Source organism: Zingiber officinale, chromosome 4B, assembly GCF_018446385.1.
Source record: "Zingiber officinale cultivar Zhangliang chromosome 4B, Zo_v1.1, whole genome shotgun sequence".
Classification (NCBI taxonomy): Eukaryota; Viridiplantae; Streptophyta; class Magnoliopsida; order Zingiberales; family Zingiberaceae; genus Zingiber; species Zingiber officinale.
The window spans coordinates 33,063,407-33,207,585 of record NC_055993.1 but is presented as its reverse complement, the minus strand read 5'-3'; the positions used below and the strand labels follow the sequence as shown (position 1 = coordinate 33,207,585).

The 144,179-nt window shown below is 36.7% G+C and overlaps 1 protein-coding gene across 2 annotated transcripts; it reads left to right on the top strand.

Moving 5' to 3' along the window:
* The first annotated feature begins 67,265 nt into the window (after positions 1-67,265).
* On the top strand, positions 67,266-119,635 carry LOC121974931 (NAD-capped RNA hydrolase DXO1-like). 2 transcript variants are annotated; one of them, XM_042526220.1, is made up of 14 exons: positions 67,266-67,726; positions 72,950-73,194; positions 73,292-73,357; positions 73,490-73,568; positions 80,177-80,256; positions 80,353-80,376; positions 80,560-80,684; positions 87,464-87,677; positions 87,767-87,820; positions 104,329-104,375; positions 117,370-117,454; positions 118,748-118,811; positions 118,937-119,057; positions 119,193-119,635. In XM_042526220.1, exons 1-13 carry the CDS (start codon positions 67,369-67,371, stop codon positions 119,038-119,040), a joined length of 1,545 nt encoding a protein of 514 aa, XP_042382154.1. In that variant the 5' UTR covers positions 67,266-67,368; the 3' UTR covers positions 119,041-119,057; positions 119,193-119,635. The 2 variants fall into 2 exon arrangements, with proteins under 2 accessions (XP_042382154.1, XP_042382153.1); XM_042526219.1 differs by having other exon boundaries at positions 118,937-119,635.
* Positions 119,636-144,179: the final 24,544 nt, after the last annotated feature.

Sequence of the window (144,179 nt, the reverse complement as noted above, 5' to 3'; positions counted from 1 at the left end):
GAATGTTGTTATATTTGGGTATGCTTGGAAGGAACTACTTGTTACATTATTAGTTTGATGTGGTGGATTACTGATACTTTGCTACTATCAATTGCAACCCAGATGATACACCTTGGGATGGAGGAAACTTGTAGTGAACAATGGGACCATATTGATTTTGTATCTTGTTTTTACATTATTTAACCCTGTTTTCAAGTAAGCTGGTTAAGGACTGAATTTGTTTCATTCAAACTGAAGTATAATTTAAAGAAACAACATTTATGTCTCATGTCAAGGCATATATTGAAAAAAGGTACTTATCATTGATTTCTAAATATTATAATCGATACTGGATTTGCATGGTAAACAAACAAGATCTATTCTTATCTAAAAAACTGTAAAGTTAATGATTCTCAGGAATATGGTCTTGATATCAAATCTCACTTTCATTTGATTTCTTTTCCCTTGTATATATCAAGCCTTGTGCCTGAGTTGTTAAATATCTTAGTCGATGATGCCAAGATCTAAGGTTCCAAGCCTGCCTCACTATTCAATATGTTGAAGATCATGGACTGCTGCAAAGATATTGGATTTCAAGATAGTTTTACTTGAGATGCGCACAAATGCACAAATATAGGTGTGATAGCCTAATTTTTCCAAACCTGCCTTACCACTTATTAAAGACAATGGACTTTGGCATAGCTTTACCCAACACACACACACACATTAATGGTTCTCTGATGTAATACCAGTCTGCGGCACAGGGATGTAGAAAAATCCTATAAGAAGCAATGGTTCTCTGATGATCTTAGGATACAGGGAAGGAACCTCCTACTTTAAAAATATGCAGATTTAGCATGTCGGTCGGCCACCAGGTTCATCCCGGTGTGTCATTTACGTCCCATGTCAATGGAGGTCACGCAGTAGGAGGCACTGGAGTTGATTGCCGCCGCAGATGTGCGGGCATTGCAGCAGTACGAGGAAGCGGACTACAACAGCGGCAGTCATGGGAGAGAGGAGGAAGCTGTAGGATCAGTGGAGAACGGGGAGATGGAGGCTGATGGATTGTCTGGTCCGAGTCATCTAGGTGATACTCAGCCTCTAGTAACAGTACAACCAGGCGGGAATCAGCTTACCCTCTCGTTCCAGGTCGTGAGATGCAGGCCGGGTCAAATCCTTTTCCATCATCTTCTATCCCAACTAAGGTTTGCTTAAACATCACCACATGCCAATTTGCTTTCATGCATTAATGAGTTCAGTGGCTTTTGATATGTGTCAGCATGGAGATATGCCTCATAGAATTGCATCCTTAATGAGGTTCCGAGAAAAGCGAAAAGAGTGTAACTTTGAGAAAAAGATACGTTACACTGTTCGCAAGGAAGTAGCGTCAAGGTAGGATGGGTGCATCATCTAAAATCATTCCTATAGTGAATGCTTTGTATACACTATTATTTCAATATTAATTTTGGCATGCTTGCAGTTACCTGGTTATTTCAAAAAGATTAGGAAGGGAACACAGATAAAAATGCCTAATTACATTCCTATTTATGATTTTATTATCCATTTCTACAAGATGCAAAGGCTGATATAGCGCTTTGATTTGGGTATGGAGATCAATTAATCAGATTTGTTCTAATAAGTGTTTTTTTTTTTGGGTATTTTAGGTTACTGGAGAGAAAAGTGGAGAATTTACTGCTCGGCTTCTGGAATTCATCATGTGTGTAGTGTCAAAGTTAATAAGCTAATAGTCACTCTTGATTTATAGTTTGGGGGATGATAAGAAATGAGACTTTGCTGTGTAATCTACTGCTTTTGCTATAGCAGAATTCAGAGTTCTTGTAATCATGTGATTAGACAAACATAAGTGATGATATAACTTTACTCTAAATGGATAGGATTCCTGAGTTCAAGATGCTATCCACTCAAAGTTCTTCTCTTCATAAGGTTTCAAGCGTGCACGCAAGTAGCTCAAGGAATGAACAATGTGCAGATGTTGTTTAGGGATCTCAAAATGCTGATGCACTTGCTCTAAAGGAATCTAAAATACAAGGCACATTGGTTGATCAAAATGAATCAACCACTGAGGTTGATAGCTTCAGGAGTGTTGACTCCTTTGAAGGAGGAAGAAGTTCTTTCAATGGAGCAAGTCATCCCCTAGAGCCAATGGATATTGATCTGGTGAAATCAGTCTATGTGGCAATTGACCAAGAGAAATCTGATGCAGGATGTTTAATGAAAGGAATCTCTACAAAAGGTCCATTTATAATAGCCATTTTTGGTATATTTTTGTTTATGATTTTTCTTCTTGTCTCTTCATGAAGGTCTGAAGTTCTCACTGTTGGGATTTTCGGGCCGCGAAAACCGCTTTTCGCGTCGCGAAAACCCCGAATCTCCCTAGCCAACGGATCCGTGCGAAGAATAAAATTTGAAAAACTTACGAGTACGAGTTTCAAACTCTAGATTTACAGTAGATAAGAGTATTACCCTTGTAGCGAAGCCCTTCGCGTTCCCGCTCGTCCAAACGGTGCCGGATCTCGAAGTTGTCAACGTAGACAACTCTCTATATGTATCCACATGAACACGTAGATGGAAAAATCACACAAAAGGTGTGCTAGCACCTTTTGATGATTCGGCCAAGTTGAGGAGGAGAGGGAGAGGGAGAGCTTGAGGAAGGAGATGAAGTGAATTGCCTTGAATGAAAAATTCATTCCTTCCCCTCACAATAGTGGCCGGCCACTTTCAAAAAGTGTAACCCCCATTTCCACATTAAGTGCAATTAATGTGGAGCCATTAAAGTGAAGAATTGTAACCTCCATGAGGTGGCATCTCACTTAAGTAACCATGATGATGTGGAGCATCATCATTGGTCCACATCTTGCCAACTCACTAATGATGTGGCAAAAAGTCAAGTCAAACTTGACTTTTCCTCTTCCTCTCAAGTCAAGTCAAACTTGACTTAATCTCTCTCATGGTTGATCTAATCCAACCATTTAATTCAAATCAATTTAATATAATGAATCTAATTCATTTAATTAAATTGATTCAATGAGTCATAATCTAAATTAGACTCATTGAACACATGAATCAACTTGAGTCCAACTCAATTAGCCCAATTAGGATTACTCTTAATCCAATTTGATTCATTATCTAATCCTCTTGGTTCATCATATGAACCTAATCTCCATCTAATTGTCCTTAGTGTGTGACCCTATAGGTTCTTATAACGTTGGCAATGCCCTAAACCCATTTAGGAGCATAAGTAATGAGCGGTATCTAGCAATACATCATTACTACCCAAGTTACAAGAATGTTGAGATCCAACATCACCTTGTGACTACTAATTGTGACTCCTCACAAAATATGACAAGTGTCCTTCTATCCTAGACATCTATATTGATCAATGTGAGGCATAGACCGTGTCATCCTCTGATCAATCTAAATCCTGAACTCCAAGTAGACTCACTAAATCAAATGAGCTCAATATCTCATATTGATTCATTTGGGCATGGTCATGCACTTCGTGGTCTCACTCTATCAAGAATACTGATGTCTCTCCCATCATATAGGAGGGATAGACCCCATCTACATCACTCACATCCCTCCGCATAATTTGTTACATACCCAGTAATCGCCTTTATAGTCCACCCAGTTACGGGTGACGTTTGACGAAACCAAAGTACATATCTCCTTATGTAGGGAACCATGGTGACTTCAGGTCTAAGGACTAGTAGTCATACTAATAGTCACATGAGAAAGTATATGACACTCATATAACGATCCATGATACTTTCTTATGGCGGGTCATTCAGTATACATTCTCTAATGTATACTCATGTGTCAACTTGATATCTCTATATCCATGACTTGTGAAATCAAGTCATCGAGTTGACCTACAGGCTAGTCTTATTGCATTAACATTGTCCCTGAATGTTAATACTCGACTAGGAATGATTAAGAGTAGTGTTCCCTATATCATCTCACTGTCGGTTCAACTAACCGATTGATATAGGTGAGAACCTTCTACTCAAGGACGCTATTATACTTAGTTTATTTGGCACCAATACAAGTAAGTATAATAATCAAAACAAATGCCTTTTATTTATATAGAATATGATACAACAAGTCCATAATACAATCATCAAATGATTGGCTCTAGGGCTCTAGCTAACAATCTCCCACTAGCACTAGTGCCAATCAGTGTAGGCTCTAAGCCCCAATGACCTTGTGTGACCATCATGCTTCCTCTCTGCCAAAGCCTAGGTCAAGGGATCTGCGATGTTAGCCTCTGTGGGTACTCTACAAATCTTCACATCTCCTCTCTCGATAATATCTCGAATGAGATGGAAGCGCCGTAGTATGTGTTTAGTCCGCTGGTGTGAGCGAGGTTCCTTCGCCTGTGCTATAGCTCCATTGTTGTCACAATAGAGCTCAATGGGGTCAGCGATACTAGGAACCACCCCAAGTTCAGTGATGAACTTGCAGATCCAAACCGCCTCCTTTGCTGCCTCTGATGCAGCAATGTACTCGGCCTATGTCGTAGAATCAGCTACTGTGTCCTGCTTCGAACTCTTCCAGCTCACAGCACCACCATTAATGCAAAATACGAACCCTGACTGCGATCGATAATCATCCTGGTCGGTATGGAAGCTAGCATCACTGTAACCCTTTACAGCTAGCTCATCATTGCCTCCATATATCAAGAAATATTCTTTAGTCCTTCTTAAGTACTTAAGAATATTCTTGACCGCTATCCAGTGACTTTCACCTGGATCTGACTGGTATCTGCTCGTCATGCTCAATGCATACGAGACATCAGGTCGAGTACATAGCATGGCGTACATGATAGATCCTATGGCTGAGGCATAAGGGATCTGATCCATGCGGTCTCTCTCCTCTCTAGAAGAGGGACCTTGAGTCTTCGAAAGACTCACGTCATGTGACATCAGCAGAAACCCCTTCTTGGAGTTCTGCATGGAAAACCGAATGAGTACCTTGTCAATGTATGTACTCTGACTTAGACCAAGCAATCTCTTAGATCTATCTCTATAGATATGTATCCCTAGAATGCAGGATGCCTCACCTAAGTCCTTCATTGAGAAACATGTCCCTAGCCAAGTCTTGACAGACTGTAGCAAAGGGATGTCTTTCCCAATGAGTAGTATGTCATCCACATACAATATGAGGAAGACAACTATGTCCCCTACAACCTTCTTATAGACACTAGGTTCATCTTCGTTCTTGATGAAACTAAACTGTTTGATTGCATCATCGAATCGAAGATTCCAGCTCCGAGAAGCTTGCTTTAGTCCATAAATGGACCTATGCAGCTTGTATACTCTGTTAGTATGTTTTGGATCTACAAAACCCTCAGGTTGTGTCATGTACACATCCTCGAGTAGGTTTCCATTCAGAAATGTAGTTTTGACATCCATATACCAGATCTCGTAATCGTGGTAAGCTGCAATAGCAAGCATGATCCGAATGGACTTAAACATCGCTACTGGAGAAAAGGTTTCATCATAGTCAATACCATGAATCTGCTTGAAACCTTTAACTACCAAGCGACCCTTATAGATAAGTCCATCCATGTCAGTCTTTCTCTTAAAGACCCACTTACACCCTATGGATTTTACCCCTTCAGGTGGATCAACCAAAGTCCATACTTGGTTGGTGTACATGGATTTCATTTCGGATCTCATGGCCTCTAGCCATTTCTCGGAATCTGGTCTCATCACAGCTTCCTGATAGGTGATAGGCTAATCCTCTATAAGCACAACGTCATCATGATCAGACAAGAGAAATGAGTATCTCTCAGGCTGACGACGTACCCTATCAGACCTGCGAAGAGGTAGGTCTACTTGAACTGGTTGTTGTTCCTCAACTCTTTGTGGAACAACATCATCCACAACAGTTTGTGGTTCTAGTTCAACTTCCATCGAGGCTTCAATGCTAGGATCTGCATCTTGAACTTCTTCAAGATCGAATGTACTCCCACTAGTCTTTCAAGAAACAAAGTCCCTTTCTAGAAAGACTTCAGTAGTGATGGTTTGTTGGACTCATTTGATTTTGAATCATATGAGATATGTGAGTCATGCCTACGAGGCAAGATGACCAAGACTCCCTTTAGTGGGCACAGCGAAAGAGCGACTGATTTGTTAGGACTCATACATAGTGATGTATGTGGCCCTTTCAATGTCGCTGCTAGAGGCGGTTATAGATACTTCATCACATTTACTGATGACTTCAGTAGATATGGTTATGTGTATTTGATGACACATAAATCTGAATCTTTTGAAAAGTTCAAAGAATTCAAGAATGAAGTACAGAACCAGCTTGGCAAGAGTATTAAGGTACTTCGATCAATCGAGGTGGTGAATACTTAAGCCATGAGTTTCGTGACTACTTAGCTGAGTGTGGGATTTTATCTCAACTCACTCCTCCTGGAACACCACAGTGGAATGGTGTATCCGAAAGGAGGAATCGTACCTTATTAGATATGGTACGATCTATGATGAGTCACACTGATCTTCCGACATACCTTTGGGGTTATGCTCTAGACACGGCAGCTTTTATACTCAACCGAGTTCCATCCAAGGCCGTGATAAAGACACCATATAGGATATGGACTGGGAGAGATGCCTAGGTGTCTTTCATGAGGATTTGGGGTTGTGAGGCTTACGTTCAACGTCAAGTCTCAGACAAGTTAGGACCCAAATCCGACAAGTGCTACTTTATCGGATATCCCAAGGAAACTAAGGGATATTACTTCTACATTCCCAGTCAGCACAAGGTAGTTGTGGCAAAGACTGGAGTCTTTCTAGAAAGGGACTTTGTTTCTAGAAAGACTAGTGGGAGCACATTCGATCTTGAAGAAGTTCAAGATGCGAACAATAGCACTGATGCCTCGATGGAAATTAAACTGGAACCACAAAGTGTTGTGGATGATGTTGAGGAACAACAACCAGTTCAAGTAGACATACCTCTTCGCAGGTCTGGTAGGGTACGTCGTCAGCTTGAGAGATACTCATTTCTCTTGTCTGACCATGATGACATTGTGCTCATAGAGGATGAGCCCACCACCTATCAGGAAGCTGTGATGAGACCAGATTCCGAGAAATGGCTAGAGGTCATTCTCGGAGCTGGAATCTTCGATTCGATGATGTGATCAAACAGTTTGGTTTCATCAAGAACGAAGATGAGCCTTGTGTCTACAAGAAGGTTGTAGAAAACATAGTTGTCTTCCTCATATTGTATGTGGATGACATACTACTCATTGGGAAGGACATCCCTATGCTTCAGTCTGTCAAGACCTGGCTAGGGAGTTGCTTCTCAATGAAGGACTTAGGTGAGACATCCCACATTCTTGGGATACAGATCTATAGAGATAGATCTAAGAGATTGCTTGGCCTAAGCCATAATACATACATTGACGAGGTACTCCTACGGTTTGCCATGCAGAACTCCAAGAAGGGATTTCTGCCGATGTCACATGGCGTGAGTCTTTTGAAGACTCAAGGTCCCTCTTCTGGAGAGGAGAGAGACCGCATGGATCAGATCCCTTATGCTTCAGCTATAGGATGGATCATGTACGCCATGCTATGTACTCGACCTGATGTCTCGTATGTTTTGAGCATGACGAGTAGATACCAGTCAGATCCAGGTGAAAGTCACTGGATAGCGGTCAAGAATATTCTTAAGTACTTAAGAAGGACTAAAGAATATTTCTTGATATATGGAGGTAATGATAAGCTAGCTGTAAAGGGTTACAGTGATGCTAGCTTCCAGACCGACCAGGATGACTATAGATCGTAGTCAGGGTTCGTATTCTACTTGAATGGTAGTGCTATGAGCTGGCAGAGTTCACAGCAGTTCTACAACGTTTCCATCTTATTCGAGAGATTATCGATAGAGGAGATGTGAAGATTTGCAGAGTATCTATAGAAGCTAACATCGCAGATCCCTTGACCAAGGCTTTGGTACAGAGAAAGCATGATGGTCACACTAGGTCATTAGGCCTTAGAGCCTATACTGATTGGCACTAGTGCTAGTGGGAGATTGTTAGTTAGAGCCCTAGAGCCAATCATTTGATGATTGTATGGACTCATTGTATCATATTCTTGTATATTAATAAAGGCATTTGTTTGGTTATTATACTTATTTGTATTAGTGCCAAATAGAATAAGTATAATAGCGTCCTTGAGTAGAAGGTTCATACCTATATCAATCGATTAGTTGAATCGATAGTGAGATGATATAGGGAACACTACTCTAAATCATTCCTAGTCGAGTATTAACATTCAGGGACAATGTTAATGCAATAAGACTAGCATGTAGGTCAGCTCGATGACTTGATCTCACAAGTCATGGATATAGAGATATCAAGCTGACACATGGGTATACATTGGAGAATGTATACTGAATGACCCGCCATGAGAAAGTATCATGGATCGTTATATGAGTGTCATATACTTTCTCATGTGGCTATTAGTATGACTATTAGTCCTTTGACCTGAAGTCACCATGGATCCCTACATAAGGAGTTATGTACTTTGGTTTCGTCAAACGTCACCCGTAACTGGGTGGACTATAAAGGCGATTACTGGGTATATAACGAATTATGCAGAGGGATGTGAGTGATGTAGATGGGATCTATCCCTCCCATATGACGGGAGCGACATCGGTATTCTTGATAGAGTGAGACCACTAAGTGCATGGCCATGCCCAAATGAGTCAACATGAGATGTTGAGCTCATTTGATCGAGTGAGTCTACTTAGAGTTCAAGATTTAGATTGATTAGAGGATGACACGGTCTATGCCTCATATTGATCAATCTAGATGTCTAGGATAGAAGGACAATGTCATATATTTGTGAGGAGTCACAATTGGTAGTCACAAGGTGATGTCGGATCTCGACATTCTTGTAACTTGGGTAGTAATGATGTGTTGCTAGATACCGCTCATTACTTATGCTCCTAAATGGGTTTAGGTCATTGCCAACGTTACAAGAACCTATAGGGTCACACACTAAGGACAATTAGATGGAGATTTGGTTCATATGATGAACTAAGAGGATTAGATTCATTTGATGAATCATATTGGATTAAGAGTAATCCAAATTGGGCTAATTGAGTTGGACTCAAGTTGATTCATGTATTCAATGAGTCTAATTTAGATTATGACTCATTAAATCAACTTAATTTAATGAATTAGATACATTATATTAAGTTGGCTTGAATCATATGGTTGGATTAGATCAACCATGAGAGAGATTTGATCAAGTTTGACTTGATTTGAGAGGAAGAGAAAAAGTCATGTTTGACTTGACTTTTTGTCACATCACTAGTGAGTTGGCAAGATGTGGACCAATAGGATTGCTCCACATCATCAATGTGTGCCACCTCATGGAGGTTACAAGCCTCCATAGCATTTAATGTGGCCGGCCCACATTAAATGAGGAGGTTACACTTGTTGCCATGTCATTTAGTGAGGTGGCAAGATGTGGACCAATAGTGTTGATCCACATCATCCTAGAGTGCCACCTCATGGGGGTTACAACTCTTAATGGTCTCCACATTAATTGGAATTAATGTGGGGGTTACACCTCCTAGAAGGTGGCCGACCACTTGAATGAGGAGAAAAATTTTCATTTTGAAAATTATTCTATCATTCATTCCTTCTTCTTCCTCCTAGAGTTCTTCTTACTCTCTCCCTCTCCTCCTTCCTTGGCCGAACCACATAGGTGCTAGCACACCTTGGTTTTTAGTCACCTCCATCTAGTGTGTCCGTGTGGATACTTCTAGAGGACCGTACGCTTGACGGTCTTGAGATCCGGCACCATTTGGACGAGCGGGATTCGCGTGGGGCGCGCATCAAGGGTAATGATCTTAACTTTAGTGTAGATCTAAAGTTTTTACAAACTCGTATAAGAAAAAGGTTTTTCGATAATTTTGTTTACGAATCTTTGCACGAGATCCATGGCTTTGGGTGACTCGGGGTTTCCGCGACGCGAAAAAGCAGTTTTCGTGGCCCGAAGAACCCAACAGTGGTATCAGAGCCACGTGCAAAGACTTGTACGAGTTCGTTTGTATTTTTATGAAAAATATACCTTCTGTGATTTTCTGTAAAAATTGAGTTTTTAGAGTTTTTATGAGTAATTTTTCCGTAGAAGCGAAGCACAAGTGTCTCGGCACTTGTAGGCTTCGGCTACCGGAAAGTTTTCTTTTAAACGGCTTCGTTTTGCCCCAAATCCGTTTGGGACAGCGGGGTCGGGTGCCATTAGATCGCAAAGGAGCAACTCACGATGGTTAGATTGTGGGTAGGGGCATTGCCCCTAACCCCGCAAGGGAATTTGCTTCGCGATTGCACCCGAAATCGCTAAAAACGAACCCGTCGGGAAGATTTTTCCGAAACGGCAATGTCTCGACCCAAATCGTTTTGGGATAGCGGGTTTAGGCGCTGTTGGATCGCAAAAGAACCCTCGCGATGGTTAGATCGCGGGTAGGGGCGCTGCCCCTGGGCCCCGCAAGGGGATCCGTTCCGAAACCGCTAAACGGGACCGCCGGGAAATTTTATTCATAAAAATTGTAAAAAATTATTTTTAAAATTATAGAAAATTATGAAAAATATATAATTTTGAATTATATATTATTTTGTGATAGTCATGGCCCAAAAACCCAATATGATTGGTTGTGTTGTAATTCATAATACGGCCTGCGTGCCGTTATGTGTTTGCGAGTGTTGTATTATATTCGCGACCTGCGCGTCGTGCCTTCTCTTATATTCTTGTTGTAAATTAGATTTAGACTCGAATGTAACTCGAGTTTCAAATTGTAATGTACAAATTGGAGCGGTGGAGGGTCCACACGAGACGGAGTTCCGAGGTGGGCACGAGCAACACAAGGTGGTCAAAGGGAGGAGCTTGGAGAAGCTGTTGACCCTAGGTTGACCAATCGATCTTCTCATTGGCTTGAGAAGATCGTAGTAGGGCCATTACTAAATCACAAATAGATTAATTAATTGCTTGTGTATGTGATGCATATTTAATAAGTAGTTAATTAATTAGTGTCTTACGATTAGATTAGATCTAAGTCGTGCACATGATGCACCCTTGCGATTAGATTAGATCTAAGTCATGCACAAGATGCATCCTTTTCGATTAGATTAGATCTCAATCGACTCAACTCAAATGCCTAACCGTGCCGTGATACCTATCACTACCTCGATCACATGTATTGTTGAATCTGCCAAAGCAGAGCAATACATATTATCTTGGTAGGGTACGGAGGGACAATCTTGGTCCCGCCTATCAACGCATGGGTGAATACGAACTCAATAAGATTGAGTATTCCTAGTTACTCGGTTGGATCGAGTCAACATAGGCATTATTCCAACGGTTGGAAAAGATAGGTCAAAAATCACATCTATATTAACTCTCGGGCGTATTAGCCAAAGCTAACTCGAGTTTTAATATAAATGCGGATATTGATTCTATAAACAAGAGTTGCATAGAGATGTAATTGGTAATCGTTACCTACCGATCATACTAAGCCTTGGGCGTATTAGCCAAAGCTAACTCAAGGGTTAGTATGATGTGGATCTTGTCCCACAAGAATTATAGAATTCAGTGGGAGTATCATTTAATTAAAGGCCTAATTAAATGATTTTAAAAGAATATGATATTTATTTCTGCATTTATTTCTGTTGTAGAATATCCATGACGTCGAATACGAACACTTTCTCTCTACGATCTGTCCTTAAGAAGGACAAGCTCAACGGAGCAAATTTCTTGGACTGGTACAGGAACCTGAGAATAGTTCTCACTCAGGAACGTAAACTGTACGTTCTGGAGCAGCTCATTCCGGAGGCTCCTCCTGCCACTGCCACGCGAGCTGACCGGGATGCTTATAAGAAGCATCAAGATGACGCATTAGATGTGTCCTGTCTAATGCTCGCAACCATGAACTCTGAGCTTCAGAAGCAACATGAGTTGATGGGTGCTTACGATATGGTTGCACATCTTCGTCAACTATATCAAGGACAAGCAGGGCACTGGAAGAGGAACTTCACAGGACACCTTGAAGATCTTAACAAGAAGAGAAATAAGATTTCTACTTCAGGTATAAATGTTATAGAAGTCAACCTCTCTATTTCTTCGTCGTGGGTATTAGATACCGGATGTGCTTCGCACATTTGTACTAATGTACAAGCACTGAGAAATAGCAGAGTAGGCAATGGAGCACGGGTTGCTGCTGTTGCTGTAGGGACTTATTTTCTATCTCTGCCCTCTGGGCTTATAATAGAGTTAGACGATTGTTGTTATGTGCCTGCATTGACTAAGAACATTATATCATTTTCTTGTTTGGACAAGAAAGGATTCTCGTTTATAATAAAAGACAAATGTTGTTCTGTTTATTTAAAAGATATGTTCTATTGTAGTGCACCACTAATAAACGGACTCTATATTTTAGACCTAGAGAGCCCTATCTATAACATTAGTACCAAGAGGTTCAAGTCAAATGACATGAACCAAACTTATCTATGGCACTGTCGCTTAGGTCATATAAATGACAAGCGCTTATCCCAGCTCCATAAGGATGGTTTGCTGGACTCATTTGATTTTGAATCATATGAGATATGCGAGTCATGCCTACGAGGCAAGATGACCAAGACTCCCTTTAGTGGGCACAACGAAAGAGCGACTGATTTGTTAGGACTCATACATAGTGATGTATGTGGCCCTTTCAATGTCGCTGCTAGAGGCGGTTATAGGTACTTCATCACATTTACTGATGACTTCAGTAGATATGGTTATGTGTATTTGATGACACATAAATCTGAATCTTTTGAAAAGTTCAAAGAATTCAAGAATGAAGTACAGAACCAGCTTGGCAAGAGTATTAAGGTACTTCGATCAATCGAGATGGTGAATACTTAAGCCATGAGTTTCGTGACTACTTAGCTGAGTGTGGGATTTTATCTCAACTCACTCCTCCTGGAACACCACAGTGGAATGGTGTATCCGAAAGGAGGAATCGTACCTTATTAGATATGGTACGATCTATGATGAGTCACACTGATCTTCCGACATACCTTTGGGGTTATGCTCTAGACACGGCAGCTTTTATACTCAACCGAGTTCCATCCAAGGCCGTGATAAAGACACCATATAGGATATGGACTGGGAGAGATGCCTAGGTGTCTTTCATGAGGATTTGGGGTTGTGAGGCTTACGTTCGACGTCAAGTCTCAGACAAGTTAGGACCCAAATCCGACAAGTGCTACTTTATCGGATATCCCAAGGAAACTAAGGGATATTACTTCTACATTCCCAGTCAGCACAAGGTAGTTGTGGCAAAGACTGGAGTCTTTCTAGAAAGGAACTTTGTTTCTAGAAAGACTAGTGGTAGCACATTCGATCTTGAAGAAGTTCAAGATGCGAACAATAGCACTGATGCCTCGATGGAAATTAAACTGTAACCACAAAGTGTTGTGGATGATGTTGAGGAACAACAACCAGTTCAAGTAGACATACCTCTTCGCAGGTCTGATAGGGTACGTCGTCAGCTTGAGAGATACTCATTTCTCTTGTCTGACCATGATGACATTGTGCTCATAGAGGATGAGCCCACCACCTATCAGGAAGCTGTGATGAGACCAGATTCCGAGAAATGGCTAGAGGCCATTCTCGGAGCTGGAATCTTCGATTCGATGATGTGATCAAACAGTTTGGTTTCATCAAGAACGAAGATGAGCCTTGTGTCTACAAGAAGGTTGTAGAAAACATAGTTGTCTTCCTCATATTGTATGTGGATGACATACTACTCATTGGGAAGGACATCCCTATGCTTCAGTCTGTCAAGACCTGGCTAGGGAGTTGCTTCTCAATGAAGGACTTAGGTGAGGCATCCCACATTCTTGAGATACAGATCTATAGAGATAGATCTAAGAGATTGCTTGGCCTAAGTCATAGTACATACATTGACGAGGTACTCCTACGGTTTGCCATGCAGAACTCCAAGAAGGGATTTCTGCCGATGTCACATGGCGTGAGTCTTTTGAAGACTCAAGGTCCCTCTTCTGGAGAGGAGAGAGACCGCATGGATCAGATCCCTTATGCTTCAGCTATAGGATCGATCATGTACACCATGCTATGTACTCGACCTGATGTCTCGTATGTTTTGAGCATCACGAGTAGATACCAGTCAGATCCAGGTGAAAGTCACTGGATAGCGGTCAAGAATATTCTTAAGTACTTAAGAAGGACTAAAGAATATTTCTTGATATATGGAGGTAATGATAAGCTAGCTGTAAAGGGTTACAGTGATGCTAGCTTCCAGACCGACCAGGATGACTATAGATCGCAGTCAGGGTTCGTATTCTACTTGAATGGTAGTGCTATGAGTTGGCAGAGTTCACAGCAGTTCTACAACGTTTCCATCTTATTCGAGAGATTATCGATAGAGGAGATGTGAAGATTTGCAGAGTATCTATAGAAGCTAACATCGTAGATCCCTTGACCAAGGCTTTGGCACAGAGAAAGCATGATGGTCACACTAGGTCATTAGGCCTTAGAGCCTATACTGATTGGCACTAGTGCTAGTGGGAGATTGTTAGTTAGAGCCCTAGAGCCAATCATTTGATGATTGTATGGACTCATTGTATCATATTCTTGTATATTAATAAAGGCATTTGTTTGGTTATTATACTTATTTGTATTAGTGCCAAATAGACTAAGTATAATAGCGTCCTTGAGTAGAAGGTTCATACCTATATCAATCGATTAGTTGAATCGATAGTGAGATGATATAGGGAACACTACTCTAAATCATTCCTAGTCGAGTATTAACATTCGGGGACAATGTTAATGCAATAAGACTAGCATGTAGGTCAGCTCGATGACTTGATCTCACAAGTCATGGATATAGAGATATCAAGCTGACACATGGGTATACATTGGAGAATGTATACTGAATGACCCGCCATGAGAAAGTATCATGGATCGTTATATGAGTGTCATATACTTTCTCATGTGGCTATTAGTATGACTATTAGTCCTTTGACCTGAAGTCACCATGGATCCCTACATAAGGAGTTATGTACTTTGGTTTCGTCAAACGTCACCCGTAATTGGGTGGACTATAAAGGCGATTACTGGGTATATAACGAATTATGTAGAGGGATGTGAGTGATGTAGATGGGATCTATCCCTCCCATATGACGGGAACGACATCGGTATTCTTGATAGAGTGAGACCACTAAGTGCATGGCCATGCCCAAATGAGTCAACATGAGATGTTGAGCTCATTTGATCGAGTGAGTCTACTTAGAGTTCAAGATTTAGATTGATTAGAGGATGACACGGTCTATGCCTCATATTGATCAATCTAGATGTCTAGGATAGAAGGACAATGTCATATATTTGTGAGGAGTCACAATTGGTAGTCACAAGGTGATGTCGGATCTCGACATTCTTGTAACTTGGGTAGTAATGATGTGTTGCTAGATACCGCTCATTACTTATGCTCCTAAATGGGTTTAGGGCATTGCCAACGTTACAAGAACCTATAGGGTCACACACTAAGGACAATTAGATGGAGATTTGGTTCATATGATGAACTAAGAGGATTAGATTCATTTGATGAATCATATTGGATTAAGAGTAATCCAAATTGGGCTAATTGAGTTGGACTCAAGTTGATTCATGTATTCAATGAGTCTAATTTAGATTATGACTCATTAAATCAACTTAATTTAATGAATTAGATTCATTATATTAAGTTGGCTTGAATCATATGGTTGGATTAGATCAACCATGAGAGAGATTTGATCAAGTTTGACTTGATTTGAGAGGAAGAGAAAAAGTCATGTTTGACTTAACTTTTTGCCACATCACTATTGAGTTGGCAAGATGTGGACCAATAGGATTGCTCCACATCATCAATGTGTGCCACCTCATGGAGGTTACAAGCCTCCATAGCATTTAATGTGGCCGGCCCACATTAAATGAGGAGGTTACACTTGTTGCCATGTCATTTAGTGAGGTGGCAAGATGTGGACCAATAGTGTTGATCCACATCATCCTAGAGTGCCACCTCATGGGGGTTACAACTCTTAATGGTCTCCACATTAATTGGAATTAATGTGGGGGTTACACCTCCTAGAAGGTGGCCGACCACTTGAATGAGGAGAAAAATTTTCATTTTGAAAATTATTCTATCATTCATTCCTTCTTCTTCCTCCTAGAGTTCTTCTTACTCTCTCCCTCTCCTCCTTCCTTGGCCGAACCACATAGGTGCTAGCACACCTTGGTTTTTAGTCACCTCCATCTAGTGTGTCCGTGTGGATACTTCTAGAGGACCGTACGCTTGACGGTCTTGAGATCCGGCACCATTTGGACGAGCGGGATTCGCGTGGGGCGCGCATCAAGGGTAATGATCTTAACTTTAGTGTAGATCTAAAGTTTTTACAAACTCGTATAAGAAAAAGGTTTTTCGATAATTTTGTTTACGAATCTTTGCACGAGATCCATGGCTTTGGGTGACTCGGGGTTTCCGCGACGAGAAAAAGCAGTTTTCGTGGCCCGAAGAACCCAACACTATAGCTATCCGGCAAGGATTGCAAGACCAGGTCAGTGGCCAGCTCTTGGCCAAGTGGGAGCCCCAACCTTTGTAGGTTCTTTATGTACTCAATCATTTTGAGTACATATGGGCCTACAGGAGCCCCGTCTGACATCTTGCACTGAAACAGTGCCCTTGAGATCTCAAATCTCTCATGCCTCGCTTGACCTTGATACAGTTGACGAAAATGTTCAACCATATCGTAAGCGCCCATTAACTCGTGTTGCTTCTGAAGCTCAGAGTTCATGGTCGCGAGCATTAGACAAGACACATCTAATGCGTCATCTTGATGCTTCTTAAAAGCATCTCGGTCAGCTCGCGGGGCAGTGGCAGGAGGAGCCTCCGGAATGGGCTGCTCCAGAACGTACAGTTTACGTTCTTGGGTGAGAACTATTCTCAAGTTCCTGTACCAGTCCAGGAAATTTGCTCTATTGAGCTTGTCCTTCTCAAGAACAGATCACAGGGAGAAAGTATTCGTATTTGACGTCATGGTTATCTACAACAGAAAAATGCAGAAAATAAATATCATATTCTTTAAATCATTTAATTAGGCCTTTAACTAAATGATGCTCCCACTGAATTCTATAATTCATGTGGGACAAGATCCACATCATACTAACCCTTGAGTTAGCTTTGGCTAATACGCCCAAGACTTAGTATGATCGGTAGGTAACTAATTACCAATTACATCTCTATGCAACTCTTGTTTATAGGATCAAAAATCCGCATTTATATTAAAACTCGAGTTAGCTTTGGCTAATACGCCCAAGAGTTAATATAAACGTGATTTTGACCTATCTACCAACCATTGGATAATGCCTATAGTTAAACTCGATTCAATTGAGTTAACTAGTTACTCAATCTAATTGAGTTGTACTCACCCATGCGTTGATAGGCGGGACCAAGATTGTCCCTCCGTACCCTACCAAGATAGTATGTGTTGATCTGCTTTGGCAGATTCAACAACAACATGCGATCGAGGTAGTAGTAGGTATCACGGCATGGTAGGCATTATGAGTTGTCGCGATTTAGATCTAATCTAAATGATGATGCGTATCATATACTCGATAGATCTAATCTAATCGAAGGGTGCATCATGTGCACGACTTAGATCTAATGTAATCGTTAGGCACTAATTAATTACTTAATTAACTAGCATGCATCACATACACACAAAAGCAATTAATTAAATAATTTTGTGATTATGTCATGGCCCTACTACGATCTTCTCAAGCCAATGAGAAGATCGGATGGTCAACCTAAGGTCAACAGCTTCTCAAGCACCTTCCTTTTGACCACCTTGTGTTGCTCGCGCCTTACTCGTAACTCCGTCTTGAGTGGACCTTCCACCGCTTCAAAATTTACATTACATTTTGAAACTCGAGTTACATTCGAGTCTAAATCTAATTTACAACCAGAATATAAATAGGGAGGCACGACGCGTAGGTCGCGTATCAAATACAGCACACACAAACACATGACGACACGCAGGCCGTATTATAAATTACAACACAAATTATCCAATCGAATTGGGTCTTTGGGCCATTACTATCACAAAAATAATATAAAATTCGAAATTATATATTTCTATAATTTTCTGTAATTTTTCTATAATTTTTACAATTTTTACGAGTACAATTTCCCGGCGGTTCCGTTTAGCGGTTTTCGGGTGCAATCGCGGAACGAATCCCCTTGCGGGGCCAGGGGCAGCGCCCCTACCCGCGATCTAACCATCGCGAGGGTTCCTTTGTGATCTAACAGCACCTTAGCCCGCTGTCCCAAAAAGTTTTGGGGTGAAACTTGGCCGTTTTGGGAAAAACTTCTCGGTAGTCGAAGCCTACAAGTGTAGAAACACTTGTGCTTCGCTTCTACGAGAAAAAAACTCATAAAAATCATTAAAAACTTAAAATTACAGAAATTCACAGAATGTTTATTTTTCATAAAAACCAAAATAAACTCGTATTCGTCTTCGCACGCGGCTCTGATACCACTGTTGGGATTTTCGGGCCGCAAAAACCGCTTTTCGCGTCGCGGAAACCCCGAATCTCCCTAGCCAACGGATCCGTACGAAGAATAAAATTAGAAAAACTTACGAGTACGAGTTTCAAACTCTAGATCTACAATAGATAAGAGTATTACCCTTGTAGCGAAGCCCTTTGCGTTCCCGCTCGTCCAAACGGTGCCGGATCTCGAAGTTGTCAACGTAGACAACTTTCTATATATATCCACATGAACACGTAGATGGAAAAATCACACAAAAGGTGTGCTAGCACCTTTTGATGATTCGGCCAAGTTGAGGAGGAGAGGGAGAGGGAGAGCTTGAGGAAGGAGATGAAGTGAATTGCCTTGAATGAAAAATTCATTCTTTCCCCTCACAATAGTGGCCGGCCACTTTCAAAAAGTGTAACCCCCATTTCCACATTAAGTGCAATTAATGTGGAGCCATTAAAGTGAAGAATTGTAACCTCCATGAGGTGGCATCTCACTTAAGTAACCATGATGATGTGGAGTATCATCATTGGTCCACATCTTGCCAACTCACTAATGATGTGGCAAAAAGTCAAGTCAAACTTGACTTTTCCTCTTCCTCTCAAGTCAAGTCAAACTTAACTTAATCTCTCTCATGGTTGATCTAATCCAACCATTTAATTCAAGCTAATTTAATATAATGAATCTAATTCATTTAATTAAATTGATTCAATGAGTCATAATCTAAATTAGACTCATTGAACACATGAATCAACTTGAGTCCAACTCAATTAGCCCAATTAGGATTACTCTTAATCCAATTTGATTCATCAAATGAATCTAATCCTTTTGGTTCATCATATGAACCTAATCTCCATCTAATTGTCCTTAGTGTGTGACCCTATAGGTTCTTGTAACGTTGGCAATGCCCTAAACCCATTTAGGAGCATAAGTAATGAGCGGTATCTAGCAACACATCATTACTACCCAAGTTACAAGAATGTTGAGATCCAACATCACCTTGTGACTACTAATTGTGACTCCTCACAAAATATGACAAGTGTCCTTCTATCCTAGACATCTATATTGATCAATATGAGGCATAGACCGTGTCATCCTCTGATCAATCTAAATCCTGAACTCCAAGTAGATTCACTAAATCAAATGAGCTCAATATCTCATATTGACTCATTTGGGCATGGTCATGCACTTCGTGGTCTCACTCTATCAAGAATATCGATGTCTCTCACGTCATATAGGAGGGATAGATCACATCTACATCACTCACATCCCTCCACATAATTTGTTACATACCCAGTAATCGCCTTTATAGTCTACCCAGTTACGGGTGATGTTTGACGAAACCAAAGTACATAACTCCTTATGTAGGAAACCATGGTGACTTCAGGTCTAAGGACTAGTAGTCATACTAATAGCCATATGAGAAAGTATATGGCACTCATATAACGATCCATGATACTTTCTTATGGCGGGTCATTCAGTATACATTCTCTAATGTATACCCATGTGTCAACTTGATATCTCTATATCCATGACTTGTGAGATCAAGTCATCGAGTTGACTTACATGCTAGTCTTATTGTATTAACATTGTCCCTGAATGTTAATACTCGACTAGGAATGATTAAGAGTAGTGTTCCCTATATCATCTCACTATCGGTTCAACTAACCGATTGATATAGGTGAGAACCTTCTACTCAAGGACGCTATTATACTTAGTTTATTTGGCACCAATACAAGTAAGTATAATAACCAAAACAAATGCCTTTTATTTATATAGAATATGATACAACAAGTCCATAATACAATCATCAAATGATTGGCTCTAGGGCTCTAGCTAACACTCACTATGCTTATACTACTACTATTACACTGAAAATGATACATGGTATAGAAAGATGGTAAGTGCTAATTTGCTAGTTGTCATCAATTTGCTCAAGACATAGCAATGCAGGAATGGCTGCCTCCCCACTCACTATAGAAGTAAGCTGTAAGGCATTTTATTAGTGCTGGGAGTGGGAGGTGAGCCAACATGAGTTTTATTGGTCAATATGCAACAAGATAGAAGGACTTATCAGCTTCCTAATCATGGAAGCTATTTGGTATACTTAAACTTAGAGCTAGTCCGGTGTGCAGTTTGGTTAACCTTTGGCTAGGAGTTGGAATATTCTAGAGTTAGCAAAAAGTGTACAAGCCAATTTCCAGTATTTTGTTGGTAAAAGTTTCTAGGAATTGATATGTTCCATTCCTTTAGTTGTATCACCTAGAAGAATCATCAAGGCAGGAGTAGGTAGAAAGTTAATTTAGATACTAACCTCACTATGCAAGTTATCGGGATTGCAACAAATGGTGAATGCCTCTTCTTACTGTACACAATGCATTAGTAGTTGATTTTGTTTACATGCTTTGCAGTACCATTCGTGCTCTATTCGACATGATGCGGGTGAGCATCGATAACTCAGATTGCAGATTCGATAATTCAGTGATATTGATCTGATCAAACTGTCTTTTGGTTAAGATCTTCATAAAGATACATAGAAACTGTTCTCATAGAATATTTTAAGGATTTTTTTCGATATATTGTTCTTGATGATGCTTGTTTTTCTTTCTTTGTAGGTTATTGTATCGACATCCAGAGCATAGGAAATCAATACTTCCATTTGCTCAATTAGTTGTCTCTCTTCCATTTGCTTTGTTTCTTAATTGAAGAGATAATTGTTATAACAATACTTCTAACAGATAACATTACTTGTTTCCTTGTGTAATTCTAATAGTCAGGTTCTCTAATTGTTTGTTTCCTTGAACCTTCCATAGATTGCTATTTTTTCTCTACAACACAAAGAATTTGTATTAAAGTTCGCATATATATATTTTGAATGTTGCTAGTGAACTTAATTGATTTTAATTTTTAACTAGAGAGTAAGTGATGAACAAAAGAATAGAAGAAGGCAGAATGTATACCCTCATCGGCTGTTCCGTAAAGGATATCCATCAGTATATATGTATTTAATTGTGGATACTTAATATTATTGCCTCTCTTTGTTATCATCTTTTGCTTTGATATGTCAATACCTAATATACATCCATGTGTTATCTTCCTGATTGAACATTTTGTGAATTTAGTTATAGGTATTGTCGTGGTGTCCTTATAATTTTTTTTTTGTTTTGTCTATTAAACTTTGCCTCCTGGAAATAAGCTCGACGTTTAGTGATTAAATTCGGCTGAGTTAGTAGATGGAGTTTACAGCATGTTGACTGGAATTATGAGCATGTTTTGTATATAAAGACATTTTTTCAGGAACAAAGCATATATCAAATTCCTTGTCTGTTTTCAACATTTGCCTAGACAAGTTATTGTCATTTTGTCAATCCTGCCTATAACTCAACAAGTCTGCATCCTAAATCAATGTTTAGATGCATTTTCCACAGGTTTAGTTAATTTATTATTGCCACGAGTATCTTTTAAGAATATTTTTGAGTGATTATTAAGAAACTCAATGGCAAGGTCAATGACATTCATTGATCTAATAGACAGGCACAGGCAGAGTAAACTTATTCTGCGAATTTAAATCTATGTGCATAAGTTTTCCAATGGAAGTTACCAAGACAACTCTAAGTTGGTTAAATTGCTTGTATTGTATTAGTTTGTATTGTATTAGTTTGTATTGTATTAGTTTGTATTGCATTAGTTTGTATTGCATAAGTTACATTTTGAGACTATAAGTTGGTTGCATTGCTTGTATTTTATGTAGATTTATATGAATAAATCTAATTCTAGAATTTTGGAAATGAGTGTTGTCCTGGAATTGCTTTATATTAGACCTATGCGAAATCATGGAATTGCTTGTATTACATAAGTTTATATTTCATAAGTTAAATTCTGAGACTATAAGTTAGTTATATTGCTTGTATTTTATGTAGATTTATATGAATAAATCTAAATCAGAATTCAGGAATTTTGGTATTGACCATTGTCATTGAATTGCTTTATATTAGAGCTATGTGAAATCCTGGAATTGCTTGTATTGCATAAGTTTGTATTGCATAAGTTTGTATTGCATAAGTTGAATTCTGAGACTATAAGTTGGTTATATTGCTTGTATTTTATGTAGATTTATATGAATAAATCTAAATCAGAATTCTAGAATTCTGGTATTGCCCGTTGTCATGGAATTGTTTTATATTAGAGTTATGAGAAATCTTGGAATTGCTTGTATTGCATAAGTTTGTATTGCATAAGTTTTATTTCTTACACCATAAGCTGGTTATATTGCTTATTTTTTATGTAGATTAAAATGAATAAATCTAAATCTGGAATTGATAAGTTTTGTTTAATTTTTCTGTTGCAGGTACGTAACTCAGTCAATTCGTGTAGCTTGAGACTTTTGATGCAAGGAGTGAGCTTTGTTAGGTTGTAAATTGCCTTGCTAATGTGTAAAATGTTGGTGGAATATTCCCTATGTCAAGGTTGACCTGGTTGACTGAGCTTGAATTGGTTCAAGCTCTAGTCTTGATGTTTGGGTTTCGATGTTTAACAATACATGGAGACAAGACATGGAGATTGCAGGTGCAATTGTTCATGTGGTGAGATTGTGAAGAAGAGTCAAGTAGGTCAAGGTTGACTGGATACTTGACTAGAAAGTCCTGGTGAGTGAAGCCAGGCAGATGGGAAATCCTAGCGAGTGAAGCTAAGTGAAAATTCTGGTGAGTGAAGCCAGGTGAAAGACCTAGTGAGTGAAGCTAGGCAGTATGGAAAGTCTTGGTGAGTGAAGCCAGGCAAATGAGAAGTCCTAGTGAGTGAAGCTAGAAAGAAGGAAAACCCTAGTGAGTGAAGCTAAGTGAAAGTCCTGGTGAGTGAAGCCAGGCAAATGAGAAGTCCTAGTGAGTGAAGCTAGGTGAAAGTCCTGGTGAGTGAAGCCAAGCACAGGAAATCCAGATGGATCAAGTTTGATCAGACATCTGGTAATGGGAAGTCCAAGTAGGTCAAAGGGATTGACCGGATACTTGGCACGGGAAATCCAGGTGGATCAAGGTTGATCGGACACCTGGTGGAGGTAAGTCCAAGTGGGTCAAGGATGACTGGACACTTGGCACAGGGAGAAAAGTCCAAGTGGGTCAAAGGGATTGACCGGACACTTGGTAAGGGAGTCTTAGCAGGTCAAGAGTGACCGGATGCTAGGCATGATGGACCAACAAGTCATGGATGACTGAATGTTAGTCTAGGGGGCTTTGGACTTGATTTTGGGCGAAATCATGAGCTGGATCGATCAGCCGATCGATTGGCTCATGCCCAATCGATCGGTTGATCGATTGGGTGAGTCCCCGCGATAAGCCTCCTCCCAATCGATCAGTGGATCAATTGGGGAGAAGTGTCGCACGAACAGAAAGCCTCCCAATCGATCAGTCGATCGATTGGGAGCCTCCAATCGATCGGGCGATCGATTGGGAACCTCCAATCGATCGGGCGATCGATTGAGAGGTGCGATTTCGCGCGATAAGCTCTGGATCGATCGGCCGATCGATCCAGGTAATTCCCGATAGCACAAAGGCACTCTGGATCGATCGGCCGATCGATCCAGGTAATTCCCGATAGCACAAAGGTGCTCTGGATCGATCGGTTGATCGATCCAAAGCCTCCCCAATCGATTGGGAGCAATCCAATCGATTGGGATTTGACCGTTGGCGCAGGATATAGCTGTTGGTGTGCGTTCGTCTTCGACAGAACTTACACTTCTCTTCAGCGATCTTCACAGTGACTCCACAAAGCTCTCACGCCAGACCTTGAAGGTTCTTGGAGACTTGTGCTGGTGCACGTCCAAGTCAAGAGGCAAGGAAGAAGCTAGGGTTAGGGTTTTGTGCATATCCTGTAAGCTTTTGCTTGTATTGTATTTTCCTTCCCTTTCTTCTTGTACTGTGAGCTTGTAGGGCTTCTCCGCCTTCGGTATTTACCGTAAAGGAGTGTTTTCATAGTGGAGGGTGCGTGAGTGTGTGGATCCTTGGATTAATCACCTCTTGTTGAGGTGGATACCAAGTAAATCCTAGAGTTAGCGTTGTGTGTTTGTTTTCTTTGTATTTTCCGCTGCACATCTTTGAAGAAACAAGCAACGACGAGCACGAGATCGCGCCGAGCTATTCCCCCCCCCCCCCCCCTCTAGCTACATATTTGGTCCCAACATAAAAGTCATGTGGAGAACAATACTGGAAAACATGTGATTTATGCATGGTTTGATACTACTCATCTTGTATATGTGTGGCTACAAGATAAATTATATATGGATGTTTATTTTGGATTTAATGTAGTAAATATTTAGTTTTGTATTGGTGGTTTGCTTATATAAAAATAAGATTGGTTGTTTGGTATTAATGAATATTAAAGACAACAATTAAAAATGCTGTAAAAACTATGTAAACCACAACGGATTTTTTTTGTAAAAAGTGATAAAAGATAACGGTTTTATCCGTTGTAAAATATATTAAAATTATATACCACAATAGTTTATAACTGTTGTAAAAAAATCAAAATGAGTAAATATTATCTACCACAGCGGTTTATTACTGTTGTTGAAATTATCTACCATAACGGTTTTAAAACGTTGTCGTATCCTTCGTAAACAAATTTTGAGCATATAAACAACAACGGATAAAAACTGTTGTCAAATGTCTACAAAGACAATGGATTCAAAACCATTGTCGTAGGGCAATACATTCTACAACGCCCTCAGTTACAATGATTTTTTGACCCTACGACAATGGATAATATCCGTTGTCGTTTGCAGTTTTTGTTGTAGTGTTAGTGCCAAGAGCTCTCTGAACACACTCCCAGAAGTGTGAAGTAAAGCGACCATCTCTATCAAAAATTATGGTTTTGGGAACTTCATGCAATCTGATAACCTCTTTAACATACATTTACGCTAGCTGTTCAATGGAGTAGGATGTTCTGATAGCTAGAAAATGAGTAAACTTGGTTAATTTGTCCACTATTATCCAGATAGTATCGTAACCATTCATGGTTCTGGGTAATCCTACTATGAAATCCATAGATATATCCTCCCACTTCCACTCTGGGATCTGGATAGGCTGCAGAACTCCGCCCGGTCTCTGATGTTCTGCTTTAACCCGCTGGCATGTCAGGCGGGTATTGACATATCTTGCAACATCTCTTTTCATTCCAGACGACCAAAAGCGTTCCTTTAAATCTTGGTACATCTTGGTAGAACCAGGATGCATTACATAAGGTGCTCCATGGGCTTCATCAAGGATATTTTTTCGTAGTTCTTCTTGATGAGGGACACAGAGGCGATAACCATAATATAGTATCCCACTGTCTGATACTCGGAACTCCCCATTTTCTCCTTCCTGTATTCCCTGTTTGATCTTCTGAATATTAGGATCTTCCTCTTTCCCTTTCTGTATCTCATCAAGTAAGGTTGACACTGGTGTCAAAGTGGAGAGTTGCCCAGTAATAATTTCAAGCCCAAAATTTACTATTTCTTTCTGTAGGGGATGGGACAAAGCAGATATAGACAATACCGTTGCACAAGATTTCCTACTTAGTGCATCAGCCACTTTGTTCACTTTCCCTGGATGATAGAGGATTTCATAGTCATAGTCTTTGACCAGCTCCAGCCATCTCCGCTGTCTCATGTTCAGGTCTTTCTGAGTGAAGAAATACCTAAGACTCTGGTGATTTGTGTAAATCTTGCACTGAACTCCATATAAGTAATGCTTCCAAATCTTGAGAGTGAAAACTACCACTACTAACTCAAGGTCATGAGTAAGATAGTTCTTCTCATAATCCTTGAGTTGTCTCGAGGCATAAGCGATGACTTTGTCATTCTGCATCAATACAGCCCCGAGTCCCAATTTAGAAGCATCACTGTAAATATCGAAGCTTTCGCTATTCTTTGGAAGAGTCAGGATTGGAGCACTGGTCAGTCTCCTTTTCAGTTCAGTGAAACTCTTCTCGCAATCCTCTGTCCACTCAAATTTTCTATTCTTTCTAGTAAGTATTGTCAATGGGGAGGCGATCCTTGAGAAGTTCTCTATAAATTTCCTGTAGTAGTCTGCTAACCCAAGGAAACTCCTGATTTCACTAACATTCTTGTGTCTATTCCAGTTACTCACAGCTTCTATTTTTGTCGGGTCTACCATAACCCCATCCTTGTAAATAATATGACATAGAAAGGACACTTGATTGAGCCAGAACTCACACTTGGAAAACTTGGCGTACAGCTGGCTCTGCTGAAGAATCTATAATACTGTCCTCAGAAGTTCAGCATGTTCTTCCTGAGTTCTAGAGTGTATAAGGATATCGTCTATGAAGATGATTACGAAATTTTCCAAATATGTTTTGAATACTCTGTTCATCAGATCCATAAACATAGCAGGAGCGTTCGTCACTCCAAAAGGCATAACTACAAACTTGTAGTGCCCATACCTCGTTCAAAATGTCATCTTCGGCACATCATCCGCTTTCACTTTCACTTGATGATATCCGGACCGCAAGTCTATCTTGGAAAAGACTGTGGCTCCCTTTAACTGATCAAATAGATCATCAATTCTCGGCAGGAGATACCTATTCTTGATTGTTACTTTGTTCAACTCCCGGTAGTCCACACATATTTGCATGGACCCATCCTTCTGTTGGTTGCTACTCGGAAAAACCTAGAGGTTCCACTGTACAAAAATTTTGTACAAAGGTCTGAACCTTTTCCTAGCTACCATGTGTTCTTTTAAATTAAATTTTGGATCGCCTGCGGAACTTAACACGTTTGATCCAAAACTTAATCTATTCATTCTTTTAGGTTTTGACTTGAGTCTCCTGCGGAACTTAACACGTTCGACCCAAATCACCTTAAGTTATTAATTCCATTAAATATTAATTTCCATAATTTGTTCCCAGTACTGACGTGGCGAGGCACATGGCCTTCTTGGATATGGGAGCAACCACCACCAACTAGACAAAACCTTTTATGGAAAGCTAATATTTAATTTCCTAAAATAACTTTAGGTTAACCAAAAAGAACAATCAAATCACAAGGAAAAAAAACAAAAGAACACAACATCGAAAAACATATTCGAAATACTAGAATCGCATGCCTCTTGTATTTGGTATTATTTCCAAAAATAACTAGTATGATGCGGAAAGAAAAATTACTAGTTATACCTTTTAGAAAGACCTCTTGATCTTCTACCGTATTCCTCTTCTAACCTCGGACGTTGTGTGGGCAACGATCTTCCGAGATGAGAAACCACCAAAGCACCTTCTCCTTTCTTCAAATTTCGGCCAAGCACAAAGCTTCCAAAAGATGAAGATCTTTCCACCAACCAAGCTCCAAGGGATATAAGCTTTCTCTCCTTCTTCCTCAAGCTAGATCCGTCCACCAATTAAAACTCCATGAGCATGAAGAGGTTCGGCCACAAAGAGAAGAAGAAGAGAAGAAGGAAGGGCCGGCCACACCACCAAGGAAAAGAGGGAGAAAAATAGAATAGAGTCGTTAGCCTTGAAGCCTCCTCTACCCCCTCTTTTATAATCCTTGGTCTTGGCAAATAAGGAAAATTTAATAAAACCTTCCTTAATTCTTTTGCTATTGAAAAGGAAAATTTATTTAATTAAAAATAATTTTTCTTTTCAATTTTGAAATGGCCGGCCACACCAAGAAATCTCCAAGCAAATAAAATTTTAAACACCAATTAAAACTTCCTTATTTACTTCCGGAAATTTATAAAAATTTCTCCAATAATTTAATCCCTTCATGATTGGTTTATAAAAAGGAAATTTAATAAATTAAAATCTTTCTTTTAAACATGTGGATAAAAAGAAAGTTATCTCTAAAAATTAAAATCTCTTTTAATCTACAAATAAGGAAAGATATCAAATCTTTTCTCAATCTTTTGTAGAAACTAATAAAAGAGAATTATTAGTTTTTAAACTTTCTTTTAAATCATGAACATGGTTAAAAAGGAAAGTTTTCTTAAAATTTAAAATCCTCCTTTAATCAACAAATAAGGAAAGATTTCAAATTTTAAACACTCTTTTAAACATGTAGATGATTTACAAATAAGGAAAGTTTTTACCAAAAATTAAAACCATCCTTTTAAACTACAAATAAGGAAAGAGATTAATCTCTTCTCTTAATCTTTTGTATAAAACTATAAAAGGAAATTTTTAATTTTTAAACTCTCTTTTAAAATCATGATATCCACATAAGAAATAATTTTAATAAAAATCCTTTTTAATATTCTAGTGGCCGGCCACCTAAGCTTGGGACCCAAGCTTTGGCCGGCCACCTACATGGCTCATCCACTTGGTCTTGGCCGGCCCTAGCTTGGGTTCCAAGCTAGCTTGGCCGACCCCATTGGATGAGTAAGAAGGTGGGTATACGGTGGGTATAAATCTCTATATATTAGAGGCTATGATAGGGACCGAGAGGAGAAATTGGTTTTGGTCTCCCGATGAAATTAAGCATCCCGTGTTCGCCCCGAACACACAACTTAATTTCATCAATAATAATTCATTCCACTAAAGAACTATTATTGAACTACCGCACTAATCCCAAATTACATTTTTGGGCTCCTTCTTATTATGAGTGTGTTAGTCTCCCTGTGTTTAAGATAACAAATGTCCACTAATTAAGTAAGTTACTGACAACTCGCTTAATTAATATCTAGCTCCAAGAGTAGTACCACTCAACTTCATCGTCATGTCGGACTAAGTCCACCTGCAGGGTTTAACATGACAATCCTTATGAGCTCCTCTTGGGGACATTCTCAACCTAAATCACTAGGACACAGTTTCCTTCTATAATCAACAACACACACTATAAGTGATATCATTTCCCAACTTATCGGGCTTATTGATTTATCGAACTAAATCTCACCCACTGATAAATTAAAGAAATAAATATCAAATATATGTGCTTGTTATTATATTAGGATTAAGAGCACACACTTCCATAATAACTGAGGTCTTTGTTCCTTTATAAAGTCAGTATAAAAAGAATGACCTCAAATGGTCCTACTCAATACACTCTAAGTGTACTAGTGTAATTATATAGTTAAGATAAACTAATACCTAATTACACTACGACCTTCCAATGGTTTGTTCCTTTCCATCTTGGTCGTGAGCTATTGTTTATAATTTATAAGGAACCGATAACATGATCTTCTGTATGTGACACCACACACCATGTTATCTACAATATAAATTAATTGAGCAACTACATTTATCATAAATGTAGACATTTGACCAATGTGATTCTTATTTCTAGATAAATGTTTATACCAAAAGCTAGGCTTTTAGTATACACTCTAACACCTTCTTCTTTACAAACAACACCGGAGCTCCCCATGGTGAGTGACTAGGGCGAATAAAATCCTTGTCAAGAAGCTCCTGTAGTTGTCCCTGAGTTCTTTCAATTCTGCTGGAGTCATGCTGTAGGGTGCCTTTGAGCTTGGATGGGTATCAGGGATAAGTTCAATCTCAAATTCAATTTCCCTATCCGGGGCCAAGCTTGGAAACTCATTCGAAAACACTTCCGGTAGTCACATACAACTCTAACTTCCTCTAGCTTTTGGTTTCTTTCTTGCTGGGTATTAACCACATGAGCTAGAAACCCGGCACATCCATCGACTAACCTTTTCTGAGCTTTTAAGGCTAATAAGAATTTCTCGGTTCTCTTCCTTGATTCTTCGATGAACTCAAACTTAGACTCTGCCTCAGGTTGGAATAGGACTCTTCGCTTACGGCACTCAATAGAAGCACCATACTTGCTCAGAAAGTTCATCCCAAAAATAACATCATAGTCAGACATGTTCAGCATTATCAAATCACTGTACAATTCTCTGTCTAAAATTTTGACTGGCACAGCACGTAGCCAGTGTGTAGATGTCATTATCTCTCTTGAGGGTAGTGTCGTCAAGAATTTTTCGCTTAGGACCTCCGAGGGTATACCTATTCTTTCAGCAAATACTATAGAGACAAACGAATAGGTTGCCCCAGTATCAAATATCACAGTTGCATATAGACTATAAATGTGTATCTGACCTGTGACAACAGTGGAGGCGTTTGCTACCTCCTCTCTGGTGAGGGAGAAAACTCAAGCATTAGTAGCACTTGGTGGAGCCTCTAATCTGCCTTAACTAACATAAGATCCTTCCAACGCGGCATGCATCTGATGTAACTGTGTCAGCTTGTCTCCATACTGAACAGGTTGTGCTGGAGGTAGGTGGATCTTGGTCGGGCAATACTTGTCTATATGCCCCTCTTGACCACACGTATAACAGCCACTAGTGCCCTTGCAACAGATTTCCGGATGCATCTTTCCGCACGTGGAACACGTGGCATACTTAGGCTGCTTGCTTATGGATCCTCCCTTCTTATTACTCCACTGCTTTCTCTTGGAGCTCCCCTTCCAGGTTGAACCTTGGCCTTGAGTTTTCTGAGTGCCAAAACTCCCTTCACCTTTGTTCTCAATCTGTACTGGCTTCTGCTACTTGATGTTGTTCAGGTAATGCTCCGTGATCAGGGTGCTACTAACCAGCTCTCCTGCAATCTGCGGTCTATTTATTCTGCCAGCCACATTCAGAGCTATCTCTGGCCTCAACATCTTGAGCATTAGCCTTACCCTTTCTCGTTCTATGCTGACCAGTTAGGGACATAGGCGAGCCAGCCTATTGAATTCCTTTACGGCTTCGTCGACTGATAAAGTTCCCTGACGGAATTCCGTGAACTCATAGTGGTGTTTGTTTGTGACTCGCATATGAAAGAATTCTTCAAAGAACTCAGTCTCAAAGTCAGACCAGGTCATTTGATTCACTATCCTTTTTGCCTTGACCCATTCCCACCACATTCTTGCATCTCCGGTGAGGCAAAAAGAGACACACTTTATCTTTTCTACCTTCGGCCAGTCCAGTAGCTCCATTATGCTCTCCAGGGTTTTGAACCATGCCTAGGCATCCCATGGTTCATTGGTACCAGAGAAATTCTCTGGTTTCAATTTCTGCCACTGGATGAGGTATGCTTCTTGCCTCACTACCTTTGCTGGTGTTATAGGTGTAACTGATGGAACTTCGGCAGTAGTAGGTGTCACCATATTGGCTTCCGGTGGGACTACAGGAGGAGTTTGTTGATTAGCAATCAGGGTGGCAATAACCTGCTGCTACTCCGCCAATTGTCTCTGCAGTTAAGCTACTACTTCTAGAAGGTTGGGATGGGGTGCAGACTCATTTTCCACTGGTTGAGGTTCATTAACTCTAGGATGTCTAGCCGGTCGTCCTCTAGCCATTCTACGTATCATAAGCCAAACCAGTGAGACATATGTCGGCCCATTCTCATTCCTACTTGCTACCATCACTACTTTCATGTATAAACACGCTAAATCTTAACAAGCATTTCTTAATAATCATAACAGAACTAGATGCATAAAAGTTATGAAAATGGTAATTTCTTACTTGGAAGCTACAGGATCAATGCTTGAGGTGTGTGACGGAAGGATGGAACTCGCTCTGATACTAAACTGTAACGCCCGCCCTTCTCCTAACCTTAACTTACAGGACAAACATTACCCTTTCCTTGTACATCTAAATTTTGGCATTCTTACATATTATATGTTGCTCAGTCCATAAATCTATTCTAACTTGTTACGACTGGTAGGGTGTAACGCCCACCCTTCTTACCCAAGGGCGGCGCTACGATCTTATACTACTTACGTACATGCTTTAGTTATACTATAACAGCGGAAAATTTTAAATCATTCCTTTTTCTTAAATAAGCATGATATCACATATTCTGATTAGTTCGAATGTGCATATATTGATCATATAATTAAAAATATTAATTTGTCCGAATCGTTCTTGCCGAGCCACCACCACACACATCACTATCTGCTCCTCCTGCTGCTCCGTCATTCCGAATATCCGTCCCCCATATCTGCGGTACAAGGAAAGTAAGTTATGAGCACTCATGGCTCAGTAAGTTCCTTTCCTACTCACTAAAACCGAATTCATATCATTGCATATCAATATCATGCGAGGTATCATAAGCATACGACATACAAGGGTATCATATTCATATTCATATCATAATATCACATAACATTATATCTAATCATCAGATAATTCAAGCACATATGTAGGCAATGCATCATGAATTTGAAAACTTATACTTATAAGTACTTGAAATTAATATCATCATTAGAGGGGATCCCGGTTTGTACCACATACATAATGCGCGCTTCATAGGTAGGTCCAAGGTAGCAAGTCTTGAACCCTACCATGCATACATACTAGGCCCGAGTCTTACTCCATCGACCTAGGGCACTCAGCGGCCCATTACTGACGCGGCCCGAGTCTTACCCCGGGGCGTTTACGGAGCCCACCCTTGGTACAAACCATACAAAAATAACTTATCATGCATAACTATCATATCATGTCCCTAACAATCTTTCATGCATTTCTTTTTTTCATTTCTTTTCATTATGTATAGCATTTCCTATGTTATAACATATCATTACGTAACATAATTTCATTTCTTCTCATTATGTATAGCATTTCCTATGCTATAACATATCATGGCATATTACGTAACATAATTTCATTTCTTCTCATTATGTATAGCATTTCCTAGGTTTCTTTCCCTTTTTCTTTTATTTTCCTTCATGGCCGAAACCTACCAGTCCTTAAGCTAGGTTTCTTAAGTGGCCTAAAGCATGGAAAGCCTAAGTAAATATCATAGCAAAAGTTACTAAGAACATCATACACAAAATTGGATCATAAACAAGCTAGGACTCTTGTGATCTTACATGTCTTATATCATGTAACTAATTTTCTACATTCCAATTAAACATGAGAGCATTAATCAACTTTCATATCATAATATCACAGAGGTCTTGAGCATATTAATATTTTTGTTTAGGCTAATCTAAGCTATCCCTTTTATCATGGCCGAAAAACCCTAAAAAGAGTTCATGAGTTTCTAGCAATGTGAACACCCTTTAAGAAACTTTATATCCTATCATAGGAGCATGTTTATTTAAATTTTGAAGGTCTTTCTAACCCTTAACCTTTCTGGTCCGAAGCATACAAGTGAGTTTTCTTTTGGTTCCAATTAATTTCCAAGCAAGAAAACCATAGAAAGGTCCTTAGCATTTCATAGAAGGAACCTTGCACTAGTTTGGTTAGACAATAATCTTCCTAACCTCTTTAAAATATTTTTGGTTAAATCCTAGGGTTAGATACTCCTCTGATCATACATCATATCAGTATAAAATCATGGAAAAGAATCCTTCTACATAGCATAGAAAATCTTATCATGAAATGAGGTCTTGTTTAAATCATCCTAGATTTGAAAACCTTTTCTTTAGCCGAATTTTCTTAAATTCTTTCCTAGGTTTTATAATCCTTATAAATCCAAAAATCACATAAAAGCCTTGTACCACAGGTGAGGGGAAGCTTACCTTCTTTGCTTAAGTTTCCTAGAGTTGAGAACTTGCTTGTGGACCATTCTTCCTTGCTTGCTTTGCTCGGCACCAATGGAGGAAGCTAGGTCTTTTGGTGGAGAGGGGGAGGAAGAAGAGACTTCTTCCTCTTGTGTTGCTCGGCAACAACAAGAAAGAAAAGAGGGAGAGAGTGAGGAGGAAGAAGAGGTTTCTTCCTCTTGTGTTGCTCGGCAACAAGAAGAAGAAAAGAGGGAGAGAGTGAGTTCTCGGCACCAATGGAGGAGAGGAGGAGAATGAGTTGAGGATGAAGTTGAAGTCACCCCTCCATGCCTATTTATACTAAAATGAGGGGAGGAAAACTTGACTTGATTCATCCTCCTTATTTATTTCTCCTCTTTAATGATAAGAATATTCTAGAGAAATGCTTCTTGAGTTCTCTCTTTTCTTTCCTTTAATTTCTCTCTTTCTTTCCTTTAATTAAAATTCCTATCTCTCCTCTTACAATATCCTCTCCTATCACACTTGGTTAACATATGCATGCATCCACAAGAGAACCAAGGATCAAAACTTGGTTATGTATATTTTTACTTCTTTTTACTTCCTTTTCCTTTTAAGTAAAAAGAATCCTTTCTTATTCTTAACTACTTAGTCCTTTCTCTCCTTATCAATAATTCTCCTATCCCCTTTGATATCCTATACATGTTCCTTACAAGAGATCCAAGGTTCAATCTCTCTTCTAACATTTTATTTTCTTTTGTACATAATAATTCATATATTACCATATTATGCATTATGCATAAATATTCATACATGTATATATTATCTCATATTTCTTCCTTTTTGTCTACATTAATTCCATACATTATAAATCATGCATAGATGATTTATATTCTCAACTTTATTTTCTTTCATAAAGTTTTAATCATCTAAATCCTTCCCATCTTAATATTTAACTTAGAATATCTACACCTTCTTTTCACTACATTCGTACTCTCATTACCCTTACTTTCTTATCTAGGCTTTCTAGGGGTGTTACATAGGGCATGACTTGAAGTCAAGCAGAGCCGAAAGGGAGTCTAAAGCTTCTAACGGGTCTGGGTCGTGGGGCCCTGACAGGTAGTGTACTCCCGGCTGGCGCAGGGCACGACCGTGTGAGGGTGGTACGGCTATGACCCTTGGCAGAGGAAAGGAGGGGCACGGCCGTGTGAACTCACACGGCCGTGTCACTTTGGCCGAGGGGAAAAGAGACACGGCCGTGTGAATCCACACGGTCGTGTAGCTTTGGCCGAGAGGAAGAGGTGCACGGCCGTGTGATTCCACACGACCGTGTCACCTTAGCCGAGGGGAAGAGGTGCACGGCCGTGTGATTCCACACGGCCGTGTCACCTTGGCCGAAAGCAAGCAATGGGAGGTCGTGTGAACCCGCACGGTCATGCCACGGGCCGTACGAAGGGTCACACCCTACTCTACCAAAAGGGCTTGTTCTCCCCTTTTTCACTTATCCTTGCCACTCTAAATTCTGCCAAACCAATAAATTCATGCTAAACAATTAGTGACAGTATTTTATGTAAAACAGAGAGAAGAAAATACTCAAGTTCTAAATGTTCCATACAAATACAAGTTCCCCGATCTCCTTCCATTGTTCCGTCACACACACGCACACAAACACTGCTCCTGCTGTCTCCTCCTACTCAAGCTTTCCTTTTCCTTTATCTGCAGTATAAGGAAATACAAATCTATAAGCGGATGCTTAGTAAGTACCATCTACTCACAAAATGATGCATTAAAAGAGGACATGCTTTTAAAAACTGCTTGAGGAAAATACAATAATGGAAACATGCTTTTAAAACTGTTTAGGGAAAACACAAACATGCACTTGACAATAACTCACGCTAAAACGTATTATTCGGAAATATGTGCATGACATGTATTTTTAAACAGGTTTGTCATGCAAAACCCCAACTTAAAAACATGCTGGTAATGTAATGAAAATCGCGATCTTGGCTTATTAGAGAGTTCCTCAATACTGTGCTTTATAACTCAAGTTCTCAACCATAGGGATGCTTCCACTAAAGCAAACAATGAATTTTGAAAACTTTATATTACATAACTAGTGAAAATAATAATCACTTACTTGGGCTCGGCATTGTACCACTTTACGCGCATCCTTAATAAGATCCGAGGTAGCTAATCCCGAACCTATCAAGGTACTACTAGGTAGTCTAGGAGCCTAGGGGCGATCTAGAAGCCCACCCATGGACCTTGTATCCAGTACATGCCTTTCTAAAGTAAAATACTTTCTTTTAACTATTAATTTCCTGTACTTGCACTTGCTTGGCATTTAACCAAGCACCTTATGTGTGCTTAATCCCCTCACACTTATAGGGAAGTACTTTATGACACTTGAATACGCTTCTTAGCCCCAAAACTAAATGGAAAGCAATTCAAGACACACTAAACATGCTCTTAGTCCCAAAACTTTAGAGGGCATCATACATATCATAACTTGCATCTTCTTTACATGCATAAAAATATGATATCTTCTTTACATGCATAAAAACAATAACACAAGATGCATCATCGAACAACTTATACTGCAGGTGAGTAGTACTTACATCCTTTCGCTAGATGTTACTATTATAAGGTGTAGGGAAGATCCAAAATCCTCCCTCGTATGCCTTAATCTCCGAGTCGCCCTTCTCCCCCATACCAATCCTTGCAAAAACTCTCCTCTTAGATCCTCCACTTGAAGAACTTAGAAGCTTGGACCTAGGTTTCTTGATCTTGGTCGAACCCACAAAGGGGACAAGAGAGGATTCGGCTAGAGAGGAAAGGAAGAGAAAGATTAGGTTTTGATCTCATCCAACCCCTTTTATATAAGTGGAAGTTGGAGCATATCTTCACATCTAATCTACATATAATGAATTGTTTCATATTGTTCATGTTATGCTTTACCACCACCTAATGGCTACTTAAATCAATCTTAACTAAGAGGTCTCGGGTTCAAATCCTCGCCCGGGCCATTTATGAATATATTTTTATTTCTTTTCTCTTCTTCTATTTCTTTTTTCTTTTTAGAATAGAGGAAATTTCCAGGTGTTACACTTTTGGTCTTAGTATTCTTTGTTGTGTATTGAGGTCTAGATTTAAGTTCCAATCTAGTCCTGCTAGGTTTTCATAAGAGAAATCCTTTGGTTTCAAAAAGGATATACCTTTTGATATTATGGCTTTTATGATAGAGTTTATTTGGATTTTGTAACTATTATTAATTTGTATCATTGTCTTTCCCAAAAAGACTATATCAATTTGGATGTCGTTCCTTAGAAAATTTCCATATCCTTTGGCTTGGACATTTATTTTGATATGTCTAATAAAATCTTCAATAGTCATATTAAAATTTGGACAAAAATATGTAATTCCAAGGTTGTTATTCATATATACTTCTATAAGTTCAATAATTGTCTGTTCTATTTCTAAAAAACGAGAATCGTAGAGGACTAGGAATACTTTAGCTCCTATTCTTTTTCTTGTTAGTCCTCTAAGCCTTATTACCAATAGTCCTAGATGGATATAGTTATTTCTCCTTTGTGAGAGTGTTCTTGCTGATTCTGCTGTCATGAAGGCCAAGTGTTCTTCTCTTTCATCTGGTAGGTGTAGTGGTTGTGTGCTATGATACCTATAAAGTGTTGTCGAAAAATTTAATAATCCTTGATTATATATTCATCTTGGATTTAAAGTTGTCAGTTGTCTGCCCGAGAAAGTAACCGTATTACTATCAACATCTATTAAGTCTTCTAATTGATATGTACTTGTTGAGGTACTATTTCTTCCTTGTGTTATGATATTATCTAACCATGAATTATTTGTGTTTCCATTTGTCTTCTTATTGTTTGTGAGAGACCAGAAAAAGGTTCAGTTCTAGTTTGTGTCTGACTCATTGTAGGTTAAAAATTTATATTTTTCTGGTTCCTTTCTAGAGATTATAGCTCCTATGGAGAGTTTACATAAATCTTTCATTATAGTGTTGATACTCTCATATAAATATGTGGTCTTAGGTGTTTTCTTAATTTGCGCTTCTAGTTGTAGTAGTTTGTTATCTATTATTGTGAGTCTATGATGGAGAGCTGTAAGTAAGGCTAATATGGTATTATTTTGTTGAATAAGGACTTGGTCACCTGTTCCTATGACTCTAAGTTTACAATAGCCTATTTTTCATGTTTTAGCAAATTTTTTAGAAAAATCTAAAATCTCTTCATAATTATTTTCAAAGTGCAATTTGCTCCTCAAGGGTTTGTTGTAAGTTATCTAGTCTATTTGTGAGTAAATCTATGTTGGCTACAAATATCTCTTTAAGTTGTACTAGTGTGTCTTGTGGTTCAAAACTACTTATTTCTTTGTTGCTCAAATGTCTTTTAAGTAAGGCATCTTGAGATTTTTTAGAAAATCTAAGTTTTATCTAATATTGTTTATCTGTTTATTTTGTTGTTTTACTTGTTATGTTATTGTTTCTAGGTGTAATTCTTGTTGTCTTAGCTGTTCTTGAAGAGTTAAGAGAAAATCTTTGATGATATTTAATTGTGGATTAGAATTGTCTAACAGGAAATATTTTTGTCTGGGTTGTTGTTCTTTAGGCATAAAAAGTCCTTAAAAATCTTTAGGCTTTAATACCAATTGTGGAACAGTAATTGTGTAATTATGAGCAGTAAATAGTAATTGTAAACAGTAAATGTAAACAATAATTGCGAACAGTAAATGTGAACAATAAATGTAAATAGTAATTATGAACAGTAATTATGAACAGTAATTTAGAATTATAACAGTAATTATGATATTTTATGTTTTTGTTTCAATTTTTCATCCTTCCAATGAGCCTCACCTATAGAGAAACATAAACTTGCAACCCTGACTTTCTGTTGGTATGTGAGAGACAAGCCCATTAACCTTAGATAGTCAGCACAGGTTTTACGCAAGACTTCTCATATAGTTATTGTTCACCCTTGATTACTTAGATAAAGACTGTGGAAGGAAAAAAAATAGAAAATATAGGTCACTTTACTGACATATTCATTGCAACCATAGATACAAACTGTTACTGAGACATTAACTTACTTTTAAACATAGAGTGCGTACATGACGAAACAAGACTGAAAGGAATATTTACAGACTGTGACTACTTACATAAATACTTGAAAGAAAACACTCATACTAATAAACTAAAAAACTAGAGGTTTGCTTGGAACTTGACGTTTTCTTCTAGGGGAGGGGGTAGTTTGCTCAGTAAAGGTTGGAGAAGGCTTTTTATAGAAGAGGGAGAGAGGAGGGTGTACCTTAGGGGAGAAGGAAACCTTCTCATGAGTGCATAGAGAAAAGCTAAGAGAATGATTCCTTCATAGTAGAGGATAAGAGTAGGTAGCTGTAAAGTGGGAGAAAGACGTAGAGTAGTTGGAAAGTGAAGAGTAGTATTTGAGAAAAAGTGGCTGTAAAAAGAAGAAAGACGAAGTGTAGCTGTAAAGCTGAGAGTAGTGGCTGAGAAAGAATAGTTGTGAAGTGGAGAAGGATAATAAGGTGGGTCCCTATAGTTCCATCATGTTTGCAAGGTTTTGCTCACTGACAGAATCTAATGAAAAAGTAGAATTTGTTCCTTGGGCTTCTTAGAAGTGGGCTAGAGATCTTGGGACAGGACTTTGGACCTTATGTCCTGTGATAGAAACATTTGCATATTGTTCATGGGTTGTGTATTATTGAGACCTGGCTAAAGATGCTCTGTAGACTCTGGAGAAGAGATAGGAACCTGCCAACCGTTTCGTGACCCATCTATCAGCCTTTCGTTGATAATGTTGAAGTAGAGTTGAGTGTTGTGTGGTAAAAAAGAATTGCAAGAATCTGGTATTCATATCTCTCGGCTAGTAGATTTTCTTTGTATATGTTTCATATATATATATATATAGAGAGTTTAAGATAAGTAGAAAAACGGGAAAAAAGTAATTTATGAAATATAATCCCTAGAAGACGAACAGAATCCAGACTAGATAAAACCGGCCGGTTCCTTCGTATCATCAGCAATTCTATTTCTTGTGCACTTGGGCAGCAGCAGCATAAATTAAAGTTGCTTTCGGAACTCCTCAAAATCCAGCAACATCACGAGAAGAGCAGGCAGGAATTATCAACTTCAAATGAGAACAAAACCTAACCAGCTCGATGTCAGTGTCCTCACCTGAAAACGTAGCGACCGCATCGAGACCGGCATGACAGTCTTATCTTCCTCATTTATTATATTTTCCATCTATGGGCCAACATAATAAACAAACAAACAAAACCAGTGGTTTGTTCTCAGCCACAACATCATGAGTTCTTTGCAAGACTAGGAACGATCCATGAATGCCACAATTAAGTAATTGCCGAACACAGTTGATCAATATTTAAAGAAGACCACGAGGCTGCTCATTTCCAAGCGTATTTGTCAATTGTTTCTTTTTTCTCATTTGGCACGCCCATGCCTGTGTAGGGCCTGAACAATTGCACGTACAGCGACTGCGGATGGCTCGCACCTGCACCTTGTCTCACTCGAACCAACATGTCATCTCAGGGAAGATCTCGTAATTAAAGATGGAAATCTACAGTCGCTTTGTTCTGATCTCTGGCGTAGTAGTTTCCACTATATTATATATATATATATCAGACAACTGGACGAGAAGAATGGAGCATTACCTTGGATCTTCGCCTTTAAATCTGAAATCAAGCTGCAGACTCGGTCTGTAGGATCCGGTCGAACTGTTCGTTGCGCACTAGACATGGTGGTGGAACCGGAATTATAATCTTGTCGGGTTAATATTTTTTTTAATGAAAAATAACATAAAATGTCACTAGAATTTGATTTGAAAATTTAACAATGATATGGTAAACAATTACATATATAAAAAAAATAAAATGACCTGAACTGCTAGGCTAAAGCCCAACATTTAAGTGCATGTTTACATTTGTATCGACACTCAACTCTAAGCAATTAGCCAATGAACCTTCTTGAGAATAATCTGAAAGTAAATTTCTACCCTAAGGTCGGTCAAATCGATGTCTATCCTCCCCTATATATATATATATATATATATATATATAGAGAGAGAGAGAGAGAGAGAGAGAGAGAGAGAGGGGGGGGCTAAAAAAAATTTATTAGTTTCAACCAAAAATCCTTAGATCCCAAAATTTGGTCCCCGGAGCATGGTGTCACGGTAGGATATTTAAGTTGTCACCCAAATACTGACGGTTCAATCTCCAGCTACGGCATATTTATAGGAATTTTCTTTCAAATGGGGAGCGCAATCAAAAGATGCTGGGCGTCTAGGTTGACTATCGCGCGCACTTCCCGATTTACCCTGGTGGTCGATGGAAAACTTTCGTGGGACCGAACCGATCACCTCAGAAAAAAATAATTAATGAAATTAATTGAAATTATCATTTTAGATCCCAAAATTTGCATGAAAAATAACTTGGGGATCTTTATATGTATGGGTTAGCAAGGATACAACTAGAGTTTTGATTAGGGGGGAACGTGATTAGATTTATTGTTTCAGTGAGGAGAATTAAAATTAAACTACACTATTTTGGTTTAGACACATTTCAGCAATAACTTTTTTAGTTTGATTTGAAACTAAATCAAAATATGTTTAGTTTTTCTCAATTTTGTTTAAAAAAAAAATGAAGTCGAATCAAATGATCTTTCCAAACTGATATCAAATATTTCAAATGATCTGGATCGTTAATTTGAAGTTCCTGTAATTCCGACAATTAATATTATTTTTTCAAACAAAATTAAAGATATCTCAAATATTGGCAATTTTTTATTTTAAAATGTATTGGTTTTATAAAACACAATTGCAAGATATACAAGTAATTATATATTATTATTATTTTTTTAGTAATTTGATGGTTTCTAATTAGAAACCTTAAATAGGAGAGATTTTGTCTTTACTTAAGGACAAGTTTGGACTTTTTTTCAAACAGTTTTATTATATATAAAGGTTTGGAATCGATAGTTCGATAGTTTGAAATTATCGGTTCGACGATTTCTAACAGGTCAATCATTAATCTTAACCATCTAAGATAGTTATGGTTCATAGTTCAGTTCACGGTTATCATGATTCAAGATTATTATATTAAAAAAATTAAAAATTAAAAATTAAAAATTATTTTTAACAAGGGCTTGCACTTATTTAAGTTACCTATGTATCCCCTTAAGGTATAGGAGAATCAAAGTCCACATAGTTCTTTTACATTTTTTTATCTTTTTACATTATCACTCACTTCCATTTCTCGTTCCTGTTGTATTCGTTCCTTCAATACCAAAATCTTCAACTTCGTCATCTGAAAGTTGTATTCCTTGGATTCTTTTCTCTACTCTGGTCCAATCGTCTAGTAATGTTTGAGCTTCTAATGAGTCGGGAGATAAAATTGATCGTTCATTTAATATGTTGTCGTTGGCACTGAACGTCCGCTCCATAGCAACAGTTGACACTAAACAAACTAAAATTTCTTTGGCAATCACGAACAGGACAGGAAATCTTTGAGCTTTCTATGACCACCACTTTAAGATATCAAAATTTTCGCTATCTGCTTCATTAAAATCAAAAGAAGTCATAAAATAATTCTCAAATTTCTATGTGGAACTTGAGAATCCTCGTAGATGTTTCATTCATTCTTTTAATAAAAGTTGTGTTTTTGTAAGTTTTAAATTACTACTAGTAGTTTGTTGTATTTCAAAAATATTAATTCATGTTCTATATTTTACATAATATTGATTATAAATATCATATAAATAAATTCTAACATTATATATAATATTAACTAGATCAAGAGAATAAGAATCTTTAATTGGACTTAAAGCGTCATAATATAAAGTTATGCAATTAAATAAATTTCAGAAATAAAATAAAAATATTTTTTCTCATTTAGTTTTCATAGCTAAAATGTAATAAAATAAAGATTCATTATTAATATTTCCATTTAAAATTAATACTATATTAGAAAAATTTTCTAAACCTAATTGAGCAGTGGGATAATAAACTTCGAAAAGTTATTCGGTTGCATCATTAAATACTTTTAAATTTTCACAAAAACTACTACAAATATTTCATTATTGTGAAAATAAATATATATTAGTATTAGTATTTTTATGTAAAAATAAACATAATAATTCTTTATATTGAAATGAATCTTGTAATAATTGGTATGTTGAATTTCAATGTGTTGGTACATCACGTAGAAATTTTTTAGGTCTCATTCCATTAGATTTACAAAACTTACCCCATTGTTTCATTATAGATGAATGTGACCATAAATAAAAAATTACAATTCTAATTGATTTAATATAATTTTCTAAAAATTTTAATCCATCTTGAACACATAAATTTAAAATATAGCATATTCAACGAATATAAAAAAAATAAACCACCAATAATAGGTTGACAAACAAATTTTAGATTATCTATATAAGCGATATTAATATTGAAAATATTTTATGAGTTAATCCATATTCTTCTAAAATTAAACATAATAATTGTATGATGTTATAAGTATTATGTGATTCATCAAAAACTCTAAAGCTAACAATCTTTTTTGGATGTTCTAAGAGTTATCGATCGAATGGCAAGTCACACCCATATACGAATGTGTTTGCTAATGATCACTCCAAATATCAGAACATAAAAAACTTTATTATCTAATTTACTAAATTCATCAATTAAATTCTTTTTTCCTTATTTTACTATTTTTTTAAATTGTACGAGTAAGTGTAGTCCTAGGAACATGTTTAGCACATGGATTAAGAGATTCTTTATAAAAAATTTTAATTGTGCATTTAGATCAAAAACTAAAAGAAATACTTTCTATGGAAACAAATTTAGCTAATGATTCTCTTAATTTATTATTTGAATATAAAACTAAACTAGAACCAGTACTACCATTAGTTGAAGAAAATCTTAATAATTGTGTTTGAGAACGATCGAGTCCATATTCCATCGGGTGCTTCGTTTCTACATGTCGTTTCAACTACCCATAGCCGCTGTCGGCTTAGAATTTGTAGGAAGCATTGCAGTGTTTATATTTTGCACGCATTTCTCTCGATGGAAGAGTGAGATTCTCAAAATATTTAGTGAAAATAGAAGACTTTAGAGGAGGAAATTTCTGAACCTTAGAAGTAATTGCATCGGTACTTCCTTATGTTTCGGGTGACAGATTCAGAAGGTATGTTAGTACCCCAAGTTAGTTTTGATGTGATAAACTAAGTCAAGTTAAGTCCTATTGGTTTCTAACCCCTGTGTCTAAGTGTACAGGAACTTAGGAGCACATGAAGTCGAGCGAAAGGCGCAGCTAGCAAGAAGAACAGCATGGGAGAGAGTGGACGGGATCGGTGCATCCGAGGCACGAGGTACTGTGGAAGAGTATGCTGACGGACGGGAAGGGGCCGCGCAGTGTCTTCGACGGACAAGAAGCTGGAGCAGAAGTTTGCTCGAGAAGGCCGGAAGTTGGGTTTGAGTGAGCCCTATTTTGGACGGTCAAGATCACCCAAATGAGCGAAGTTGGAGCGGAAGACCCGGACCAAGGAGAGCAGAGATGGAACGGAAGACCGGGACCAGAAATCAACAAAGGCTGATTTTTCAGTCCAGGACGCCCCGAGCTGCCCTGGGCTCCTGGACCTGTCTGGGGTGCCCAGACCTGGTCCAGGCGCTCGGACTCCGAGGGCTCGGAGCAGGAATTTATCCTAAACGTGACATGGCATGTTCCGGTATGATAGGGATAAAAGTTTATCCCCTCTTAGGCGCCTAGAACCCTTCCAGGCGTCCCGACTAGGGCTATAAATACAGCCTTAGTCCCAATAGTTTAGTACAACACTTGTAATCTATTCCTTTTGAGTTTAGCCTTCTATTTGTGAGATTTAATTACTATAAGAGGCTTCTCCACCCAGAGGAGATTTTTACTGAACTTTTCATCTTCCTTGAATTAACAACCTCCCTGGTTGTAACCAAGTAACTCTTTCTAAGCCTCTTCTTTTTTTAGTCTTTTAATACTTTTTATGCAAGTGTTTATTTTGATAAAGCGATAAGTCGAGGAAGGTCTTTTCATTTCATTGTGTAGGTTATTCACCCTCCCTCTAGCCGATAGCCAAGGGACCAACAACTGACATCAGAGCTTAATAGCTTCAGGAGGACTACTCGCCAGGGCGTAGCATAAACGGTGGGCGCATGGTATCTCTAGCGTAATGGTCAGGGATTGATTCTCATGAACTAACGATGTAACGACCCAGCCCCTCGACCCCTTGGGCGGCCCAAGGGACCACCAAGGGGCCACCAGTTGGGCCGCCCAAGGGGCCAAGGGGCTGGATCGTTACAATAAAAAGGCGCCTTTTTATTGTAACGGCCCGACCCCTCGGCCCCTTGGGCAGCCCATTTGGCGGCCTCTTGGCGGTCCCTTGGGCGGCCCAACTAGCGACCCAACTGGCGACCCCTTATGTCGTCAACTGACAACCCTCGGTCGTGCCGTTACTCACTAGGTCTTCCTACCCCTGGCCAGTGGATTTTTGCCTTCCCCAGGATTCGAACTCTAGACCTCCAGGTTAAGTACTAGAGTTTATGAATCCTGGTAGCCAAGTGAGTGGCGCTCACTTGGCTACCAGGATTCATAAACTCTAGTACTTAGCCTGGAGGTCTAGAGTTCGAATCCTGGGGAAGGTAAAAATCCACTGGCCAGGGGTGGGAAGACCTAGTGAGTAACGGCACGGTCGAGGGTCGTTGGTTGACGACATAAGGGGCCGCCAGTTGGGCTGCCCAAGGGACCGCTAAGGGGCCGCCAAATGGGTCGGCCGCCAGTTGGCCCGCCCAAGGGGTCGAGAGGTCGGGTCATTATAGACGACCTGTGGTTTACCCCACCGTACACCTGACGCCTATGTACTTGCATGTACCTCCCTCCATATCCGTGGGACCGGCACTAGGGGGTCTTTAATGTAGAGGATATATATATTTTTTCAAGAGGACTAACTACCGAATGAAACACTCGAGATGGTTGGACCAAGCATCTTCCCACCAAAGTTCGAGGGAGAATTCATGAGTTGGAAGAAAAGGATGGAGGTATTCTTTAAGATAGATTTTGATTTACTCTTAATAATGGAATTTCATTTTGTAGCACTCAAAGGAAAAGAAAAATATCAATGGACTAAGAAGGAGCAAACCAACTTTGTGGTAAACGGCAAAGCAGAGTTCCATCTGCTAAGCGTCTTACCGCCACAAGAAGTCAATCGGATCGGAGCCTACGAGTCTAACAAGGAGCTCTGGGAGAAATTCCTAGAACTACACAAAGAAACCTCGGAGGTGAAACTCACGAGACGAGATCTGCTCAGAAACCATATCAGCAACATCAAATTAGAAGAAGGCAAAATCGTTGCACACCTTCACTCAAAGATCAAGGAGCTCATCACCAGACTCATGAATGTCGGAGAAAAGGTAAGCAACTGAAATTCGCTAAGGTACGCGCTTAACGCATTTCTTATAAATACTGAATGGACATCATTAGTATATGCTTATTATATATCTAAGGATCTAGAATTAACTACTTTAGAATAATTATTTTCAACATTTGAAGTTCATCAAACAAAATGTGCAGATCTAAAGAAGGAGCCAAAGAACAACATTGCCTTGAAGGCAAAGATGGATGAATGAGATTCTGAATTATCTCTCGATGACGATGAAACAACGCTCATGGTAAGAAAATTTAAAAAATTATTTAAATCTAATAAATTTAATCAAGTGCAGGGTAAAAAAGAAAAAGAAAAGTAAGATGCTATCGCTACAATGAAGAAGGGCATGCCAAAGATAATTGCCCAAAGTTGAAGAACAAGGATAAGGACAAGGAAAAGAACAAGAAGTTAGCCTGACCCAAGTATAATCTTAAGGCGACATGGGAAGACACATCATCCGAATCAGAGATAGAACCCCTCGCCGGACTTGCGCTAGTAGCAAGTCACCAAGAAAATGAAGACGAAGCAAGCTCATCCAAAGTGAGCATCGAGAGCATCAATGAAGGGGGAGCGACATCAGAAGAAAGTAGTACTTCAGGGGAAGTTTCAGATTACGGAATCGACAAGGTAAGTAAGGTACGATCTCTACCTCCAGATAAAATGTTTAAATTTATAAAACTATTATTGAAAAATTGCTATAAATTAGAGAAAGAAAATAAGGATTTAAATTTAACCTTAGCTGGTTCTTGTCGATTAGAAGATTTTGACAAAGCAAAATTAGAAAATGAAAAATTGAAAAAGGAAATAGAAAATTTGAAAAGTCATAAATACTCAAAGTTTATTCCTTCTAATTTTAGAAATTATTCAGGACTTAACTGGTATCTCAAAAATTATAAGGGTTAAATTACAAAATTATCTAAAAAGTATATTCCTCAAAAAATTTTAATTAACCCAATAGGAAGGAACCTATATTAGATGTCAAAAACATGCTTAAGTTGATTATTTTTTTTGTTGGACTTAGGGCTTTCAGAGAACAAATTAAATATCCAATTTTTTTAAAAGACTTTGTCTAGAAAGTGGTTATTGTTCCAATATCCAAGAAGGCCTAGTACCTCGCCACAGCTTAAATATCTAATTGACTAACTGTTAAACATTTAGTAGTTATAAAAATACTTTAAATTATCTGTCAAAATTTCTGATCATTAAAAATTTAATTAATAAAAATTATATTTGTTAGAGTTAGTTTAGTAAATTTATTTTTCCTGTGAAATCTTATCTAAACAATTTTTTAAAATTTTTTTGTTAGAAAACTTTTTCAAAATGCGAATTTCTTGAAATTTTACTTAAATTTCCAATTTTACTTAAGAGTTTTGAAACTAAACCTTTCATAACTTTTTGATTTCCCTTAGACTTTAAATTTAGATTTTTCAAAATCATTTTAAAGTACCCTATTTAATGTGATCAAAGGGGGAAAAGGGAAGATTAAGTCTACGGGGAGGGTAATTTAATTTTTTGCAAATTATTAAGTTGAAAATTTATTACCTTCTTATTTCTTTATGGTTGTTTACCCTAACTTAATTTGGATTGCTCACATCAAAAATGGGGAGATTGTTAGTACCCCAAGGTAGTTTTGATGTGATCAACTAAGTCAGGTTAGGTCCTGATGGTTTCTAACCCCTGTGTCTAAGTGTACAGAAACTTAGGAGCACAAGAAGTCAAACGAAAGACGTAGCTAGCAAGAAAGACGGCACGGGAGAGAGTCGATGGGCTCGGTGCATCCGAGGCACAAGGTGCTGTGGAAGAGTACGCTAGCAGACGAGAAGGAGGCGCACAACATCTTCGAGGGACGAGAAGCCAGAGCGGAAGTTTGCTCGAGAAGGCCGAAAGTTAAGTTCGGGTGACCCCTATTCTGGATGACCAAGATCACCCAATCGAGCAGAGCCGGAGCGAAAGAGTAGGACCAAGGTGAGCAGAGACGAAGCGGAAGACTGGGACCGAAAAATCAACAAAGACTGATTTTTCGGTCCGGGGCGCCCCAAGCTTTCCTAGGCACCCGAACCTAGTCCAGGGACCCGGACCTGGTCCAAGCGCCCAGAACCCTTCTGAGCGCCCAAAGTAGGAATTTTTCCTAAACGCAACGTGGCGCGTTCCGATGTAACGAGGATAAAAGTTTATCCCCTCCCAGACACTTGGAACCCTTTCAGGCGCCCCGACTAGAACTATAAATACAGCCCTAGTCCCAATAGTTCAGTACAACACTTATAATTGATTCCTTTTGAGTTTAGCTTTCTAATTGTGAGATTTAATTACTGTAAGAGGCTTTTCCGCCCTGAGGAGATTTTGACTGAGCTTTTCATCTTCCTTGAATTAACAACATCCCCAGTTGTAATTAAGTAACTCTTTCTAAGCCTCTACCTTTTTTAGTCTTTTAATATTTTTTATGCAAGTGTTTATTTGGATAAGGCTATAAGTCGAGGAAGGTCTTTCGTTTCATTGTGTAGGCTATTCACCCTCCTTCTAGCTGGTCGCCAAGGAACCAATAAGGTGCTCGATCTCATTATCGGTGGATTGAATGTTGAGGTCCTCCTCCTGTGGATTTACTATTTTCTTTTTCTTCTGAGCTCGAGATGATACACCTCCACAGTCTCCTTCCATTATAATTGAAAATTGGAAACGAAAGTGTGTAGAAATGAAGATGCAAACGTATAGAGAATACAAAATTGAGATTAAGAGTAGAGAATATGTGTGTGAAAATGATGAAATGAGCTCTCTATTTATAGAATTTGGAACAGACACTATATCATAACCATTGATTAAAAAAATGGTCAAATGATCTTAATTATTAAAAAAAAAACTCATCCCTCCCTCAACGGCTAGGAACCGCCAGTTCCAATGGCTAGGAACCACCAGTTAATCAACTGTTCCAATGGCTAGGAACCACCAGTTAACCGGCGGCTCCAACGGGCAAAAAAAGAAACTGGTTGAATCGGCGAGCTGAAACGACGATCTATCGATTTTGTACTTAAGGAATCAGAACTGGCCCGGCAACTTGCCAGGCTGGTTCCAGTTTGACCCGATGAACCGAGTCAACGGGTAATCGGCCCGTTGAACTAGTTACGGGCCAGGTCGAGTCCGAGTCAGACCCAGCCCGAGGTCGAGTCTATATATATTCTTATATTTTGGTGTTGTCAATCAAAAGTTTTTTTTATTTATTTCTTTAGGAAATCACTATATCTATATCTATAATGTATAGATTTTTTTAAAAGAAAAAATTCAAAGTAAGAAGAACAACAACATTAGTGACGTTAAAGTGGCAGAATTTGATTATTATTTTTTAATTATCGGCAAATCTTGAATTAAGGACTCCAATTTGTATTTATAATTCTAACATTAAGGATCAAGTTTGAAAAAGAAATTTGTAAAAAGTCCATGCAAAAATAAAAATTTAAAGTAAATCAATTTGGAAAGTTCAATTCTTCATAATTTAAGAAATTAAATGAATGGTTGAAACATAGTGTAAAAAAGATATTGCCTATTGTTTGTATTGTTATATTTTTAAGATAATTAAGGGAAAATAAGCAATATTATTTGTATTGTCATCTTTTCAAGATAATTAAGGGAAAACAAGCAAAAGGGAAGGTTTTTTTTAGCAACGTATTCATAAATTGAAAGAGTAAAGATAAGTTAAGATTCATATTGACCAGCATGACAATGAATATCATAAAGTTGTTATGAATTGTGAAACTTTGATGAATCAAGATAAACACATTTAATTAATTTTTCAATAACAATCAAAACAAATCCTGAATGATAATCATATCTATCTCAATGTTTTGATTGATTGTATCATAGTTTTGTTGTGACAAAAGTATTCATTTTGGGATCACGATGAAACTAAAGATTCTCTTAATTCAAGTAATTTTCTTATCCAACTGGTATTTTTATATGCTCATAATAAAAAGATCAACGTTGTGATATTAAAAAATACTCCTAAAAATTATAAGTTAACATTACTTGATATTTAGAAGGATATTAAATGTTTGTGCAACTAAAATGATTAATATTATCATCATGAGCTATTAGTGTAATTGTTCTTTATTTTAGTGAATGAATCTCTGAATATGCCAATAAAGAAGTAAATATTAGTTGTTTTATCTTATGTGGATAATAGTGGACATGTAAATGAGCAGTGAAATTATATTGTGATTTGTTGTCTGTACACTCTGCCTCTCCATATATATAGTCGACATACTAAATTGAACCTAACCGATAAATTAAAGTTTTGATGTCAGTGGATCTGAAACCAACTCATCAAGAAAGGGTAAGCATGATGATGTGGTTTAAATTGGAATAAATTCAATTTATTCTTATCAATTTAGGACGGAACTAAATTCCCTATATGGGAATAATGCAGAATATCACTTGGAATGAGTTTTAGGATAAATTAGAAGAAAATAGGACTTATTATATATTTCATCTCTTCTATCTTACTCTCCTATAGTTCTAGTGGCTAGCACCATATACCACTTTCATCCTACCTCTTCTAGCTCTCTTTATGCGATACCATTCGGTCGATGCTGTTGAAGTCGTGTTGACCGCTCTTTCTCATCTCTCTATCGTTCTTGTTAGGATTGAATGGTGATGCGTTAAATAATTAGAAGGGAGGGGGTTGAATAGCACTTGACCTGAAAAATAAACTCTCTTTTCTCTTGTTAACTTAGCAAGGTCAATCAACCAAGTTACTCAAACTGAAATATAAAACATTAAGAAAAGTACTAACAAATAAAATTTCGCATGATTTGGAACCACCAATTGATACTCCACGACCTATGACTCTTGTGGTAAATCACGATCAAATTTCACTAATTTTCTTCTGCCCAAAGGCAGAAATCTCCTACAAGAAGTCTTACAATGAGGATAATATAATTTAGCTGGTAAGAAATCACCAGAGCTTTAAGGTAAATACCTTTATCAAAGGTAACACCATGAACCATCTGCACCAAATATATTGGAGTTTAGCTAAACACCTTTAGCTCATTCAGAAAGAGGATATAAGATATGACAAGAAAGCACAAGAATGTTGGAGTTTAGCTCAATTTTACCAACCTTACCTTTAGTATTCTATACATAGCATCAAAGTCGCCTTTCAACAAGATTGACTTTTTGGTTTGCAACACTGCATTTTAGGACCCACGTAATTAAATAGGGGGTGAATAGCAATTATAACCTAAAGTGTATTTCTACCTTGATAGTGAATATAAAATAAACATATAATCACACTTAGAATCACTAAAATGTTTATTTAACATGGTCCAATAGTTTCCATTTCATGACCTATGATCTATCGATAAATCACTAATAGAAAAACACTATAATCTTTCTCTTTCTCGGTCAACTACTGGGGAGATGGAGAAAATTCTTACCCGTTGAAGAGAATACAAAAGATTACAAGAGGAATGTTATAAGAAATGCAAGGCTTCTAACAAAATTTAACAAGTTCTATTTTGGCAACCTTCAAACCACTCTGAAGTCTTTATTTTATTATATCCAAAGAATGTTCATATTTTTTTACAATAGTATGATAGTGTCCACTTTGGACCTAAGCTCTTATGGCTTTACTCTTAGCATTTCCCCAAATGCCTCATATCAATAGAGATATCTTATATCCTTTTAAACTCATGATCTTTCCTAAATATTTCCAATGTGAAACTTTAATTGAACCCCAACAATCCTCCCCTCAAATGAAATACTACAATTACTCTCATGGTCCGGGCCTCCCCGCGAGCATCCGATCACCTTGACCTTCTCTGGCTCTTCTCGCAAGCATCCGCATCTAGTCACCCTAGCCGGCTTCGGGCCTCTCCACAAGCATTCGGTCACACTGACCTGCTTCAGACCTTCCCACGAGCACTGATCACTCATGACCTGCTTTGGGCCTCGCCACGAGCATCTAGTCACTCTAATCTACTCACCTCCCGACAAGTATCCGGTCACCCTAACCTGCTCCGGGACTACCCTTAACTTCGTTCAAGGTCATCCCATATGACATCTGGTCTAGACCATGACTTTGATACCATTTGTAGTGCCCAAAGGATGTCTGCATATCTCACAATGGCATGATATTGTCAACTTTGGGCCTAGGCCCTTATAGCTTTACTCTTGGGCTCTCCTCAAAAGGTCTCATGTCAATGAAGATATCTTACCTCCTTTTAAACTCATGATCTTTTCCAAATATTTCCAATGTGGAACTTTGATTGAACCTTAACACATTCTATAACCTTTGAAACCTTACTATAAGTTTATTTATCACCCAGTAGTCTACTATGCTAGAGCAATCGGTCTATAGGATTTTGACGTTTGTTTAATCAATATGTTTAATGGGAGTCTAGCCAAGGTTAGCCAAATAATTTGGTCAAAGTTAACCAAGTTAGTGTAAAGTCAAAGAAAATTCAAGGTGACCAGATGCTTAATAGTTAATGAGAAGTCCAAGCAGATCAATGATAATCAGATACTTGGTAGTCAAGTGAGAAGTCCTGATAGGTCAATATTAACCTAGGCAAAGAAAAAGTCCAAGCAAATCAAAGGTGAACAGATACTTGGAAAAGAGAAAACTCTAGAGAGTGAATCTTAGGTAGTGAAAAGTTATGGAGAAGTGAACTCCAAGCAAGAGAGAAGTTTTTAAATAGTGAACTCTAAGCAAGTAAGTTAGTATGTCAAGTATACTAAGTAGTAGGCTTGTACTATGTATGTTATTTGTGATTCTATCTTGCAAGAAGATGGAGTTGGATGAAGACTCAGAGAATCTAAAGACCAGAATGTGTCAGGAGGACCGAACTATGTCTGGGCTCCTAGAATAGGTCCAAGAATTTGGAACATGTTTGGGTAGTTTGGAACATGTCCGAGGGCCTGGGACAAGTTTGGGTGTCAAAACCATATCCAGGCAATTACAATTTCCAAGAGTGATTGGATCCGAGTGAGGTGCTGAACGAATGAGGTTTGACCAAGATCTAGAGGATTGAAGATGTTCTAGGCGATCATAAGTCACCAAGTCAACCTAATCTAGAGTCGATGTGGATCGAACTTGCAACCGAGTTAGTGAAAGTATGGGCAATTGTAATGGTTGCAAAGCGACTAAACAAGTGTTGATCAGGGTCTATAAAAGGAAGTCATAGGTTTGGGTATTCATTAATCAAAGTAATCATTCACTCATTCTTGCTCTCAGATTTTAAGTTCTTCAAGCGATCTAAGAAGTGCTAAAATCAGTGTAATTGCATTTAGGACTTCTAAAAGAGATAAGTAAATTGTTTTTTCATTATTTCATTATTTACATTATCATCTTGTGCTTATACTTTGATGTGTGTGACTCATGCATATATTTTTGATCTTATTTAGTATGAATTTGTTGTATTACATGAGCATATTTTGTGTAAATTTCTGGCATTTGTATTTATTTCATCTTTTTAGTTCAAATAACTATGGTTTGTGTTTTATATTGACAAGAAGTGAAGATCTTGGTGTAAAATCTGACAATTAAATAATAGGGGATATTAGAGAAATAACCTTAGTGGATTTTTTCCAGAATTTTTAGAAATTTTCTGAGATTTAATCGGAGCTTGTATGACGTATTTAGAGGAGATGTATTTATGGGCTTGAGAAAAACCTATTTCGAATGTCCAAAGGTGGGAGTTGATTGAGCAATCGATCTAGGGTCTAATTTAAAATCCCTAAGTCCCAAGTTATAAAAGTACCTCTCTGTGCCCTAGCTCCCACGTCGTCGAAACCCATCTTCTCCCCCAGCCTCACCTTACGACACCGCCGACTTCATCCTTCCCCTCTCCCTCTCGTGAGATCCCACACCGCATCCGGCGATCTTTCTCCGTCGCACGAGCACCACAGACCACAGTCGCCGGCCTTCTTCCCTCTCGAGCCACAGCCGCCTGCCCTCCTCCACATTCGAGCAACACAGCACCACCATCCTTGTCCCCGACGGCGACCGCAGTGAGCCCTAGCTCCACCAGCATCCTTCTTCGGCCACGAGCTATGGGCAGTAGACCCTTCCTTCTCCTCCATCTCTCTCGGATCAGCTCAAACATAGCCCTGCCACCAATGCAGTCATGCCCTAACTCCTCTCTACCGTTTCTCCAGCACTCCTCTCTTGAAGCGGAATTTCTCCTCCAAATCGTGAGAAAAGGGCAAGTAAATCTCCTTAGTAGGTATTAGTGCTTCTTATTGTGGGTTTGCAAATGTTCCGAATGATGTCTTTGTTTCGGCTTAATGTTGTCTTGATTTACTGCTCTACATTTGTGAAATATTGTTCAGTTTTTGATGTTTGCATTGCCTCCTTGAAATGGTGTTGATTCACTACAACAAGAATTTGGGGCTATGTAAACTGATTGGTTGTTGGTTTGTTCTTCCCGAGCTAGCTACGATTTAGAGGACAAGTCCTTTAAATCCTACTTTGCTTTTCGTCGGATTTCAGGAGTTCTTGCCGTAAAGGGTTGCTGTGATTCTTCGATGCGATTTTTCCTGCATTGAGTGCAATGTGTAAGCATGCACAATCTAGTTAGAAGGGTAATACGAATTTGATTTTGTGATTTTTTTCTTGGTAACGAATCTAGTGTGTGCATGCTGAAAACTTGTGGGTTTGGCATATTAGAGTTGATTTAGGGAATTCCTGTTAAGAGTTCACGGAGGGTTTGTTTAATCATGCTAGCTTTGTTTTTCTGAGATGAAATTTCGGGTAGATTATGCTTTGTTGTTTTCATTATAATGCCTTGCTTGGCACTTTGAATTAACTGAAACTGTAAATATGTTGATCCAGGACTTTGATTCGAGATGAACATTTCGACGTGGGGTTATTTATCACGATTGTCAGATAAAGGCGGGTACTTCTTACTTTGACTCTGTAGTTCTTTGAACTTGGTGCATGAACTATTTTGGATAAAAAACTATTTTTACCTTGACTCCACTCTTATTTTCTTGCTCTTGATACTTCTACTCGATCTTTGAGATATTCGTCTCCATATCTATACAGTCTCTCGTTATTATCCATGATATGTAGCAGATACTAGATACCATGTTTGCATGTTTTGATTTTGGTTTATTTATGTACTGTATTGAGCATGCTGACTTCATGTAGCATACCTGATTCCTATTTATATGTATATGATGACTGTTGTATGTTGCGCATCATATCATTGCATACATGTTAACGATAAATTCTCCCTTACGGTCGAGAGAGTCATTGACCATGGCTGCACGCTCGACCACTCGAGAGAGTAGTAGCTGGAACAGATGCCACTTGTCTTGTCGTGCCGCACTCGACCACTCATGGGTGGTGGTACCTGGAGTGCGAGCAGCAAGGACCCCCGTCGCAGATGTAGCTAGTAAGCTACTCTACAACTGTCCACTCGGCCACTCGAGAGAGTGGTAGCTGGAGTGTCGTACAGTTTGTCACTAACCCAACCTCTCGACCATACAGGGGTCACGGTGCAGAGAGGTGGGTGGGAGTGACCATCCGTGGATATGCTGTTATTATTATACTGGCTGATGTTGTTGCTTACTTATCCTATTGTTGCTAGCTTATGCTACTGTTGCTTACTTATACTGATATGCTTACATATATTGAGATATATATCTGTTGTATGTGTTTAGATTGACTTACCTATTGGTAATATATATATACCTCACATGTTACCCTTGTAGTTATGAGTATGTCTGTAGCAGACTTGTTCTACTCCTGATTTTACTAGCCTAGGATATGGTTACAGGTACGAACATTTATTGTGATTTTATTTTAGTATTTGCTAAAAAGTCAACATCCTGTTGACTTTTTGATCCGGATCTTTGGCTTCGGTTCGACAGTCGCTTGGGTGATCTCGGTCATCCGGAATAGGGCTCACCCAAACCCAACTTCCAACCTTCTCGAGCAACCTTCTGCTCCTGGCTTCTCGTCCCTCGAAATCGCCGCGTGCTTCCTTCTCGTCCGCCGACGTACTCTTCCGCAGTGCCTCGTCCCTTAGACGCACTGAGCTCGTTGTCTCTCTCCCGTGTCATCCTTCTCGCTAGCTACGTCTTTTGCTTGTCTCCTCGATCAATCTTCCGCTCTAGCTTCTCGCCCCTTGGAAACACCGTGCGCCTCCTTCTTATTCGCCCGCGTACTCTTCCACAGCACCTCGTCCTTCGGACGCACCGAGCCCGTCGGCTCTCTCACGTGCCATCCTTCTCGCTAGCTGCATCTTTCGTTCGATTTCCTGTGCTCCTAAGTTCCTGCACACTTAGACACAAGGTTAAAAACCAATAGGACCTAACCTGACTTGGTTGATCACATCAAAACTTCCTTGGGGGTACTAACAGACTGAACACTCGATCAACCCAGAACTTCGTTTATCTGTAAAATAAAGTTAGCATAGCAATAATAATAATAGTAGTCTTGCAAAATAGAGTTAGATGAATATGCATGATGACAGTTAGGACTATCTTGATTTCAACTTAGAAATCTCTTGATTTTTTCAATTAGATCAATGCCTAAGGTTTGTCCTTACCAGGACACAATCTCATTACACTCACTCCAGGAGCTTACCTTAACTCACCTACCAAATATCGGGTATTCTAGATTTATTTGGACTTTACTTTCTCAACATCAGATCGACATGTCAAGGCTTCCACTTGATTCGATATCGGATCCTCTAGACCCATCTGGACTTCATGTTTGGTTTTCACGATCTACTGAGACTTTCATTGCCTAGTATTATGTCCAGCTAACCTACTAGGACTTTCCAAGTTGAGCATCTTCTACACTTGATCAGTTTATTAGATAACAACAAGACTTAATTTGAACATTTAATAATATCAAAATATAAGTTTAATTCTGATACTCCCTGCACCAATATAGTTCACTTAACTCAGTTCACCAATTTACCTTATATATACTTCCTCTTAGTTTTTTTGTCCCATAAATGCACTGAACCTTTCTAGCTCACTCTCTGTGCATCATTCTCATTCCACCATGTACTCTTTCGCCAAGCTCCTCATACCTTGGATTGAGCCCATCAATTTTCTTTCTGTGTCATACTTTTCGCTCACTTGCGTCTTCTACTTTAAGTCTCACTATCTTCGATACTCCTTATCTTTTCTGATCTCTCAGATGCCCTATACCATCCTTTGCCCAACTTCACCAAATCCTAAATCATCGGATACTTATGTGTTCTCATAAGTTTCTACATATTTAAACACACATATAAAAAACATAGTAAGGTCGAACTTTAATTTACTTGACCAAATATCAAAATTATGGTATATATCACCTAGAGTTTAGCAATCTTCCCTTCAACTATTCAACAAACTATGTGCACCAAATCAAGTTTTTGTAAGTCAAACTAGCAAAGCTAACTTAACTTTTTTTTGTCAAACATATTAAAATAAGATAGTCGAACATGGCGACATATGACATGATTGCACTAATAATCCTCGCATATGGTAAATAGAGGTAAGTAGAGTTATGTTGATCCTGCTTCTTCCAAATGAAGGTATACAAACAACTTATACTGAAAGTTTAAATTCAAACTATAAACATAATTTTTTTTATTAACATTTAAGTTTAGGGGGTGTTTGGTTTGAGGTTTAGGAATGAGGGAATGAAATAATAGAAATATATGGTGTTTGGTTTGTTGGTACGGGAAGCATCCAACGATCGAATTCAAGTTTTGATAATGGCAAAGGGATTCAAAGTTAAGTTTAATTGTTATCTAATGTGTATGATTGAGTGTTTCAGGAAAGTCCTAGCTGCGGTTAGGCAAGGGGAAAACCCTAGGAGGTTGTAACCTTAGGTCATAGGGGGTGGTAACCCTATGCGAGAAGTCTTGGCGGTTCGGAGCTTCGGGCAAAAATCCTAGGGGGTGGTAACCCTAGGTTAAAATCCTGGTGTCGTGAACCGGGTAGAAGTCTGGATGGGTCGAGGACCGGACATCCAGCATGAAGACCGGAAGCTTAGGACGCTGAGCAAAAGTCTAGTCGGTCTGGAGGACCGAACTAGCAAAAGGTAAATCTCCTAAGTGGAGTAGGTGAGGACGCGTTCCCAGGAAGAGGGAACAGTAGGCGTTGGTTTGACCTAGAGTTTCCAATAGGAAATTCGAAGTCAGACCCAGATAGTCCGTTGACTGTCGATATTTCCTTAAGTATACCTATTCAGTGCTAACTTTGTTTTGCAGGGTATGTGTTTGGGACTAACACATTTTGCAGGAACAAAGAAGCAACTCACATCTCGGATGAACAGTGTCTGAGGCGCCTCCATGGAGCTTGGAGGCGCCTCGGGTACAAGCCGAAGCCAACTGTCTAGAGGAGCTGAAGGCGCCTTCATGGGGACTGAAGGGGCCTTAGACCGTGGCTCGGAGGCGCCTTGGAGTGGCGTTGGAGGCGCCTTGAGGTGGATAATGAGCAGCGGTCAAAGCTTGATCGACAGCAGATTAATCGGGATAAAACCTTGGGTTGGAGGTACCTTGGAGCTTAATGAAGGCACCTTGAACACCCTTTATAAGGGTGTCTCGAAGCAGCAGCCAATACATCACCTTCCAAGACATCTTTGAGCTGTATACTGCCAACGAGACAATCCGGCTAAGCTACGACGAGTCCCCGACGACCCGAAACTTCGAGATTTCTATTTTTGAGTTGTCGGTATAGTTTCTTTTATTGCATTTACTTTAATACTAAATTGTACACTTTACGATATTATAGTTGTTGCCCACCGAAAGCGATCAACGATCGCGGGCTTTGGAGTAGGAGTCGCTCAAGGCTCCGAACCAAGTAAACCCTTGGTGTCTTCTGTGTTTGTTCTTATTTCTTTATTATTTCCGCTGCTTTATTCTGAACGTTTTACGATTATGAAATGAGTGAAAGCCACGAGCGATATTCACCCCCCTCTAGCGCGTCTCGATCCAACAATTGGTATCAGAGCCGGACTGCTAGAAGGACTAACCGCCGACTGTGCACAAGAGCCATGGTCCAATCGAACCATGTGGGTGGAATATTTACCTCGAACGAAGAAGTGGGGGCTCCCATGTCCGAATCAAGAGAACCAGACACTAGGCAGGAAGTTATAGTTGCGACTAGGTAAGGAAGTCCTAGTAGGTCGGGTGGACCGAGGGGCAGGAAGTCCTAATGAGTTGAGGATCGGACGTTAGGGAGCCTGTGGTCCTTTGTTTGAGGGGGGATTGTTGGGGTTGCAAGGTTGCAAACATAGTCCTACATTGAAAACACATGGGAAAGATCATGAGTTTAAAAGGATGCATGATATCTCCATTAGCATGAGGTCTTTTGAGGTGAGCCCAAAAGAAAAGTCATGAGGGCTTAGGCCCAAAGTAGGCAATATCATGTCATTGTGGAGATATCTAAATTCTTTTAAACCCATGATCTTTCTCATGTGTTTTCAATGTAGGACTATGTTTGCAACCTTACAACCCCAACATGGTTAATGAGTATGGGAATAAAAATTTGGGAATCATTCCTAAATAATTAGGAATGAACAAAACCCAATTGACTAGGTGGGTTTAGAATTCATACCCGTTTGGATGACTTTTGTTCTCGATAAAATATTTTTTACTTTTTTTCTTTCATTTTTTTTGTCCTAACCTGACTTTGTGTGACAACACCATCACCGACCTTGTGTAACAACGGAACCCCGCGACAACATTGCCCCCGACTTCATGTGACAACAGCGTCCTCTTCGGCGTAACTCATCGTAGGCTCTTTGAGTGCATCCGCCGCCGCCTCCTCTTTGACTCCAACTTCATCTTCCTCCCTTGCCACCACACTCCACAGCAAGCAGGTAATCCTTAACCCTAAACCCTCTGATGAATCGCTTGTTGTTTGTTTCACTATTTTTTTTTCTTTCATTTTTTTTGCCATAACCTGACTTCGTGCGACAACACCATCCCCGACCTCATGCGAGAACCCCGTGACAATAGCGCCCCCGACTTCATGTGATAACAACGTCCTCTTCAGCGCAACTCATTGTAGGCTCTTCGAGTGCGTCCGCCGTCGCCTCCTCTTCGACTCCAACTTCATCTTCCTCCCTTATCGCCGCACTCCACAGCAACCAGATAATCCTTAATCCTAAACCCTCTGATGAATCGCTTGCTATTTATTTCACTATTTTTTTTAAAATTCTTGATTCTTTATACATATTTGTCAACAGAACTCAAATTTAATCATTCCTTACATGTAGTTTATATTTCTTGTCCCAAGTTACTTCTGAATTTTTGTACCAAGATGAACTAATTAAGGCAATCATACTAGCATCTGAATCTTTAAGTCATTGTGGTAGAAAAACTGAAAAGAAGATGGGTTCGCATTATGTAACGCCCGAAAATTCTCAAAACTATTTTAGAAATATTCTATGATTTTTCTGGAATTTTAGGATATCTTTACAGAATTTTTAGAGTAACGGAAGTAGCAAAAATAAATAGAAAATGAAAACGGCCTAAGCGGGAATTGAACCCGAGACCTACGGTTTACGGATAATGTTAGTAACCAATTGAACCCAGCAGGGCCGTGCTGAAAGGAAAGGGAGGCAATTAAATTTGTATTAGAGTTGGGCTAGAATTACCCACTTAATATAAATAGGGAATTTAATAGGTGAAGAGTTATTTTTTTTAACGTGACTTTTCCTTCTCCTCACCCTAGCCACGCCGCCCCCTTCCCTCTCCTTCTCTCGGCGCCAACCACAAGGAGAAACCTAGGGTTCCTTTCCTAGGGCTTCAAGGACACCTTCCGGCGACATCTCCGACACGAGGACGTTCCCCTTCGCGAGAGGAATGCTTAGACGCGAGAAGATCGTCGAAAGGATCGTCTCCTCCGGAAATCTAGCGATTAGAATCGTAAGAAACTTCGAATAGGAGGTAAGAAACCCCTCACCTGCAGTATAAGTAGCTTTTCGTACGATTGAATGTTTTTAAATTAGCCATATGTAGACTTTTCGACGCATAGGGTGTATTCAACCCTCCTTTTCAGGTTTAGGGATCTAGTTGAGCACCTCTAGATGGGCCAGACACATTTTCTCTTTTCAGTTGGAGATTCTAGACGTTGTCGGGTGCCTAGAGGTGGTCTCCCTAATAGAGTGGAGAGTTGGAGCACACCAAGTGTTCGATAAAATGCTTAGCTCAGTAAAATGCTACGGTGGACATTTCTAATAGCTCAGTAAATGCAATAGAAGCATTTAAATAGTTTAGTTAGTCTTGCTACAGCTTATATGGGGCTACGGTCCAATGGGTGGGCACCCACAGTCGCCTCTAGGTTCAGATAACCTAGTAAAAGCAAGATAAATTAATTAGCTATGATTCAATATTTTATTTTCAGTAGGGGCACTGTACAGGATTAGATATCCATTGGGCTGGGCTCCCATAGTCGGTCCCTAGGTTTAGATAACCTAGTAAACTCTACTAAATGCGGGACTTGCAAACCCGGGTCTAGCTAGGGATGCGCGCTTGCCAGGCCCAAACAGCAACATGATTACTATTTTCACTTATTATGATAATAGCTTTCAAACTCGTAATCTAGTTATGTGAATATAGTGTTAGCTCAGTTTAGTTCTCCTAGTTGATACCATGAAATAGCTCCATGCTTAGATTTTATTATGCATGCCATGTTTCAGTATTTATGCCATGTAACTTCAGTATGCCATGCTTTAACAAATTCAGTGCATGTTTTTAAATAGCATTCTTTAAAAACATGTTTGCATCGTTGCATGTTTTAGTGAGGTAGTTGGTTTCTTACTAAGCTTAAAGCTTACAGATACTATTTTCCCTTATACTGCAGATAAAGGTAAAGGGAAGATGGACTAGCAGAGGAAGCTGGAGGTCAATGCAGAGATGGTGTGTGTGGCAGGAACCTGGAACGAAGATCCTTAGGGAGTTTAGCAAATTAAGAACTTAGTTTCTTTTCTTAAGATACCTTTATGCATTTCTAGTGGCTTAAATGCTATAAATTAATAAACCTCGCACTATATCATGTTAGAATGCTAGTTGATAGATATTAGAACGTTTTCCATGCATTATATAATTGTTGTGTGAGATTTTGGCACGAACAAGTCGAACCGGTTCGATTCGAATCGAACACGATCGATCTGATCGATCGAAGTGGGGGATCGGTCGGCCACCGACCGATCGTGAATGCAGAGTTAGCGAGAGTACGAAGCTCACCGATCGGTCGACCGATCGGTGAGTTAATCGATCGCACCGACCGATCGGTGTACTCTGGATCGGCAGACCGATCCACCGCATACTGAAGCAAGATAGCTTGTGGATCGGTCCACCGACCGATCCGGAGTTCTGCGCGCTGGAAATCGCTTGAGAAACCTTGGATCGATCCGACAGCCCAATCGATTCATGGATCGATTGAAATGCCTGATTACAGCTAGCAGGACATCCGAGAGGCATAAATTATCTTCCCTAGCATGTGTACAACTCCTAGGTACATCTAGAATATTAAGTTCAGATTTTACAGTAATCAGTTTAGTAAAATTTTAATCAATCCAGATTTCCGCAATAGTAATTTAGCACAGCATAATGTAGCGATCGACCTCACAGCCTAGTCAGTAGAAGGCGGGTCGTTACACATTAGGCAAATTACAATTTTGTTCTATATTTCCAATGATATTTCTATATAGGCCTTTTTGTATCAGTTACTCCTGAACTATAGAAAATCATGTCTTCTTCTATGTTCCTTCCTGATTCTAGATCCATTGTTGATTTGAAATAGTCTTCACAAAATTGATCTAGTTTAGGTGTACTTAAGCTTATGCTTTTCTTAGGGTTTAAATCTTCCCAGAAACTATCCTTCTTGGATTTTTTTTGAATTCTTGATTCATTACCTATGATTCATTACTCAAGATGAGTGAAATTAGAATTAAGTGAGTTTTCTTATTTTGTATGTAACTATTAATTTCTCTTTATTGCTATGTAGAAGATAATGACCCGTATTCCTATTGCTAGTAGAAGACGCAAAATCATTCAAAAATATTCGGATTATAGCATCAATGGTGAACGTGTTCAGTATTGTATATGTTATGTGGTACCGATTGTTGTTGCTACATTTGTATATTATGAGGCCTCTACTTAAAACCAAAAAAGAGAAAACACTTGAGAGAATGAATTGGGTGTTTAGACTCACTCAAGACTTTGATACTGCTTGTATTAGCGATCTTCAAATGGATAGATGCACTTTTGGAATATTATGTGACATGGTAAGAGATATTGGAGATTTAAAAGACACCAAAAATATGTCTCTACAAGAAGTAGTTTCTATTTTTGTGTATGTTTTGGCTCACCACAAAAAAATAGGACAATGAGTCTATTATTTTTACGAAGTGGAGAAACTATCAGTCGTCATTTTAATAGTTGCCTTCTAGAAATCTTGAAATTGCATTCCATTTTACTTAAAAAATTAGTTCATATTACTGAAGATTATCAAGACGATCATTGGCGGTGTTTCAAGGTACTTTGCATTTGTATTTATTAAAATTATAACTTATTGGAAATAAAAAAACCATCTTATTTATTATTTTTTCAAAATATTTAAATGACAAGATTGTTTAGGTGCTTTGGATGGTACATTAATCAAAGTCACACCTCCTTCTGATCAAAAACCTCGATATCGCACTAGAAAAGCAAATATAGCTTCAAATGTTTTGGGTGTTTGCTGTCCAAACATGCAATTTATATATGTTTACCTGGATGGGAGGGTTCTGCGCATGATGGTCGTGTGATTAGATATGCTATGATTAGGTCTAATGGTCTTAAAGTTTCTCAAGGTACAATTGGTCTTGCACTAGTTAGTTAGCTTTTCAATATAAAACTTCATTCAAATTCATAATTAATGCGAAATATTTTTTTGTGTTCTTGAAGGTTGTTATTATTTGGTGGATTCTGGATATTGTAATGCGGATGGATTTTTAGCTCCTTTTTGAGGGCAACGGTACCATCTAAATGAGTTTCACGGTCACCGACCACCTAAGCAAGATCCCTACTTTTACAAAACAAGTTACACCTCATCTTGAATCCAAAATCAAGTGGTTAAAGACAAGATTTCATATTATTAATGACATGTGTACGCAAAGTGGATGTCAATGGAATGACGTGGAGAAAAAAATAGCATGTGAAAAGTAATGGTTTGATAGCTACTGTCAGGTAATTTTATATATTAGTGTCCGAAATTTTTTACTCTCTCAAATCTTTCATTTCATATTTTCTTAAGCTTTTTTCAATCATATATATTTTATATTTTGTAGACTCACAAAGAGGCAAAAGGAATGTGAGACTTCAATTTTTCATATTTAAATCAACTTGAATTAGTTTATGGAAGAGATAGAGCTATTGGTGCTGTTGTTCAAGGGTATGCAGATGTTATTTACAATTTAGAAGTTGATCAAAATGATGAAAGTGGGGGTATTCTATCCTTCTTCAAATGAGTATGAAGAAGACAATAATGTGCATTTTGAATCAGAATCAACCCCCACTGCTTCACAAAACACTTATGTAATAAAGTTAGCGACAAAACGAAAACAACCATTAACAACTCGAGATAAAGTTGCAAAGAAAAAAAACCAACAACACACTTGGATATTGGGACACAACTACAAGACATGAACAATGGATTTCACACTTTTGTGGATGGTTTTAATGCAAATTTTGTAACCATTGCAAATGTCATGGCAGAAGAAAATTTGTAAGAAAAAATGACTTCAGAAAGAATGAAAGATGTGATTGCTGAGCTAATGAACCTTAGTCTTCTTAGTGGTGATGTATTCAAAACAACTAATATATTCACTGCAGATAAGGACAAGATTGATGTGTCATTCAATCTTCCTTTAGAGTTGCGAAGGAACTATATGGTTAGCCTGCTCATTCCCTCCTCAAATATGTAGATAATAAAGCAGAATTTTGTGAAGACTACTTGCGTTCCATGATTGTTATGCTGAGTTTTGTGATAACATTGCTGAGTTTTGTGATAACATTGATGGATTTTGTGGAAACATGTTTTTTTTGGTTGTTTTGGAGACATTAATCATTTTTGTTCCCTGCTAAATATATGAATATCAAATTGTGTGGCATTAAACAAGGGGATGCTACTGTAAGACGATTCTTTTTCTTGATAGTTTAGTTAAAGTTATTCTATTTCTTGATATGGGTGAGTTATAGTAGCAAGATTGGAAAGTTTATATGTGAGTTATAGTAGAATTCTTCCATAAATTCTGTGATAACATTGGTAAACATAATTGCTCTACTCATTCTTTTATTTAGTTGTTAATATAATTTCATTTCATTACTTATTTCTCACATTATTTTTTCCCTTCATTTACTTGCTAGTGCGGCATGGAATAGAAAGACAACTCGGAATGGATAGTAAGTAGTAAATGAAGATACTGACTACTTAAGCTCTTGATTGCCCTGCATTGTTTCCTACTCGGTGGGTTCACTTCACATCACAATTACCTTTTTGTATGCCTTGTATAGCCGATTGAGATTGTTGTTAGCTGTGACAAAAAATAGAATGGATCTATCGCTGTCACAGTCAATGACTTCACCTCAAGACAATCATAGCTAAAGATATTGCACTGTATGGGGAGAGGCCATCAAGAGCAAAACTCTGAGATTGCTTCTCTGAATTGTTTTGCTTAGCATAAAAAGAAAAAAATTAAGAGAAGAATGAACTAGCTAGGATTCATATGCGCTAGAAGCTAACAGAATATAAAGAAAATGGAAAAAAAAATAATGATGATTTCAAAGCACTCACCTAGATTAAATTGCTGTAGTATTCTGTTAGTATGTTTTCTTTGTTCCCTTTCAACTATAGAGAGGCCAATGCAAAGCTAGATCTCATGTCGAAACATGCTCGCCTGTACGTTTTTGTGTTTTCTAATTATCATTTCATGTTGCATATTGTTTATCCTAAATAGGTGATGTCCTTGACTGCTCACTAGCAAAGCCTTTGGTAGATATAAAAAAACTGAGTTAATATTAAGTGCTCATGAACTCTTTGCTTCTAAATTGTCCTGTTTATATAATGAATATTTAATTTTTTTTTCTAATTTTATTTTAATTTTAACATTAGTGTATTGTCCTTTTCCATTATAATAATGTTTACAACTAAATTAATGACATTTAATTTTTTTTTCAAAAAAAATAAATTATTATTATACTGATCACCTTACTAGGAATATTATGATTTATTTTAAGGGTGAATATTATATTTATTATATTTGTATTTCCAAACCTTTGACAAATCAAATAACAATATTGGTAATCATACTAAATCAAAATTTATAAACCAAACATTGTTGTTAGAATGTCTAAACCCATTTTCATTCCAATCGACTATCAAACTCATTTCCATTCCCATTCCCATTCCTATATTCAAATCAAACACCCCCTTAGATGTAAAATCTTTACACGAGATGAAATGTAACAGTGAATTATTTATTATTTGTTTTATATTAAAGTGATGATATATTATAAATATAATGTAAATATTGAAATTTTAATTTTCCAGACAGTAAAATTGAATTATAATTAATAGTTTTTCTTTTTATTTTTTTAAATATAAAATTTATATTTTAAATATTTTTCACTTCAATGGGTTTAGACCTGAACCAATATGGATCTGTCCTACCGTACTCAACACAAGCCGTGCCATGCCAGGGCTGTTGGCCTGTTTTGACATGGCACAACTTTTGTACTCACAAAACTACTGAAAACCCTCTTAGCACTTGTGCCCGACTGCCCGCCTATCCCTTGCCCTTGCCTTTCCTTTTTCGTCGTCGGAGCAGAGGGATCCTTTGTTTCTCCTCTTTCTCATGGATTTCTCGGAGCAAGACGTCGATGTCTTCGGGGAGGAATTCGAAGTCGAGGAAGAGGGCGTCGACGACGACACTCCGGCCGTGGCGGCGGAGGACGGTGGCAGCGGCGATTCTTCTGCTTCCTCTTCGCCTTCCTCTTCCTCTTCGAGCAGTGGTAGCGAAAGCAGCAGCAGAAGCAGTAGTGACGGCGAGGTGGAAGATGGCAACTCCGCTGTCATTAGGGCCAGGCCAGTCGAGGTGGAAGGAGAATACGGAGGGGAGCATGAGGATGATGAGGACGACGATCTGGATCTATTTGGCCCCGATAATGAAGCTTACGTGAAGACGTTCGCACGAAGTCCTTTTCCAGTTCCTGGTATGGATATCATTTCTCCAGGATCCGTCCACTAGTTTTCTTCTGGTGATTTGACTACTTGGATGCTGCAGTAACAACTTTGTTATTACTAGTTTATTCAAAGACATAACAAAGATATTATTGCATGCCCAATTTTGATAATGACCACATGTGCAAACCATTTCTTAAACTAATATCTTCTTATAATATTAGTCATTTTGTTTTCCAACATCTAATTTATGATTATATGACATTCTTACATTTGGTCATTTTTCATGTAGTTTTCTTCTAACTGTTATGTCATTTCATATATTTGGTCATTTGCAATGTCATTTTCTTCTAAATGGCATGTTTTTGTAAATGGAACTTGCTCGTATTAAGACCAATTTGAGGTATACCATTTGGTCACTTATCCTATTTCACATATTTTAAATGCATTAGATACTGTAATTTCTTTTTAAGTTATAATGCTTCCATTTGTGTCATTTTATAGAAGATGTGAATTAATTTAATCTTTTTAATGATTTTGTGCCAATGCAAATTCACCTAATTATCTGAACTAGAAACTTAAGATGAGGCCTAGAATTAGCTTTGAATTTTAGCAAATGTATCTAGTGTTATCGCTATATAGTCTAAAAAGCAGCCTAAGTGACTGTCTAGGTGGATTTGCCAAGGGACTGTTGTGCCTAGTAGTTAGGCGGTTCCTATTAGGTGACCCTTTTAAAAAGAGACCTAGACCGGTCTAAGGAAATGACATCTTTATAAGTTGCTTGATCATTTGACATTGGTTATCTTATCTATATTTTAATATTGTAGTATGACACTAATTATAATGAGTTTAGTTATCCAGGTTCTTACAATTGCGATTTATAATATGAATTATGGAATTTTATGCTTTGTTATGTTTTTTTGTTCTTTTGGCTGGAATGTGAAATATATAATATTTTGATAATGTGGCTACTACTTATTTATCAATTATGACTTATTTATTTCTGATTATAAAATTGATTGTCGTGATATATTTGTGCATATATTGGTATATTAATATTAGTTGATCGTAATTTAATTTATTTCTTTTTTTTTTTAATTTTAATATTATTTTGATACTGTGTCCCACAGGTATACATGTCTGACAGAACGAACGATATCCCATTGTGAAAATATTTGATGTAACAGGATAACAACCCACTCGGCTAGAATAACAAAGCATAATATAGCCCACATGGCTGGAAATAACCACAACATAATACAACCTACATGGCTGGAAACTAACACAATTGAAGATAATAATAATACACCGCCTACATGGCTGGTACAAACACAAACCATGTAAGATAATAGACTGAATAAATTCACTACATACCGACATGGCTTAACACAACAATGACACATAATTGAGTAAAAGTAGTCATAAGGCTAAAATCCAAAAGCAAGGCAAATTTATTACATACCGAGTCCGAAAAACAAAATGCAAGTAGAGCAGTAAGAAATAGCATTAAAGAAACAAAATGATGTGTGACGTGAGACTAGCAGCCAGGATCCTCCAAGCGACTCCATAATCATCTATTTGCTACATGAGGAAAATAAGGTAAAATAAGGTAGTGAGTCCAAATGACTCAGCGGATAATTAACAATGATAGTGCATTGTCAAATAAAGCACATGTAAGGATATTGAGATCAAAGTGTATAGTCTCACAAGTAAGAAATATGTACACAACCATAATCAATATAATGAATGCACATATTAGAATCAGTCTAACAAATATGACATACTGATGGAGATCTGCAATATATCTACTCGTACTAATGAGCAACATATGATGGCATAAACATGAATGATAATGTCAAGCACATGCAACAATCATATATCAAATATATACAACATGCATCTACAACATAAGCAATCTACTCAACTGCAAATAATACCATGAGTAGAGCCAAATAATGATCAACATGGTGTGGGAGCAAAGCTCCACCACCAGAAATATCATCATGTGTAGGAGTAACGCTCCACCTCAAGCAAACCATCATATGTGGGAGCAAGCTTCACCACAAGCTTCACCACTAGTCAGAGATCACTCTACCACAGATAACCTGAGGGCAATCCGAAATGTCAGGTCCCTGCTTGGAGATCACTCTATCTGAGATAACCCGTAGACAGATAAGATGTAGTTATCTAGTTACGGGCTGCGGGAGATCACTTTACCACGGATATCCCATGGGCAGCCAAGGGTATAACAACTCAAGGATAACAATACAACAAACATATCATAATCACTGTCAACTCTCTCAACATCATGGGGGGATAATTGTCAACCACTCGTAGGAGACTTAGTTGATGGGATATATTGGTCACTGTCAACTCTCTCAACATCGTAGTGGGGATATAATCGTCAATCACTCGTAGGAGACTTAGTTGACAGGATATACTAGTCACTGTTAACTCTTTCAACATCGTAGTGGGGACATAATCGTCAACCACTCATAGGAGACTAAGTTGACAAAATAAATTGGTCACTGTCAACTCTCTCAACATCGTAGTGGAGACATAATCATCAACCACTCGTAGGAGACTTAGTTGACAGGATATATATACAACGAAATAATACAGTGTTATTTATATAGTAAACAACTACATCAACATGAGTATATGAACTTTATGCAATGATACACAATTATACCTAGTATGATAAACATTGGTGTATCCAGAAACATGATCTAACTTTTACATATATCTATATGTATGAAAAGATCCAGCAGGTGCCAACTAAACATCATGCATAGTAATAGTAACACCTATAGTACACACCACACTTGTGTATACACTACAGAGTATAGGCAGTCAAATAAGATAACCCCTATAGTGCATATCATACACATGTACACACTACATGCATATGAATGATCAACATGCTAACTCCTATGGTACATACCATACGCGTGTGTACAACTATAACATATAAATAGTCAACATGATAACTTATATAGCACACACCATACACGTGTGTACCCTACAACATATGAATAATCAGCATGATAAACTCTTATAGCACACACCATACACGTGTGTATCCTACAACATATGAATAATTAGCATAATAACTCTATAGTACACACCATACACATGTGTACACTATAAAGTAAGAATATCCAAAGACGAGATTGCATAGATAATAATCATATCATCTCTAAGATCAAGGTAAGTATCAAGCTCAAGTAAAAAAATATGAGTATAGTCAAGATAAAGTAATCTAATCCATCAATTATATCCATGCACTAAGGCCAATGAACTACTGAAGTTAAGGAAGAAATACTTACCTCAAACGTAGATTGTGCTAAACGTTCTCTGATCTAAGCTCCTGTCACAAATCACAAACCTGCAACAATTAGCACAGTCAAAACCTAGATCGACCGTAGATCGGATAACAAAAACTTAAATCTTAAATCGATTAGAAGAAGCTAATTATGTCAACCTATGCTCAATCAGTTAATAGATCAATCCTCTCGTTTCCTCTTCCAATTCATATTCACAGTCAATACCATATAAATCAATCAAACCCAAATCAACAATTTGGATTCTCTAGCCTTATGCTCATTCGATTAGCATGATAATTCAATCGATTGACATTCTAAACCATCAACGAATCGGTCAACCCCTTCCTAAATCACTATCAGATTCATCTTCATTTACGGAAATAAGTTTCATAACATCGAATGTATTGTGCTTAAAGAGTAAGGGAATTTCATTACCCACCGCTTCTTCGATGACCTATTGTTTCCCGCAAAAGTAGCAGAGTCGGGGTGATAGCGGCGGCGACTGCCTTATGGCAGCAACAACTACCCCTTGTGTGAGGGGTAGATGTGTTAGTGCCTTGGCCCAATTTCAACCCTCCAGCGACACCTCGGTAGCCAAGACCAAGGCAGGTGGCCGGTGGAGTAGGTGACGGCGATGACACTCGTAACAACGACAACTAGTGGGTTAGGGCTCGAGCAAAGGGTGGTGGTGTTGGTGGGGCATGTGACTTCTATCTCACGGCCAAAAGACAGTCGGTGGCAAGGCAAATCGGTGCCATCGATGGAGAGGGGATGGAAGTAGTCGGTGTCGGGAGAGAAAGGGAGGAGAAGAAATCGGGTGAGAGGAGTGGAGAGAAAGTTAGGTTTTCTATTTATACCTAGGTTAATCGAATATAACCTTAGGTTTAATTAAGTCAATCAACTCCCATTTAATTGATATTCTAAACAGACTTTCGCTAAACCTAATAGATTCATCCCCTAAACATGTTATACGAATTCAATTTAAATCTCGAAAAATTCTTAAAAATTTCTAGAAAATTTGATAAGGAAATTTGTTAATTAACACTTATTATTTAGTTATCGTATCTCACATACTAACTGTCTAGGCTCCCACCTATTACCTAAGTTCTAGTTAGTACTTCTTGCAATAACCTTTTCATGGATTGTTGCTAAATACTTAGGGATGGAAAGCTAGATTTTCAATTTTAATTGATTTCTTTTACTATTTGCAGTTATTTATTTCTGTTTTCCTTTCAATCTTCAATTGATATGACTGTTCCATGTTAATTTATCAGTTCGATCCATCTTAATGTGTTCGAGGACAAACTACATGGGCAGAAGATGGATATAGTTTTTCTTTAATTTGGTTTTAGTTCGAAAAGCTTCAAGAACTAATAAACTACCTCAATAAAAAATCTTTAAATTATTATATCCCAGAAACATTACAGATTGATTTAGATGAGATAGTGAGGAACATGATGATTACTAGGAACTCACTAACAATTCTGCTTTTATTATTGCTAATGAGATTTGAATATTGCATCTCAATTTTTGATTTTTTTGCATAAGCACTATATATATAATTTTTATTGAGTAGCATTTGAGCTTGAGTTTACATTTCTCTTTTGAATAATAAAGGGGTTGATTTAATCTATTTAATTGACATTTTTTTGTTTGGTTAAATTTGGTTCCTGACAATTAATAAAGTTAGGTTCCATCAACAGATAATTCTAAATAATTTAATTATATTGATTGCATGTCCAGCTGCATACCGATACCACTATATGCATTATACAGTGACCTGACCAACCTTGTCCGCAAGTTGTATTTTACTTATGTAATGTTTTTTTAAGAATTTAAAATGAAATAAAATAGTAAACAAGGGTACTGATTGAGACTTTCCGAGTGTTTTTCCTCTAATGTTGTATTTTTTTTTTTAATCTATGACAGTTTTGCCTCCACTTCAGAATAATCAGAACAGAGGTAATTTTGGAAGAGGCCGATGGCAATCTGGGCATAATTCCAGAGGTCCTCCTCTTCTTCCACGGCCAGGACCTTATTCACAAAGGCAGAATTATGGTTTTGGTCCAAAGTTTGCACATGCAAATGGCCGTGACAATGAAAACTTGGTGTCTGACATGAAGCTCACAAAAAGTGAAGAAACTTTGTCTAGAAAAGCCATTCAATTTCAGGAGGTAATTATTGTTATTTGGTTTTTTGTTTGCTTTCTTTGTTCTTCCATATTAGTAAGTTGACTAATACCCTCCTTTGATGTGGAAAATTTACCAAAAGCCTTCTGAGATAGCATGTTATAGTCGGGCTGAAGGCGGAGAAGTCTATTTTGATGATCGAAGTTTGGTTAGAGTCTTGACATCATGCAAACTATATTCAACATTTTCCTTTCTTCTTGATGGTTTATCTAGCCTACCAGTGGCTTCTGTCTTCATCATTTTTCATTTAATACATTTTCTCTTCTTTTTGCATGATTAGAGACTCTTCAAACGCACTATTTGTGAGGATGTTGGAGCTGATCTTAACAGAGGTTTTGAGTCCTTTATTGAAAAAAGAGGTATGAGACAACTAAAAGAAAAAATTTAGTAGAAAATAAATTAAAGAATGGATTATACATGCTGAGTATCTTTCTAAAAGCAATCTGTAAATCACATGTGCTACATATTGATAAGTTCAAAGATCATATGTTTCTTAAGCTTTACATGTTCATTTGGCGGTGAAGATTAATTTGTTCACAAGTAACTCTTACCTTTTCATATTTTATGTCAAAATATTATCTGCTTTCCTTTTAGGTGGAACTTAACTCCTTTTTCTAATGATCTAATATTAACAGCCATCTTTCTGATTTGCACATTGATCATATTTTATTTTATTTTTTGGATTTTGTGCATCAAATGACCTTACCACCTTTCTGGATTTTTTTGGTACCTAATTATTATGGTGCTGTTCTAGAATCTTAAGGAATTCTTCTTTGATATATTCTCGTGCTGATGTTAATGCTTATTTGTGAGCTAGTATAACATCGTGTAATTGTCCAAGATGGTAAATGCAATATGGATGCTTATTCTTCTCTAATTAGAAATTATTTTTCTGAAACTCTTGCCTAGATTTTGTGTTCCCATATATCATATCGAGTGAAAAGGAGGGATATGGTTCACATGATATGCAGATTTTTTTTGCGATGGATTTTTTCATTTGTACTATCGTAGGATTGCTCATATTCACTGGGATCAAGATGGTAAATAAATGAATATGTTGGGGCATATTTCTACTTTACATTTAGAAAGATCAAAGTATCTTTGAATGGAAGTTCATTTGATTTGAGTAAGGAGATTTTTTCTATGAGGTAACTTTAGAACATTTCAGTTACCATGTAGTTGATAAGTATGTCTTGTTAGGAGAAAAATTAAACCCGTCTTTAAGCAGAAGTAGACTTGTTAATTTTTTAATTCATTGATAGCTTCTTTTTCTATGGAAGCTTGTCCCTACTTTGTTAAGAAGTTTGCTTTTCTATTTTTGCCCATTTCCTCCATCTTATATATTTGTGGAGAATAAATATTTTTGAGTGATTGTGTTGTCCTAGTGAGTCATTATGAAGGGTAAAGTTTCTGTTAATGTGTCACCATAGAGGGTAAAGTTGTGTTAATGTGTCTTTTAGTGTAACACCACGAACATATCTTATAAAACATTAATTGGAAACATAAATCACAAATTCTTCAATAAAGTTTTAAAAAGCATGTCATGATTTGAGGGTATCATTCCACTCTATCAGAAGGAACTCCACTTAATGACAATATAATAAAAGGTAATAAAAAACTAACAACAATAAATAACTTAAGATAAATAGGTGGGGCTCAACGAAAATAAATACATACATTTATTTTTTTCATTAAAAAGAGTATAGTGAGCATATAGAATAACAAAATAACAAAAGAACTAAATGATAACTATAACAAGTAAAATCCAACTTGATGTCTAGCAACTCGAGTTAAGGATCTCTAAGCAACTCTATAAAGTGACTTAAACCAACTAGGACTCCAAAATCAATCCTTTCTTGCAAAAATAAAGGCCAAGAAAAAAGAAAGCATAAATTGGTAAGTAGGTCAACACGAAGGATATGGAATTTGATCTTGATTAAGAGATTAAGATATCAAATAATTAATAATATAAATTACAATTTTAGAGGTTATATATAAGGCCTTTATTTGAATATAAAGTCAACTCTTATTTCTATTTTTTTGCTTGTTCACCACTAATTAATATTATGATTCATTCCTATTAATTTTTTAATCACAAATTAATATACTTTTAATTATCACCTTTTAATTATAACTAATAAATCCACTAAGAAGTGAATCAATGGAGATAGACCCTCAACGTATTAAAGATGTTATTTTGACATATGCATTAAAATCAGTGTAAAGTCCTCATTGGTGATATACAATGATATAATACCATCTTGCAAATGAAAACCGATCCCGGATGGCATCCGTTATCATGTCTCTATATGGCTTGTTTTACTTTAAGTCTTTACACCACAACTATTTTCTCTTTGGTTTACATTGGTTAGTTTTAGGGAATAACATAACTCATCTTTTTAATAACAGTTGCACTATGCACACATAATTTTCAAATAAAGGACTATAAATATAAGTTAAGGTTTAAAATTTTGAGGCGTGTAGAAGTTTCAATTTATAATCGGAACGATACAAATTTAGTATTGTATCATGCCATGCCGATATAGTTTCAATACTTTTTTAAATATCAATATATTAATTAAAAATATTTTTATTAATATTTAATTGTAATAGATGTGTACTCTTGAGTTATATTTGAGATGTTAAATGTTGAATTCAAGTTCTGATATTATTTGGTGAAATGTTTGATGTTTATTGATTAAAAGTTGATTTAGGGTTAGCTGAAGTCCACCATATAGGCATGGTAGATTCAAGTAGGTTTAAATTAGATTTATTTGGATTCATTTTGATTAGTTTAAAACAAAATCCAAAATTTTTATATAGAAGAACTTAATTCATTAGTAGTAGGATATTTTATAAGGTTAGAAATTTAATTATCTTTAATTTTTTTTTATCTTTCCTAACAATCTCTCTCCTCTATCCAAGTGTTTTTGTCTCTCTATTTACCTTATGGATGGATGGATGGAGGGAAAAAAATTAACCATCCTTAACTTCTATGTTTATCCTTGTGGACAGATGGAGGGAAAAAAATAACGATTAGAGGAGGGAAAAATTAATGGATGATTGAGGAAAAAAATGAAGGGAAAGCAATTAAATGTGGATAAAAAAAAGAAATGTGGAAATAAGGGGAAAAAGTAGAAAGTAAAGTAAAAAAATAAAAAAAATCTAATGCGGCCGGTCGCAGTACATGCCGCTGTGAGGCTATGGCGGGATTTGGCCGTTGTGGCAGCCACGCCTAGCCTTTATGACCCGCAGAGGTCGCTGTGAAGCTGCGTGACCTTGTTGCCGCCTTGTGGTCAGGTTGTGACCTCTTGTGGCGGTCTTGCCTCGCCATGAAGCATCCACTAGGCCGTTGTCGCTCGCGGCTCCAAGCTTGGTTTTGAATGGTTTCGATGTTGGTTGGTAGGCAGAATAATAAATTCCGCCGGTGCTGACCGTCACAGAGAATAACTTAAGATGACATGCATGACAATGTGTTCATGAATGAGCATCTATAAATACAAATAGAAACAATTTAGAAAAGCTTAAGATGAACACAATAGATAATAATATAAAATCTAAGAATTAATTAAAACTTAAGGTCAATGGATCCAATCTTGATTCAATTTAAGGTTTACCCATCTTAAATATATACCAAGTAGGGGATCTAACAATCTGCTAGTCAATGTGCTCCCGAATGAGCATCTATAAATACAAACAAAAACAATTTGAAAGAAAGCTTAAAAGAACTAAATATGATAATAATACAAAATAATCTAAGAATTAATTAAACTAACTTAATGGATTCTATCTTAATCCAACTACTCTAATATGACTCGAAGAATTCAACTCCACTACTAACAAACAACTATTAATCTTTTATCTTAATCTGAATAAACCAACATAAAATAGAAATATAATATGACCAAACTATTACTCTCAAATTTTTTCAATTACAAAATAGAATAGGTGTTGTAGTGATACAAAACGCTCAAGCCACTTGAACTTAAATAAGAAGTCATGATTAGTTCGAGATAGGCAATCATTTAACAACACTGCAAGGAAATACTTACCGAATTCTCAACTTTGACTTGTTGAAAATTTGTATGCTAGGCGAGGATGAGTTGTGATGATGCCTTTAGACGCAAGACAACAAATGACAGGGCCGAATTTGCCCAAGAGCACAAGAAAGAAGAGAGAAAGAGGTGAAAAAAAGAAAGTGGCTCATGGTTTGGCCTAACTCCAGGCTGTGGTGGCAGTGATCCTGATGTCAATCGGTGTGGCACTATGACACAAAACAAGGAAAGGGAAACCACAAGAAAGAGTGATAGGAGTGAGAGAGTTGCTAACTAAGGAGGGGTTGACGATTAACATTGGTCTCTCTTGGCCTCTGGTGGCAATGCCATAATAGAACAAAGAAAGGAAAGAGAGGCTGGGGAGATGATTGCTAGGGCCAACGACGCTTGCATGATGTTGGCAAGCAGAGTGAGAGAGAGAGACAAAAATAGAGAAAGAAAGAAAAAGTGAGGTGTTGTAGGAGGAGAGAGTAGCTGACAGCAAACATGCACAGTGAAGGCGGTGCAAATGGTGACAATGCAAGAGGGAGAGAGAAGAGAAGGTTGGATGAGTGGCAGTGTACGGAGAAGGAATCACAAGGGGAGGGAGAGTATGGGGTTCACATAATTTTCAACTCCTAAAAAATTCTACTACTTTGAGCTAACATGACTAAAGTAGATTATCCCAGCTTTATAAATTTCATTTGGTACTAAATTACTTAAAATAAATCCATATTGTTTTTGCATTTTAATCCACATGATCCTAATCACTATGTCAACGAAGAGTTCCATCCACACCTAATTTGACTTCAACTTGACTCTAAACCTAATTTGTTGGTTCGGTTTATTATTATTATTTGTATAAAAATTTAATTAAAGATGCACAAATTTAAATGTGAACAATTTGATATCTAACAAAGCATAGCATATTATATGCGTTGAGCTCACTGCATAGCACATATGCCATGCGTGTGACCATATGGTCCATAATATAACAAAGAATACTAATAAAGATATCTTCTATATGACATGCATTTAATTGGACACAAGCAAAAAAAAATGTTTATTAATATATATAAATTCACACATACAACTTAACTTATAAAAGTATCTCACAGTCCCATAAACTAAATCTCAGTGAAGGGAAAACACCATGAAAGCTCTATTAATTTGAGAAGGCATCAAAGCAAATTATCATTAGGGGTTTATTTGATTGGGTACAACCTAGCCTGGTTCAAATGCAACATATTTTCACTTTTTTGAATGATCTGTGTCCAGCATAAATTGCATATGAGGTCGCATAGGTTGCCTTGTTTGACTTGTTGAAGCCAGTTTGATCCTCTATCTCAAAGGCTCTGGCCACTTTTTAATACCATGATTTCCACTACAAATTGCTTCATATAAAAACTGGCAATTTTGCAGGTTTTAAAGAATCCAATTACTAATTAGCAACTTATTAGAAGTCCACTCCTAGATGAGTCTACAGTTTTTTTTTGAAAGCGATCGGCACAAATTCATGAAAATACCAAACCACAAATTCAAGCAGCATTGGAACTCGGCCACTTAGCAGTAATACAACATAAATTATGCAGAAAATAGTGAAAATATAATAACAAAACCAATTAACAAACATAATTCTCAGTTTATCAATTAACAAAACCATAAGCATCTGAAAATAACATCGGATGCAAACGCATGAAATAGTTTATCAATTTTTATTTCTTGTATTTTACCCAACACTTTCTCTCTCTCTTTTAAAATATTTATCTGATTTATTGAATTAAGTTATGTTAAGAGGGTTTAAATAATGTATTAGCTTTTTTGAGAATGCTAATATGAGTTAAGTGTTATATCCATCATTTTTTTTAATATTTTATCTTTTTTATTGAATTAAATGTAGGCTACATTGCTTATATTGTGAAGTTCTAGGTGTTGTTGAACATAGGTTCCTGCCCCTTTCTGTTGAAAATCCATAGTCTAGTACCATGATCTTTCAATTTGATTATATTTTTCATTTGTTGATTGTGATCTCTGTTGTTGTGCTGTCCCTTCAAGAATATTCATTGTCTTGGGAGAGGTGTCAGTCGAATCTAGCGGTGGTTTGAGGAAATTCCAAAGAGGAACAAAGGGTTTCAACAAAGGGAAAAGTTCTATCTATGAGGCATCAACAAAAGGGAAAAGTTCTGACTTGAGGGAGGAAGAGAAAGGAAGAACTAAGTGAAGAGTAGGGAAAAAGTGGAGTTTAATACTTGCGCCAAAATATTTCCAAAGTTATATATATGAGTATTCTTAATCAAAAGATTAAGAGCTTTGAGGAGTCTAATTTTGACGATAGGCGAAGAGAATGAGAGAGGAGAAATAGACTAATGTTCAAGTCTCAATGATCCAGAGGGATAGCAGTGGGAGTATGAGTTTGGTTAAGACTTCCTATGCTAAAGCCTTGCTTTCACAATATCCCGATGATCTAGAAAATCTTCTTGAAACTCTCTTGATTATTAGAATAGAGACCCTCACTCTTCTCTCATTCTTCACCTCTGACAATGCCATACCTCTCTCACTTCTTTCTCAAACATCGAGTAATTCCTCTCATGCCTAATGTCTTATTTATATTAATATCTAACTAATCCATACAGGTTAATATGTTGATTAGCAAGACTCCCACCAACTTGGAGGTTTATTCAATCCTCTCTGATATTTCAAGTTTTTCATAAGTTCACTTAATTAAATTTAACTAAAGACTATTAGAACTTTTTGAAGCTTTAGTTTAATCAAATTAAAATAAATCCAAATGAAGTGTAGAAAATTTCTATAAATTAGCAAATGGGGGAGAAGACTGTAATGCTGGTCAAGATGGCTTTTGTTTGGCCTATCATAATGTCTGCATGTTTCTTTTGGTTTAAGCTACTTTTCTGACAGTTTTGATGTATATTCAGACTTGGGATCTCAAGGGTTTGGTGATCTGCTTACTTGCATAAGAAGCAAAAACATACCTCTCCAAAATATTCATTTTGTGGCAAGTACCTTTTGTAATTACCTTTCCTGGTTGCACACACACACTTCTTATTTGCTTCTGAACTCTTACATTTTCCTCTTTTTCTATTGTTTGCAGACTTATCGAAACAATCTCAACAAGGTACTTACAAATGCTTTTGTGAACAATTTTATTTTCATACACAGAATGGGCGACTGAATTTCTTACTGTCTTATAAAGTCTTTTTATGTTGTTAAATTGGATCAATTTCACTAATCATGTGCTCATGTTCTTGTTTATGTATACTTATACACAAGTAAAGACCTTGTTTCTTTCTACAATCAGATCCTTGCTACAGCATATATAAGAAATGAACCATGGAAAATGGGCGTGCATAAGAGATGTGGGGTTGTGTATCTTGATGTGCACAAACTTCCTGAGAGACCAGAAAGTAGGCAAGACTCTAGGAGGTAATCCATTTCTTAGCAATATCTTTTGTCTGTGATCGTCATGCTAATAATATATAGCCTTTTCCATTTTACTACGTTGTTATTTTGTCCTATGCCATTACTTTGGTGTTTATGCTTCATTAATTGGTGTACTTAAACCATTTTAGCAATTACTTTATTTTGTTTAACTTCTTGGAAAATTTTAGTTTACCAGTCAAGTTTACTTCAAGGAAATCTAGCCCCTCAATTTTTCTGTTACTATGACCTTTGAGTTTAACAAATGCATCTCTATATACCCACCAGATAACCCCCTCTCCCTCTCTAAATTGCTTCAAATAATGGTGGAAAGTGGCATGTGTATGTGGTGCCTTCATAGGATGAATTCTAGAGACTGAATTAGGAGCAAAAGTAAATACAAATGGTCATTATAAATTATTTGTCCAAGACATGAAGAAAATTTACAAAAAAAAAAATACTTCATGATCAATTTCAGAATTTATGTTTCAATTTGTTGCCGACAAATATTTGGGAGAGAAGGAACAAGGTGGTGATGGATGGTTAAGAAGGAAAAGAGAACTAATATGGAAGGCGAATGAAGTCATCTGATTTTATTACTTTTCAGGTAAGTAACTCAATCTAAATCTATAAGGTTCTTGGGGCACAATATGATGCCTAGATACACACAATTATACCAATTGTCATGAATCTGATTGATGAGGACAAGGTTTTTAAGAAGTATTCAGTTCTAGGGTTTAGGTCAAGCATAAAGGTCATAGTGTCTTTTTTTTTTTTTTCAAATATCATGGAGAAGGAAATGCCAAGAATTTTGGCAACAAGAATTGATAGTTTAACCAGTGATATGATAGTGATTTCACACAGTTAACTTTTGTGCTGCAGTATGCCCTTCAGTTGCATCGTGCCTGACAGATTTTGTCGATAAATGTGATAAAGTGTGCACTTTTTAATGATTATAGGATATCTATTGTATCTCTATCTGGTCTGATCACAGTGGCCAGGTTGAAATAGAATAGAATGGACAATTAAGTGGTTTATATAGAAAAATGTTAAGGGATAAACATAATTATCTTATTGTTTTAAGTGGCTTATGTGGATTACTTGAGGAAATTCTAGCCTTTCAGTACAGGGCTGATGTTTTGATGTATACTATCGGTGGTGAATTGAAGGGAAAGAATGAAGGAGATGAAAAAGAAAAGTAAGAAAGGAACTTAACTATATAACAGAAGCTACAAAAAATTAATAACAATTCATCTTGACATGTAGTGTTGTAGCATGCTAAAGGATGAAACAAGATAAATTAATGGAGTTGTGCCCAAGGTTTAAAACCTCTAATCGTGTCGGAGTTTTAGTCTTTGACTGAAATAATATTGTTTTAGTATCACGTCGATGTTTTGATGCACGGTGTTGATAATGAATTGAAGGTTGAAGAAGGAAGAAAATTAAGCGGAGGAAAGAGACGTTGACTATGCTAGGTAATTTATCTAAACAATATGTTTTGACTGCATCGCCCAGCACAGTATGATTTTAAATCATGCCAATGCCTAGTAGTATCGAATTTTGGTAATTTAAAAGAATGATATGTTTTGATCATATCACCTGACATTATATCATATTTCAAACTATGAATATATTATATATTTTTATATATAGCAAATTGAAATATAGAGACACAAAATATAAGTCAAAGTAGTTCTCATTTAATTTGACTATGAAAAGCAAATTGTTCTTCTTTATTAAAAATAAAATATTGAAAACAATTGAAAAGTAGTCACTTTACAATCTTGCTAGTTGTTACCCTATTAAAAAAGTAGTTTATGGTAAATATAAGAAGCTGAAGTCAATTTTGAATTCATAAAAAAAAAATACATTTCAATGCAAATGGATTATAATTAATCTAAAAATAATTTATTGAATCCAAAAACTCTTACAGAAGTTCAAATTATAATTTTTTGTTTTAAGATAATAAATGTAATTAAAAATTTAATGTATCACGACATAACTATGTTTTTAAAATATAGAATTATTGTTAAAGTGGGTAATACTTATTAGGGTTACCTCTATAAGGTATGCTCCTTTACCTTTATATTTTTAAGTTTACTATATTTATAATTAAGTCCTAAACATTCCTTTAAGTTCAGACATATTGTAAAAGAGTCTTAGCTTCTTTCAAAATTTACTTAATTCGACCTCTTAAAGACATGATCAGTGATCATTAAAACTAACAAATGGGGCACTTGGAGGCCTTCTCCTTGAGAAAGTGACATATATATTCAATGTGTATGAAAACTTCATTATAACAATGTAACTTTATTTGCTCATAGGAGCATTGCCTAATTCAGTCATCAATTATTTAAGCTAAATAAGCTCAATATATGATTAGGCCCATAACTTTATTCTTCCTTTGACTTTCTAAGATTTCAAATTGTCTCCCAATAGAACACAATATTTTGATGTAGATATTCTATTGGTGGGAGAGGGCATTTAATTCACATTTTTGTGTCTCACAATCCAAGGGTGTCACAATATTAAAAGCTTATTTTTTCTTGAAGTACTTTAATGCAAGGTTTAAAATCTTGACCCGTGCCAAGGTTTCGGTCTCGGACAGAAACAATACGATTTCGGTATCGTATCGTCTGATATAGTTTTGATATTTTTATTTATATGTAGTAATTATTAGATAAATATGTTTATTGTGTATACTTTAAATATAAGTTGTATATTGATTTTATATAAATTCTCAATTATTAGACAACTTAATATGGTTAGAAAAAATAATTAAATATAGTTTTCTATAAAGAAAATTAATCTATCAATAACTTGAATTAAAATTGATACATCATAATATATTACCTTAGTAATACCAAAAGGAGTGACGTGAATCAGATGGAAACATTGATTTTTGCAACATTATGCTTAGGTCAATTCCATAGTTTTCCAACGCCCAGATTAAATAATTATCCTATAACATGCAATATTGATATTAATTTCTCCACCATGACCATCAACGTGTCTCAATTCCTCATTGGCTCAGTTGGATTTGAACGGGCACCACTGAAATCAAAATGGGTACAGACATAGGATAAGGATAAGTATACGCCCCTGAGCTCTGGTATCAGAGTTATAATAAGAAGGTTGCGAGTATGATGAACTTCGACCAAAATCAATCTCACTTAAACTCTCCGTATATCTTGAGAATCATGAATTGTCTTTTGTTTGTCATCCTTATATGGACGTTGATATTGAATAGTGCTACTTCTAGCTCTATGATCATAATCTTGAGTTGCATGTGTGTAATCTGTCTCATATGTCCATGGCTCTAGTGTTAGAGTAGGGGTAACATAATTTTTACCACCAGATGCATCACCATTGTCATTACTTCTATGAGTATTTACACTGCTATCAACATCACTATCCTCATTTTGAACTTCTCATCAGACTACAGTGTCAGAAGTTGATGATGTTTCTTTATTGTCATCATGTTCATGCTCATCAATTACATTGAGTGGATTTTATCTAATTCTCAATTGACCTTTCCCGTAAAAGGAGGAGGTTTGTCTTTTTCTTTATTTTTAGTAAAAATTGCAGGAGATTTGCCTTTGCTTTTGCCTTTATCTTTGGACTTTAGTTGGATTTGGGGTTGGGATGTTTGAGAACGTCTAGACCAAGATCTAAAAAATTGAAATTCTTGATCAAAAGCTTCATCATCATCTTCTTCCTCACATATATCTCCTATATTTTTTCAATCAAGTAGGAAATTGAGATGATCGTGGTGGGTCCTCCTGCTTCATCAAATAATGGACGCGTGCGGTCACACGTGCTGTCCTGGACGCGTGCTGTCGCATGTGATGCACGTGACGCGAAACTTGGGTGCACGGGGTGTTGGTTTCGTCCGCGCGGCGGAACGATAGTGCCGCTTGGCACGGAATGACATTTCACTCCATGCTTTAATGTATCGTAGGATCATTTAAGTTAGCTCCTAATAATTATAAGATGGAGAGTTAAGAAATTAACTAGTCATATTTTCAAGAAAGGAAACGTCAAACATGACAATGCAAGTACATATTTATATTGCACAATATAAATTCCTCTAAGTGGACAATATTTGAAAGTGCTAATGGACGTATACGTTTAGCCTTGTGATTCTACAAACTAGTGGATGTTTGGGACCCATTTGTAAATAGATTTGAGTTTTCTTAAGGTTGTGAATCTAAAGTCATAGTAAGCTAATATATATATTAGTAGAGATGACTACTAATGCAACTTAAGAATATCATTTTTAGAAATTTTAAGGTTTTTTAGAAGTTATTTGTTAAGATTTTCTTTAAGAGAATAAGTTTTTAGGGAATTGTTTTAAGTTGGTAATTGTTTAAATGTTGGGGTGCTAAGTAATTTTTGGTTCATTTAGATTTAGAGAAGAGAGTAGTTATTATTGTAGAATATTATTTTAGTTTGTTTATTTGTTAATTTTCAATTAGCCTATTTCTAGTTTGATTTGATTGAGGTCTATAAAAGTGATCTAATTCTCTTATGTATTTAATCCTCTTTGCTTGTCATTATTTCTCTATGTCAGATAGTTATCTCATGTGTTATCCTTTTTTTTTATCAATTCACTACGAGTTTGATTCAATTGTGGTGCCGCTTCAATTTGATAAGAGAGCAACTTTGTAATTTTAAGCCTAAATTTCTACCAACCCTTAATTCCTCCTCTGGTGCCCAACCATCCACTATTTCCATGCCTTTGCCTTTATCTATTACCCATCAGCGCCTCCTTTTCCCACCGCTTACTCAAATTTTCATCCTTGATCTTCTAACCAAAACCCCATCACAAATGCCTTCTACATGAGAACCAACATCTCTGGTCGATAACTTATCTTGCCACTGCAGTGACAACCTCATCGTTTCCCAAATAGAAATAGTTGCTTCATCATGATAGCCACCTCCTTCCGCCTATATCAGTGAGCTCCACTAGCCTCCTAGTTGTTGTGCCTCTCCATAGTCGCTGCACCCACATACTTGCATAGTCTGACACCATCGTTGAGCTTTGATTACTAGGAAACTTCATATGTTGCAACATAAGGATCAAGTGAGCATGCTTCAACACCACAAGAAGAGGATAACGTTCCTTGCTTGCCTCAATTTCCTTTGGTAGGGAGGACCACTTGTCGGTCTTCTATGAACAAGTTTCCTCATTCTCCGAAGGAATTGCCAATCCACCTTATTCTATTATCATCTTCTTTGTTATGGTGCTGACCCCTTGGAATGTCATTGACAACCAACAAAATTAAAGCTGCTGGATTTTTATAGGCACGACCTCCTTGGTTTGCAGAGTTCCTCTACCAGATTCATGCAATCTCCAACTTGAACCACTGGCCTACTCTGATTGTCCACAATTGATTACAACCTTCTCCTCTAGGGTGCCCATTGACCACTATAGATTGCCTCTTTTCTTGACATCCGAGTCTCCATGTGACAAGATCATATGCTCATCGACTGCCACAAGTCACAGTGCCTCTTGAGGTTAGAGTCTTTGTGCAATAGTGGCAACAACAGTTGCTAGAACAATGCTAGCATTATTTTCTCTCGAACGAGATCACCATTGATGGTCTCACCTCCCAAGTCAGTCTTTCAGGAGCACCATGAACTCCCTACCACTTTTGTCCCAGCCTAATCCAACCTTCTGCTGGCCGAGCGCCATTGCGTGTGGCTTGTTTAGCGACACTTTCTACACTCTTTACTCAAGTAGATTCTGAGCCTTGTAATATAGGTAAAAGCAGCATATCTCTATAAAGGGGAAACTGTTATTAAAAGATCTTTCCACTAAACTAAAAATAAAAAAAATAGAAACTGTTATAAAGACATGATCCCACTTATTGGATATCTCAAAGAATGGTCATCTAGTACAAAAGCTTGGGATTTGGTTCAACCTACAACAAACTGTAAATTTGCACAATTAATTCAGCACAAGGCTGATTTGATCTATAGTCAATTACAAAAAATTTAAGACGTAAAGAACCATCATTTTGCCGAACCTCATGAAATCTCTATAAATTGCAACTTTTTTTAAGAATTACATTTGTTAAATTAATTGATTTGTTTAAATTGCTTGCATTTTAATCAGTTTCTCTCATAACTTTCTACATGCCATTACACATTGATCGTTAAAAAAGCAAAAAAATACTATCAAATAGATAGTTTCTTTATTCAGTTTAATTGCCATTCATCAAATAGGAAAAATATCATCATAGACATAACTTGGATATAACTCCTTTACTTGCACCTTAATTTTCATGATTACATGTCTTATTTTTTGCACAGCGTTTTGAACAATTTGAACGCACACCCACATTCAGACAAGCTTTAAGTAGCTTCCTAAAAATATTGATGGTTATAGGCTTGTAGGCATATTAAGGTAGATAATTTTAGTTTCTTTAGATATGTGTGGAAGCTGGGATGTGGCTTCTTTGATACTTAATTTTTATTTATGCATATAATACAAGTAAATATCTGGTCTTTTCTTTTTTTCCTCAGTGAAATCCTCGTCCACACAAGAATTTGTCACACATTGCCTCAATAAAATGCCACATGTTAAGCAAAGGCATGCTTGCTCGTTGTGCAACCTGATCATAGGCTTTAAAATGTAGAATATAAGAACTAATATTAAAGGATACTAATAATAATTGGTCTTTTCTTTTCAATATTGGATTTTGTCTTCCTTTTTAGAGAAATTTCTTTTGTATGATGGCTATTGACTTGGTTTTGGAGATTGTTATCCAATATGGCAGATGTTACTGGGGATATGCTTTTGAGAACCTTGCAACTGAGAATTCCACAGAAACAGATATTGATGGTAAAGGTATTGATGCAAATGTGGAATTCTGCTCAGTAATAAAGACTAAATTAGGAGCACACCGAATCATCATGGGTGCTGAGATGGATTGTTGTGATTCGACTGATGATGGAAAACGGTTCTATGTGGAGTTGAAGACAAGCCGGGAGGTTATTTCTATTCATTGTAGTGTATTGCATCTACGTTATTCTATTTAGGAATATTTATTTTTGGATTGTTCATCATCATCTTCCTGCAGTTGGAGTATCGCACAGAGGAGAGATATGAGAGAGAAAAGTTGCTGAAGTTTTGGGTAAACTTTTTACTTTTTTTGGCTTAAAGAATTTAATTGATGATGACATGCTAATTAATCTCTTGATATTTTTTACTAAGAATATTCTTCACAACAATGATACATGGGGCACACACAAATTTTTCTAAGGGTTCTTTAAATTCTCATATGTAAATATTTGTGCTTAGACATATACTCCATTAGAAGTATGCTTTGTCGGAAGTATTAGAGTCTAGTGCCATGCTCAGTTATGGCCTTCGATTAGAACTCTCAGTTTTGATTTCTATGGCTTGTCAATTCTTTATCTGCATTGACAAGTTCCAAGCGTACCAAGATGGATTTGTATGTGTTTTTATTCTTTAATCATGGTCCTGTTTGACTTATTTACTTTTTAAAAATAGGATTGTAGCTGTTGCACTAAAGTATGTTAATTGAATTTTAAAATAAATTTAACCTTTTTGATTTCTTTCAATTGGGTTAGACTTGCTATCTTTTGAAAATTTGTGTTTCAAGATTTTCAAAAACTAAATAAAAAAAATATCATTCCTAATGATAAGACTAAACTAATGTTCCGCATATAGATATGTAAATAATTGCTAAAAATATCAATTAAAGTTAATTTATTATTATATAAATATTAATAAATTTATACTTATAAATTAAACTTCAAAATTTTAAAAGGGTATAAATTAACTTTAATTATTTAATAATTAATTATAATTATCTTATGGTAAATTTTAAATTTTATTGGTTATATAAATATCCATAGATTATAATTATACAATTAATAAATAATAGTTTTAGATAATTTATATTAAATTAATAATTCAAAATTTTAAAATTAAAATCTTATTACTCAAAATGAAAATCATATAACCTATTATATTTTATGCTATATAAATCAATAATAGTTAATTATTTTTTGTAATTGTAAAGTTTAATTAAAATTCAAAATCTTATCAAAACTTTATAACTTAATATATAAAATATAACTAAATTTTGATGAAGTTATTACATTATAATTTGTTAATAATAAAATTAAAATCACAATATTGATGTTTCTATATATATATATATATAATATACACACGCATATATATTTATAATTATTAATTAAATTTATAACTTATATTAGTTAATCCCCTATTGCTTCTAGTTTTAGCTCTTCACTGACTCATCTTCTTGTGATGAGCGACCTTGTATGCTTCTTCCAACTAACTTGATCAATTTTTTCTCTGCCTTGCCTTATTCTTTTAGTATGTGTTCCATCCATTTATGCCTTGTCTTCTTATAATGAGTGAATGATACACCCTCCCTACCTCTTGATTGATTGAGTTGCAACTCTTTGAATTTGTGATTGATCAAGGGCTCGCCTCTGAGTGTTGATATAACTTCTTTTATGTCACTGTATCTTTGTTATAGTGTTGACATTGGATAAGGCAAATCTCATACAATATAACTGCACATTGATATAAGAAGATTACTTATACCTTCTAGCAAAGTTTGAAATCTTGACTTGTGCTAGAGTTTTTTTTTCCAAATTGGAACGATATGCGTTTTATACCTCCAAAAATAAGCTATACCAATAAAAAAATATTTATGTGAGCAAGATGTTATAAATTGTTATAAGTATCTTGACCATCTTACGACAACCAAGCATTATCCTATTAAGTGAGAATCCTCTTATGCCATTAGACTTAATTCCTTACTATATCCTCATTTTATTTAAATAAATTTTATCCTATTTTTATTTAAATAAATTTTATTCTATTTTATCGTTGTTAACCAATTCTTCTTTAATCTTCTCTTTCCTCGATTAATGTATGTATTTATTAAGGTTTCACATCGCCTAATTGGGATATTTATTGGTCACCTAAGTACATATTCATAGCATCTTAAACATGTTTTTTTAGAGTTTTCTTTCAATAGGTGCAATCCTGACTTTCTCTATAATGTTCTCATTTCTTATCGTGCCCAACCTCGTATTATTTGCACATCCACCTCAACATCCTCATTTCCGCGATTCTCATCTTCTATTTGTATGCTTGTTTTAGAGCCTAAACATCCTCATTTATGCGACTCTCATCTTCTACTTGTGTGCACGTTTTAAAGCCTAACTTCAGCTCCATATAAATAGTAGGTCTATTTGTCATTTTGTAAAACTTCCTTTTTAAGCTTGAGAAGAATCTTATGATTACAAAGAACACTTGACACCCTCCTATATTTTAACTATCTTGATTGTATCCTATGTAAAACATCCCTATCAAGCCCTCCATCCTTATGTACAAACAATCTTAGCTACTTATAATTTTCAATAACAAGGAACTCATCATCTCCTATCTTAACAATTGTCTTGCTATGCCTATTACTACTAAACTTAAAATTCTATATATTATGCTAAATAAAAATCTTTAACTTCTAATGTCTCCTGCTAAGATTCAAGCATTTACTCTTAGATGTGTCTAGAGAGTTTATCCATAACTAGTGTAAAAGGATTATTGTGTATTAGATAAGAACATCAATTCTTATAACACCTTTGTGAGATCAACTTCCATGGTATTCTAAAATTTAATTAAATAATTCTCCCGTGTCATATGATATTAAAATTCTATTTCAATATGCATCGATTCTCCTTTGGGAGCTGTATTGACACCATTAGAATTATAACTGAAATAATCATAGAACATGTACACACATATCCTTAAAGTTAAATCACCATATGATTTAATAAAACTATAATTAGAAAATTGAGAGTACAATGAATCTTAATCAGCTAGGTTCTCTGGCATATCTTTGTAATCACAAGCTTTATTTTGTTTTCCACTCTACTGAGTTCATAGATATTACTTTTTATAGGTCTAGAGCTCTGATGATCATCCTGGGTCACATTTTTTGTATGCAACGTCACCCACATGTTTAAGGCTCAAGTGCTGAAGTGGAGGAAACACAAGTTTCACATCACTTAGTGCATCTTAGATGTCATCACCTTTATCAAAAGTTGCATTATTGTCAAGGTCACTATCATCATTTTAAATTTCTTGGCGAATTATAGTAGAAGCTGACAATATTTGATCACTCACATCAACTCTCACAAGTTCATGATCACTCCATGAAGTGAATTGTGACTAATTATTAATTTAGCTTTTCTCAGGTAAGCTAGATTATGTAGAATAGATTTGGAAATTTCTATTCTCTGTTGTGACCTTTAGCCTGTATAAGATTGAGATGTTTGAAAGTGTTTAAATTAAGATCCAGAAAAATTCACTCGAGAACTGCATCATCTTTTTTTCTCACTGACACATCTCCCCTAGCTCTCACTTCTTCAATTTGTTGGGTAAAGAGTTAAGACGGTTATAGTGGATCTTCTGCTTCATTCATAGATTCTCAGCCTCATCAAGGTTTCACAGATATATTTTTAAATCATTCTTATTTTTAGATAAAGCTAATATCAAATATGTCAGATACCATTGCACTCTTATTTTTTTTCCTTCTCTTTTGTTCGAAGATGCATATTATAATGAGCATACATCATCTTCTGCAGGAACGATAAGAGAGACGATTTTACACTTTTGTATGAATGAGTGAGAAAGTGGACCCATTTATTTTAAAGACAATTGAAGACGTCATTTATGAAAAAAATCCTTATTATAAACTTTTTTAGATTTAGAGCTGATCCTTTATATTAAAAGTTTAAAACCTTGTCTTTGTGGCTTCTTTATTTTCTAAGAAGCCTCGCTTTTGGGTATTTATCTGGTGTCCGATCAACCTGACTTCTAACCGCTAAGTACCCTGTCACCTTTGACTTATATGGACTTCTCATCTACGTTGATCTTCTTTGACTTTTTGTTTTGCCAATACTTGTTGAACTTTTTCTTTACAAATTGTGTAGAACTTCTCCGATTGCTAGTATTTCTTCCATCCACTACACGTGTAGTACTTGGTAAGCATCCTGCACCTGTGCACTTACAAACTTCATCAGCAAACGCAATTAGCATAACACCCAACACATTAAAACAACTTGGTTGAATTTGATCACTTAGGGTATGATTGCACTAATAATCTACCTAGAGCAACTTTATCAGACTCTACTACTTGGGGTATAATTGCATCAACAAGTTTTCTTGTTATTAAAAAAAAATACATTGTTAAATGAATATCTTTTCTCATTTAGCTGACTTATTTTTTATATCGCATTATTGACATAATGTTGAAACTTTGATGGCTTTTGTAAATGCCTCTGGATGATACTTCATGAATTAAGTGGTAGACGTTATCCATTTGCAACTTCTTGTCCATGCCAATCTTATTAAGAACAATATATAAAGGTTGTATCGCCATAATAATATATAAACTATAGTCCCCAAATCTAGTAAATATTATCACATTTTATGCCTCTTTATCCTCACTAGTGTTGGAATACAATGGCTTCCTAGGTTTCAGAAATGAGCATAGAAATGAGCATGACATTCAATAGATGAAAAAGGTTTAAAGGTATTTTATCAACAATTAGTTTCTTTTAACTACTTTATTGTGGTTTCTTCATGATATTGTGGTTGCTATTCGCCATTATTAAATTATTAGTGTGTTGGACATGGTGTCTTAATAATTTTGAATGATCTTGATCTAACAACTCTCTAGCCTTCTTTAAAATTGATATAGTTGTCTATGACCACCTACACTGTATATTCTTGAACTACACCATCTATTAGGCTATATATGTAAGATACAATATGATATTCTATAGTTGCATTAACAACAACAAATCACAAGTTTATGATGCTTACTCATAGAGGCCTTGTCTAGCTATAACACATCATTTTCATCCCTTCTTGCATGATATGATCCATATTTAGATCTCCTGTACTTTCATTGAGTTATAGACCAACAATTTATGTGTTGAGGGCTCGATACTAGGATTGTGGATGTTGAATATGATATTATGATACAATATATTTTTTGCTACACTAGGTGGAATTTGATTGATGTGGAAAAATTGTGCAATGCTTGGACTGAGAGATTTTGTTTTCTCCTTTATGTAGGTATTATCTGTAGGACCATTGCAGGCCATGACTAGATTGGATAGAAGGAACGGGTGTATAGATGATAATTTAAAATTTTCTTCTTTTGGCAAAATATAAATGTTCTCGTGTGTGGATTCACTTAGTTATCTCAAGTTAGATTGCAATGATAATGTAATATTAATAACAATAAATGAAATTGATACTTACAATACAATTTTACATTGGTTGAAGCCTTGCTCCTACTCTACTGCTTATTGATTCATTAAGTGAATTACTTTCAAAAATCCACTAGTCAAATTCCTTTCCGAAGGTGGAAAAACATCATTAGTATCATGCAAAAAGCAAGAGAGACAAGAATAATACCAAGAGCTAGAAGTTGTTTAGCTTGGACATTCGATTATAAGAACTTTACAAGAGAATTGGTGCACCTCTATTAAGTCACATATCCCCCGAAAACTTACATATAAAGAACTCAAACAACTAATTTTTGAGCGCTTTTAGTTGACTTAAATAAAGTTTAGTTGATTAATTAAACATTTCTAGTAGTTGCATACCCAACGATCTTTTGGCTAGTTGACTGCTCATCAGTCAATGTCTAGTTGACTGTGCATTAGTTAGTCGACTAAAGCTTATTTCAGTCAATGCACTTTTGAGCCTTGATTGAGAAGACCATCAAATCAATGTTAGCAATATCTAAAATACACCTTTGTTCTATGGTAGGGAAAAAACAATCAATGCCACATCATGATGAGAGAACACGAACACTTGTAATGCTCAAAATCACAATTTGTGTCGGTTGCTTCAATGATATTGTTTTTGTATTGTTGATCTTTTGACATATGGTTTTGGTAGTAAATTAGAGGTGGAATAAAGGAGATGAGAAGAAAAAGAAGAATATAAGACAATGTGTTATTGTTTAGATTTCGTGTTCAATATTAAAGGGAAGTCTTGACGTAATGATAAAGGTGCTGCCATATGATCTAGAGGTCTCAGAAATAACCTCTTGCAAAGCAAGGTAAGACTATGTTCAATAAACACCCCACATTAGTAGGAACTTCGTGTATCGGGTTATCTTTTTTTTCTTATAATTTTGATATTATTTTGCATGAATATAAACTTAAAAAGAAAATATTATTTTAAATAATCTTGACCTGATGATGTTGACATGACAAGACACTCATTGAGAAAATTAAAACACTTAAATAAGAGACATTGAATGTGTCGAGTAATATTGAGTTTCAGTTATTTATTATAATGATACATTTTGACCTTGCCACTTAGCACGGTACAAGATTTTAAACATGGAACAAACCATGATTATCAATATCACTGTCACTATCACTATTGTGTTAGGACTAGTGCGACTAAGTTAGAGGGGTGAATAGCGAACGCCCCTAATTTAGAACTCAAAGAATTCTTGCCAATTACTTAGCAAGGTTAGAACCATTAAAACATGGTGAAAATGAAAAGAGAGTAACAAACCAAAGACACAAAGACATAATGTGGTTCAACAACTCATAGATTCCTAATCCTCAGTCTATTGTTCCTTTAGGTGGATCACCCCTAACAACCACTATTTTTCTCTTTATTGGTCGATTATCGAAGGTGGTGATACCTCTTACAAATGATTTGAATGATTTAGCGACTACAATATTGTTAGCTAATCTGACCATTGTTGATTTATCGACTCTTTCCACACCCAGCTCTTGTAGCAACATGTATCTAGAATTTGTCATCAGTCGATCGATCCCATGATTAGTCAACTCACTAGTTAACTCGGCCACCAATAGAATCATTCTGTTTGTTGACCAATGTGCTTGAGTTTACTTGCCAATCAACTTACTTTGTCGGGACCAAAACTCAAGTTAGTCTTGACCACGAAGCTCCTCATTTAATGTTTGAAGTTTCACCAATTGACTGATAAAGTCCATCGGCTAAGTCCACTAAGTCCATAACTAAGATATTAGTGAATTGGTATCTAATACCAGTCTATTGGTACATTAACTCCGACTATTTCTAAGGTTGAGTTTGCTTATATTGAGATCTATTGTCACCTAGGTACATTTTCTCTCAACACTCAACTCACCAAGTGGTAACCTATGCCTTGAAGCCATCTTGACTACTCATCCCTTGGATGCACCCAAGCTTGCAGCTCCTTTTGTCATCCTTCATGCCTTTGTCTACATAGTTCACTTCCTTAACTCAGTCACTCTTGAATGCTCCTTGTCCTACGATCCCTCGGATCCTTTTTGTCATCCTTCTCCAATCTCCGCGGATCTCAAGCCATCGAATCATCAACCAACCTTGGCCACACCAAGATGTTTCCATGTGTATATCTTCAAGTCCTGCACAACTCAAATGCACATATTGAATACAACAAGAATCCTAACAAACTCTTTGCCCAATATATCAAAATGCATCGATTAATCCTTATTGCAACAATCTGTCCTTTTTTGATGGAATATGTTTAACTTAGGTAATCATGAATAATAAATGCACAAATATGTTAGGGACAGACGACTCCTTCGGTTTAGCTCTCCCCTCGAGCTAGTAATTTTTACAAAACATACAAGGGAGATTGAATTTTTGAAAAATTCTAACTTTAAATCCCCTTATTTATCTCCCTCTTCGCCATGCATCAAAAAGATATGACCTTTAACGATTATTTTAAATCTATGTCTTGGATCTACATAGAATATTAGCAAGCCAAAATAACAAAAAGTATTTTTTCTGACTATGTTTGCAAGTACCAATTGACTGAGCACGGTTACCGAGCGAATGCAAGTCCAATTGTAGTTGACTAGTTTGTGAACCAATCAACTTGTTTTTGATTGATTTTTAAAGTGCACATTTGAATCTATAAACCTTAGAATTTTTTAAAATTTTAGAGAGGTTCCTCTAATGCATATTTATCATGGAAAAATCAATTTTTATGAAAAAGGTACCAAGTTAACCATTTTAAGTGAATTATAAGTTAACCTCATCATGGTTGATTTTTATCAAGACCCACTATTTGTTTAAGGGGATTTTTGACACCTAGTAAAGGTCGGGTCCAACCAGGTTCATTAAATTCCTTCAGTACCCCCTCCCTTCTAATACTCTTGGTATTATCTTAATCCCAAGCAATAAGAGAATGAAAAGTCTTTTCCCCAAAAATACAATAACAGCCAAATCTTATCCCATTAGGCAGGGTCGGCTATATGAATTCTTTTATGCCATTGAGCTATATCTCCTACTATATCATCATCTATATTTAAATAAATTTTATCTTGTTTTATTGTTGCTAACGAAGTCTTTTTTGGTTTTCCTCATTTGATATGTGTGTTTGTCATAGTTTCATATCGCTTAACTGAAGCATTTATTGATCGTCTAAGTAGATGCTCGTACCATCTTAAACGTCTCTCGAAGTTTTTCTCAATAGATGCAACTCCGACTTTTTTTCTCTAATGTTCTCATTTCTTATTTTGTCCATCCTCATATGTCGACACATCTACCTTAACATCCTCATCTCTGCAACTCTCATCTTCTACTCATGTGCTCTGAGTTATAGCCCAATATTTAGCTTCATAAAGCGTAGCAGCTCTAACTGCGATTTTGTAGAACTTTCCTTTAAGTTTTAGAGACATTTTACGGTCATATAAAACACCTGATGCTCTCCTCCATTTTAACCATCCTGCTTGTATTCTATGTAAGACATCTCTCTCAATCCCTCCATCGTTTTGCAAAAATAATCCTAAATATTTAAAGCTCTCGGTTCTGAGCAACTCATCATCTCCTATCTTAATAATTATCTCATTACGTCTAATATTGCTAAATTTAAATTCTATAGATTCTGTTTTTATTCTACTAAGCTTAAAACCTTGCATCTAGTGTTTCCCGCCAAGATTCTAATTTAGTATTTACTCCTTCACGTGTTTCATCTACCAAAATAATATTATTTGCAAAAAACATGCACCACGGTAGTCTTAAATGTGTGTAATGAGTTCGTCTATAATTAATATAAAAAGATAGGGACTCAGAGTTGATCCTTGATGTAACCCTATCTTTATTGGAAATGCTTCAGTTACTTCGCCTGAAGTTTTTACTGGTCGTTACATCATCGTACATATCCTTAATTAGTTCAATATATGTTATACTTGCACCTCTATTTTCTAGAATTCTCTATATAATTTCTCTTCGAACTCTATCATAAGTTTTTTCTAAGTCAATGAATATCATATATAGATCTTATTTTTGCTCTCGATATTTTTCATTTAGTTGTGTAAGATGTATACTTTCTATTGTCGACCTTCCAAGCATGAATGCAAATTGATTTTCGATCACTGTGGTCTCCTTTCTTAATCTTGTTTATATTACTTTTTCCCAAAATTTCATGGTATGACTCATTAGTTTAATACCCCTATAGTTTGCACAATTTTGTACGTCTCCCTTATTCTTATATAAGGGAACTAGAGTATTTACCCTCCAAACATTTTTTTTATTTCTATTATCATGTTAAATAATTTTGTAAGTCATTCAATACTTTGTTCCTTAGGCACTTCCATACCTCTATTGGAATATCATCTGGTCCAATGGTTTTTGTATTGTGCATCCCATTAGTTTACTTCTGAAGTTTGAATTCTACGATAAAAATTTATATTTCTATACTCATTTGGCCTACTTAAATTACTTAAGTTGGTCACCTAAACTTCATTAAAAAGTTGATAAAAATACATCTTCTATCGCTCTTTTATTTCTCCATCGTTTACTAGTACTCTATTATATTCATTTTTAATACATTTTATTTGGATTAGATCTCTGGTTTTCCTATTTTATAAATGTCTCTTACCCCTCTTTTTGTATCCAATTTTTGATATAATTGTTCAAAAGTTTCATTCTTTGTTTCATTCACTACTTTCTTAGTCTCTTTCTGGACTATTGTATATTTTTTAAAATTTTCCTCATTCTTACAAATATATAATTCTTTATAAGTTGTTTGTTTTTCCTTCACTTTCTCTTGTACTTTCTCAATCTACCACCAAGATTCCTTATTTAGTGATACATACCCCTTTGACTCACCTACACTCTTAGTTACTATTTTCAATTTTGATACCATCTTATCCCATGTCGTATTAGAGTCACCATATATTTCACCTAATACTTGTACTCCTACCTTCTCCTTAAATATATTTTGTTTCTCATCCTTTAATTTCCACCACTTAATTCTAGGAGTCATATATATTTTCTTTCTATTGATATTATTCTTGAGGCATATATCCAACACTATTAACCTATGTGGGGTAGTTAAGCTCTCTCCAGGGATGACCTTGTAATCTTTACAAATCTTTTTATCCTTCTTCATAACTATAAGAAAGTCAATTTGTGATTTATTATTCTCATTTTTAAATGTGACTAAGTGCTTTTCTCTTTTATTAAAAAATGTATTAGCTAATATAAGGTCATATACTATCGCAAAATCTAATATTATTTTCCCTTCTCCATTTCTTGTTCCAAACTCATAACCCCATGTACCCTCTCATATTTCTCATTTTTCACATGCCCATTTAGATCACATTCTATTAAACTCATTTTATTTAGTGGAATGCTTTGTAATACTTCATTCAAGTCGTCCCAAAATCTTGATTTGGTAGCTTTATCTAATCCTACTTGTGGTGTATATATGCTAATTATGTTCATAGTTTGTTCGCCACTATTATCTTAAGAGCAATAATTCGATTCCCTTTTCTAACTACTACAACTTCATCTTTTAACGAACTAACTACAATAATACTTACTCTATTTCTTGCTTTACTCTTTCCTGTATACCATAACTTAAAATCTGAGTTCTCTATCATCTTTGCTTTCTCACCTACTCATTTTGTCTCTTGTATACACAAAATTCTAATTCTTCTCATAATTATCGTATCTATTATCTCCATTGATTTACCAGTGAGAGTTTCTATGTTCCATATTCCAAATCTTAGACCATTAGTTTTCTTGTTATATTTGTTTTTATCCAACTTATGGTGGGAGAATTCTTGCCTATTTAACACTACACTCAAGTTCTCACGGAGATATAGTCGTCCTTACTGATACATTACAATCGGACCTTGCAATGCGAACTCTTACATATTTAGCATTACACCCGAGTTTTGGAGATGTAGCAGTCCTTGACGAGACGTTACAGTTAGACGCTGCAACGTGTTCCTTCCGAAGAACAACCTAGCAGTAGCACAATAGTTTAACGGATCCATTCATTGAACATTTGTCATAGTTTTAACGTTGGTTGGCAACCTAACGCAACCCTTCTTTATCCGAGCTTGAGATCGGCTATGACGGGTTCTTCTCCGCTTCCCCAAAAATAAAAAATTAAAAAAATCATGTTTTAGGATGATAGAGGTGGTAAACTTTTCCAATGCCAACTTTAAGGTATCAACTTGTTTCCTTAAAGTCTACTTTTCTAGCTTTAACTCTTTAATCCTAAGGTGATATGTGATCATTTGCACAGATTAATGGAGCCAAGTTTACCTTCAAGAATTCTCTTGAAACACATTTTTTGGATTTCATATTTTTGCTTACAATATCTAATGATTTATTTAAGGAATTTACTAATTCTACTAACTGATCTTCAAAATATAAGGAATTTACCTCACTTACCAAGTTGCTTGGGTATCATCCTTGGCTCCTTTACTCAATCTCCTTTTTTTCTTCGGATGACAATATGGAGACTCCATCATTAATTGCCATAAATGCAATGTATGTTTGCTCTATAAGACACCACACTTTTTCATCGGATGATGATGATGAGGTATCGTCTCATGTTGCAGTCAACGACTTCACCTTTGATTTCTATGGTGGTGTCAACTTATTCTCTTTGCCTTTATTTAACTTAGGGCATTGATCCACACATGCCCCTATTTTTGATAATTATAGCACCAGATGGACCTTTTTCTTTCTCCTTAATTTCAATTTATTTTTAAAATTTTTCCTTACCTTGCTTACCATATAAGCCTCTTTGTCGGTATCCTCCTCAATAGTGTATTCATTAGAGCTAGAGGATGATGACCTTTTCCTCTTTCTTTTTGACAAGTGCTATGTTTCAGTTCCGGTAGGCCTCCTTGTCTTCAACCTCGGGGTTCCTAGAAATATACAATTACATTTTCAGAAACAATTCATTTAAGGTACTTACATTTGTGCCATATAGCAACTATTCACATTGGAGTGCCAATAAGGTGTTTTTGAAATGTATTAAGGGTGTTTCTAATAAGGTCTTGATTCAATCTTGAAAAATTGATGCATGAGCTCCTTGTATTGGATATACATTTGTGGCATGTCTCTCCTTTTTTCATTATTAAGGTGTTTATCTTGGTGCGAAGGAGATCTAATCGTGCAAGTCTTGTTCCGAATGAACCCTCATGCATTGCTATCACATGTTCCCATAATTCTTTGGCGGTGGAGAAGCACTCAATTTTGTTAATCTCTTATTCTAAAAGGATTTGCTCAAGTGCCATTTTCGCCTGTCTGCCACCATTTCCTCCTTTTACTTCTGTCATTCTAGGCAATGGCAACATTTTTCCTTTATTATCAAAAGGAAAATCATACACTTCCTCACTTCCTCAATGTCAATTGCCATATTGATGTCACGGTGGAAGTAAAGCACCATCTTCCTCTTCTAGGGCCCAGTTTTGTTAATTGCTTGTTTCAAGAGTGCTTGATCAAGAGGCGTTTTCACATTTGTGTCCGCCACCACTTTCTCCTTTTTCTTCTTTGTCATCCTAGACTATGACAATATTTTACCTTTTGTTTATCAAAAGGAAAATCATATTCTTCCTCAATGACAATTACCATATCATGTCAGTATTGAGAAGGAAGTAGAGCATCATCTTTCTCTTCAACAACTAAATGCTGCTCTCTACCTTTGAGATTTAAAACTTTTTAACGACCATTGTGCTTCGTCAGCAGTTAATCCTCCAAATGCAAAAAAAAACTGGTACTACTTGTCAGAACTACTGCAACTGAGCTGTGTGTGTGTGTGTGTGTTGGGGGGCAAACGTTCCTAATTTGCAACTTAAAGAATTCTTGCTAATAACTTAGAATGACTTGTACAATTAAAACACTACGAAAATGAAAAAAGAGAGAAACAAACCGAATATATGAAGATGTAACATGGTTTAGTGGCCACTAGGCTCCTGATCCTTAACTTATTAATTCTTCAAGTGAATCAACCTCGAATATCCACTATCTTTCTCCTTCTCAGTTAATTATCAGATTATGGAGAAACTTCTTACAAATCACTTGAATGTTTTACAATGAAGCTGAAGCTCACAAGAAATGCTCTCAAGAGTACAAGAAAGCTTAGAGAATTGTTGAAATGATTTATGGGAATGTTAGCTTTAAATCTCCTTGAAGTCCTTTTATACACCTTCATCTAGCTTTGTTACCCTTGCTATTTGATGCCAATGAGTCGAATCCGTCGATTGCTTCTTTATGAACTACTCCTTCCATGCTGGCTTCTGTACCAGTCAATTGGAATTTGTCCTCAATGCACCAATCTCACAGTTTACTCAACCACAAACATAATCATTTTGTTCAGTGGGCAATTTGCTCGAGTCGACTGGCAAGTAACTCACATCATTCCAAACCTCAAGTTGGTCTCGTTTGGGGTTTCACTAAACCAGAACATTAGTTGACTTGTGCGTAGTACCGGTCGATTGATACGCTGACTCAGACCACTTTTAAGGTTGACTCAACTTATGTTGAGATCTACCCTCGCCCAAATATATTTTCTCTCTACACCCAGCTCACCAAGAGTTATATTTGTGTCCTGAAGCCATCTACTGTTAGGCTACTTGGCTCTCGGATGCCCTCAAGTCTGCAACTCCTCCTTGTGACATTGCTGGGCCCTTTTGTCTCACTCAACCCACTCAATTGACTTGGGCTAAGTTCACTCAACTTGCCCAACCACTTCATGGTCAATCATCAAGTGAGCTCAACCATCTAGGCCATGCTAGTATGGGTAGTGCCAAAAATTATGGGTACCTAACCTTTGCTCATCCTATATATAGAGTTACTATTAATTTGGTCATTCTATTCATAATGATGTGGGCACCTAGATCTGTTCATACTATTGTTAATATCCTAGTTGTATCCTACTTGGCATACATGCGATTACCAAGTTATAACTAGTTTTGACTGTAGTTTAATAAGCAAATATCACCACATTACTGTCATAGAAATCTTTAGACTAATCCAATGACCTTAATCCCTGCCCACAATGGATACATAAGGTTGTGGACCTAATGTACAAACTATGTCGAGTTGTGATGGTTCAAATAAAAAGTAAACCTAGAAACATACAACATGCAAACTATGGTGCATCATTTGAAATTTCAAACTATGTCAGTTAGTACACTTTCAATTTCAAATTCCATGAGAGGAATGATACCCAATACCAAGCGATTGAAATTCCATGTCATGCCATCTGTTAGAGCCAAAATTTTTAGTTCCGCTCAAAGGTTGGCACTAGAATAGGCTAGGGCGGCACAAACGAAAGTCATATGAGTAGGGTTAGACGGTACCTCACTTTGTATCAATTAGCATAAATGAAAGCCAAGAAAAGCTATAAATTATCTCGAATTAGGGAGGAGAAAGCATACAACTATAAGCATCAATAAAAGAGGGCTCCTAGCAGATCGATGGTAGATTCCACTTCAGTGACATTGGCGTCGGCAGATGACTTCAATAGGGTGTGAGTGGGATTGTTAAGGTCACAAACTCATCAACTTTTATAAAACTTATTAGTATTTATAATGTTATTATTATTCAATTAATAATTTAATACCATAGATATTGTATAACATGGTTTGAAATTTTAGAGAGTGGCACGGTCGGAATGTATCATTCAAATAAATTACCGATACTTGATACCACGCGCCATGGGTAATCTATCCTCTGTCATTGTGTAAATCACGTCGATGAGTATTGTGTCGATGAGTATTGTGTCATTGACGTTCGACACCACTTACCATATTACAAATTGTGTTAAGATGAATTAAAATAATATTTGCTATTTTTTATAGCTTTTGTTCGTACAACACAATTTCAGTCCAAACTTAGCTATATAGTTGTGTTTTCTTCATCAGCTAGGTCGATAGACTGACACAGTATCAAAACACTATCGTTCCAACTCCATCATGGCTCTAAATTTTGAGCCTTTTTCTGCTCTCCCCCTCCACCAATGGAGCCAAGTCAGTATGGTCTGATCTGACCTACTCCTTTACTCTTGCTTCTTTTATCACACTGCTCATTCTCCCTCTTTTTTGCTAGCACTAGATGGACAGTTGATTTGTGCCTATTGAACTGTGTATCAAAACAAGTCGTCACCAATTTATGATTGAAATTGGTTCCAGAACTGATACTTACACCTTATTACTTGTGTTGCTAGGTCCTTTTGAAGCAGGATCGGATCACATGCTTTTGTGTCCTTAATTTGGATAGTGAAAATTGGTATAGGGATTGGAGTAGGTCATTGAGTATATAAAACTAGTCTGCTTATTGCACTGTCTTGCCTGAAACCAGGGTGGTTCTGGGTGGTACCAGTCTGGTCTCGTTCAATACTTAGCCCAGACAAAGAGAAGATATTAGAAGACAAATGATTGGGGACAAATAAAAAGATTTAATTGATTGAATTTCAGTTGTCATGTAACCTTGTATTAAGCTCAAAAGGATAAGATTTGAATTTCAGTTGACCCCTTGAGACACATGGTTTGCTTAAAGTAGGGGAATATTAAATTTTGATGCCTCTGATTAGCAACCTAAGAAGAATTGTTCTTTATCCTTGAAGATTCATGAAAACTAGTAGTAGTTTCTTTAAGTAAACCAAATGAATATAATCTAAATGAGCACTATGAAAGAGAGTTTTTGCATGAGATTAATTGTTTAAGGTGAGGCATTTCTCTATAAGAGGATATCATATTGCCTTTTTGTTATGTTTTTTGAGACGAAACTTCAGTACTGCATGCCCCTCCTAATTCAGCTCCCTCCTGAATGAAATGTTCTTAATTTTAGATATCCATTCTTAGCAATGGTACTCATGCTAGTTTATGTCACTCAGAGAAGATTAATTGTGCACCTTCCTGCTTGCTGTGTTAGAATGTTAGATCTGCCATGCTTCACCTTGTATAGTTGCTGACAATGAGGAATAGAGCATCTGATATGGTTTCCCATTCCAACCCTGTTCCATGTCTTGGTTTTTGGCATCAGAATGATGTGTCTTCTTTATATCAGATGAGATGGAATGATAATTAAAACTAGTCTTTATTGGTTCACACAATATTGTTTTTTTTAATTGTTTATGGCATGCATAATGGCATCTTCCTTTTCAGAAGGCAGTGCAACTTAAACAGACCTCAGTAATTTACTTGTGCTAGAATTGGCTAGCTATACGAATATTTGTAGTTTTTTTCAAGTTCTGCTAGGAACCATCATTTTCACAGTGATCAATTTTGATTTGGAGGGTTGTTGTTGCAGATCCAGTCATTCCTTGCTGGTGTGCCATACATTGTTATTGGATTTAGGTAAGTGGTCTCTTCCTGTCTACTTAATAAGGAGAGTTTCATTTGATAATCTCCAGAGCAATGCAGAACATTAGCTGATGAATTTTTTGTCTTGGACAAATGGTTTCCATGAACCTTAATAGAAGTATGATATAAGACTTCAGCATTTTTAATCCTAACGAGGTTAAAATATTTTGATTTCATGACTAAGGATCTTTTGTACACAATATGATCACAACTGTTTATTTATATAATGTATTTATTATTTTCTACTAATATAAGTGTTAAAGGCTTCAAGATTATACTCAAATTCAAAATGTCAAGACATTTACATGGAAGTTTAAGCATGTCTAAGGGAGTCTTACAAGCTTTTGATAATTAAGCATGTCAAAGGAAACCTTACATAGTAGTGTGGAACTATGGATGGGTTTCCATTCTCTCTCTTTTTGTTTTTTTTATCTTTCTCTTACTTCTGTATCCCTGGAGATGAGATGATCATGCGATTTTTGCTTAGCCTAGGTGGATTTTAATGGGGACCACATAACAACTTCATATGGCATATACGGTTTGCATCTGTAGTTTAAACTTTATTCGGTTCATTTAATATAAGTGTTTAATTTAGACACTTATTTTTTAAAGGATAACCACTTTATTAATTATGTTTATAAGTAAAATGTTTATATCAATGAAGTCTAGAACACAATACCTAGTAATCAACAACACTTCATGTCTGATGTAATATTATATCAGAAAACACTCCTAATGACCGGTTAACATGGTTTTGTACATTTCTATAGATCCTCTCACTCTCCAACTATCCCTCATCAAAGATATAACTATTCCTCGCTCTCCATACAAAATGTATCAAAGCAGACATCGCAAGGTGTCTGGCTTTAGTCAAGAGATGACCTCCTTTGAAGAAACATTGAAGACTCGTAGCATCCATCAGTAGGTTGACATCTCTTGCCCCATATGTAGCCACTCTCAGATCCTCTGCCATAATACCGCAACAGGAGAGCACCCAAAGAACAAGTGCTCCTGCGTCTCTATCTCTCGCCAACAAAAGGCACCACACTGATTTTCCAAATAGTCAAGTCTATCTCTGGTGAGCAGTCACCTCTGAGTCAGCATCCAAAGTGTAACTGCATGACTAGGTTGGATGTAGGCCTTCCACACTGCCCACACCTCGAGCTTCTTAGGATTGGGACACCTAAATAAGTCATAAGTCCTGGCCACACCTCCATCATGCTCAAACCAATCCGCCAACCTTTGCATAGCTCACAACCCAGTAGCCATAAGGATAAGGTCACGAATCTGCAACAACTGCTTATCAACGGTGAATCCGAGTGCACCACCTCCCAAGTCCATATGTCTGGTCACCTCAAGTAAGTATGATACATCCACTTGATCCCTTCGCCTGTATTTGCCAAAGTACCTTGGCTAATAAGGCGAGGTTCCAAGCTTTCAGGTCTCGAAATCCCAATCCTCCTTTGGGCCTGCACATATCCGCTCAAGACATCAGGGGTATTTGGACATCCACATAAAAGACCAATAAATGCGCAATAGTACCAAAGGAAATAGGTAATATAGAAAGCCAAAAGCACTCCACTCCTTGAAGCACTGAAGTGATGAGTTGTGCTTTTCTGGCATAAGAAAGTTTCTTCTTCGGTGTTAATTCGCCATACTAGGAAATCAAGGAGTGAGTTGTAGTCCGAAATCCGTGGACGTTTAGTAGCAAGTGGTGTCCCCAAATATTGAAAGGGCATGACCTGTAAGAGAAAGAAGCCGCAATCGCGTCAAGTCATCTACTCCAGCTAGATAACTGTTCAATTTCCAGTGATTAACCTGAAGCTCTGCAGTCATCTCAAACATCTGCAAACAAGAAGATAATGCCTCATCCCCCCGACCAAATAATAGTAAGTCATCTGCATACGCCAAGTGTGCCACTCTGAGATGAGCAATCTGCATACGCCAAAGATAACCACTTTAGGTATTAAATATATGCATACTACTTATATGTCTACGATCTATTTTATGTTGTTGATAATATTGATAGCTATACATGTTTTAGATATTAAATATATGCATACTGTTAGATATATGAGATCTATGTTTAGATTGTTGATAATATTGATAGCCATACTAAATGCAGTTTTGCATATTTGTGTCAGTTTGAGTTAGATGTGCTTATAATATATTTTACTGTTGTATTTGGTCATGTTTGTCAATATAAATATTCTTTAGTATTCTAATATATACTACATATGTTCTTGGATTTTTTTTGAATATGCACTTTTCAGTGGATTGATTGCTTACTCCCTACATATGCTTGTTGAAACATTGTGTGGGACCAACTAGTACTAAGTGAAAATCAAGAGGAAGTTCATTCTAACTCAAAATATTAGGGCAATTCAGTGGAGATCCCTTTGATACCTAAGCATGCTTAAAAATAACACATAACGATGTGACACTAAAGGATGAAAATTTGTCCCTCTTTATCTTCTCTTTCATCTTTTTTTTTGGTTAATTTTCTTCCCTTGTTCTTGCTATGAAGTATTAATGAAGATTACTATTGTTTGGTCACATTTCTAGATGTAGTTTTTGTGTAATAGTTAGAACATAGTTGGAAAAAGCAATTGCTTCGCTCGCTTAAGCTCGAGGCGCAGCTAGGTGCAAGCTTCACACTTCTGAGAACTCGGAAGCGCAAGACGTCCAGGAAGTGTGCACTTCGTCGCGCGAAACGCAGCGAAAGCTGTGCTCCGTGCAAAAGTGAAGCGTCTGCTTTTGCCCGACTTTCCTCTTTTGAATTGTTTTTTTGTTTTTTGTTAATAAGTTTAAAGCCCTAAACCTCTTTAATTTTCATTTGCTTCAAACCGCTGCTACCTCTTCGTCTGCGTCTCGCCCTCCGTGCGCCTCTTGTCGTTCGTGCTTCTCGATCGCGAGGTAAGTGCTTCGTCTCTCTTATTTATGTTATCAAAAGGTGAAATTTTCCAACGTCTCCGCATCTCGCGAGTATCTCGCCGTCGCGTAGTCGCGGGATGCCTCCGGCAGCACTAGAAGTGTCGCCAGACGCCTATGGTGGTGATATAAATCAGATTTAAAATATATAAAAATATATTTAAAATTAAAAAAAATAAATTTTTTTATTAATTTAAATAAATCAGTAAATCTGATTTAAAATTTAAATACATAAAAATATATTTAAAATATAAAATCTGATAAATTTTATTAATTAGATTTAAATATATAAATAATATATTTTAAATATAAAAATCTAATTAATTTATATAAATAAGATTTAAATATATAAAAATAAAAAATTAAAATTTTTTATTAATTCAAATAAATCAGTAAATCAGATTTAAAATTTAAATACATAAAAATATATTTAAAATTAAAAAATCTGATAAATTTTATTAATTAGATTTAAATATATAAAAATTATATATTAAATTAAAAAATTTAATAAATTTTATTAATTCATATAAATCAGATTTATATTCTATAATTAATTTTTTCATGTTTTATATTTTATTTATTAATTGATTATTATTGATTTTATTTTCAGTGGTCTTGATTCTTAACCATGTCAAATACAACAATTCCATCAACTCGAAAGGATATTGCTTGGAATTATCCAACATGTTTGGATCCTAAAAATCCAAATATTGTCAGTTGTATTTTTTGGGGTAAAATAACAAATGACGAAATTTATCGACACAAGCTACATTTAGTTGGGGCCAATAGAAATGTGAAAGCTTGTCCGAAATGTCTCGAGCATGTTAAAGAAAAAATTAGAGAGTTCATGCAAAAAAAAAAAAAGAGTAATTTGAAGAATCAAATGGATGAAATTCCTCATTCTAATTTGGAAGAACATGAAGATGATCATCAAACTAAAGTGAAAGGGAAACAACCAGTATCCGATCCAAGCATCCATCTTACGATCCAAGGTAAAAAGTGTAAACAAACTAGACCTATTAATCTTTATTTTATGAAAGATGATGATGAAACTGTCAAACAAAGACGTGTAAAAAACAAAGGACAATAATGATGATGAAATTGTCAAACAAAGACGTGTAAAAAACAAAGGACAATTTGATGAAACTAAAAAGAAGTTAAAAGATATTGCAATTGAGAAATTTGCAAGATGGATGTATGATGCTAGAATTCCCTTCAATGTTGTTAAATATAATTCTTTTGAGCCTTATATTGAAACTATTGGACAATTTGGATCGGGGATGAAACCTCCATCATATCATGAAGTGAGGGTTAAGTATTTCAAGAAGTAGTTGGCAAATACGAACTCACTTCTCAAATCCCATGAAGAGGATCATGCTAAGTTTGGGTGCACAATCATGGCAGATGGATGGACAGATAAAAAGGGTTGGACTCAAACTTTTTGGTGAATGGTTCCAAAGGAAGCGTATTTGTTGAATCATGTAACGCTTCAAGCTATTCTCACATGCTGACAAGATGTTTCAGTTACTTTCTAAATTTGTGTATCGCATTAGAGAAAAAAATGTGGTTCAGATTGTAACAGATAATGCAAGTTGCAATGTTAGTGTAGGTAATAATATTTTAAATTTGAGTTACTTTCAATTAATAAGTGGATCATATTTTTAATTTTTGTTTGATTAAATTTATTTGTTTTTTCAGGTTGTCTTTTGGAAAGCCGATTTCCACACTTGTCATGTGCAGCTCATTGTTTAGATTTGTTGCTCGAGGATATGTTCAAAATTTTTCATCTGAGAAAATTGCATGAACATGCGTTGATGGTGAGTGGTTATATTTACAACAGACCATAGAGAGACATGGTAAGAACCGAAAAGACATGTTTCGCAACTGCATGTACAATAAGCAAATATGAGAAAGATGTTTACATCTGAAAAGTCGGCAAATAGTCGATTTTCTAAAGAGGCTGTATGAAAACGTGTAGCAGAAGTGATATTGATGCCTTCTTTTTGGAAAATATGATTTTTTGCATTAAAAGTTGGTGGCCCATTGGTGAAAGTATTACAGCTGGTAGACGGTGAAAAAAGGTCTCCTATGAGTTATATTTATGAGTCAATAGATATGGCCAAAGAAGCTATCGTTGCGTCATTTAACACTAATGAAGAGAAATATCGTAGCATTTTTAAATTTATTGACAAAAGATGAAACGTTCAACTCCATCGACCTTTGCACGCGGCTGGATATTTCTTGAATCCGGAGTGTTTTTACTGAAACCCTGACATAGAAAATGATATAGAAGTGATAGAGGGTTTGTACAAGTGCATATCTAGATTGGTGAGAGGTGAGGATTTACAAGATAAGATCACGAATCAATTGGAAAAATACAAGAAAATAGGATTTTTTGGTTTGGCAATGGCTATTCGACAAATAACTTTAAAATCATCAGGTAAATTTGTAATAATATATTGTGTAATTTCAATATTGGATGCTAATAAAGTTAATCTTATAATTTATATGTTTTTTGTATTTCAAGCTGATTGGTGGTCTTTCTTATGGTGCATCAACGCTTGAATTAAAAACATTTGCAATGAGAATTTTAAACCTCACATGCTCTTCTTCAGGCTGTGAACGTAATTGAAATTTTTTTGAACATGTATGTTAGAGTTTTTTAATACATATTAAAATTTATATTACGGACTTAATCTTTTACTTTTAATTTTTTTGTAGATACATTCTAAGAAAAGAAATAGATTGTCTCAACAATGATTGAATGATTTGGTATATATCAAGTTCAATAGGACTTTGAGGAGAAGATATGAAATGCGAGATAAGATTAATCCTATTACTTTGTCAGAGCTAGATGATAGTAATAAATGGTTGTTGGAAAAATTGGATGACAGTGATAAAGACAATGATAATGATTTTGTCTATGAAGATCACGAGCATCTGGGGTTGGTGAAAGTGCATATGACTTTCGATCTCGAAATGCGTCTTCTTCAAAAGACCCATCATCATCTGCATTAGCAAAAAGAAAGTAATTTTCAGCTCAAACTAGTCTTGTAAATGAAGAAGAAATTAATCTTGATGATGAAACTGAAGAAGATACTGATGGATACAAATCAAGGATTGAGCTGATGACGTAGATTTGGACAATGAAGATGAAGAAGATGATTATTTTGATATTTGATATTTCATCTATCATATTTTCAAAGATTTTTGATTTTTTTTTAGTTTTTTGAATAATCTATAACTTCATCAAAGAATATTTTATTTATGATTATTTGGATTTTCAAAGACTTTTAATAGATATAATAGTCCTTTTGTTTATTATGTTTTTTTTCTGTAAAGCCCGCGCTTCGCTTTGCGCTTTAAGCTCCAAGACCCTTGATCACTTTTTTGCGCCTTGCACTTTTGACAACTATGAGTCAGAATTTAAAAGCGAAATTGCCACATTAGCAACCCCTCTAGAGCCAATCTCACATATATAGTTAGAACTTAAAAGGTTATTGAGGATAATGGTTTAAAATTGACCCGTATCGGAGTTTCAATTTATAACTAGAACTATATGATTTTAGTATTATATCGTGTTGTGTCAATATGATTTCAATATTTTTTAAATATAAAATATATTAATTAAAATTTTAATCTAAATATTAAAAATAAAAAAAAATAAAAAAAAATGAAATCGCGTCGCTTCCATATGTTAAATAAATAAATAAGAATTTTATTATATATTTTTGAAATTAAAATAAATAATATATACATATATCTATTAAATTAATGTGATAGTTTTATTAAGGTTTGATAAAACCTATTTAGATTATCCTATTTATAATTAGGAGTTAATTGAAATTATTTACCTAAAATTTAATCATTAACCTAAGTTTTAATAATGAGCGTATCTCACCCGCGCCGGTAGAGGCCCCTACAATAACCCGCGGAGTTTGTGGCGGCCTCCGCGATCCCATGGCCATCAACGGTGCCGGGCAACAGGCGGAACGATAGCTTTCGTTCGTTTCGTTGGTACAAAATGAAATTTTAAACCACTAAGGATACAAAAGTGATCACCACTTCTACTTTCTCACTAATGGGCTTTTTGTTGTAGCCCCATATATTTCACTTAGGATGAGTAATGTTTGTCACCTATTGGCTTTGTTTTGGCATTCCAATCACTCTAGTCCTGTTCCAATTTCCGGCAGTTAGCTTAGGATGGAAATAGTCACCAATGTGGTTTCAATATAACATTTTATATTACAATCATTGACTAAAATCATGAGCATAAATTCTCTCAAATCAAACCACATATATGAAATTTAATGTATATTGAATCATTACTACATAGATGTTGTGAATCATCATTAAAAGAGGCTTGAGTTTCAAATCAAATTGGCTGAATCCACATTGTTAAATTCATTGTAATTTTTGTTGTCAGTCATAAAGCATACAAGCTTCTTAAGGGATAAACAAAAAAAGTAATGGCTGTACATCACTGAATGGCCAGTTGTGCTTGATCGATGAATAACATTTTCTGTTATCTATTGTGTACATATGCATTTTAAGACCTTTTGCGTAGGATTTTAAATATTATTGCTAAAATTGATCTAGACGACCCAAATCCCAAGTAGAATATATAATATGATTTTATTTTCTATATGTTTCTAGGCTCAATCTCGATCATGATACAATACACTATTTTGTAAATTGACATTCATCATATTTAGACCATTTTTTATATATCATAACTGCAAAAAAAAAACTTTTTATTATTTGAGCTCTTTTTAACTTTGATTTTCGTAGTTGCTATCCATCTTATATGAGTATGCAACACCTTTACATGGTTATTCTACATTCTATTATGATATTAGTATTAGGATTGATCTTAAGAGAGACCGAATGGCTAGAGAGGGATGGGGGTGAATAGCGCTTGACTTAAAAAATGCAAATTATCTTTCTCTTGCAAAATCAAATGCAAAATACGTAAAAAGAGCAGCCCGGTGCATGAAGCTCTTATTAATGTTGGATTTCGGGGAATGATCTATTGTACGCAGTCTTATTCTGTTTTGCAAGAGGCAACTTTCGAGACTCGAACTCGTGACCTCCAGATCACACAACAACTTTACCATTGCGCCAAGATTCCCTTTAGTCAAATACAAAATACGTACACTAGATATATTATAAATAAGCAGCAAGAGAAAAACACAAGCGCTAACAAAGTAATTTACATAGTTTGGAACTCTAAGTTCCTACTCTACGACCTATGGACTCTTAAGGTGAGCAACCCTTGAAATGCCCGCTAATTTTCTCTTTGGATCCTTCCAAAGGTGGAGAAACTTGGTACAAATATGGTTTATCAAAATACAAAAACCAACAAGTGTGAATAAAGACATTAAGAGCTTGAAGGTATAAACGTCGAGCCATTGAACCAACCAACTTGGAACTCTAATTCAAGCTGTGTGCATACAACCAAGTTTCTACAAACTTCATGCAAACACAAGTCGTACTAGCAACTTAACTTAAAACCTTTACCAAACATATCAAAATAATATGATCAAACACGATTACATAGAACATGATTCCACTAACAATTAGAATAATTTTAATTATGCTTTAAGATATTACAAAGATACAAGGTTTTCTTTAATGTGACAAAAGCTAAATTTTACTTTTCCAAAGTTTTTTTGTTTTAATTTTAGGATTTTACGGTTGTAGTTTCGGTCATATTATATGATATGCTTCCCCAGTTTTTTTAGGCTAGAACTTCATCCTAATAACCTTCACCATTTTCATCATCAATAGTATTGTTACTATTAGCATTAACATTGCTGTCACCTTCGCCAGCTTATTACATTTCTAAAACCATCATTACTTGTTTACACTTTCTATTGTTTCCATTTAGTTCATTTTTCTCATTATATTCCGATTTTTATTTTATTTTATTTTATTTTATTTTATTTTCCTTTCATTGCATTCACTTTAGCTGATTGAATTCAGTGCTTCTGGAGATTGATGCTCATGATGTGCCACCCACACTCATGTGTTTGCAAGTCTATCCTTGATACTCTCCTGTCCTTGGTATCTCTGATGGTGTCCTGTTCCTAACCATTGATGAATGCTTTTACCCATTTCACACAAAAACATTTGGATTGTGGAATAAACAATAATGGTGACTTAAAAGCTTTATATAAAGTTTAATCGGGTAAATTGATTAAAAATAATCTGTGAATAGGGAGAGACAATAATTGATAAAATTTTAAAGATTAGTCTATTACATATCAAATTCAGACTTGATTTTCAAATTGTAAAATAGTTCTGATGCATGATTTGACAACTATTAGCTCATGTGCAGAAGTGTATGAAAAAAAGATGGAAACACGGATGCAAACCCAATATTTTGCTAGAGTTATAAAAAAAAATTAGCACCATTACCATTGTTGTAAAATTCACAGGTCTAGTCATGAACTTCTATGGGTTCACGACTCGACACTAGTTTGACCAAATTGGATAATGATCTAGATATGGAATCAGATTGACTCTGCATAGTCACATTCTAACTCAAAACTCATGAATCTGTCTAATATGCTAGTAGACTTGACCTTTGTTGAACCTATGTGCAGAAGTGTAAGAATAGAGATGATGCAACACTTGAAAATTATAAACATTAGTAATTTTATAAGTTTTTCCAAATAACTTAGAGACTTTTTCTAGTTACGATCTGACGCTAGTGGATCAAGTTAGAGAATGATGTTAGAGAATGATCCTTGATTTGGAAATAGATCAAGTTTGCATAGCCTTTTTTTTTTTTGAGTCAGATACATGAAATTGGTCTGATTACATGAGTTGACTCAGCCCTTGTTGCCTATCTTTCTCTACACTCGTGCTAGCTTCAGTTTCCTTATTTTATTTATTTTTTAATTCATGGAACTCAATTGACAACCCTAATGTCACATTTGGTTGTCAAGTCCCTACCTTCTTCTATTATTTTTATTACCCTCCTCTCTGTGATATTTTCATCTCTAAGTGTCACACCCCAGACTAGCCCTAGACTAGTCCTATCACTCTCAGTGGTATGTCCAAATCCAAGAAATAACACGATCTAAGCTCATTATACGTTAAACTTGTAATGAAATTTTAGCTATATTTACCCTGTAATGTGCTTAAATCAATAGGTTGCTTACAATGCAATTGATTGACAATATATACTATCAAACTAAAGAAATGAAAAAGCATCTAAAGTTTGAAAGAAGTGAGTCAAACATTACAACCATATAACCAAGTCTGAATTTCAACATCCATCACATATAATAATCTAAAATCACGCGACATAAAAGAAGAGACACTAAAACACCTTGTGTAACATCAAAAAATATAATACTACCGAGAATAGGGAATATTACATCCTCTCTTAAATAAAAAATTGGATCTCCCAAATTTACAATTTCCTAAAGCAAAATGTTAGGGTACAAGTAGCTCATGTTTTTCATTCCTGCTTCCACGTGACCTGGGAATTCAAGTGATACTACCACCTTACTCATGAGTTTTTTTATTCCTGAGTTGATGCTCTTAATTCAAGATGTGGGTAGTGTTGGTGCAATCGATCTAGGTTTGATCAATACGATCATGATTTTGATGTGTGTGTCAAAGAGTTTAAGTTAGACTTTCATATTGGTTTGATATGTATTTGAGTCTTGCAGGACTTGGTGAAGCACATGAGCGAAAGCTCATTCAAGGGCTCGGATCCTTGAGTCGGTGAAGGATGGTGTGGAAGATATCCGAGGGATCGTCAGACGAGGAGCAATGGAGTGGAGCCGAGGGAAGCGAACTTCAAGGCAATGTGAAGGATGACATGGAGAGGAGTCGCGGGCTCGGGTGCATCTGAGGGACGAAGGCCGAGGAAGAGGGCTTCTAGGGCGACTCCGGAAAGGATGTGTGAGTGAATGTAAGGTACCAGTCGACTGGTCCAAGTACCAATCGACTGATCCAAATTCATGAAAGCACAATATATGGTTATGTGCTCGACGGTTGCAAAGACCAATCGACTGGTGATGACACCAGTCGATTGGTAGATAGCCATTAGCAAGATCACGGATTCTACTGAGTGCCGTTGGCTATACCAGTCGACTGGTGCATGGACCAGTCGACTGGTGCATGGATGAGTTGATTTGTTGTTCAACTCTCTCTTATTTAGAGGAAGCTTGGGGCATTGAAGGAGGTTACTGGTTTGATTGAAACTCTCCTAGTCTTTGCCTCCGAGCTTCCAAAGCCTACTCTCTTCCTCCTCAACCTAAACTTCATCTTGTAAAGAGGAAGAGAGCATTGTGAGAGGTTTGCTCTGTTGGTGCAGCGGGGCCGGCAAGAGGGGGGTGAATTACCTGTAATCAAAGAGTATACCCTCCTCGAAGAACTTTAACTCAAAATAAAAGCAACAAGAGTATTATAAATTAAATGATAGAAACAAAAAGAGATACGACTCATCTATTTGACTTGGTTGCAACCGAGACGGTTATTAATTCAAGGCGGTTGGAAAGCGCATTAGAAACGTCTTCTTCTTTGAAGGCGGAGAAACCTTTTACACTTTGAGAGCACAGAAGTTGCTAAGAATGAAAGTATAGAGTTTCTTTTCGTTGTGTTTGAATAGCTGTTCGAGACCCCTTTATATAGGGGTTCCAAGACTTATCCAGTTCACCTGATCTTCGGGATCAGGATTTGACTCGAGAGGGATCGGTATCGGTCGACCGATCCCGAGGTTCAGTCGACCGAACCTAGTGAACTTTCCCAGTTTTCCGTCTGGATGCAGGCTCTGTGGATCGAGCTTAGGTTCGGTCGACCGATCCTTGTGTTCGGTCGATCGATCAGTCAACGGTCACTACTCGATCTGACCCGATCAAATCGCTTGACCAAGTCTCTCATTATCTTCGGTTCGGTCGACCGATTAGAAGGTTTGGTCGACCGATCACTTCACCAACAGCTGACTGCTTGTCGTGGCTTCTGACGTGTCACCAACAGCTGGCTTTCTGATGATAGGGGTTCGGTCGACCGATAAGGGCGTTCGGTCGATCGAACACTTGTCAAGTCAACGCCCCGGTTGACTTGCTCTGGTTCTGCTCACTTGGGTGATTTCGGCCATCCGGAATAGGGCTCAGCCGAACCCAATTCCCGGTCTTCTCCTCGAGTAGTCTTCCGTCTCGGCTTTACGTCCCTCGAACGCCGCGCACGTTCTTCTCGCCCACCGGTGTACTCTTCCGCAGCTCTCTCGTCCTTCAGACGCACCGAGCCCGTCGACTCCCTTCCCGTGCCGTCTTTCTCGCTAGCTGTGTTTTCCGCTCGACTTCTTGTGCTCCTAAGTTCTTGCACACTTAGACACAGGGATCAGACAAACAGGACCTAACCTAAACTTGGTTGATCACATCAAAACAATCACGGGGTCCAACATGCTCCACCAAGAAGGAGAAAGCTCTAGTCAGAGATTGTCGGGGACTAATCCACCGAAGGATTAAGGGTTCGTCCACATCAAGGATAAGTCGTCGAGTAGGAGCAAGCAATCTCTGAACCACGTTACATCGATCTTGTTAGAGTTTGTGTTTTATTCTTATTGTTTTCTTTAGTTAGTAGTATTTCCGCTTGCGCACTAACCTTGTAGAGAAGAAATCAAGTTGGGGGTGACTTAGCCTATTCAACCCCCCTTCTAGCCAGCCACAAGATTCCCAACATGTAGGTTGTACGACATAAGATGCTCGGTGTCTGGTATATACTCTCACAACATCAACATGTGAAATAAGCCATGCTCCATTGGTCACTAGCATTTTGCATTTATGTTTCAATTCTGATGGTTTTCTTGGTTAAATGGTGATGGAAGTTTTGGTGGAAGCCTTAATTTATTCAACCAGTCCGTCATTTATTCTTTTGCTACTCGTTAATATTGTAATAATTTACTTTTTATTTTATCTTTTCTATAGATAATTTTTTCTGGTAGCAGTCTTCGGATAGGAAGTTTTCTTTCATTTACTGAAAGCCATTATAAATTCATTAATTTACTAAGATCTGGTAATTGCTATAATTGCCATAGGGATGATGCAGGCATACTTGTCCGAACTGAAAGGCTAAGAACAAAGGATATTACTCAAAGGGTGAAGATGAAAAATTATTGGCAGGTAAAGTAAATTAAATGCCAGGTTTATCTAATGTTTTGGTAATTTGTTTATCATTCTTTTTTGCTTGTTTCAGTATTTAGTTTCTACAGGTCTAATCAGTTATCTTTCAGCAGTACCTTGGGGTTCTTGGCCATTATTTATTTTTTTCAAAAGTGTTATCTTATGCATTGTTAACATAATCTTTGAATTAGATTCGCCCTGATATCTTCTAGTTTTGCATCAACAGTCACCCTATTAAACTTAAGATATGAAAAGTTTGAGCCTCTAGTCTTGCTTTACTTATAGGGATAGAGAAGGTGAGGGGAGGAAGTGAAAATGTCATCAAAGTTCTGCAAAATTATACAAAAATCATGGGGTAAATCAAATGCAATTTTTTCTAGCACATGGATAAATGAGATCGTGGGTGTATAGTTGGAAAGTCTCAACAAGGGTATTTATTACCTTGGTGGGGGGAAACTGTTGTGAGCTGGTTGTGTCTGTCGATGCCCACTAGGCGTTCTTTTTAACTTCACATTGGGTAATAAAAAGTAGTAAATCATTTTTACTATCCTTGGTTCCTACAATGAGATTTATATGCAATATGATAGTTGTTCCTATGAAATTAAATTGATAAGTAATCAAATTGAAGTATGTATTCCATAATTTGGTCCAAAAAATGGAATTAGAAGCATTTTTGGTTAGTTTGGTTTGTAGAAATACTACAATTAATAGACAAGGAGTGTCTAGATTTTCTCTCCAATTAAGAGAATGGTTTGTCTAGCCCATTCGGTTTGCTTGGCCCAATCTGTTCACTCAGTTATCCCTATTATGCTTGATTTGTTTGGCTTGTGCTACTTTTGTGGTTCAATCAATCTGCTGGGGTCATTGAGCTCGGTTGACCCATTTTGCTTGGTTTATCCTATTTGATCGGATGGCTTAGCATGATCAACCTACTGAGCATGATTTGCTGGGCATGAAATAGAGTAGAAATAACTATTTCTTGGAATGAATTGATATCTAAGTGTGATTTGGGATTAACAATTCTCATAGAATTAGTACACTACAGATTTATTTTTGTATTCAAACATAGAAATATGTAATATTTGTCCATGGAATTCACAGGGAATAAAATACCTAGTTTTTGTAAACCAAACTCGCCATTGTAGAATATGTAATATTTGTTTTAAAATTAGGAGCTTTATGTGATGTTGTCTATATTGATCATGTTGGTTCGTTGGAATGGCTTCTTGCGTGATCACTTGAAACTGACCAGCTGATGGTGTAACATCTCTCCCTCCACTGTTGATTCTGCAGGGAGGCGTATGTCTTGCTTTTGCTGATGAAGTTTTATGTTGGCTGTATGGAACTGTAAAAGAGAGTAAGTTCTTTCGACGAGTCAAATTAATCTATATTTCAATTCTTATTTTGATTCTATCTTCTAATTTACTGTCTTCCCTTTTGTTGCCAATCCATGCATGACTGAACACAATCAATTGCCTGCAGACGAAGATTACATTCTCCAGTTTGTTCCACCTTTCCACCGTTTGGAGCTTCTCCGAGCAGAATCCTGCCCTGATGCCATCACTGACCACGTGGAGCAAATCTAATCTGTGCTGTCTTTGAGGTCTACCATAATATGCTGCAATTTACATGTCTTATAAAATAAAATGCCTTGTAAAATAAAAGAAGGCACAAATTCCTTAGGCATGATATTCTTATGCATAATATATTAAGCTGCGAAACTGGCATGGAACTGCAGTAGGAGAAAGTCCAACTTAAACATCAACCGCTGCTGCCAAGGCAACTTGCTTAAAGAGGATCAATGGAATGCCATCATCATCATGACCCAAGGAAAAACAAGGATGGGTCATTTTTTTCTAGTCACATGGACTGTGGGTATCTTTCCCATGATTATTTAGAGTAAGACAGTGGCCGTTAAGCATACTAAATTACCCGGGATTAATGATACATTCTGTATGCTAATTATGATCATGATGGCTAAATCAAATATTTGACATCAACGCATACAAAATGTTTAAAATAACAATCCACGGTTGATCTAGGCATAGTCAAACCAATATCATCGGCATACCAAGCTGAACCAAGACATGGTCAAACGCGCTGAGAGGTTTGATCCTATTTTCGCTTTATTGCCTTCAAATTTTATGTAAATATTATCTTTAATTTTGAAATATTAGAAAAGTGTTTGGGTATTTAGATAAGGTTGCATAATCTTAATAAGCTTACTATCAATGGATGAATTCAAAAGTTACGAGCTTCTCACTATTTCTTTGTATAAACTTGCAAAAAATTGGGTTATATATACTCAAGAATAGAAGTTTATACAATTAGCTAATGTTTTAAAAGGCAAATAATTTAAATTCATAAATTGACATGTGACGAAACCATAATGAGTAAATACATAACGATGGGCTAATACATTGGTCTACTATAAATTCAGTTTTTCAAAAAACACATATGACTTTTTATTTTTTTTTTTCTTTTAAATTTACGTTATTTCATATTAAGGCATGATATTTGTTCGGTGGGTGATAAAAGATGCTCTATCTATGTAGCATTCAACCGACTCAGTAAAATGCAAAATAAACTCTCTGGAATTAATTGGTCCTGACGAAGTCTTCCCTGGGCTTTGTCGGACTATTATATATAATTAAGTAATAAGGGGTGATGTCCCTTAAGCGTTTTTTTTAAAAAAAGAAATTTTAGGTATTCACTTTTTATAATTCAATTAATCATTATATAAATTTTTCATCGATTATTAGAATATATTAAAAAAACATAAATAAGTCCTAACGGGTTGTCCTATGTCATAAATTTTTAAAACTTTCTAGGTGTAATTTTTTAAATAGGTCTTAGCATGTAAACTTTAGTTGCTTAATAAGTATGTCACATCTCTTACCATCGTCCGTCCAATCATATGAATTGTTTATTATAATAAAAGATGATTACACTCATCTTAGACATCCTCGCAATCCATTTTTAGGTTATGTAAAAGGAAATAAATAATAAGATTAATTTATAGTCGATTGTCAAGTTGACTAAGGGGTGGAAGAGATTTTTTTCCCAAGTACACACAAGAGCGATCTCCCTCAACTTTCACCTCTCCAACTCACTCTAAGTCATGGCATTTGTACAACACAAAAAATAGCAACATCGTGATACCCATCGCCAGCTCTAAACCCTATTTGGTGTTTTCAATGGAAGTCGAACCCTATTTTGTCTCTCTTGATGTCATGTTGCCTTATTGAGCTCGGATTTCGTTGTTATTAGTGATGTCACCTAAATTGTCATCCAAGCAGCATTTGATGTCGCCAATGTAGTCCTTGTTTTGTCCTTGTTTAAGGGGGTGGACCATGTTGATTGATTGAAACGGAGGAGCCATGACACAACACACCTATGATGATGATGTCTATCGTGGGTATACAAGACTCTCTCACATTGCCTATTGGTATAATCGTGCTCTAAGCAGTTGAGATGTGATGTATAGGAGATTATTAGTGTAATAAAGTTGATCTGAATACTTGATAATTAAAAAAGTCTAATAAATGTTGACAAATGAAACCTTGAAGGCGAGCTATATTAGTAAAAGAAGTATTAGAACTGGTAGGATGAGATGTCCAAACTATCAGAGGGGGTAAATAGCATGGTGGTAACAGAGTTTGGAACTCTTATTCTCACTTCAAGCCTATGACTTTTCGATGAGTCACTCGTGAAAGCCTACTAGTTCTTTCTCCTCAAATTTCTTATGGAAGTGGAGAAACATCTTTTCATTCTCTTTACAAGATGAATATGAATGGAAGCTAAAGAGTTAAGACATGAGAAAGCTCAAGAGATCAAAAACTATGTTATAAATGTTAGCCTTGAATAGCTCCCCATAGTCCTCCTTTTATAGTGTTCAACCACCTTCAGCTTCACTTCATTTTATTGTTTTGTCATCGATCAGTTGATTAGATTCATCATCAGTCGACTATTTTCCTATTGCAACAAACTCTAGTTTTTCAATGGCTACCTCATTTGACTAAATTCTACCATCCTCCATCTGAATTACTGGAGGCCTTAGGTCACTAGGTTGTTGTTGCTTTGCCTTGTTAGATCAACGACTATTTTTAGATTTTTTTTTTTTTTATAGTGTCATCATTCAATTGGAATTTAGACTTACATTATATTAGTTGATTGTCAAGTTGACTTTCATATATAAAATATTTTACTTGTTGGTTGATCATCTTGAGTCAACTACTTGGTTGGCTCAACTACCATTTAACTAAAGACTACCTTCAGTAGACTAGATTGTCAACTACGATGATCCTAATGTTTGAGTCTTCACCTAAATTGAAGACTACCCTCTCCTAGGTACATGTCTCTCAACTCTCAATTCACTTGAGAGTTATCTTGGAGCTCATCCTCGCCATGTGACCATCTCCCTTAGGTTACTAATTCCTTAGATGCACTAAACCTTCATTTTGCTACATGTACCATCTTTCATATTTCACCTACATTGTTCGCCTCCTTTAGCTTAGGTGAACCCTAATGCTCCTTGTCTTGTAACCCCTTAGAAGCCTTATATCATCCTTCTATGATCTCTACGAGACCTCTGGCCATCAAGTTGTCATGAACCTTGGTCATCCCAAGTCATCTCCATATGTATTTCAACTAATGTCCTACACAACTTCGTACACATATAAGATAAATAAGTAATTCTAACTTAAACTCTTTGGTTGAACATCAAAACTCATGATCAATCCTAATCATGAAGGGATGATTGCACTAACAAAAAGTCTCGGAGGTGAAGCCTCTTGGAAAATGAGAAAGTCTTGAAGATGAGGCCTCTTAGCAAAGTAAATCTTGTAGGTGAAACTTCTTGGCAAACAAGGAAGTCCTGGAGGCACAACCTCTAGGGTGTTAAAGTCTAAGTAAGTTGAGAGTTTACAAGTGGCATGTAGTGTTGGATCAATTTGCCATAGCTAGAAGGGATGAATAAATGTCTTTTGATTTTCATCATTCTCATCTCTACAAAGTGTTAGTTTGTGCAGTCTAAATGAAATAAAGAAAAACACAATAAAAATAAGAAAATATCACACAAATTAGTCCATTACGTGGTTTGGAACCTGTGATTCCTGCTGCATAGGTCATAGTTCATCAGTGGATCAACACTATCACTACTTTATCCTTTTCAGATTCCTTCTAGAGGTAGAGAAACCTATTAAAAGTGTAGGATCTTATTTATACTGGAGTGGGGATGAATAGAGCATGCATCTTTTTCCCTTTCTTTATCTATCAGAGTGTTAGTTTGTACATCGGAATAATAAAGAATAAAATAGAAAAATAAGACAGTTTTTTACTTGGTTCACACTCCCTACGGTGCTATTCTAAGTCATGCACTTAGCGTGAATCCACTATTTTCTCTCTCCTTTTTAGACTCTTTCCAGAGATGAAGAAATCCCTTACAAGGTTTAATAAGGCAATCACAATAAACAAATAGTAAAGTAAATCATAACAAAAACGAACAAACTCGTGTTATTCAGTCTGAAGTCTTGAATGGCACGACATTCCTCCTAGTGCTTCTTAAATCACAAGAGTAAGACTTTAGATCACTTTCAAGCACTGAGAATAGAGAGGTCGATTGTTGTTGCTAACCATCTTGGACTTCACCTAGTTCTCAACTAGGTTTGCTTAGTTCTCAACTAGTTCTTCCATCGCCTGACCCCGCTAGGACTTCCATCCCTTGATTCTCAACTAGGTCTTCTACTATCTAGTTCCAACTAAGTCTTATACTGCCTAGTTCTTAACTAGGTCTTTATGTTGTTTGGTAACCAAGGATTCTGTTCTTAGTCCCACTAGATCTTTCTGTTGTCTAGTTCCCAACCAGAACTTTCATTGTCTCATCTCACTAGATCTTTCCATTACCTAGTTGCCAAATAGGACTTTCAAGTTGGTGCAAAAAGTGTCATATAATCAAACCAGCATTTTGATATTTGTTTGAGTAATTGTTTGATCAAGATTGGTGGGAGAAGTTAAAGTAGGTCAATATTGACAAGGAACTTGGCAGTTAAAGTCTAGTGAGATCAAGGGTGATTAGATAACTAGTAAAGGGAAAGTCTAGTAAGGTCAAGACTGACCAGACAACTAGTAAGGGTAAAATCTAGTTAGGTCAAGATTAACCTAATATCTGGCAAAGGGAAAGTTCAGAGAGATCAAGGATGATCGGATGTCTGACAAGTGGCAAGTCCAAGCAAGTCAAGGTGACTAGATGTTTGGCAAATAAAAAATTCTAAGGGAGTGAATCTTAAATAGTGAGAAGTCTTGGAGGAGTGAACTCAAAACAAAGGAAAAAAATTCTAAAGGAGTGCACCTTAGGTGATGAGTCAATAGGTCAGGTCAGACGTAGGCTTTCTTGCATGTTTGTTTGTATGCTTGCTTGTCTTACAAGAACCTAGCGCTGGAAACAAGAATGGAGAGCAGACATACTCAATCGAGCGTAGTAGGACCAAGTCCAAAGTGAGTCAGACTTGAACCGGGTCGAACCAAACCTAAATAAATATATTATTTCTATTCATGGACTAGTCAACTAAGTCTAAGAAGCAAACAAATATATTATTTCTATTCGTGGTTGAGTCGACAAGTAGTCAACTAATGGTACAATACCATTTAACTGATTGCTAATATGGAAAGTTGAAAGGAGCAGTTGTTGTGTTAGCATGAACAAATTGAGAAATATTAGTTGACTAATGTACAATAGTATTACTATTGTCTATGAAGATAATATTGGGAAGATGAGTCTGTTAGGATCGGTGATATTGATAGAGTAGGGATGTGAATAGCAATTTTTGATTTGGCATTGATCCATAGTTTGTTGGTGCAATCAATTTCGATATTTGACAATATATCCGTGTTCGGTCAAGTTTGACCAATGGTTGATTCAAACATGACCAGATATTTGGAAGAGAGTTAAGTGAAAAGTCAAGTCAAGTCAAGTCAAAGGTTGACTGGATGACTAGGAAAGTAAAGTCTAGTCGGGTTAAGGTTGACCGGATGACCAGCAAAGGTAAAGTATAGTCAAGTAAAAGCTTGATTGGATGACTAGCAAAGGTAAAATCTAATCAGGTAAAAAGTTGACTAGATGACTAATAAAAGAAAAATCCAAGCAGATCAAAGATGACTTGATGCTTAGCAAAGATAAAGTCCAAGCAGGTTGAGAATTATCAGATGTCTGGCAAGTGGCAAGTCTAAGTAGGTCAAGGTGACTGATACTAAGCAAAGGGAAAATTAAGAGAGTAAACTTTAGGTTGTGAGAAGTTTAGAAGAGTGAATTCCAAGAAAAAGATAAACTTTAAATGTCGCGTAGACTAGGGCTTGTTTTGTTGTTTTTATTTGTATGCTTGTCTTGCAAGAACTCAAAACTGGAAGCAAGACGGAGAGTAGATAAAGGCAACCAGACGTAGTGGGACCAAGTTCAAAGTAAACCAGACTTGACCTAGGTTGAATAGGATCCAAATTGATTTATTCAACTCGCTATGTTAGGTTGATCTTAGGTCCGAACTCGATTTGATAATTAGTCTTGGTTCAATCAGTCGAAAAGTTTTTAGTCGACGGATAAACTTGAAACGATGAGATCACATGCCTTGGTCTAAATCGTAAAGAACTCGATCATGGGATCATGTTTGACTAGGTTCGATCAACTGAATGAGGTTTACAGGTCGACTGAATGAGGCTATAAAGAACCTTGAGATCAAAACTTAAGACATCAACTTAATCCATAATCCTCCTTTTCTGTGCTCCGAAAAGATTTCAAGGCTCTGCTCGTGCGATTGAGGAAGTGTCAGGACGAGTACTTTATACTTGTGTTATATTTTTATTCTATTTGTGATTGTACACAAACGTGTAAGGGATTTCTCAACCTCTAAAAAAGTTCCGGAAAAGAGAGCCTAGTGGATAGGTGCCTCCTATACATAGGCCTTGAAGTGCTGACCCTGAGGATTTGAAAACCAAGTAAATTCTGTGTCTTTTGTATTCTTAGTTATTATTTATATTCCACTACGTACTAAAGAATGAAAATGAAAAACACAAGCAAAAAAGTGAAACGTGATATTCACCCCCTCCCTTCTAACATGTCCAATAGTCTTATAATTGGTATTAGAGACAACCAACTCTTGATTGGACTAACCACCAAGAGAGTAAGTAAGCCAAAAGATTGAAGGGGAGTAATCGCAAAGATATGACGGTAAATTCAATTTTTAAATTCCATATTATTTGCTTTAAGTACTAGGAGAGAAGATATTATAAAAATAAGTGCTTTACTCATAAGACTCAAATGTTAGTGACTAGCAGCAAAAGAGGAATCAATGCTAGGAGTCTAAAGAAACAAAGAGCACATCATGTGCTTTAAGTGTAAGCAATGGGTCACTACAAGAATCAATGTTCGGAGAAGAAGAAGAAAAAGTCCAAAGATCTAGTGGAAGTAATCGAAGTTAGTAAATTTTAGAATTATGAAGATATCCTTTTTGAAATGATGTTAGTAGTAATTATTATTTAGATCATGTTAAATTAGATAATCCATATGATCAAAATCTAGATCTAATCAACCATGAGAATAATTCTAATTTGAATAATTCAATTTAAAATAATAATGTAATTAATAAAGATAATTCTAATTTGAATAATTCAAAATTAATTAATTTTAATAATACAAATTCAAGTAATAATGTAATTAATAAAGATAATTATAATTTCAATAATTCAAAATTAATTATTAAAAATTCAAATTTAATAACTCTGAAAAATTAAATTAATCAATACGGTAATTTAGAATTAGTTCAAATTAATCAAAAGCTTCCTATGATATTGTCATGCCCCGGGGGATTCCCTACCAGAGGAAATTCCGACAGCATCTCTCCTGTACGGGTGACAATCTGAAACTTATCTACAAACCCTCAGGGCCCTTTAATCCTTGGCCAACACGACTGAAACATATACAATAAAATAAACAAACATTCACGCAGTTTATATAAAAACCTACACCACTATAATGAAAAACCTTCACAACGGAAAACATGGGCAGCATACCCGAATCACGATATAAAATCCAAGAGTGCAAAACACACACATCACAAGTATATGTTGGATCGTGACGTTTCGATAGAGGGGGGGGTGAATATCGATTAAAAAAAATTCGTTCGAACAGAGTTACGCGCAGCGGAAATAGAAAAACAATGTTAACACAAACCAATTTTACTTGGTTCGGAGCCTGTGTCGACTCCTACTCCAAGGCCTGCACACAAGGGTGCTTTCGGTGGACAATCACTAGCAGTTCGAAAAATTATTACAAACTAAGTGCTGAAATGCTAATGAAAATTAAAGCGAACCCGACAAGAGAATTAACCAAAGAAGAAGGAGCGCGATGTCGGAGCTTTGTTAGCGTCGTAGGAGCGCAGAGCAGCAGAGCAAGCAGTAGAAAATCTCTTCTTTCGGTTATCTTTGAAGCTCCCCCTGACCCTCCTTTTATATGAGGCTTGGAGCGCCTCGGATCCCTTCCGGGCGCCCTGGTGAGACGTGGAAGGGCCAACCAGCGAGCTCCACGTGGCGACGGGCGATCTGGATAAAAATCGCCTCCCGGGCGCCCGGATCCCCTCCGGGCGCCCGGATCCCCTCCGGGCGCCCGGACCACCTTTCTCCAGAGACCAGCTTTCCTGCAAGACAAAGTTAATCTGAGGCAAATGAATAATGTATATCCTGCAAAACAGATCGTTAGCACAGTTTATAAGTTTGACATAAGAAGTATGAATTAGATTCCGTCTTTCCGAGACCAGAATCTAGTCACGATCTCGACTTAGATATCCAAAATGGATCTAAGCCGGATCGACGCCTAATGTTCCCTTCCCGGGAACGCATCCTCACAGTCACTCCCTTCCAGTTACTTACCTTTACTCACCTGCTAGACGTCTGGTCAGCCCTTCGACCCGTCTAGACTTCTCGCCAGCTATCCGGTCAGCCCGTCGACCTAGCTGGACTTCTCGCCAAGCGTCCGGTCAGCCCGTCGACCCGCTTGGACTTCTCGCCAAGCTTCCGGTCAGCCCGTCGACCCGCTTGGACTTCGTGTCAGACATCCGGTCAGCCCATCGACCTGTCTGGACTTCGTCTGCATACTCGGTCAGAGTGTTAGATCACAACAAACCTAACTTAACCCGATTTGTCATTCATCAAAACCTGAGTCAGACCGTTAGTGCTAACCGCACCAACAATCTCCCCCTTTTTGATGGAATGACAACCTGGTTAATTTAGTAAAAATATGCGAAAAAAAAATTAAGCATTTTGTTCTAGCATGGGGTTTAAATTAGTTTTAAATTTTATTTTTGTTTTTCTAACTTAACCCCTATCCCTCCCCCTTTGGCATTCATCAAACAAGGATATTTTAAACATTCAAAAGTGCAGAATAGACAAAAAAATATGTAGGAGATGATGTCAATTTGACTTGGGGGAGTTTGAGTTTTCGAAGATTTGTTTGAAACATTAAATTGATTTTTAAGACTCAGTTTTTAAGGTGGCTAAAACATGTAAAACAGTCTTTTGAAAAATAGCTAAGTTTTCAAAGTTAGATTTTCCAAATGACATTTTTCAAATTTGAAAAAAAAAATTTAAAACTGAGTTTTAAAAGATATTTACTTTTCAAAACTGATTGAAACTAGGTTTAGAAAAATTGGAGTTTATTAAATCAGATTTTTATAACTTGAGTTTAATAAAAATAAGATTTAATAAAAGAATTGAAGAATTTAATAAAGGCTAGTTTTAAGAAAATATTTGAAAAATAAGATTTCAAAAACTAAGTTTGAAGAACTTTTCTTTTCAAGACTTATTAAGTTTGTAAAAATTTAAAATTTGGAATCAAAGACCAATTTGAATACTGAAAAAAAAATATTAGAAAAAATATTATGTTTAAGGTGGAGAAAATAATGTTGGTGTTAAGTGTTGATTTAATCCTCCCCCTAAATCTGACATCTAAAATAACTGTCTAACCAATTAGGTACTCGCTGACTATCAGAAGATGACAGCTTTCACTTGGTTAGTCAAGTTAAGTTCTTTGTAATCAGTTAGTGGTTGACTTAACTGAGTAACTTAGCTTGATCAATGTATGTTTTGTATTTAACGCCCGGACCTATGTCGATGCACTGATATAAGCATCTTAAGTCCAGGCAATTGACCTATACATCTCACCCCTTTCTATGTTTGTCAATCACAAGCAAGGTAATCCTAGGGTGTTGGTGAGATGCTCAAGTGCTAGTCCTAGGGGAGCATGATTTCTAAGGGAGTGTTTCTAGTCTAAGGCTAACAATGTTTTGAAATTCTAAAAGTAGGAAGGTTTTGAAGAAAAAATGAAAACAATTTTAACCTAGAATTTAAAGCAGTTAAGTTTAAAACAGTTTTGAATTTTAAAAATCCTAGTCTATTAAACACATTCCTAATTTTCTACGTAGATTGCTAAATTCACTTTCAGGGAGTGGTTTTATGAATATATCAGCTAAATTGGATTTGGACTCAATGTATTTGAGTTCAATGCCCCCTTTAGTGACATGATCACTGATAAAGTGATGCCTAATTTCAATGTGTTTAGTTCTGGAATGATGCACTGAATTTTTTGTTAGGTTAATTGAGCTGATGTTATCAATTAAGACTTTGACATTTGAAAGGTTTAAGTTAAAATCTTTTAGGGTGTGCATCATCCATAATAGTTGCGCAACACACTCTCCTATTGCTATATACTCTGACTCAGTTGTAGATAAGGCAACACAGTATTGCTTTCTACTAAACCAACTGACAAGTGATGGACCCAATAATTGACATCCGCCACTTGTGCTTTTGCGGTCTAATTTGCATCCAGCATAATTTGAGTCAGAATATCCTATTAATTCAAAATTATTAGTCCTGGGATACCAAATGCCTACATTTGTTGTTCCTTTAAGGTATCTAAAGATTCTTTTGACTTGAGTCAAGTGAGATTCTTTAGCACAGGTTTGGTATCTGGCACACATACTGACTGCAAATAAAATATCTGGTCGACTTGCAGTTAGGTATAGTAGGCTACCTATGACACTCCTATAATGTTTTAGATCAACTGGTTTTCCATTTGGATCATCATCTAGGATTGTGTTTACTGCCATAGGTGTTTTTATCTCTTTGGTGTTTTCCATTCCAAATTTTTTAAGTAATTCCTTAGTATATTTTTGTTGATAAATGTAGTTACCTTCATTTGTCTGCTTGATTTGTAATCCTAAAAAGTAGGTTAATTTTCCTACCAGACTCTTTTCAAACTCGTGTTCCATTAAACTTGTAAATTCATCTAAAAATTTTGAATTTATTGAACCAAAAATTATGTCATCTACGTAAATTTGTGCTATAAAAATATCTTCTTTTATTAATTTGACAAATAATGTTGGGTCAATTTGCCCTTGGTTAAATCCTTTAGAGATTAGGTAAGACGTTTTCATACCAAGCCCTGGGTGCTTGCTTAAGTCCATATAAGGCTTTCTTCAATTTATAGACATAATCAGGGTGTTCTAGACTCTCAAACCCAGGTGGTTGTCCTATGTAGACTTCTTCTTTTATTAGTCCATTTAGGAATGCTGACTTAACATCCATTTGGTATAGTCTAAATCCTTTGTATGTTGCATAACTTAGTAGCATCCTAATGGACTCTAGTCTAGCTACTGGGGCATATGTTTCATCATAGTCAAGTCCTTCCACTTGACTGAACCCCTTAGCAACTAGTCTGACCTTATTTCTAGTAATTTCACCAGTTTCACTTAGTTTGTTTCTAAATACCCATTTTGTTTCTATTATTTTATTATTTTTGGGTGGTGGTACCAAGTCCCAAACTTCATTACGCTCAAATTGAGCTAATTCTTCTTGCATAGCTATGACCCAGTCTGGGTCAAGTAGTGATTCAGCTATGGTTTTGGGTTCAATTTTTGAGATTAAAGATATTTGACTTAGATTTCTAAAGGAAGATCTAGTTTGAACCCTAAGATATGAGTCACCAATTATTTGATCATTTGGGTGATTTGGATTGACTCTTATTATTCTAAGGGGTTGACTCCCTTGAGGTCGTTCTTCATCTTCATGACTTAGGATTTGGTTGGTTCCTTCAGAGTTATTATTTTCTTGAACAGATTCACTTGATTGATGTTGTATTTGTTCTAGGTTTTGTTTGGATTCTTCAAATTTCACATTAGTAGGTTCTTCAATTCTTAAGGTAACCTTATTGTAAACCCTGTAGCCTCTACTATTTAGGGAGTATCCTAAGAAAATTCCATTTTCAACCTTGGAGGTGAATTTTCCTAAATGTTCTCTTGTGTTTAATATGAAGGCTGGGCACCCAAACACTCTAAAGTATTTTATATTAGGTTGTTTATTGTAATACACTTCAAAAAATGTTTTGTTATGAGTTTTGTTTAGTGTTGTTCTGTTTTGTACATAGCAAGCTGTGCTAACAGCTTCTGTCCAAAAATATTTAGGTAAGTTGTATTCATTTAACATCGTTCTAGAGGCCTCAAGTAATGTTCTATTTTTTCTTTCTACAATCCCATTTTTTTAGGGGGTTTTAGGGCACGAAAATTCGTGATGGTAGCCATTTTCAAGACAAAATTTGTTAAAGTTATGATTTTTAAATTCTCCCCCATTATCACTTCTAATTCTTTTAATTTTAAGGTATTTTTCATTTTCAACTTGTTTACAGAAGTTTGTAACAATTTCAAAAGTTTCATCCTTATTTTTTAAAAAATTTACCCAAATGAAGCTAGAGTAGTCATCTATTATAACTAGGCAGTATAGACTTCTATTTATTGATTTGACTCCATGGGAGTCAAATAGGTCTAAATGTAACAGTTCTAAGATTTGGTTGGTTTGTGATTCATTAGTTGGTTTGTGGGTAGATTTTGTTTGCTTACCTTGTTGACAAGCATTACATACGATTGAGTCAAGGTTAGATAATTTTGGTAGTCCACTAACTAGTCCATTTAGTCTGCTTATATTTCTGAAGTTTGTATGTGACATTCTTCTATGCCATAACCATGTTTATTCTTTTTGTGTTAAATAACACTTGATTGAAGAAGTGGTTAAGTTAATCGCATAGATGTTGTCTTTCCTAAACCCTTAGGCTTATGTTAGGGTTGTCTAGATGTTTGATTAGACATTCTGTAGATAAAAACCTAAACTTATACCTAGTATCACATGGTTGACTGATACTCAAAAGATTATACTTGAAATTTTCAACAGGTAAAACATTTGTAATAATAAAGTCAATTTTTAGTTTGATGTTACCTATACCAAGTACCTTGAGTTTGCCGTTGTTCCCAAAGGCAACTGTTCCTAGGTTTTTGTAGGTGAGTTGAGTGAATTTTGTGTGATCTCCAATCATATGTTTGGAGCAACCACTATCCAAAATCCACTTAGTTTCCTACAATAGGTAGGAATTGGGGACCAAAAATAAATAAATTTTAAGTACAAAATTTTTTTAAGTTAAACAGTTTAAGTTAAAATATTTTTTTTAATTTTAATTTAGTTTTATTTAACTTTGATTTAATTTAATTTAATTTAATTTAAGTTTAGTTTAATTTAATTTAATTTTAACTTAATTTAATTTAATTTAATTTAATTTAATTTAATTTTAATTTAATTTTAATTTAGTTTAATTTAATTTATTTTAATTTTAATTTTAATTTTAGTTAAATTTAATTTAGTTTAATTTAATTTAATTAAATTTTAATTTAATTTAATTTAATTTAATTTTAATTTAATTTAGTTTAATTTAATTTAATTTAATTTTAATTTAGTTTAATTTAATTTAATTTAATTTAATTTTAATTTAATTTAATTTAATTTTAATTTAATTTAATTTAATTTAATTTAATTTAATTTAATTTAATTTTGATTTGATTTAATTTAATTTTAATTTTAATTTTTTTAGTCATCTCACCCGATCTATGTTTTCAATTAGGGAATCCTATAATTTTGTGAGATGAATTAGATTCAATTTTAGAGTATGTTTTTAACTTGTGTTAGATTCAGGTTTAGCTTTGGGTTCAACAAATAGGCGTTCTCTGGATAAACTTCTGGGCTATGGTGAGTCACTTGGACATCATTAAAGTAACCATGCCTTCGAGGTTTTCCAAATAGTCCTATCCACTGAACTTAGTACAAAACCTTGGTCTAACTGGTTAGGATCCATAAAGGGTAGCTTCGGTCAGTTCCACTTAGCCGAATGCACCAGATCGAAGCCATATCTTCCTAGACATGCATAGACTAAGCTTCCCTAACGTACTATCATCCAATATTTCACTAGTAGCATTTTTCAAGTTAAACTTGAGCTCTTTTTAACTAATCCTAATTACCCTGTCGAGTATGTTGGTTAGGGTTACCCTGTCAGGTATGTTGGTTAGGGTTACCCTGTCGGGTAGGTTAGTTTTAGAGGTGCCAGCTATTCTGGAGCCTCCCCCTGAATTAATGGCCATTTAATTTAATTTTGTTCTTGGTTTATGTCTATTTCTTTTATAATTATATTTTACTTGGTGATAGTTTACATTTTGTTGAGTTTTACTATATTTAAATTTTAAATTTTTTGGTTTAGGTTTGTATTTTGGTCTTTGACTTGATTTGTTCGAGTTTATATAAACTATTTTTTCTTTTGGTACGTAGTATTGATTAAGTCCTACTTGGGTGATTAAACACGCTTTCGGAACCCAAGCTTGTTTTGTTGGTTTGTGTTGGGTTATTAATGACTTGAATGTTTTATTTGAGCTTGACTTATAGCCAAGTCCGATTTTATTATAAATTACTTTTTGATTATTTAATATTAAATCTAAGTTTTTGGATCTTGTTGTGAATTTTTCTAACATTTTTTTTTAAATTATTAATTTGTAATTTTAAAGATGAATTCTCCTCCTCAAGTGTTGGATTTTGAGTTGGTGTATTATTTATAATTTGTTCCTTGAGAATTTGATTTTCCTCGAGGAGCAAGTTGTTTTCATTTTCTAACTTAACTAATTTATTATTTAAACATAAAATAATTTTAAAAAATTTCTGGTTTAAATTTAGGAATACCTCTTCGGAACCTTCGGAAACGAGTACGGACTCGTGGCTTGATTCGGGTTCTGACCCGTCTTCCGATTCTTCCTCCGATTCTTCTTCATGGGCTATCAGTGCGAGGTAACTCTTGTTCTTCGGCTTCCGATTCATCCGAGGAAGTGTCGTCACACTTAGAAGATCATGTTGTCGGTTCTCTATAAATTATAAACAGTTGCTCACGACTAAGATGGAAAGGAACAAACCATCAGAATAGACGTAGTGTAATTAAGTATTTGTTTATCTTGACTAATAAATTACACTGATACACTTTAAGTGTATTGAGTAGGATCATTTAGGTAAGTTCTTTTTGTACTGACTTAGTAAAAGAATTAGACCTTAGTTATTGTGGAAGTGTGTGCTCTTAATCCTAATATAATAACAAGCATGTATATTTAATATTTATTTCTTTGACTTATCAAAGGGTGAGGTTTAGCTCGATAAATCAATATGCCTGATAAGTTGGGAAATGATATTACTTATAGTATGTGTTGTTGATTATAGAAGGAATCTGTGTCCTAGTTATCTAGGTTGAGAATGTCCCCAAGAGGAGCTCATAAGGATTGCCATGTTAAATCCTGCAGGTGGACCTAGTCCAACATGACAATAAAGTTGAGTGGTACTACTCTTGGAGCTAGATATTAATTAAATGAGTTGTCAGTAACTCACTTAATTAGTGGACATTCGTAATCTTAAACACAGGGAGACTAACACACTCATGATAAGAAGGAGCTCATAATGTAATTTGGGATTGGTGCGGTAGTGCGGTAATAACTCTCTAGTAGAATGAGTTATTATCGATGAACTTGAGTTGTGTGTTCGGGGTGAGCACGGGATACTCAAGCTCATCAGAAGGCCAAAACCAATTTCTCCTCTAGGTCCCTGTTGTAGCCTCAATAAAGCCTCAAGTCCATCCAAAGAAAAGTCTATCTTGGTGTCCAAGAAGGGGCCGGTTCATTGCTTGGTGACCAAGCAATGGCCGGCCACATATTCTCTGCTTGCCTTGGGCAAGGGGGCTGGCCGCAATATTTAAATTAGGAAGGTTGTTTTTGAATTTTTAAATTTCCTCAGATATTTACAATTTGTAAAAAGAGAGATTTTAAAAATTTATAAAATTTTCCTAATTTAAATTAGGCCACAAAGTTTTAAAAGAGAGTTGTAAAATTTATAAAACTTTCTTTTAAAAAGAAATATTATTAGAGATGTTTTAAATTTTAAAACTTGGTTTTAAATTTTAAAACTTTCCTTTTAATATCCACATTAGAAAAAAAAAGAGAGTTTGTAAAATTTTATTAGAAGTTTTCTTCTTTTAAAATTTTATAAATTTTTTTTTTTCTTTCTTTCCCTTTTAATAAGTGGTCGGCCACCTTGCTTGGTGCCCAAGCAAGGGGCCGGTCAAATAATTAAATATCAACAAATAGTTGTTTAATTAATAAATCAATATAGGATTGATTAATTAAAAGGAAAGAAAAAGAAAAAAAAAAGAAAATTGGAATGAGTCTAATTTTTTATAAAACTCTTTCCATAATTTTTCGTTGGGAAACTAATATAAAAAGGGGGGAAGGGGAGGCTTTGAATAACATAACAATTGATATTGTGTTGTTGGAGATCATCAAGTGGCTGGCCCCTCTCCCTCTCTTCCCTTTGCTCTCTTTTGCTCCTTTGTGGTGGTGGTGGCCGAATTCTAGAGAAGGAGGAGAAGCTTTCCGGGTGGTGTTCGTCTTGGAGGATCGTCGCCCACACGACGTCCAAGAGGAGGCGAGGGATACGGTAGAAGATCTCGAGGTTTTTAGCATACAAGGAAGAGGTATAACTAGTATTTAATTTCCACATCATACTAGTTAATTTTTCTTTGTATAAATATCAAATACAAGAGGCATTCGATTCTTGTTTTTCGAATTTAATTTTGATGTTGTGTTCTTTTTCTTTTTTCCTTGTGATTTGATTGTTCCTTTTGGTTAACCTAGAGTTATATAAGGAAATTAAATATTAACTTTCCTTAAAAGGCTTTGTCTAGTGGGTGGTGGTTGCTCCCATATCCAAGAAGGCCAAGTGCCTCGCCATGCAGTATTGGAAGCCAATTTTGGAAACTAATATTTAATTGAATTTATAACCTAGGTGATTTGGATCAAACGTGTTAAGTTTCGCAGGAGATCCAAATCTAAACCTAAAAGAACATATAAGTTAAACTTGGAATCAAACGTGTTAAGTTCCGCAGGAGATACAAGTTTAACTTAAAAGAACACATGGTAGCTAGAAAAGGTTCAGATCACGTACAAAATTTTTGTACAGTGGAGCCATTGGGTTTTCCGAGTAGCGACCAACAACACGGCTGTGACTCGGCCGTGTGGAGTCACACAGGCCCAACCCTCTCCCTCTCAGCCAGGGTTACACGGCCGTGTACCACACACGGCCATGCAAGGTTTAGTCTTTGGAAAAGTTGCACGGTCATGTGTCATACACGGCCATTCAAGGCTTAGCCTCTGGAAAGGTTGCACGACCATGTGCCACACACGGCCATGCACCTCTCCTCCTTGGGCAAAATGACACGGCCGTGTGGATTCACACGGCCACGCACCCCTTTGACTCAGCCGAGGTGACACGACCATGTGAGCCACACGACCATGCCCCTCTTCGTTACGGCCAAGGTGACACGGCCGTGTGGAAGCCACACGGCCGTGCCCTGCTCCAGCAGGGAGGACCTTTCACGGCCGTGTGGCACACACGACCGTGCCCAAACTAGGGCTCAGTAAGGCTACACGGCCGATCATCACCACACGGCCCAAATCCTCAAGTAGTTCTAAACTTCATCTTAGCTCTACTTCGCTCCCAAAACACGACTTAACACTCAAAACAAGTTCAGAGTAGATCTCTGAACCGAACAACGTACATATAATAAGGTCCTTAGTAGTATGGAAAGGAGTAACGTCCGTGGCTTGAGTATGGGTTAAGAAGTGCGGGCGTTACAAATATGGTATCAGAGCGAGGTTCCATCCTTCCGCCACCAACACATCAAGCATTGATCATGCAGCTTCCAAGTAAGAAAGTACCTTTTCTTCATGTACCTAGTTACTGTCATGTTTAGTAAGAAATTCTTGTTAAGTTTTAGCATGCTCATATGTGAAAGTAGTAATGATAGCAAGTAGGGATGATGAGTGGTTGATGTATGTTTTCACTAGTTTTGACTTATGATATGTAGAATGGCTAGAGGAAGACCAGCTAGATAGTGGAGGGTTAATGAACCTCAACCAGGGGAAAATGAGTCAGCACCACAGCCCAACCTTTTAGAAGTAGTAGCTCAACTTCAGAGACAAGTGGCTGAGCAACAGCAGGTTATTGCCTCTCTAACTGCTAACCAGCAAGCTTACCCTGTAGTCCCACCGGAAGTCAATATGGTAACACCTACTATAGCTGAAGCACCATCAGTTACCCCTGTAACCCTAGCAAAGGTGGTGAGACAAGAAGCATATATGATCCAGTGGCAGAAATTGAAGCCAGAGAGTTTCTCTGGTACCAATGAACCATGGGATGCTCAGGCATGGTTCAAAACTTTGGAGAGTATAATGGAGCTACTGGACTGGCCGGAGGTAGAAAATATTAAGTGTGCCTCCTTCTGCCTCACTAGTGATGTAAGAATGTGGTGGGAATGGGTCAAGGCAAAATGAAAAGTAGATCAAATGACCTGGTCTGACTTTGAGACTGAGTTCTTTGAAGAATTCCTCCATATGCGAGTAACAAATAAACATTATGATGAGTTCACGGAATTTCGACAAGGAGATTTATCAATGGACGAAGTTGTGAAGAAATTCAATAGGCTAGCTCGCCTATGCCCTGAGCTGGTCAGCACTGAACGAGAAAGGGTGAGGCTAATGCTCAAGATGCTGAGGCCAGAGATAGCTCTAAATGTAGCTAGCAGAATTAATAGACCGCAGACTGCAGAAGAGCTGATTAGTAGTGCCCTGATCACAGAGCATTATCATAACAGTATCAAGTAGCAGAAGCCAGTACTAATGGAGAACAAAGGTCAAGGGAGTTCCGACACTCAGAAATCCCAGAGTCATGGATCAACCTGGAAAGGGAACTCTAAGAGGAAGCAGTGGAGTAATAAGAAGGGAGGATCCGTAAACAAGCAAACTAAGTATACCACATATTCCATCTGCGGAAGGATGCACTCTGGAATCTGTCGCAAGGGCACGAGTGACTGTTATACATGTGGTCAAGAGGGGCATATGGCCAAGAATTGCCCGACTAAGATCAACCTTCCGCCTGCACAACCTGTGCAATATGGAAGCAAGCAGGCACAGCTACACCAGATGCAGGCCGTGTTGGAGGGTCCTCACATTAGTCAAGGTAGACTGGAAGCTCCACTAAGTTCTACAAATGCTCGAGTTTTCTCTCTTACCAGAGAGGAGGTAGCAAACGCCTCCACCGTTGTCACAGGTCAGATATGCATTTTTAATCAATATGCAACTGTGCTATTTGATACTGGGGCAACCCATTCGTTTGTCTCTATAGTATTTCCTGAAAGAATAGGTATACCCCCGGAAATCCTAAGCGGATAATTCTTGACGACACTACCCTCAGGAGAGATAATGACATCTACACACTGGCTGCGAGCGGTGCCAGTCAAAATTTCAGACAGAGAACTGTACAGTGATCTGATCTTGCTGAACATGTCTGATTACGATGTTATTTTTGGGATGGACTTCCTGAGCAAGTATGGTGCTTCCATCGAGTGCCATAAGCGAAGGGTTCTATTTCAACCAGGCAGATTCTAAGTTTGAGTTCATCGGAGATTCGAAGAAGAAAATCCAAAAGTTTTTATCAGCCATGAAGGCTCAGAAAATGATAGCCGATGGATGTACTGGATTTCTAGCTCATGTGGTTAATACCCAGCAAGAAAGAGATCACGAGCTAGAGGAACTTAGAGTTGTATGTGACTACCCAGAAGTGTTTCTGGAAGAGTTGCCATGGTTAGCTCTGGATACGGAAATTGAATTTGAGATTGAACTCATTCCTAGTACCCATCCAATCTCAAAGGCACCCTACCGAATGGCTCTGACAGAATTGAAAGAACTTCAGGGACAATTACAGGAGCTACTCGACAAGGGCTTCATTCGCCCTAGTCACTCACCCTGGGGAGCTCCGGTGCTGTTCGTAAAGAAGAAGGACGGGTCCATGCGAATGTGCATGGACTACCGAGCGCTGAATAAGGTGACAATCAAGAATCAATATCCCTTGTCGAGAATTGATGACCTATTTGATCAGTTAAAGGGGGCTACAGTCTTTTCCAAGATAGACTTGCGGTCCGGATATCATCAAGTGAAAGTGAAGGCGGATGATGTACCGAAGACAACATTTCGAACGAGGTATGGGCACTATGAGTTCGTAGTTATGCCTTTTGGAGTGACGAACGCTCCTGCTACATTTATGGACCTGATGAATAGAGTGTTCAAAGAGTATTTGGATAAGTTTGTGATCGTCTTCATAGACGATATTCTTATATACTCCAGAACTCTAGAAGAACATGCTGAACACCTGAAGACAGTATTACAAATTCTCTAACAGAGATAGTTATACGCAAAGTTCTCTAAGTGCGAGTTCTGGCTTGATCAAGTGTCCTTTTTGGGTCACATTATTTCTAAAGATAGGGTTATGGTAGATCCGAAAAAAATACAAGCTCTGAGTAACTAGAATAGACCCAAGAATGTTAGTGAAATCAGAAGTTTCCTTGGGTTAGCAGACTACTATAGGAAATTTGTAGAGAACTTCTCAAGGATCGCCTCTCCATTGACAATGCTTACCCGAAAGAATAGAAAATTTGAGTGGACAGAGAATTGTGAGAAGAGTTTCCTTGAACTAAAAAGGAGACTGACCAGTGCTCCAATCCTGACTCTTCCAGAAAATGGCGAGAGCTTTGATATATACAACGATGCTTCTAAACTGGGGCTTGGAGCTGTACTGATGCATAACGACAAAGTTATTGCCTATGCCTCGAGACAACTCAATGATTATGAGAAGAACTATCCCACTCATGACCTTGAGTTAGCAGTAGTAGTCTTCGCTCTCAAAGTCTGGAGGCATTACTTATACGGAGCTCAGTGCAAGATTTACACAGATCACCAGAGTCTGAAGTATTTCTTCACTCAGAAAGACCTTAACATGAGAAAACGGAGATGGCTTGAGCTGGTCAAGGACTATGACTGTGAAATCCTCTACCATCCAGGGAAAGCGAACAAAGTGGCAGATACACTAAGTAGGAAATCTTGTGCTACCTTACTGTCTATATCTGCTATGGCCTATCCTCTACAAAAAGAAATAGTAAACTTTAGGCTTGAAATTATTACCGGGCAGCTCTCTACTTTGACACTAGTGTCAACTTTGCTTGACGATGTATAGAAAGGGCAGGAGGAAGATCCTATTATTCAGGAGATCAAGCAGGGAATACAGGAAGGAGAAAATGGAGAGTTTTGAGTATCAGACGGTGGGATACTATATTATGGTAATCGTCTCTGTGTCCCTAATCAAGAAGAACTATGAAGGAAAATTTTAGAAGAAGCTCATAGAACACCCTATGCAATGCATCCTAGTTCCACCAAGATGCACCAAGATTTAAAGGAACGCTTCTGGTGGTCTAGAATGAAGAGAGATGTTGCTAGATACATCAGTACTTGTTTGACATGTCAACGGATTAAAGCAGAACATCAGAGACCAGGCAGAGTTCTGCAGCCTATCCAGATCCCAGAGTGGAAGTGGGAGGATATAGCTATGGATTTCATAGTAGGATTACCCAGAACTCTGAACGGATATGATGTTATCTGGGTAATAGTAGACAGATTGACCAAGTCTACTCATTTCCTAGCAATTAGAACATCCTACTCTATTGAGCAGTTAGCATAAATATATGTTAAAGAGGTCGTCAGATTACATGGAGTGCCCAAAACCATAATTTCTGATAGAGATGGTCATTTTACTTCACACTTCTGGGAGTGTGTTCAGAGAGCTCTTGGCACTAGGTTACGATTCAACACTGCATTTCATCCTCAAACTGACGGGCAAACAGAATGGGTGAACCAAGTTTTGGAGGATATGCTACGGGCTTGTGCCTTAGATTTCAAGGGTAGCTGGTGTCGATACCTATGCTTAGCAGAGTTTGCATACAATAATAGCTATCAAGCTATTATCGGAATGGCACCCTATGAGGCTCTATACGGGAGGAGATGTAGATCTCCTATTTGTTGGTATGAAGGTGGTGAAAAGAAAGAAATGGGACTCCAGAAAGATCTCATCGAAGACACCACCCAAGCTATTCAGAACATTCGTCAGAAAATAGAAACTGCTCAGAGTCGGCAGAAAAGCTATGCGGATGTCCGCCGTAGACCGCTAGAATTTGAGGTTGGGGACTCAGTGTTCATCAAAGTAGCTCTTATGAAAGGAGTGATGCGGTTTGGGAAGAAAGGAAAGTTAAGTCCACGATATGTGGGGTTATACTTGATCATCAAAAGAGTTGGCAGGGTAGCTTATGAGCTGGAACTACTTCAAGAAATGTCAGCTATTCATAATGTATTTCATGTTTCAATGCTGAAGAAGCATGTTCCCGATGCAAATCATGTGATTGAGCCACAGACGATACAAGTTCAAGAGGATCTCAGTTATGAAAGTCGACCTATTCAGATAATAGATTGAGAAGTTAAAAAGCTGAGGAACAAAGAGATACCGTTAGTAAAAGTGTTGTGGTAAAGTCAACAGAATGAAGAGGCAACCTGGGAGAGTGAGGACGAGATGAGACAGAAGTATCCGCAATTGTTCTAGTTCGAGGATAAACTTTTTATAAGATGTGGGGGATTGTAACACCCGTAAATTTTCTCTATTCAAAAAGGCAAAAAGAACTAGAAGAAGAGAAAAAGAAATAAAAATAGATTTAAAAATGGCCTTAGGCAGGATTGAACCCAAGACCTCTTATATATGATTGGTTAGAGTTTCCATTAGGGTGGTGGTAAAGCATCACACTAGCAATAGGAAACAATTTCTTATAAGCAGATTTTGGGAGAAGAGATGCTTCAACTTCCGCTTAGTATAAAAGGTGAGGGATGAGATCAAAACCTAAAATCTCTTCATTTTCCCTTCTCCCATACCTAGCCGAAACTCCTTCCCTCTTCTTCTCTTGTAGTTTTGGCCAAGAACTCTAGGGTTCCAAGGTTCTAGGTTCTTCAAGAAGAGAATCTAGAGGGGAGTTTTCATCAGGATTTGTACGTACGAGGTGGGTGGTTTGGAGAGCAAGGCATACAAAAGAGAGTGTTGCTTTTCTTACACCCTATAAGAGTAAGATCTAGAGAAAGAATGTAAGTACTCTTCACCTGCAGTATAAGTTGTTTCGATTATGCATGAAGGAACCTATTTGTGGTAGGTTTGTATGGTTGTATGCATGGTTAAGAAATTTCATGTTAAAGTGTATGTTAAAGAAGATATAATGCATGATATGTAAAGATGTCCCTCTAAGTTTTGAGATTAAGAGCATGTGAGTACTTTAATTTGTTTCCCATTAAGTTTCTGGGACTAAAAAGCATAATCAAGTGCCCTAAGATGTTTCCCTATATGTGTGGGGGATTAAGTGCACATAAGGTGTTTGTCGAAATGACAACAAGTGTAATTATAAGAAAGTACTGAGTAGAAGAAAACATTTTACTTTAAAATGGCATATACTGGACACAAGGTCCATGGGATGGGCTCCTAGATTGCCCCTAGGAATAAGTTCGCCTAGTAGTACCTTAATAGGTTCGAGATTAGCTACCTCGGATTTTATTAAGGATGCGCTCAAGTGGTACATTGCCGGGCCCAAGAAAGTTGATTATTATGTTCACTAATATGTATGATAAAGTTTTCAAAGTGCATTGATTTGTTGAAGTGAAACCATCATTAAGTGGAGAACTTGAGTTATAAAGTGTAGTATTGGTGAACTCTATAATATGCCAGGATTTCTATTTTCGTTACATTACTAGCAAGGTTTAAGTTGATGTTTAGCATTTTAAAACTGTTTAAAAATGCATATCATGTGCATATTTACAAAGCATATGTTTTAGCGTGAACTATACTCAAGTGCATGTTTGTTGTTATCTTTCCAAGCAGTTTTACAATAAAAAGGCATGTTCTCTTTAATGCGTAGTTTTGTGAGTAGATGGTACTTGCTAAGTCTTTGCTTATAGTTTGCATTTCCTTATACTGCAGATAAAGGTTAGGGAAAGCTCGAGTTGGAAGGGGCAGCAGGAGTAATGTTTGATAGTATGGGTGACGGAATAACGGGAAGCGATCCTGAAATTTGCAAGTGTCTGACCATGTTAGATTTTGGTGTTGATGGACATATATTCTTATCTCCTCTTAGTATAAAAGTACTATTAAGAATGGTGTACAATGAATTTGTGGGTTGGTAGTAGTTGAAGTGTCAAATATTCTCCCTAAGGTTGTGGGATAAAATGATAAGTCAAGAAGGAGTACAAAGGGGGAGAACCACTCCTTTTTGGGTGCAGGGCGTGACCCCCACACGGCCGTGACACGGTCGTGTGGAGTCACACGGGCCCAACCCTCTCCCTCTCGGCCAAGGTTGCACGGCCGTGTGCCACACACGGCCATGCAAGGTTTAGTCTCTGGAAAAGTTGCACGGTCGTGTGTCACACACGACCATGCAAGGCTTAACCTCTGGAAAGGTTGCACGACCATGTGCCACACATGGCCATGCACCTCTCCTCCTCGGGCAAAATGACACGACCGTGTGGATTCACACGGCCGTGCACCCCTTTGACTCAGCCGAGGTGACACGACCGTGTGGGCCACACGACCATGCCCCTTTTCGTTATGGCCAAGGTGACACGGCCGTGTGGAAGCCACACGGTCGTGCCCTGCTCCAGCAGGGAGGACCTTATACGGCCGTGTAGCACACACGACCGTGCCCAAACTAGGGCTCAGTAAGGCTACACGGTCGGTCATCACCACACGACCCAGATCCTCAAGCAGTTCTAAACTTCATCTTAGCTCTACTTCGCTCCCAAAACATGACTTAACACTCGAAACAAGTTCATAATAGATCTCTGAACCGAACAGGGTACATATAATAAGGTCCTTAGTAGTATGGAAAGGAGTAACATCCGTGGCTTGAGTATGAGTTAAGAAGTGCGGGCGTTACACAAACTTTGGTAGGTTGAGGTTGGGTCTGACCATCGATTTCTTTGCTTCAATTAGCAGTTAGTCCTTCTAAAACAACAATACTCTGATAGCACTTGTTGGTCCTGGTGTGACTAACAAGAGGAGGGTGAATTGCTTGAAACCAGAGTTAAAAAAAATCTCTTGCTTTGCTTGGCAAGGATGCACAATTAATTTAAACAAACATGAAGTGCATAAAAAATGAACAACTAAAGAAGGAAAGTAAGAAGGCTGAATTTACTTGGTTACAATCTAGGTGGTTGTTAATCCAAGGTGTTAAAAAACTCTACTAGAAATACTCCTTCATTGAAGGCGGAATAGCCTCTTACAGACGTTGATAGCTCAAGAAAAAGATTAGGAATGATGATAATAGTTGTTGTTCAAGTTGTTGTTAAATTCCTAGTTCCAGGGGTCTTTTTATAGC

Coding starts and splice junctions, on each gene's coding strand:
- LOC121974931 (XM_042526220.1), top strand. CDS start 67,369: ATGGATTTCTCGGAGCAAGACGTCGATGTCTTCGGGGAGGAATTCGAA. Junction 67,727..72,949: donor AAGTCCTTTTCCAGTTCCTG/GTATGGATATCA, acceptor AATCTATGACAG/TTTTGCCTCCACTTCAGAAT. Junction 118,812..118,936: donor GTATGGAACTGTAAAAGAGA/GTAAGTTCTTTC, acceptor AATTGCCTGCAG/ACGAAGATTACATTCTCCAG.